At 38.6% G+C, this 121,896-nt stretch overlaps 2 protein-coding genes across 5 annotated transcripts; both read right to left on the bottom strand.

The window, feature by feature from the left end:
* Positions 1 to 2,649: 2,649 nt before the first annotated feature.
* TRIP11 (thyroid hormone receptor interactor 11) lies at positions 2,650 to 70,730 on the bottom strand. Of its 2 annotated transcripts, none has more exons than XM_040256626.1 (21): positions 70,169 to 70,730; positions 65,917 to 65,978; positions 60,234 to 60,344; positions 56,655 to 56,933; positions 54,270 to 54,338; positions 52,328 to 52,493; positions 50,241 to 50,600; positions 46,748 to 46,788; positions 46,124 to 46,210; positions 41,911 to 42,123; positions 38,293 to 41,313; positions 35,334 to 35,474; positions 34,565 to 34,758; positions 31,096 to 31,259; positions 28,417 to 28,520; positions 23,598 to 23,697; positions 11,915 to 11,996; positions 10,991 to 11,105; positions 10,413 to 10,529; positions 9,260 to 9,404; positions 2,650 to 6,039 (listed from the first exon to the last, which is right to left on the bottom strand). In XM_040256626.1, the coding sequence occupies exons 1-21, from the start codon at positions 70,305 to 70,307 to the stop codon at positions 5,819 to 5,821; spliced, it is 5,931 nt and encodes a 1,976-aa protein (XP_040112560.1). In that variant the 5' UTR covers positions 70,308 to 70,730; the 3' UTR covers positions 2,650 to 5,818. The 2 variants fall into 2 exon arrangements, with proteins under 2 accessions (XP_040112560.1, XP_040112561.1); XM_040256627.1 differs by having other exon boundaries at positions 4,049 to 6,039; positions 65,917 to 65,975; positions 70,169 to 70,722.
* A 10,198-nt stretch (positions 70,731 to 80,928) lies between these two features.
* On the bottom strand, positions 80,929 to 119,968 carry ATXN3 (ataxin 3). 3 transcript variants are annotated; one of them, XM_040256625.1, is made up of 11 exons: positions 119,888 to 119,968; positions 113,860 to 114,024; positions 113,587 to 113,631; positions 111,985 to 112,070; positions 111,497 to 111,563; positions 108,958 to 109,045; positions 100,841 to 100,973; positions 100,081 to 100,247; positions 98,356 to 98,452; positions 90,410 to 90,507; positions 80,929 to 85,176 (listed from the first exon to the last, which is right to left on the bottom strand). In XM_040256625.1, exons 1-11 carry the CDS (start codon positions 119,909 to 119,911, stop codon positions 85,082 to 85,084), a joined length of 1,065 nt encoding a protein of 354 aa, XP_040112559.1. In that variant the 5' UTR covers positions 119,912 to 119,968; the 3' UTR covers positions 80,929 to 85,081. The 3 variants fall into 3 exon arrangements, with proteins under 3 accessions (XP_040112559.1, XP_040112556.1, XP_040112558.1); XM_040256622.1 differs by lacking the exon at positions 80,929 to 85,176 and adding an exon at positions 97,694 to 97,696 and having other exon boundaries at positions 89,019 to 90,507; XM_040256624.1 differs by lacking the exons at positions 80,929 to 85,176; positions 111,497 to 111,563; positions 111,985 to 112,070 and adding an exon at positions 97,694 to 97,696 and having other exon boundaries at positions 89,019 to 90,507.
* Between the last annotated feature and the right edge of the window lie 1,928 nt (positions 119,969 to 121,896).

The raw sequence follows: 121,896 nt of genomic DNA, 5'->3' as shown, positions 1-121,896 counted from the left end.
AGAGTGCCTGAAGAACTACAGACAGAGATTCGTAGCACATAACAGGAGGCAGTGACCTTGCCATCCCTAAGAAAAAGAAATGCAAGAAGGCAAAGTGGTTCTCTAAGGAGGCCTTACAAATAGCTGAGAAAAGAAGAGAGGTGAAAGGCAAGGAGGAAAGGGAAAGATACCAAACTGAATGCCAACTTCCAAAGAATAGCGAGGGGAAATAAGAAACCCTTTTTAAATGAACAATGCAAAGAAATAGAGGAAAACAATAGAATGGGAAAGACTAGAGATCGCTTCAATGGGAGATATCAAGGGAACATTTCATGCAAGGATGGGCAAGATAAAAGACAGAAATGGTAAGGATGTAACAGAAGCAGAAGAGATTAAAAAGAGGTGGCAGGAATACATAGAAGAACTACACAAAAAAGTCTTAATGACCCAAGCAACCATGATGGTGTGGTCACTCACCTAGAGCCAGACATCCTAGAGTATGAAGTCAAGTGGGCCTTAGGAAGCATCATTACGAAAACTAGTGGAGGTGATGGAATTCCAGCTGAGCTATTTTACATCCTAAAAAGATGATGCTGTGAAAGTGCTGCACTCAATACACCAGCAAATTTGGAAAACTCAGCAGTGGCCACAGGACTGGAAAAGGTCAGTTTTCATTCCAATCCCAGAGAAGGGCAATGCCAAAGAATATTCAAACTACCATAGAATTGGGCTCATTTCACATGCTAGCAAGGTTATGCTCAAAATCCTTCAAACTAGGCTTCAGCAGTAAATGAAGGGAGAACTTCCAGATGTACAAGCTGGGTTTCAAAGAGGCAGAGGAACCAGAAATCAAATTGTGAACACCCGTTGGATCAGAGAAAAAGCAAGGGAATTCCAGAAAAACATCTATGTCTGCTTTACTGACTACACTAAAGCCTTTGATTTTAGTGTATGGGTCACAATAAACTGGAAAATTTTTAAAGATATGGGTGTACCAGACCACCTGACCTGTCTCCTGAGAAATCTGTATGCAGGTCAAGAAGCAACAGATAGACCAACTCGTTCCCAAATGGGAAAGGAGTACAACAAGGCTGTATATTCCACCCTCCTTAACTTACATGCACAGTACATCATGCAAAATGCTAGGCTGGATGAATCACAAGCTGGAATCAAGATTACTGGGAGAAATATCAACAACTTCAGATATGCAGATGATACCACTCTAATGGCAGAAAGTGAAGAGGAACTAAAGAACCTCTTGATGAAGGTAAAAGAGGGGACTGAAAAAGTTGGCTTGAAACTCAACATGAAAAAAAACAAAACAACTAAGATCATAGCATCTGGTCCTGTCACTTCATGGTAAATAGAAAGGGGAAAAGTGGAAGCAGTGACGTATTTTCTTTTCTCAGGCTCCAAAATCACAGTGGATGGGAACTGAAGCCATGAAATTAAGATGCCTGCTCCTTGGAAGAAAAGCTATGACAAAACCTAGGCATCATATTGAAAAGCACAGACATCACTTTGCCAACAAAGATCTGTATAGTCAAAGCTATGGTTTTTTTTAGTAGTTATGTACAGATGCAAGAGTTGGACCATAAAGACGGCTGAGCGCCAAAGAATTGATGCTTTCAAATTGTGGTGCTGGAGAAGACTCTTGAGAGTTCCTTGGACTGCAAAGAGATCAAACCAGTCAATCCTAAAGGAAATTAACCCACAATATTCATTGGAAGGACTATTGCTGAACATCCACTACTTCGGCCACCTGATGCCAAGAGTCGACTCATTGGAAAAGACTCTGATGCTGGGAAAGACTGAAGGCAAAAGAAGGGAGGAGGAGGCAGGGGATGTGTTTGTTAGATAACTCAATTATTGTCTGACTGACTCAATGGGCGTGAATTTGAGCAAACTCTGAGACAGTAAGGACACAGGAACCTGGTGTGCTGTAGTCTATGGGGTTGCAGAGTCAGACATGACTTGGGGTGAACAACAAGAAATGAATGAATAGGTCATTTGATCCTTATAACCCCTTAAGCTTAATAGGTGGGCATTATTTTAGAGACAAGAAAAATCAGTTACACAGTGAACGGATTTTGTTAAAGGTCACACAGACACGTTCAAAATCTGTACTCCAATCCATCTCTCAACTTTAAAACTCATGTTCCTTCCAATCCTACCACAATGAATAGTTAAAAATATACAACTTCTGGGACTTCCCTGGGAGAAATATCCCTGGTGATCTAATGGTTAAGACTCCAAAGGGCCAGAAGGGGCAGGGGTTCAATCCCTGGTCAAGGAACTAAGATCCCACATGTTACAAAATGCGGCCAAAAAACCAAATTAACAAAAAAAACAAGTTCCACATCTAAGAAAAACTGAGTACATAGCTGATCATTCTGCAGAAAAACCAAGAGCCCACTGATGCATACCATCACCTCTGGGAAAAAAAGGCCTGGCTAAAACCTCTCAGATCCTCTTTGCACATATAACCTTGAGCATCTATTAAACTGTTAGTTAACATTTCCAAAGCTCAAACACTATCCTAACAGCAGACATCCGGTGAACACTTGAAGATATTAGCATCAGTAGTTCATCAACTGCTGCTATAAACAACATGTGTAAGTCATTTCTCCCCCTTCTAAAGAAAAAGTCAGCAGCTGTTTGCTAAAAAAGTTTTTTTTTATTGTGGATGAAGACATTGCCAGTTTACATATATCATTTTTATTTGGACTAGGTTTTCTGCTTTGCAGTGCTCCTGAGAAATTCAGAAATGCACTGCTTTAGTTCCATAAAATACAACCCAGTATTAAGGTTGGACTGTAAATATTCCATAAGATATTTCCCTAAAAGTCAAAAGACAACTTATCAGTTTTAACTCGAGAAACCTTAATAAGTTAGACAGTAAAGACTGGCAAATAATCACAAATGTCAGATCATTAAAAGTACCATTATTTTTTCCACGAAAGTGAAAGTTTTTTTCCATAGGAATATATAAATGTTAGACTTGATGTTTACAAAATTAAAGATTTTTATTAACAGAAGATGTTTTAAATACTTTGATATATGAAAAACTTCATTAGCCTTAAAAATAAAATTAATATGCCCTAAGTATGATACATAATAGTGCTTTATTAACAATTCTTATTTCTCTCTTGTTCCTGAAGCATTGTTGTTTTGTTTCCCATCTACTGATTGGAAAAGTATTTTGACTTTTCCCTCCTTTCAACTGTCCATTAAAATAAACTAGAGGCTTTGAGGGGGATAGTTAATATTTAATTGGATGGTTTTAAGAAAGTCAGTCCTTTTCCCCCAGGTTTTTGTTGTTTAGTTTTTAACTCAATAATGCAGGAACTAAAAAATAACCATGAAATACAGTATTATACTAAAATCAAATCCAATGGCTGGATGAATTTTCTACTACAATAAAGCAGTTGAAAACCATTAGGAATGTTGTGGAAAACTGTGGCAGCGATGGTAAAATTCAACCACAAATTTTAGTAAGTTTCTAGAGGAATAAACAGTAAAATTACTGTAGTTAAAGTACTGCAATAAAATTAGCATTAGCAATATCCAACCGCCAACATCAGAATTATACGCTTCATCACTATATGATTACTAAGAAGATTCCTTGAGCAGATGGTTCATCTCTGACACAACTTAATTCAGAAAAGTAGATGAGTTATGTCTGGTTTGGATCAACAAACACTTAGTATGCATACCAGTGAGCTATAGTTTCGATGATGATACAATTGAAACATTAGGTACCACAGCATTAGGACAAGGTCACATACTTTTAAAAATAGCAGCCATGTAAGGTCATGTTGGGATGTTTAGATATGCAATCCACCCACAACAGCTTTCCAACTTCTGTTAAACTATGGGGTGAGCGGGGATAGGCTGTTTGGAAGCAAGAAAGGAAACACTGAAAATATCATAAAAGGCATTTAAACTACGATGACATGCCATGCTACTTACACCCACCATGCATCTCCTTTCCAAATTAAAAGAGGAAATTTTTTTCTGTTATTATATGCCTTCAAAATAAAGGATCACGTTGTCTTTTCATTTTTTTAAACTGAGAAACTTTTATTTCAGATGCTCCACACCGAAATGAAAATTCAATGGCAAGCAGCAAATAATTTAGGATGGTCAGTGAAAGTATCTTTGAAAGGACCTTATAAAGCCTAAGAGGAATCATTTCATAGAGAAACAATAGTGGACAAAACAGACAGGAGGCAGTTTGATAGTTCTAATATAGAACTGGTATGACAACTTCCTTTAAAGTATACTAAATAAGAATGGCAATATAAATAAGTTAGCCAAGGAGACATGGGACGTTCTGAAGCAGCAATGTCTAAGTTACTAGATTTTCCAGAAAAACAAGCTCTATCCAGCAACACTTCCAATCCTCTAAATACAGTACAAAGTATACAGTAATCACAGCAAAATTTACAAACGACCACATCTAGCCCTGGCCAGAGCCAGGCCTATTTACATATTTGGATTAGTATCATTTTCATCTTTCCTTATTATACAGATGTTTCTAAAGGCATATCGAAATTTACAAAATTTGCAAAGAAATGTCTTTAAATGTACAACTTCAACAACTAATACAAACATGAACATCCCGATATAATTAAATTCCAACTCAGGATTTTTATGAGGGGTTTATAAAAGAATTAAAGGGATACTCCCTCACCGTTACTTTCCAAACACCCAGTGCTGGTGCTGCCCAAGTGATCTCACTGCCCTCCTGACTGTGAAGATGACGGGCGACCCCTGGGTGGCCGTCCCTCTCACGTCAACACCTCAGACAGAGGCAGGAGGTGGTGTATCTAGGGATATTGCTGATTATAATTCTGTAAATGCAGCTGTACAATGTAACACTTAGATCAAAGTTGTGAGTAGGGGTATGGAGACATTTTAAGATGGTATCTTTAAAGAGACACTTTAGCTCTTAAAGCGAAACCATACAGTGGCAATATGTACTTAACAGTGAAAAGGAAGAAGCATCTGATAGGTTCAGCAATGTAGAGGGATCTCAGGGAATTATGGTGAGTGAAAAAAGGCCATCTCAAAAGGTTACACTGTACGATTCCAGTGAATGGCATTCTTGAAATGACAAAATTATAGAGGAGCACTGTGAGGGGGTGCCAGAAGGTAAGGAGCCGGGAGGGAAGAGGTGGCTACGACTGTGAAAGGGGGGCAGGCGGGGGTCCTGGATGAAACCGTGCTGTCTCTGAGCTCAGTCTATACACATGATGAAACTGCAGAGAGCCAAACAACACACTTTCTACCTCAGGACACCTGTCGCCTCCCAGGGACAACCTCGTTCTTGGCCTAAAGATAAATAATATGCTTTAGATCAACTTTTTTTTTTTTTTTAGATCAACTTTTATACTACATGGATGAGCCACTACTATTTTCTCCGCCCCCCCCCCACTTTTTTTGGTAAATCTACTGATTATCTTTAAAAGATAACTGTACGTCTCTAGTTTAAATGAGCTTGAAAAGGAAAGAACTGATATATAGCTACTAGTATTTTTGTCTTTCTTTTTATTTTTCTTACTTTTGTAAATTAAAATTAAAAAGAATATTTCTAGCTTACGTTAGGTCAAATGAGACAGGGGGAAAAAAGGAGATAAGATAGCAAACACTTCCTCCTTTAACTCTTGCAACTTCTAAAAGCATTAAGAATATTAGTATTAAATTTAGAGAAAGTATAACTGCAAACAAATACATGAGTTTTTCCAAAAGGCCACTTTGTGATAAAGTACGTACATAGTGTTCACGGTTTTTTTCTTTAAAGTGCTATATGTGTCATCTCTGGCTTGAGAATAATCTATTGCTTTAAAAGGTCTTTCAGCACAACTCCAGCACTGTTGTCAGGCGACACCGGCAAAGGCGTAAATGTGGGCAGAACGTCTGAGATGGGTTTCAAAAGGAGATGCCCAGGTCCGCCCGGTCCAAGTCCAGCTGGGTTAATGAGAGGCACAGCTGCAGAGCGGGGAGCCAAGAATGGATTCACATCTGTTCTTCTACCAGCCCTGGATTCCGCTGTATCTAGATGACAAAACAAGGATGATTTAGTCTCCCACATATTATCTGGTCACTGGTATACATGTGTTTTAGGTTCTGAGATTTGGCCCCCAAATAAATTTAACTTATATGCTGCTAGGTTCTGGATCTGATAAGCTGGTTGTCTATCAAACATAGAAGGTGAAAGAAGCAATAAATGAGAAAGGAATGGGAGAGAGAAATATTTGTATGTAGAGCTAATATTATTAACCACATTAGTATTGCTGTCTTATACTTAATACCAGTTATATGTGTTGTACTGTGTGCTGAAAGGGGCAATTGCTCAGTTGTGTCTGATTCTTTGTGATCCCACAGACTTAGCCCACCAGGCTCCTCTGTCTATGGAATCTTCAGGCAAGAACACTGGAGTGGGTTGCCATTCCCTTCTCCAGGGGATCTTCTCGACCTAAGGATCGAACCCTAAGGATCGAACCCAAGTGTCCTGCACTGCAGGAAGATTCTTTATCATCTGAGCCACCAGGGAATTCCCATCTACATGGAATGAGGTAGGGAAGGAGAGATGCAATCAGGTAGAGACCTGTGCACCTAGAGGGGACAAAGAAGAGGAAGGGGATTACACAGGCAAAGATACTCTCTGGGGAGTGAGCCATTTGAACCATACAGAGAGATTCCCAGTTCTGGGGATTAATGTTGTTTCCTATAACAACAGTTTTCTAAAAAGTGTTTCCTATGTTGCCAGGCAAATTCTATCTAACCATTTGAAAGATGGGAGGACTTGAGAACTTATTTTGCCCAAATAATTAAAATGGTCCTGAAAAAAACTGGCATCCATATTATAATAACAATCAGATTTAATATTAATTTACCAAAACAAAAAGCAATGTATGTATTACATTAAATGGTCATCTTTTAGACATTCAAAGGTTTGAAAACAATTCTCATTAGATTATTTTTCTGTGAAGTCAGGCTGAACAATTAAGTTTTTACTGGAACAGTACTTAGTTTATGCCCTAAAGTCTTAGTGGACAGAATTCTGCTTTATTACCCAAGGCCATTAACAACTTCTTTGTTCAGAGACAAGCAACCCCTCAAAGACACCCTCTTCAGTGATGGGAAACTAAAATAAAATAGGCCTCTAAACCAAAGGAAGCATTGAGACAAATGTATCAAATCTACTTATCACTGAGCACCCTTGGGTCCGCAAGCTGTACTTTTTCCTGTGAATGACAATTTTCCAAACTCTGAAATAGCTACATGGTAAGCTCTGGCTTTTGTCTCTGAGCAACACAAATCAAGCTGGGCATGTGACTTGATAACTGAAGTGGGGAGGTGTACAAAAGAAAAGGAGAGGAAAGAAGGGGAGGGGCAGGAGGAGGAGAGGGGGGAGGGAGACCCTGCCAAAATAAATTTTAGAATCTTGAAAGATGCTAAAACTGGGGTTTTCCTGGTGGCTCAGTAGTAAAGAATCCACCTACCAATGCAGGAGACATGGGTTAGATCTCTGGCCCAGGAAGATCCCACATGCCTTGGAGCAACTAAGTCCACGCGCCACAACTACTGAGCCTGTGCCCCATGATAAAAGACCCCACTGCAGTGAGAGGCCCTCGCGCCCTAGAGCCCGTGCCCCGCGATAAAAGACGCCACTGCAGTGAGAAGCCCGTGCATGGCAGCAAAGAGTAGCCCCTGCTTGCTGCAACTAGAGACAAGCCTGCAGCAATGAAGACACAGCACAGCCAGAAATTAATTAATTAAAGGAAAAATAAAATCTAGCAAAACAAGAAAAAACTGTTTTTAGTACAGTCTACACATTAAAGTTGACTTTTCTAAAGCCTAAATTTAGGAGACAAATCTTTTACTTAAAATAATTTTATTATTTTCACTTTCTATAAAAGTTCAGGAAAATAGAAATATTCATCTAAGTAAGGACTAAAGAAGGCTTCCCTGGTGGCTCAGACAGTAAAGCGTCTGTCTGCAATGCAGGAGACCTGGGCTCGATGCCTGGGTTGAGAAGATCCCCTGGAGAAAGAAATGGCAGCCCACTCCAGTACTCTTGCTTGGAAAATCCCATGGATGGAGGAGCCTGGTAGGCTACAATCCCTGGGTCACAAAGAGTTGGACATGACTGAGCGACTTCTGAGAGCTGTGAGAGAAGGACTAAAGAAGTTCTTAAAATTTCAGAACATAAATTCAGTACTTTATCCACATTTAAGTACTGAGCAAGTGACATAAACTTGAGAGTATATAATATGTACCTTTACAGTCCAGTGAGCAAACATGTTAGTCTATTAAAATATGAAGATTTCAGATAAAACATATAGCCCTTCCAATGAAGAATCTGTACAGAGTCTAATGGGCTTTCCTAGTGGCTCCAACTATAAAGAGTCTACCTGCAATGCAGGAGACCTGGGTTTGATTCCTGGGTTGAGAATATTCCCTGGAGATGGGAATGGCAACCCATTCCAGGGGGAAATCCCATGGACAGAGGAGCCTGAAGGGCTACAGTCCACTGGCTCGCAAAGAGTCAGACACAACCAAGCAACTCAACACTCACGTGCACATGAACAGAGTCTAACGGATTATACTTCAATTTGAACTCAAGAAACTTTACTGCATGCCAATACAGGGGGTGTGAATAGCATAAATAAGATCCTTACAACCTAGTAGGATAGAAAACTACGTCCACATATTGTAGAACCACCAAACCCTTTGCTTCCAGGCAGGCCTTTCAACACATAAGAACTCTTCACAATGTTCTTGGATGTCTGAGCTAGTTTACTAAACTGCTCTTGTAAATATTATTAACATACCAACTTTGGTTACTGAGTGTGCTCAGATTATCTGAGTTACTCAGATTATCACATGGAAAAAAATCTTTCTCTAACTATATAAACTACAATTCTAACTCTGATTAGCAATAAGCACTATTAGTGAGAAAGGAAAACGGGTGAACAAAGGTTTACCAAGCACTCCCAAGAATAATTCAAGGTGGCTTATGCAGAGAGCGAATTATTCCTATAAAGGGAAAATATTTCATATTGCTTAAATTAACCTAAGCTAATTAAATATCAGATTGCTATAAGAATATATATATATGAAGCCAAAATCTAATGCCTTACTGGAATTTTGGAAGAAGTCATTGCACATTTTCAAAAACACTAAAACTTCAGTTGGTATCACTGTAAAACATAATCATGAATCATCAACTTTTTAAATTGAAGACAAGAAAATAAGTATCTGATTTTACCTTTAAAACTTTCTGGTGTACTTGTATCTGGTTTTCTCCTTCCTGGTGAATCTAGAGGTTTCATATCATGAACAGAAAGCTTGGGTGGTGGAACAGATGGATGAGATTCTGTTTCTAGAAATTTAACAAAAAGTTCTGAAAAAGACTAAGAAGAAATATTTTGGATATATTAGGCAGATAATAAAATTATATTCACTACAACTAAGAAACTGTACCAGCTATTCTAATTCATATTAAAAACTAGTCATGCTATCTGATCACTTCTTTATAAGCAAGCCTTAAGAACAATTAAAAGTGTTGCTCCTCTAACTGATACACAGGTATCAACAGAAAACAAGCATCAAATAATCACATTTTTCTACAGTAGCACCCAATCAAGGAGTACAGTAAAAGGTCACCAGTAATATTATTATCAGATTAAAATAATGTAGTATAGAACTTTCCATTTTATGCCACTCAATTTAAGAGTTCTTTCACCAGCTTCAGGTAAGTCACCTAGCCTCAGTTTCCTCTTTAGTTAAAAATACATACATACATACATACATAAAATAAAGAAGTAAACTCCACATTCTAACTCACAGTGGTACTCAACTCAATTAATACTCATTTTAAGCCTACTGTATACCAGGGGTCATGTTTCCATGTTAATTAACTGCTACCTCCTACCGAAATGTCAGTTTTTTTGAAGAAAAGTACTTCATCTATCTGGTGTGTAGCTTGCACTCTCCATGCTCAGAACAGTCTGACACACAGCAGGTGCTCAATAAGCATTCAACTGGCCCAGTGACTACATAGATACATACAGGCATAAAACAGAGCCTCTGTCTTTGAGAATCTAATAATTTAGTAGTAAGAGACAAATGATTATGTGCTGATAGCAGTATGATCAAAAACAAAGGAAGGGACAGTTAATATTTTGAAAAATAAAAGTATCATGCAAACAAAATGTTAAAATAAAACCTATATGCAATAAAACTATTAAAACTGGCTTTCTATCCATAAGCTAATCACCTCTTTGGATCTCAGTTTCCACAACTCCAAAATAACAGGGCTGTATAAAATAACCTGAAAAAGAAGTCTAATTCTTTGCAAATGCATGTGACGCACAGCAATGTCACTACTCCTATTCAGCAAGAACGAAGCCGACTCTTACACTATTAAGCAGAGACTGCTGACTTGGTCTCAGAGGTGTGCTGGGAACACTCTTTGATCCTCCTCCAAGCCACCCAGTCATCCACCTGGTAACACCACCCTGGTCTTCAGTCAACAACTGAAAGATTATTTTAAAAGAGGAAAATATAATCAATACAAGAAAAGAAAACAGAAGCATTTTTACATGATTTCAGACGGCAGTAACTCATGCTTTTCAAGTTCATTTCCCAGTTTCCTACTGATGGAAGCTATATATACCCTGAAATGTCATCCCAAGCACTATCTCAAATAAAACCTGAGGGCTGTCATCTCTCAAACTTTCAGCATTCTGATATGAATGGTGACTTATAAGTTATGAAACATTTAAGCTAATATTATACAAACTGCACAAATCTTCTCTGTAATATAAAATGATTCCATTTCTACATTATTGTATTCAGCAGAAGTTATATAAAACACAGGGAAAAAATATTTATATGATGCCAAGTATTTTAGTTATAAATATACTGAGATTCTTTTATATGATGCCAAGTATTCTAGTTATAAATATATTCAGAATGGTATTCAATGGTCAGTTACCTGATCCATTTCCTCCTTTTTGATGCCTAGAATGCTTCCCATTAATCGTAACACTTCATGACGCTGATGTTTTGGTGTGTGGAAGTGTCCAGTGAAGAGATTTCTCATCAGGACTCTGAAAATGAAGGCAGAAACAGTGCAAGCTAACTTGTCAATTGTCTCAATATCCAGTGTACCCAAATAATAAATAATGAACATACAAATATTTAATTATACTTAAACAGCACTTAATTACAAAGAACGCTAAACAGTAAAATATTTTAAAGTAGCTTTAACAAAATCTTGACAAGTCTAACTAAGGAACACCACAAACAACTCAAAATGTGCCCCTTTAACAAGCCACCCACTTTCTTCAATCAAATACCCAACTGAGATTGGTGCTTCATTAGTAATTTTCAGTGCGTGCTTAGGGTGATATTATAAGGAGACATTTCAGATTTCTCTCTCCTCCCTATCCTAAATAGTGATGGACAGTTCTTGTGCTTAATGGTTATGCTTATATTTCCCCATTCATTCACATTTATTAAAAATTTGCTTATATAAATCTTTAAAATGTTACAGATACATACTACATGTATATTTAGGTTTCACAGCTAATACACTTGAGCAAGATACGTCCACTTAAGGGCAATAAAGAGAACAAAAAAGAATGGTAAGAATAAACTTCATATTTTCGAAGTACTTCGTACTGCGGTGATCTCTTCCATACAGTCTTAAGAAAAAGAATCTTAAGCTGGGAAAATATATTTAAAAACCAAGAGAAGGCAAGTTACTGACCCCTCACTAAAACTACCTGCAACTCATCACTATATAAGAAAAACAAAAGGTTTTTAAAAACTTAATCACACACATTTACATGTAGAAATTGTTTTTACCATAAAAGTGATCCCCATAAAATACATAAAAATAAAAGGCAGAGCATACTTGTCCACTTTTCCTTCTGTGCTGTTTACTAAATTCATCAATTTCTTTTGTACATCATCCAGCATTTCTTGTTGGAGCTCATCTGTTTTAAAATACATGAATAAGATAGTCATTAACTGATTAAAATAATCTGTATGAATATATAATGAGATTTATGACATCTTTATTGAATTTTGAATATATGTACTTATTCTAATTAGGAATATTAAATTACACCCATCTCTTCCCTGGTTCAGGGAATTAGGCTTTCTGGTATAGAAATTACCTAGAAGCCAGAGTATGCATTAATTCACATTGTTTACCTCCAATAAAATAATCAATTCTTCAATGGCAAATTTAGAAACCAAAGGTTTTCATTCTCTTCAGAAGCTTAAGCGCAAACAAGAGATTTTTCACCACTGCTTCCTTACATGAAACATTTCCAGAGCCACTTTTTAACGGGAAAAAACGGAAAGGACAATTTTAGATTTTCCTTTTTCCATTTTCCTGGCTGGACTCTTTTGGTGAGCTGACGAAGAAAAGTAGCTAACACAATCAAGACCGTGGCTCAGGAGGCAGCTGCCAGGGCAAAGTATCCTGAGGTAAACTGCAAAAAATTCAGATCACTGGTTCTAACAGACTAGGCAAGATACTATATAGCTTCTGACTGATTTAGAAAGATGTTTGGACTATTTTATTTTTAAATTCTTAGTTATTTGAAAAGGAAGCAAAATGTGTAAAGTCTTGGCAGAACACTTGGAATCTAAACAGTATTAAAAGCAAAGTCTAAAATTACAACAAAGAGAGACCCTGTTCATAATCAACCATACCATGGAGTCATGGATTCCTAGACTAAGGAACTCTCAGCAGACCAATGGAGTCTACACCTGTTTCCTCAGAAATGGATAGTCTGAGCCAAAGATGCTTATTAACATCAAGCTAGATTACAAATTTCATTCTGAAAGAAATGAAAAGGAGAATGCTTTGCAGTAGAGCTCAACTTTTCAAATCAAGAAATATTCACATCCAAACACTAGACTTTGACCTCTTTCCACAAACCTACTCTTTGAGTTATGCAGCATTTTCCTAGTAGTAGCAGGATACAAGCTTCTTTATCCACTATATGACTTGCAAATATTTCCTTCTACTCTGTGGGCAATCATTTCACTTTCTTGACAGTATCCTTTGAAGCACAAAAGTTTTAATTTTTGATGAGTCTAATTTATTTTTTCTTATGTTTCTTGCCTTGTCTAAGAAGCCACTGCTTAAACTCAGTATCACAAAGATTTACTCCTACATTTTCTTCTAAGAGTTTCACAGCTTTAACTCTAAAATGTAGGTCCATGATCCACTTTGAGTTACTTTTTCTGAATGGTGTGAGGTAAGGGTCCAAGGTTCCTATATGTGCGGATACCTAGTTGTTCCAGTAGCAAAGTGTTGAAAAATCTATTCTCTTGGAATCTTTGTTGAAAATCAATTGACCAGAAATGTATGGTTTATTTCTGAACTCTCAATTCCCACTGCAGACCTCTGCAAATGTTTTTCCTTCTGCCTGGAAAGCTCTTTTCCATTGGCACTGCCTATTAATATTAACTCTTTACCCTTCACATCTCAGTGCCCAAGTCCCTTCCTCAAAGAAATTTTCTCTGAACCTTACATGTTAAGCCAGATTCATCTGCTTTATGTTTTCATTCTGTCTGTACAATGCCTAAAATTCTGATTTACAGTACTAAACGTATATACAAAATGTCCAGTTTAACTGTTTGCAATGACCATGGCTTTTCAAAATCGCCAAAATCTAAAGTGCAAAATGTAATAGGCTAACTTTTACCAAAACAGAGATGGTTGTCATAACCATAGTATAAAAGCAAGGTTTGTGTTTGGAAAATCTACTACAAACGTTTCCTTTCCTGTGTTTCCAGGGAAGAATTTAAGCTTGGACATTAAGAGACACACAGACACACAGAAACAGAGAGAACAAGACTATTATTTAAGTCTGGGTCAGAAAAAGACATTGTAGATTCTTAATGGACACATACATACTACCAACCAGGGTGCCAGTGGGCCTTTTCTAGTGAAGGGGCCTTTTCTAGTACTCTATTTAGAGGAAGAACAGCAAGTAAGTTAATCATGTTCTGAACTAACCACCCCATTCCTCAACTGAAGTAAGAGCCAGAGGAGCAGAGTCTTTTCTTTCGTCCTCCTCCCACTTCTCCCCTAGGCTATGGAGAGGTGGCAGAAGAGAAGGTCAAATTTAGCCAACCCCCATCTTCCCTTTCTTTGAGACTTCCCTTCTCCTATCTACTTTCTTCTAAAAACTAATGATTTTTACATTGATTACCTTTCAAAATGATAAATACTAGATATAATATAAATTCTAGATAAAATATATTATTAAAATTAATCTCAGTATCTTTTTACTTTTTAAATGTGGCTACTAAAATGTTTTTAATTCTAACTGTGGCTTACATTATATTTTTTTTAATGGATAACACTACTTTGGAGTATAACCAGAATATAACCATTATACTATACTATCTCATTAAAAAAGAAAAGATAAAACTGAATGGTTGGATGGCATCACCAACTCAATGGACATGAGTCTATGTAAACTCTGGGAGTTGGTGATGGACAGGAAGGCCTGGCATACTGCAGTCCATTGAGTTGCAAAGAGTCATACATGACTGAGCGACTGAACTGAACTGGAAACTGAACGATAACTAGACATCTTCAGAGTAAAATTCACAACCTTGCTTCTGATAAAAATGACTTTAGTAAAATAAATTAGAAAAATTGAACTTTGCTTTAGAAAAATTGTCAAGAAATCCATCTTAATAAAGTTCAAGTAGTAAATTATTTTCTTGATGAAAATTAGTTAATATTGGTAAAATTCTTATTGAAAGCTCTGTGTTCTGAAAGATATAAGCAAAACATCCTCACATGCATGTGTGCCAAGTCACTTCAGTCATGTCTGATTCTCTGTGACCTCATGCCCTGCCAGGCTCCTCTGTCCATGGGATTCTCCAGGCGAGAATACAGGAGAGAGCTGCCATGCCCTCCTCCAGGGCATCTTCCTGACCAAGCGACTGAACCCACATCTCTTCTGTCTCCTGCAATGGCAGGTGGTTCTTTACCACTAGCACCACCTGGAAAGTCCTTACAACATCCTTAAAGCCAAAATAAGAGGCTACAAATTTCTTAAAAATTTCATTATCAGAATATAAGCTAGTCCTGAGCTGGTGAGAAAGAGAACTGACAGTGTGACTATCCTCAAAAACATGCAGAGGGCTATTTAAACTTCAAGTAGCAGTTTAAGCGGACACTGATACTTGAGTCTAGAAAACAACCCTGCACTTTGGGGGAAAGGGTTGGAAGGGTGGTATTAACTAGGAAAGACTTAGAAAAGAAAGTAGAATACTGACTTCAAAGGTCCCTACAGATTTGCTCTTTTCCCCAGGCATACCTATTCTCCTCCCATCAGATTCTCAATACTTCTCCACAAAAACTGCATACTAATTCAAACCACAATTTGAAATCAGAATTGTATTTATATGGGCAGGCAAAATACAGTTATTCAGAAGTGAGTATCTAGCCAAATACAATATCCCTGTGAAATAACCTAAAAACATGCCAAAATAATCCTTTGGAAATTAGAAGGGGAAAAAAGGGGAGGGACAGGGTACACTTTAAAGTTGAGCAACAAATAACTGGGATTCGTCTGGTTTAGGTTAAAAGTTACTCTGAATATCTGACATCCTAAAACCATATCAGAGCCTCTTCTCTGTAATACTGAGAGATGGTGCCAGGGTCTTCATCAACTGATTTAAAATCAAAAGTAAACATAAAATGCGAGTGACTGCAACAAATCAGTACCTCACAATTTTCCATTTCGTCTGCAGTTAGCAACACTGTGCTATAATACTGTCTTTAGAAAGCACCGTAACATTAGGTCACCCTCCTTACAAAGTCACTGGCTATTTTATGACTAAGCCCTCTTGGACAAGCCACCTGACCAAGAAAGGGTTTCCCTGATGGTTAATACGGTAAAGAATCTGCCTGCAACGTGCAAGACCTGGGTTCGATCCCTGGGTTGGGAAGATCCCCTGGAGAAGGGAATGGCAACCAACTCTTAGTATTCTTGCCTGGAGAATTCCATGGACGGAGGAGCCTGGCACACTACAGTCCATGAGGTCACAAAGAGTCAGACACAACTGCACGACTAATACACACTCACTGAGAAAAGAAAGGTGGCTGGAGCAGGACTTGAGAGTCAGAAGACCTGCATGAAACCGCGCTCTTGTCACAAGACCTGAAATATGAATCATGGTCCTGTCACCAGTGCCAGACTTCACTATCTATTTTGTAAAATGAGCTTGCTTATCTCAAGAAATTTTGAGAGAACCTACTGAGTAATTAAACATGACTTTTCTAAATAATAAAGTGCTATATAAAGTACTAGAACTCATTCATATGATTTCTTAAAATATCATCTTTCAACTTTGCCTAACTATTATCAATAATATGTATCACTTTGGTTAACATTGATAACTTTTCCTCCATTTTGCCTTGTCATCTTTACAAACTAAGGCAAAGAAGTCAATACAAGGAAGAAAAGAACATTAGAAATATGATGTTATTACAGGTATGTCTATCGATATAGATTTGCCGGGATAGAAGTGAGAAGAACATATGAGAGCTTTGCTTCAGAAAAAAAGGAACAAGACTGCTCCTTGCCGGTTATGGTTTTCTCAGGTGACAGAAATTTACGGGAGTGGTGGAGGCCTGGTCCTCATACAGTGCAGTGGTCCCATGGGAAACCCACTCATTACTTAAAATACTTGCTTCTCTGGGGGTTGCACGTAAGAGCTGGCCATTCAGCGACCTGAGCAGCCACAAGTAGTCTTTGACTGCCGAAGGCAGAATCCAAGACCCTTAAGACGGGCTGAAACAACTCTGGAGTGACTCCTGGAGGAGTTAAGCTCACAAGTAGCACACGGGCCCACTACACAATTTCACTAGTGTTTTTTATCCCTGACAAATTCAACTTAAAATGGGAAACAGAATCTCAAAAACTGAAACAAAGGGGCGTCAGAAAGCTAACCTCTGACTAACACTCCAGCAAGATTCATGTATAATATGTACGGACCTCACACTTACAAGTATTTAGTTATTTGGGGCTTCTCTGGAAGCTCAGCTGGTATAGAACCCACCTGCAATGCAGGAGAGCCTGGTTTGATTCCTGGGTCAGGAAGATCTCCTGGTGAAGGAAAAGACCACCCAGTCCAGTATTCTTGGGCTTCCCTGGTGGCTCAGATGGTAAAGAATCTGCCTGCAATGTGGGAGACCTGGGTTTGATCTCTGGGTTGGGAAGATCCCCTGGAGGAGGGCATGGAAACCCACTTCGGTACTCTTGCCTGGAGAATTCCTATGGACAGAGGAGCTTGGCGGGCTACAGTCCATGGGGTTGCAAAGAGTCAGACATGACTGAGCAACTAAGCACAGCACACAGATATGTCAGTAAATAAGCTGGGTCTGGTGTCTTACTTGCACTGGCTGCCTAAAAAATAAATTTAAATCTGATATATTAAATCTAATATAAGGAGATTTAGCCTCTTTGGTCAATTAAATATAATCAAAGCAAAAGCTAAAAATTTGATGGTCTTATTAACAGAATTTCAACTTATACAAGATCACTTTCACTATAACAGCAAATTATATTTTTTAAATATAAAGGCACCTTGTATTTCTTTATATCTGAAGACATATTACCAACTGTTTTGTCTTATAACTCAATTCTTTTCAACCATTTCAACAGAATTTTAAGGTCTAAAGTATATGGTGAATGCTTTCTTGTTCCATAATTATAATTATTAGTTGCAGAATGAAAAGTTATTTTTGAAACTCCATTTCCTAGCAAAGAATTCACAAAAAAATTTTATGAATACAGTATATCCTCATTAACTTGAGTTTTAATAGACTGGAATCTGATTAAGCTCAATTATCAATGTTGAAGTCTACTGGATTATTTGTACAGTTAAGTTAGAATTACTACGTGTATATGAAAGAGACTTTATGTAAATATTTTTAATATAACCAGATCTAATTTATTTTCCCTCTCCACCTTCCTCTCTCAACCATTTAAATTAAAATTCAGATAATTTGTACTGCATTCTTCCATAGCAAAACAAACTAACAATTTTTTAAAAAGACTGAATATTGTGAATCAAGTTATAGATTTAATTTTTAAATTTATAAATTAAAAATTTTAAATATGACACAGACCTGTCATATTGCAAAAGAAAGGGCCTCAATTGGGTCAATAACCAGTAAAGTCATAATTATAATTTTGCCACTTACTGAATACCATCATCACTGTATACTAATATGTACTGATTTATATTAATGACAATGGCTTTCTAAGCTACAGACTAAACTGTGACCCATTTCTGAAAGCTGTTGGAAATCAGCATGGACTAAATCTGATAAAAAGAAATGTTTGTTCAGCCCACAGGGTTTTTCTTTTTTAACTTAAATTACATGTCACATCAAAGTCTACATTTCTGGTGTCTTCCGAAAGATCTGAAGATTTAGCAACCCTGGACCCACTTTCCTGCATGGCAACAGTTGGATGAAGAGAATTTGTTGCCCCCTATAAGAAGCTCTCCAATTCCCCTGTCTCTACTTAGTCCTATTTGCTATACTATACTAAACTGTAGTATAATTTAGCCCCAGTTTAAAACTTGGGTTCATGATCCAACAGCTTACTCCCACCTCTGCCTTCTCCACACTCCACACCAGCGCAGCACACACACACAATGAGTCCACTAGATCCTCAGCCAGTTTCCAGATCTGATGCTGTTTCATATGAATTAATTCCTCCCTCTGTCTAGAATGTTCCTTTCCAGCTCTCTGCCTGCTTCACTGGACGTATTTGCCATTCAAGTGAGGGCAAGTATACCTTTCACTAGCCTTTCCTACCCTTCCACAGCACCATCATGAGGCAGAATAGATTGTCTTCCTTTTTAAACAGCCTGTTGCAAGTATGTGACTATCCTCCTGAAGGTGGAACTCTTGTCCCCTGTCTTTGTATCTTGAGCACTTATTTCAGTGCTTGGTACACAGCAGAAAACAATGACTCTGACAAATAAAAGAATGACTGCTTTTTCTCTGGGAAGGGAGACTATCTGAGAATGTAACATAGGACAAAAAGAATAAATGATTTATCTTATGAATTACTCATCTATGTGAAGACACAAAACACATTAAGTCAAAAATTCTCAAAGTTACATAATTTGCTTTTCCCTTTATACTTAGAAAAACTAATAAAACATACGTTTAAAAAATATAACCATTAAAAAATTAAAAAGAAATAAAACCATTATGTTGAAAAGGGCCTAATTATTTACCTAATTCACATAAGCTTTTTTCTTAATTAAAAATTTTGACATTTTCTAGTACACCCAGATGTTTATATCATCACAATTTTTTAACTATTTATGGCAACTCAGAAAACTGCATCTGGTATTTCTTATATGTTTCCTCTAAAATCACAACTTCTGCCAAAAACATCTATAAAGAAATCCCTCAAAAGGTTTGGGTAACAAAGCGTCTGGGAATGTATCTGGCCTATGTTCAACAGGACATTATATGTTTTCTTGTATAAATCATGTCCTGGAAAACAGAATGTCTTTATTTAAAATAAAAAATCCGCCTTCCAGCACCATAAAGGTGGCTCCATGAAAAACAGTTTAAACGTTTTATATTTGTAGTTTTAAAATGTTTTTATGCTTCATATTACAGTTGGTTTACTGGGGCTCATTTTATACATTCTTCTAGACTTTCTTTAAAAAAACACTCTAAGGAAATTTTCCATTCTCAACTCATAGAAGACTTTTTTAAAAAGTAGTAACAAAACCTTAAAAAAAAATCAGTGATGGGGCCCTTTAAGACATGGCTATAAAACTGGCACACAGACTGAAAGACTTCCCTGGCGCTGGAATCTAAACTTGCATTGCTTATGAAAACTTATTTTTCTTGGTGTACCATAAAATTTACCACCCTTTCGAATAATAGTTATCAAAACAGTAATTCTTTTGTGCTTCCTATTTCAATTTTATCCAACCATTTTCACTTTAAGCAGGAATTTATCTCCAGGATGACGACAGAGAATAAGCAAAAGAAAGGAAACGTTAAATTTGTCCATGAACATAACAGTATAACACATCTTTCAGTGGTTCAGCTGTAGTCTAGGTTTCCATAGGTGTACATTCTCCCATGAATGACAATCCCATAGAAATTCTGAACTCTGATCAACTCAGAATAGTTCATGAAAGACACTGTCCTACCTGCTTCACAGAGGACTAATGCCTTAAGTTTGAAAAAAAATCAAAAAAATCTAGGATGACATGTGAAATAAGTCTTTGGACCTACACTGAAAAAGAACACTTACAGAAAAAATGCTGAAAGAATAATTTCTAAAAGGAAAGAAAGCAGCAATTCTTCTACCAGCCAACATTACCTATTAAATTATAGCACCTACAGGATCTGAGGCTTTTTCATTGTTACTTTCCCATAGTGTGTGGGGCTGGGGGGTGAGGGGGAGAAGACAAAGAACTTATATTTTGGGAGTAAAATCTTACTACTAGTTTAGAGCTCTGTCTACTCAGGTTTCTTTTCTCCATGGAATGTCCCTAACCCTTAATGGGATTCTTGGAGAACTAAATGTGCACTCTCTGACCAGAGCTGAGCACCACTGTCTTAAATTATGAACCTATGGTGTGTATCTAGGCCAGGTGTTACCTCCTTAACTAAGTTCCTATAAAAAAGAGAAAGCAGGGGGTGGGAGCAGGGGTGGGGGGCGCTCCTAGCTAGTATCTCACAGCATCTAACATGAAGCCAAGCAGTTGGTTCGCACTAAGTATTTAACACCTGATTAAGGCATCTTCATACTTTTCACACAAAGCCTGTAAATACTCGGGACTCATAACCACAATTGCACATACACAGCACTAACAATTATCTACTCTAAGAATGACTGAAATCATCAACAGTCTACTGTTTTAATACTGGTGTTATAAGCAATAGCTCCCTTTTCATACATTTGACCAGACTGAATCATCTCATCTCTGGTAGCAATGACATAAGCATTTCAAACAAAATACTGCTTTTTAAAATGAGTTTCCTAATATTGTTTAAATGTTGAAACCGCATATCAACTAATCATCGACAGTCCACAGATGCTTAGAAATAAAAGAATACTTTGCCTCTACGATTCAAGTCTCTACGTACTTTCTTGCAACAAAAGCCAATCTGTCTTTTTCAAAACTGTTTCTCCTGGCAAATATTTTTGCTGTCTGGCCAAGTTTTGCGTTAAAAATAATGTACAGTATTACAACATCAATCAACATTTAAAGTACTTAATGATCTATGAAAGAAAATATACAATGATTCTTTTGCAACAACCAAGCTAATCAAAGTTTTATTTATATTATCAAATCAAAAATGCAGCTTTGAGAAACTAAAATCACATTTGTGTTTAGACATCTAAAAGTAATATTAAGCACTTAGGTAATAAAAGAAAACAGACTGTTAAGAAGAGCTTAAATGACAAGAATGACTTAAAGACGTAACAGAACTAACCGTCCCTTTAACCTCCCCTCCCCTTCCTGTCTGTGCAACACTGGCCTCTTGCCTGTCCTTTCAAATACCAGTTGTATAAGCATAATTAGAGCTTTTTCTGTGGTTAATATTAACTTCACAAAATGAGTCCAGAGTTCTACATATTTACAATGACTATTACTTGTAACTTTTTACATGAATAGGGACCTAGGCCACCTAAGCCTTGTCACTTACAATCAAAATCTAAAAATATTCTACTACTGAGGATTTAAATGGGTGCCTGAACAAATTACTAAGTAGTGTAGGGACTGTGAAAATATTTAGTAACTACAATAAGTCACAGTGTTTATTTTTTTATCTTATCATTTACTGGGAAAAACACACATAGTTGTCTAAAAGGGGAGGTGAACTTAAATATTCCAGTAGCATGACATACAATTGAGTTGTCACCGACCAAGAAGTTGGTTCAGAATACTGCCTTTTTACCTATATTAGTCTAGCCCTACCTGAAGATAGCAATTCTTTGGCTAATCCCTTGACTGCTCAGTGTGTCTCCTCCAGGTTGCCATATGTCTTCCAGGTAAAGCTGTAGTTACACTGGCCTTCAACCTAACTAGACTGTTTTCCAAATGAACACTGCCTCCGGGTAAGGGCAACCATTTCAATATTTAGGGTACAACTCAGAAGATACTATCCTATCTTCAAAGGAGAAATATACAGAACAAAATACAAGTTAGCCTATAAACAACTGTTTTCCTGACAAGAAATAGAGCAACATGGAAAGATTACGAACTTTGGTCAAGGATAAAAGATCAGAGTTTAAATCTCAGTGTCTTTAACTTATAAACTGTAACTAATACCGCCTACTTTAGTTTCTTGTGAAGGGTAAATAAAATATGAGAAGACTAAAGAATACAGTACATTTATATAAAATGCCCATGTAGACCCAATATATAACTGTTTCCTTATCCGTTTCCAGCTCCTCGATTACACTGAGAGTTCCATGGCTGGCCAAATCTTACAAAGTAAACAGAGGACTTTTAGTTGAGTACTAATCTGCCTCAGATTAGTGACCTTAAGGATACGACTTCACATTTTCCATCTTAGTATTTTTTTTATTTCTAACCATCTCTCATCTCCTGTCTCCTGCCTGTTTTTGGCCAACCTATCTGGCCTGTCCTTTGGTATCCACAGTTCAGTGATTTGTCTGCTTGCCTCCTTAATGTCCAAGTCACCATTTTCTGTTGTCTGACAGTGTTTCTGCTGTGCCATCTGCTATTTTGCCTATTTCTGTCTCATGTTAAGAGGTGCTTCTTAATCTTATTACATGCCTTGGTACTACTGCACCTAACCCATCCCCTGAAGCTGATACATTTCTAGGTTCTTATCACCCTTCTGATAATCTTTAATCATTACCTACTAAATGCAGCCATAGAATAGCTTCAACTTCCTGGGGACCATTAAATCAGAGATTAAATGAGGACATGCCATCTCTGTCAGCAGTTAGAGTTAACAAAGCACTATGAATCACCTGGTTATCTGAGGCCCAACTGATAATCCTAAACACAGGACTCACCCTAGGAAATTGACAGGGCCGATGAGATAATTTACAAGCATCAAAAAATACATGAGTGCCTACATGTAAAGCATCGTCTATAATCATAACACGCTAGTTACAGGCAGACATTCATTCCACAAAAAGTTACTCTTTTACTTAAGAACACTGCCTTCTTTAACATATCAGACAGCTTTAGGCAGGATGAACATGGATTGAACAGGGAAAAGTCACACTGTGACAAGCTGACTCAGTCAAATCTATCCCTTGGATGGTCAACAAGGTGGCAGAAAGCACAACTGAACAGCCTCAATATTCAGAAGAACTAACTAGTAGACAGCCAGGGCCAACTTAAGACTCTGGTTTCACTAGGAGCCGTATTCAAATCAAAATAAACTGATCATGGGGGACAGGAATGGAAGTCACATTCTAACAGAAGTTGTTCTCATTCGACTGTACCAATGCATGGCAGGAAACCACACTTGATTCAACACTGGTATTGTAGGAAAAAAGAACAAGGAAAAAACCTACTTTGTTTCTTAAGTTCTTCAATTTGTTCTTCCTTTAAATCTAACTGTTCTGTAAGTCTTGATGCTGAATCTAATGCAGCATTTGCTTCATCCAAACGTTCCTGAGGAAGAAAAGTTCATTAAAAAGCAGCATGCAAAAACTACTTCACAAACTATAGAGCTGGAAGACAGCTTAAAGTCAATCAATCCCTTTCAGCTGATGAAGCTGTATTTCTCTGACCTTGGGCAAGTTCATTTGATATTGGTAAGTATGAAAGATAAAACCTACATTTCACAACATCATAATGTCTCTTTCAGAGGAATTATATATATATATATATATATAAATAAAGGAGAGAGAATGCTATTAAAAGACTACGTGGTGACAAAAATTTTAAAGGTGACAATAATAAGAGAAAAAACTATGAAAAAGATAAAAAAGTCAAGAAATACAGCAACAAATGTTTTTAATTTTGCAAGTCTGATGGGTATAAAAGTGATGTTTCTTTATTACTTTTTTATTTCTCTAAGTACAAACCAGTGGATTTGAGCATTTTTTCATGTTTATAGGACAGCTGGAACTGCCCTATGCAAAAATCTTCACACACCTTGCCCATTTTTCCATTGAGAAGTCCTTCTCTTATAAGCTAGTTTGTAAGAGCACCTTGTATAGCAGATATGAACACTCTGTCATCAGTGTTACAAACACAGTCAAACATGTCCTACTTTGCTTCTTGAGTTTTAGTTGAGTTTAGGCTCCTCCCTGCCTCTGGACTACACATGTGGTCTTCTAGTTTTTCTTGCAAAATATTTTTCTTTTTAACATTTATATTTTTAAAATATAAAAGTTAAAGATATAAATGACAGAGGATGAGATGGTTGGATGGCATTGCTACCTCAATGGACATGAGTGTGAGCAAACTGGGAGATAGTGAAGGACAGGGAAGCCTGGTGTGCTGCATGCCCATGGGGTGGCAAACAGTCAGACACAAATTTGCGACTGAGCCATAACCTTTTTAAAATAGTATTTCACAGTGGAAGTGCTTTTGATATTCCTGGCCCCTACCCACTTGCCGGAGGATCCACCCAGTCACTGTAACAGCCAAGAACAGCGCCAGACTTCCAGCACCCCTCACAGTTAAGAAATCCTTGCTTGAATACAACTGGAATTTACTTTTGTATATAGTGTAAGATAGGGTCCAGTTTTATTTTCTTCAGTATTAAATAGCCAGTTGTGCCAACACTGTTTATTAGTTAATTACTCTTTTCCCCATTAAATTAAAAGTAGTTTAGGATTTAGTTTTAAATTCTCAAATGTAACTTGGGCTCCATTTCTGGATTCTCCTTCTGTTCTACTAATCTAGTCAATATGGTATTGATTTATGGCTCTATTTTGACATTTAGTAGGGAAGTCCCTCCTCCCTATTGTTCTTTTACACAATTTTCTTGGTTATTCTAAAGGATTCAACCACAAAAATGTGAGATCACAGTTTCATCATCTTGAATCAGGGTGTGATAGCTTTTTCGTTTGTGGTATCATCTTGGATAGGCTAGTCCCCAGTTATCCAAATGTAATGTAGATGTTGCTATGAAGATATTCTGTAAAAGTAATAAACACTCCTAATCAGCTGAATTTAAGGAAGGCATATTATCCTGAATAATCAGGGTGGGCCTGACTGAACCAGTTGAAATGTCTTGAAACTAGAACTGGGTTTTCTCCATAAAAGAGAAGCAAATTCTATCTGTGGACAGCAGCTTCAGCCCATGCCCACTTCCTGTTCATCCTGTTTGTGATTTACATTCTTGACCACCTGGGGACAACAGCTTTGGCCCATACCTGTGAGTTCCAGCCTGCCTATGATGTGATCTTTCCATACTATCAAACCTGCGAATCTCCAACTTGTTTAGCCAGACCCCACAATCACATCACCAGTTTCATGTAATAAATCTCATACGTGTTAATCCGTATATAGTATACACATCAATGTATATGCATGTGTGTGTGCGCATATGTGTACACACACACACCCTACTGGTTCTGTTTCTCAGGCTGAACCTTGACTGACACACAGGCTGAAACAAAAAATCTTAAATTAAAAAACCTAACATTTGAAATCTACAAGATTAAATTTAGTATAAATTTAAACTTTCAAATGAATTTGTTAACCTCACAGCATTTATAGTTAAGAAAATATAATTTTTTAAGAAATTATTACAGCCTAAAACTATACTAAAAGGTTTTTGAAAATTAATGTTTAGATTCCACTACTCATTTTACCATTTTGGGGGGTTTTATTTCATTAATTTCAAACTTTATCTTTACTAATTCCCTCTCGGTTTCTTCTGATTTGTTATTTTCCTAAATATATATTACATTTTAAATTTTTAAAAATAAAGTCAGTTTAAAAAGAAGATCTGGACTTATAACAGTAGCAGACTAGATGTTTTAGACCCACTGAAAACAATTAAAAGCATCAGATGAAATAAATTTTTAATGTGCTAATGAGCTGATCAGAAAGTAAATACCAATGGTGAATGAACATTTTAAAAGACGCTAGACCTCACTACTAGAAATGCAAATTAAAACGCTAAGATAGATAGCCCTTCTCAACAACCACACTGCTTTTTCATACTGCTCATGGGGTTCTCCAGGCAAGTATACTAGACTAGTTTGCCATTCCCTTCTCTAAGGAAGAAGCTGGGAAAGACTGAGGGCAGGAGGATGAGATGGTTAGATGATATCACCAACTCAACGGACATGAGTTTGAGCAAGTCCAGGAGACAGTGAAGGACAGGGAAGCCTGGCAAGCTGCAGTCTGTGGGGTCACCAAGAGTCAGATACGACTTAGCAAACAACAACCACGCTGGCGAAAACTTTAAAAATTCTGGTAATGGTAGTGTTGCCAGAGATGTATTAATAGAACAAGAACACATAGTACTACTCGCAGGAGAAAATCATCACAAATGCTTTAGAAAACAATTTGCCACCAAACCTAGTAAAGTTGAAATTGCCCATATATATCCCATGACCCAGCAGTTCCAATCAAGATTCACAGCTGAAACTCTGATATATGTGCACCAGACGATATTGCTGTTCAGTCACTAAGTTGTGTTCAACTCTTTTCATCTTTTTTGCATGTATGTGTCCAACTCTTTGTGACCCCATGAACTGCAGCATGCCACACTTTCCTGTCCTTCACTATCTCCTGGATTTGCTCAAGCTCATGTCCACTGAATCGGTGACATCATCCAACCATCTCATCCTCTGTCGTCCCTTCTCTTCCTGCCCTCAATCTTTCCCAGCATCAGGGTCTTTTCCAATGAGTTGAGATATAAACAAGGAAATTCATAACCACATTGTTTGTATAGCAGATAATGTAAATGTCCTTTATCAATAAAATAGGTAAATAAATTATATATTCATGCAATGAATACAGCAGTGAAAATAATGAACCTTCTAACATAGTAATATGACTGAAATTTATGAAAATAACACTAAGCAAAAAAAAAAGTCTCAGAAGAATTCAATTTACATACAGTTTAGAATTCCATTTATACAGTTTAAAAATATTTTATAATATATCCAAACAATGTATTATAAAAAGACATAGATATATTCAATAAAACCATAAAGGAAAACAAGGGGATAAAAAGCATAAAAGGTGCTAAGGAGAGGAGGAGATGTGGAGGGATGCTTACAGAACTTCAGTGGGTGACATTCTATTTCTTGTACAAGATGGTGAGTATGTGAGTATTTGCTGTATTGCTATTCCTATATTATCTAAATATTGTTTTGCACAATCCTCTAAATTAATGTCATCCCCAATCTCAAAGACATGATCATAGAACATGACTCAAACAGAAGTTATTTAATACTAGAACAACATTTTAATGAAAATAAGATGCTAGAGTAAGTTTATAAAAAAAAAAAAACCTAGTGTGTGTGCTAAGTCACTACAGTCATGTCCGACTCTTTGCAACCCTATGGATTGTAGCCCACCAGGGTCCTCTGTCCATGGGATTTTCCAAGCAAGAGTACTGGAGTGGGCTGCCATTTTCCTCCTTCATCAGGGGATCTTTCCAACCCAGGGAAGGAACCCAGGTCTTCTGCACTGCAGGCAGATTCTTTACCATCTGAGCCACCAGAAAAGCCCTAATATTAGAACATTTTAATGAAAATAAGACGCTAGATATTATATAAGTTTATAATAAGAAAAACCTAGACTACAATACTATTTATGTGAAAATTTCAGATGAATTTGCAACCCTCTATGCTGAGCATTTTCTGGAAGATAACATGACATTTTGGTAATAAAACTCAAGTTGAAAAAAGTAATGAGTAAATACTGTTTTGCAGTCACTCAACATTTAGTAAAAATTTCAAACCATTAAAGGAAATATCTTTTCAATATAAGGGTTCATTTTACTTCTTATATATAATTTTTTATGTATAGCAATAATAATAAAGAGAAAAATATTTTAAAGAATTAGTCTGCAAAAGAAAAAAATCTAATGGGATAATATACATTATTTTAATCCATGTGAAATAAAGTAGCCAATATATTTTGTTGAAAAGGGAAAATTATAAAGTCAAATTATACATTATTTTTTTTTAATGATCTCTAAGATGCCCACCTGTGCTAAAAATGGAAGTCTCATATTTGCTATGTCTATTCTAAACTATAAGTCACACGAGGGAAATTCTTAGTATCCTGTTCACTGCTATGTCCCAGCAACACTTACTAAATTAATTGTTCAGGAGATTATTTCCAAGAGAAAAACTGTACAAGTAATTGTTTTGTGAATAATAAAATTCACAAGAGTAAATTATTTCAACCAACCTGTAATGATACAAGTTTTCCTTCCAGATTTTCTGCTTTTTTCTTCCATTCAGCAACAAGCTGTTTGTGCTTTTCTAGTTCAGCAGAATACATAGCTTTTTCCTCTAAAGAGGAGAAAAAAGTTACATTAGCATTTTATAATTGTGTGATAAAATTACAATTTTAAACCACTTGAAACTTTAATAATACAACAAAAACATTAACAGCTCAAATGTCTCAACAAGAAAATTATATATGCCTTAGTAGTGATGTTCAGTTCAGTTCAGTTGCTCAGTCGTGTCCGACTCTTTGCGACCGCATGAATCGCAGCATGCCAGGCCTCCCTGTCCATCACCAACTCCCAGAGTTCACTCAGACTCACATCCATCAAGTCAGTGATGCCATCCAACCATTTCATCCTCTAACGAGATCAGTTTCCTCTGCTTAAATCTTTCCCCAGATCTTGTGAACTTTCCTTCCCTTCAGAACTCTATTCAAATATCAGTATTTCCTCTTTAGCAAAGCTTTCTCTATGGCCTCAGCCACTATCACACTACCTTGTACATTTAAAATTCAAAACTGTTACATTTAATTCTTACATTTAAAATTCAAAATTTCAACCACAGGGGTAACCCTGATATGTACACATGTACAAATGTAAAGGTTTGCTCAGTCACAAACCTATGACTTTCGTTACTTCGGTAGCATCAGGCCCTCTAACCCCCTCCTCCCTACTAGCAGTTCATTCATTCTCAGGAATTACTGAATGTATGAACTAACACATGGATGGGTGAATGATCTAAAGGGGGTAAATCTAAGGATGGGAAGTAGATGTGAAAAAGTGTATTTGGTTATCAGGGTACCATTCACAGGACCAGGTCGTATTACTACTATGTGTCTAGAAAGGTACTTTCCACCCAAATGAGAAAATGCAGTTAAAGTATAGATGAACAGCTAAGAACAAATTAACCAATATTTCAAAGGACAGTAATTATTGATGATTAACTCTTCAAAGTGGATTCAACCTCCAACTGACAAAGGACCGTATAGTCAAAGCTATGGTTTTTCCAGTAGTCATGTACGGATGTGAGAGCAGGACCATAAAGAATGTTGAACGCTGAAGAATTGATGCTTTAGAACTGTGGTGCTGGAGAAGACTCCTGAGAGTCCCTTGGACACCAAGGAAATCAAAGCAGTCAATCCTAAAGGAAATGAACCTTGAATATTCATTGGAAGGACTGATGCTGAAGCTGAAGCTCCAATATTTTGGCCACTGATGCAAATAGCTGACTCACTGGAAAAGACCCTGAGGCTGGGAAAGACTGAAGGTAGGAGAAGGGGGCGACAGAGGATGAGATGGTTGGATGGCATCACCAACTCAATGGACATGAATTTGAATCAACTCCAGGACATAGTAAAGGATAGGGAAGCCTCGTGTGCTGCAGTCTATGGGGTCACAAAGAGTCAGACATGACTTAGCAACTGAACAACAAGTCTATCATAACACAGGTAGAAGGTGAGTGATAATTAATATAAATTTAATGTGTTAGTGTTCTTAGTGTTCTATAACTTTGCTTCCAAAGAATCACAACACCATAAGGTATGCCTCTTTTGTAACTGGAAAAACTGCATATCAGGCTATCATCACAAGTGTTTTTTTAAAATGAACACTGTTTCCAGAACTATATTATGAATATGACCATATTACTGAATACCATAAAAACTTTATAACCATTCATTAGTGTAAAAGCTAGGCTATCATAAAGCAATAACACTGCTTCTTCATTATCAATCATGAATCATTATACCTATAAATATGAATTTTTTCACACATTTCATGTCTAGCGTTAGTAGTATATATAACATCTACAGTGTTTTTCTTATCATACAAGAGAATACTGATGTAGGCACTAACAGGCAAACAATTTATCTTGTAAACAGGTAACAGAAATTTATTGTATCTATAAATACAGTAAATGTATTCTCTCTTCCTTATGATTTTTTTGATAACATTTTCTTTTCTCTAGCTTCCTTTATTGTAAGAATACAGTATATAGTATGCTGCTGCTGCTGCTGCTGCCAAATCGCTTCAGTCGTGTCCGACTCTGTGCGACCCCACAGATGGCAGCCCACCAGGCTCCGCCGTCCCTGGGATTCTCCAGGCAAGAACACTGGAGTGGGTTGCCATTTCCTTCTCCAGTGCATAAAAGTGAAAAGTGAAAGTGAAGTCGCTCAGTCGTGTCTGACTCCTAGCGACCCCACAGACTGCAGCCTACCAGGCTCCTCCGTCCATGGGATTTGCCAGGCAAGAGTACTGGAGTGGGTTGCCATCGACTTCTCCAAGTATATAGTATACACAACATATAAAAATGTGTTAATTGACTATTTACGATATCAGTATCGCTTTTGGCCAACAGTAGGCTATTAGGAGTCAAGTGTGGGGGCTAGGGAATTCCCTGGCAATCCAGTGTTAGGACTCCACTCTTCCACTGTAGGGGGCACAGGTTCAATCCCTGGTCGGGGAACTAAGATCCCTGAATGCCACCCAGCAGCCAAAAAAAAAAAGTGGAGTTAAGTTTGGGGGGGCTCAAGTTATATGTGGATTTTTATTTGCGGGGGAGGGGGTCAGCATCCATGCATTGTTCAAGGGTCAACCACACAATGACTTTTCTTCACTGGAAGACTGGCCGTACAACTGACCTTGCTGGAAGTGCTCCAGGACCATCTGGAGGTTGGAGAGTGACAGCGCATACTGCTTCACCTGCTCCTGAGACACGGAGAGCTGCAGTGCAGTTTCCTCCCTTTGCTTGGATACCACATTCAGCTGTTCCTGCAATGATTCTACCTGTAGACTGGCCTGATGGCTTTGAACAGAAAGAATAAAAGTAAACCTGTTTCTATCTGTTTGGACACTTTAACAAGATGAAATATCCTCCTAAATATTATTGCACTAGGTGCAAGTTATACTCAAAGTATTCAGATACTTTAACGCGATGAAACCTCTTCCCTCTGTTTTTTTGGTGTGGTAAAATATACATGACATTTGCCATTTTGATCACTTATTAGTGTACGGTTCAGTAGTCCTAAGTACATTCACATGGCTGTGTAACAATCACCACCAACCATCTTTAGAATGCTTTCCCTCTTCCTAAGCAGAAACCCCATGCCCATTAAAAAATAACTTCCCCTCCCCGCCGGGCACTACCAGTCTACTTTCTATCTATGAATCTGACCTTCCCTTCATTTCATTGCATGAAATTCAAGTTAGGTTTCAAACAAACTTGAAGAGTTCCTCTGATCTTTGTTCTCTCTGCTTTTGTTAAATCAGTCATTCTTCCTGTGAAGGTGACTTTGAACAAACAGCAGTCATTTTAAACAGAATTGTGCTGATCAAGAAATGTCAGCATAAGAAAAATTCACAAATAGCCTGCAACTTTTGTTTCCAGGCTAAAACTCTTAAGGTGTAATTTATCATAAACTTATACCGGTAAGTTATAAGGGATTTTGGAAGTCATTTTGTCCAGCTCCCAACCTAACAAGCAATGGATTCTATGATACCCCCTTATTTTTAGCACTCGCAATCCTAGTGAACTAACAAATTTCCAAAGGCTATCACATTGATTAACTGCCCTAATTATGAGTTAATTAACTTTTACTATCATCTTTCTGTTTATATTAAATAATCCCTACACTTGTTCCAAATAATAAATCAAGAGAGATTTACAGAACACCTATAGGCTTATGTCACTGAGATACTTCTTTAATGTATAATTATTACATACAAAATACTGTAATAGCCTTTCCTAGGTTTTCAATACCCAGCCAGTTAAATTCTTATTCAGAGCAGCCCAATAAAGAGCAGCTCACTTTGAAGAAACCTTACCCAACAGCACCCTCTTGTGGAAAGAGCAGTAAACTGATAACCAGAAGACTTAAATCCCCTCTTCTGTCCCTGGACTTTATTCAACTTTGTCTGTTAGCAAATCACTCAATTGTAAGGATGAAATGAACTGTGATATCATTCAAAATGTTAACAAGTACAAGATATTACTATTGTTAAGGGCTCCAAACACCACAACCTTATTTTATAGATCTGAGTTACTTATACACCAAATATTTACTGGACAGCTATGAAACTATGTATAAGAATGTACACTGTGGGAAGGGTGTAAAATAGATGGCATCATTTCTACCGCCCCCGCCAGTAACTTTACACTTCACTGGCTGGGAGAAAGTGTAAAGCAGGTCAACAATTACCGATACTCCTAAGTAAAATACAAGTGCTCTATCAAAGACTCAAACATCACACTAGGGTTTGATTTTAGATTTGAGGAGTGGGGTCCTAACCAAAGAATTCTTTATGAAGGAAGTGCCATTTGAAGAACAAGTGAGATTAACAAAAAAAAACGGTTAGGGATCAGGCCCACTCTTTTTATAAAGAAAGAGTATGAGACAAAAAGTAGGAAAATAGCTCTATCTGAAGAAGTGAGTAATACAGTTTGGTTGGATGAAGATCACAGTGAGAAATAAGGCTAAGGAGGTAGACAGCCTGTGCCCAAATCATGAAGAAACTACCGTGGTTTTGAAAAAGGAGCAACAAGATCACAGGCCTACCTAAGGAAGACTATTTTGACAGTTATTATGAATGGTAAATGAAAACAGGCAGAAACTAGCAACTTTTAATTAGAGAAAATAATGGCCTGAAATTGAAAGATGATCAATTTTACAGATTGAGGATGTTTTTTTCTGCCAATGTGAAAAACATACACAAATGTTCACTCACTGCTTTAATTCTTATCTTAAACAAGTTCTTCTGAGTCTGAAGGTACAATAATATATCCAACAAAAGGGGTAGGGAGTTTGCCCTCAGAAGTATTATCCTATATTGTCTTTGCAGACAGAGATAATATCTACTATATCCTTGTATTTCTCTCCATATCATATACAGTAAAAAGATTAAAAGATGCACATACAACTAACAGAAATACAGATATGATTTTTCTGGAAGATTATTTGGCAGTATATTTCACATGTTTTAAAAACGCTCTTCAAACCAGAATTTCCATTTTTCAAAATTTACACTAAGGAAATAATCTATCATCAACACAAAAATGCCTATTTTGGGTTATCAAAACAGCACTCTTAGTAATTCTGAGAAGTTGGAACATTCTAAATGATCAATAATAAATGAATGCCTTAAAGAAATTATGACAAATACAATAATGGTATACTATGCAGCCATAAATGATACTGCAGAAACACATAGCTTAATGTGTACTGATATTCATATTATTAACTGACAGAAGCAGGTTATGAAACAGTATAAACAGTATGATCTCAACCATTTTGCTTTAAGAAAATAACATACAATATATATAGACATATACAGAAGCATTCAAAGGCACAAAAAAACACTATTTCTGGATAAGTGAGACTGTGGCTGTACGTGCTTTTGGGTTATGTGATTTTCTTGAAGTGGAAAACGTTTTTGTAAAAAGGGGAAAAAAACACTTTTATTGAGAGAAATAAAACTGAAAAATATCTAAGCAGGGACCTGGTCACTCAAAAGTTCTAGTAAGCCTAGAGTTAATTCACACTGACCTAGGCCTTCACAGGTTACATCTTTTATTCTAACATCCAAACTTTGTCCAACTTTAGATCACTTGATTAAAAATTAAACCACGGAGTTCCCTGGTGACCTAGTAGTAAGGATTCCACACGTTCACTTCCCGCGCCAGGTTCAATCCCAGGAACTGAGATCCTGTAAGCTGTAGTGCGTGGCCTGGGGCGAAGGATGGCATTAAATCACATAAATTAGTTATTGGAAAACTTGGGAAAGCTAATTAATTGGTCAGAATTTAGGCCTAGCCTCCTAAAATGATGAGAAGGACTTATCTAGGATAACAAGATTCAGAGAAGCTTTAATTGAACGCCAAATCTGGATAAGGGTTACAAACCCAAGTGAGAGAACTACACATGTACTTTGTGTCCCTGATATTGGGAAGGTTACTAAATCTCTTTACCCTTACTTTTTTAGTCTGTAAAATGGAGCTAATGAATTCTGTAAGAATAAAATGAGGTAACGTATGAAAAGCTCTTATTGAGTCTGACACTCAGGACATGTTCAGTTAATGTTAACACTAAAAAAAAAAGGAAAAGAAAAAGTTACCTTGCATTTTCCATTGCATTGGAGGATGAAACTAGCTTTTCCTCTAACATTGTGACTTTCTTTCTTAGTTTCGCCTCTCTGTCTTCTGCAGCCAAAGCTTCACGGGTATAAGAATCTTCTGATTCTAAAAGATGGTTACGCAATCTCTCTAGCTCCTGGTTTAAGCGTAATTCTTTGTCACGTAAATGTTGAACCTAAGTAGAGGACATTTCATTTATCTTTCCTCCATTAAAATCTCTCCCCTTTCCCTCCTACATGCCACTTTATTAAATCTTTTCTCCATTACTGAAGTGCATTAATTGTATACTAATTTCTCATATTGCAAGATACATTTGTGCTAGGAAAAAAATTCTCCTGAAATCATCTTGAATATGGAAGGTTTATTTTGTAAGATCTCATTCCCTATGTTGGCTATACTAAAAAATAAAACTACAAAGTACCAAGCTTTTTGTGACAGGCCACTTTTTTCAGTAAATCTTTTTTTTTTTAATACTTTACAGGTAGGAAATTTTTTTTATATCCAAGATATGCCATCTTGTTCTTTCCTTGAGGTATAATTAATTTTAGGTATACGCCATAATGATTAGATCATGGTTTTTGCTTGCAAACTGAAACAATGCACTTTGGGAGATCAAAATTCTGCTAAAGCACATCAGACTTAGACTGAGATAAAAATCAGCGAATGGAGAAACTCAGTTTACGTGATAATCTTCACAGTTTTCTTACTTAGCAGTTTTTAAGATCTTGCTTCTTTAAAGTGAAAGCATACCTCATTCTGTACAGCAGTGTTTTCCATTTGTTTCTGTTTCAGGGCCAACATGACTTGGTCTCTCTCCTGTTGAAACATAACTGTCTTTTCCTGCATTGACTTAACTGCATTTAAAAGCTGATTTAACTCCCCAGTCTTGCCCTTTTGGAAAGAAATAATTTTAGCTTTAAAGAAAAATACGTTTTAAAAAGACATTTCTTCACTAAATAATTTAAAAATTCAGTTAACTATGTCAAAGTCATCAAAAACAAGGAAAGTTTGAGAAACCATTACAGTCCAAAGGAGCCTACGGAAACATGATAACTCAATACAATGTATTCTGGATGGGACCCTGGAATAAGGATATCTGCTAAAAAACTGAGAAACTTCAAATAAAGTATTAATTTATCTAAATAGGTTCATTATTTGTAGTAAAGGTACCACAGTAACATAAGATGCTAAAAACAAGGGAACCTGAGTGTGAGGTATATGGGAAGGCTCTATCTCCCCAACTTTTTAATAATCTAAAACTATTCTTAAAGAAAAAGTTTTATTTTAAATGCTTTAAAAAAGGACTCAAAGGACACAATCTCCTCAAATTTATCCTACACAACAAAGTGTACACAAACCCCCAAATTGCCCAAAAGTGTGTGTGTGTGTGTGTGCACGTGCGCACACGCACACGTACTTGCCAGCATTTATCAAGCATACACAACTGTTGTTAGGGAAGTAACAGTGCCAAGTTGCTGGCAGAAGAGAAAAAAGGGAAGTCATTTTACATGCACAGTCTATTTTAAAAGAACATTTTGGCAACAGTTTAATGAAAGCAACTCAGGAATGATATCTTGCTAGACTGCTGTGAAAATTTATTCCTGAATGCATTCCTTACAAGCACAATATATTAAAGACTTTCATTGCAAAAGCAGGGCCGTGAATTTAAGATGATAGCTGGAATTCTAAAAAGCACAAAGTGTCAGCCTGTTTACAGCCAATTCTTTTCTCTGTATGAAATATGCATATTGTCTGAATCTATTAATAGATTGGTATTATTTTTACATTTTCATGTAAACTTTCCATTTCTTTAAGAATAAATTACAAGTCCCTCAAGGCAAATCATCAAAACCAAAACATAAAACCATCTGTTCCTTTTATCTCAACACCCCCTCATGGAAAAGGCAGCCAGTATTTTTCAAATAGTTTTTCAGTTAAATTTTTTTCATACTAGAGAAAGTAAAAATGCTTGAAAATTAGAGCTGAAGACCTCCTGTTGAGAACACAACTTTCTCCCTAAAGAAAAATGCTATTTATTACATTAAAAATATAATAAAGGCACTCTTCAACTATATAGGGTATTATAAGAAATTAGTTAATGCTAATTAACTTCAATACAATACATACTTAAGTACAACTTAACTGACTTAGGAAAGCTTCCTGAAAGATAGGTGAACCTTAATTAAATCTGCATACTTTGGATCTATAAAGTCAATAAAATAGATTATATGAGATGTTAAAACTATCATACAATAGGAAAAACACATGAAAAATGAATACCTACTGACCTCCATTCCCCTATTATACTCCTACAAGCTCTTAATCGTTACACACAAATTTGGCTCGTGAGCAATAGAAAGCTTCTACCTTCTGACAGTCTTTTTAATATGGATTACAGACCAGTACCATAAAAGCTAAGAAGCTACTCCTGAGGAGAAACACACCTCATCACATCAGCGAACTTACTTAATTCCATGGCAAAGAAGGGGAAGATGATGTTAAGACTTTTCTTATTAAGTGAAAACTACATCAAAGCATTCCCAAGCTTTAATCTGAGATTCTTAAAAGAGAATTTAATTGGCAAAAGATGTTAAATTATTTTGTTGTGCCTGGTAGCATGTAAACACTCAAGAAGCACTTTTTGAATATTCCATTGTTCTGCCTCATTTCTTTTCCAAATTTCTACTACTAACAGAGTAAAAAGGCCTTACACCAAAAGAGCCCATAGCTTTGATCATAGTAAAATGTACTAGGTCTCCAACACATTCTTATCAAAATCTAACATCAACTGCCATGTAAAAATTTAAATGGATCAAAGACTACTGACACCTTAACCAATATACAACCTTTCATTTTACGGCTGAATAAACAAACCAACAAAGTCAAAACACACCTGAAGTCACATCAGTGGTACAGCTAGGATTAGAATAATTACTGAGTTCACTATGTGAAAAGTACTATTCATGGCTAATGCTTTTCAAATACCAGGCTGTGAGTATTTCATAAAAGTCAATTTAATGGGTCATACAGAACTTGTTTTTAACAGAGCATCACATGTAATGAGGGTAATTTCTGATTCCTGAAACTTTTGCTTCAGTGTTCCACACACACAAGCTTACTGTGTCACAGTGTAAAATGTTATTTCTTACTTCAGATCACTGTCAAAGATGTAGTATGTATTTCACATAACTTCCTTAAATATACAAGAAGCTCTAAAGCCAGCAGTTACTGAAATATGCCTAAAATGTGATTAAAATGCAGTAACGTCCAAGTTCTCTCTTGTAACATATTTCTATTTTCTAATGAAAAACTGCTTCTAAACTCTGTTTCTACTTAGACCATAAAGAAATTAATCTAGCACTACACATCATTGGAACTATCTAGTAATCTTGGGAAAAACTTTTCCTCAGATGCCTCTGAGGAAGATTTATTTAGAATGAAGCACAAAGCAATGGCAACCCACTCCAGTGCTCTTGCCTGGAAAATCCCATGGACGGAGGAGCCTGGTAGGCTGCAGTCCATGGGGTCGCTAAGGGTCGGGCACGACTGAGCGACTTCACTTTCACTTTCACTTTACAATGCTTTGAAGTACATATTTCTAAATGAACAAATTCATCTTCCCCTTTAAAGATAACATTGATAAAGCAGCACACTAAAATTTCTCCTCCACCCCCAAACTTCCTTCCACAACACACCATCCAGAACATACCTGCTCTTTTTCTTTCAGTAGTTGCTCAAAAGCTACAGCCTTCTCCTTCAATGAATGGCACTCAAATTCTTTTTCTCTCAGCATCATAGAAAACTTCATATTAGTCTCCTGTAATGCTTGATACTCTGTTTCCTTTCCCCTGGATGTTTCTATTATTTTTTCATTTTCCCCCTTTAGTTTACAAATGTCCATTTCTAAAATTAATGTTCTCTCCTTCAGGTTCGTTACTGCTTGCCTCAAAAGCTCATTTTCATTCACTTTGTTGGTGAGATTTTCATTCACAGCAAGTAACTGATCACTTTTGGCTTTGATCAAGAGGTCTTTTTCCTTCAGTGACTTTTGTAAGCTCTCCTGTTTCTCCTTCAGCAGCTTCATTTCTGAATCAGTCTGTTCGTGCTCTTTTCTCTCTACCTCTGAGGAAGCAGCAATCGAATCAGACAGTCTGTGATTATTTTCCTGGAGAGTTCTAATTGTCGCATCTTTTTCCTCCAGGGACCTTCTTAGCTCTTCTATTTCTTGTTTAGAAGACTCACTCGACACATCACACTTCACTGTTCTAAGAGACTCTGCTGTCTGAGAAGCAGTCGATGATTCAGGGGAGTGCTGCGGGGAAATAATATCAAGTTTCCCTAAAAGAAGGTCTTTGGTGTTGCAAAGCTGCCCTATGCTGTGCTGAACTTGTGCTAATTCCTGACCAAAATTTCTGAGCTTGGTTTCGTTCTGCTCGTAGCTTTGGATCAGGCCAGTGTAGTCCACTTGTAACTTAGAGCTGTTACTGCTGTCCACCAACACCTGGGCCTGGAGCTGGTGAAGCTCCTCCTGCAGCTGCGCAGACTCGTGCTGCATGTTCTGCACCGTGGTCATCACCTGCTGCTTCCACTCTTCCATTTTCTTGACCTGTTGTTTTAGCTTATCTCGTTCCTGTAGGAGCTCCTCAAACTGATTACTATTCACACCTCCAACCTCATTTCCACTGTTGGATGCTTGTAAAACTGTCAATAAGGTCTGACATTTTTGACTTAATGCATCGATTTCAATGTCCTTTTCTCTAATGATACGGGATAAATTCTGAATGGTTTCTCTAAACATATCTTGGCCACTACTTTCAAATCTTGTAAACAGTTTTTTATTCTCATCTTGCAGCTTATTGAGGGCTGCCTCCTTGGCAGCCACTATATCCATCATCTTGTGGTATTCTGTTTTGAGATGGCTATTCTCCCTCGTCTTCTCACTCAAAACAGCCAGCACCTGCTCTCGCTCCATAGCATAGGCCTGCAGCTGCTGTTGAAGGTAGACGACATCCTGGGGGTAGGAAGTGGAAGAAATCCGAGCATGAAGAGCTTGTATCTCCAAATCTTTCTGCTGGATAATCTGAGTTAGTTTACCAACCTCATCTTTGGACAGCTGATCAATCTGTTTAGTTAGAGATATATTCTTTTCATTCAGAAGTTTAATCTCCAACTCTCTTTCTTTTATTCCTTTCACTAATCTTTCAGTTTCAGCTTTAGATAAATCGTGTTTCTCACTTCCATTTTCTATATTAAGGCCTTGAACTTTTGTTTCTTGAAAAATATCAGAATTCTCTGTTTGAACGTCCGGTCTTTCTTCATGCAACTGGGTTTTGATTTGTTCAACTGTCTTTTGCAAATTCTTAATTTGCTCATCTTTCTCTAAAAAGAGCTGGGTGTGTGTCGTGTTCATTTGCTCATGCTGGTATCTAAATTCATCCATTTCTTTCTTCTGCTCCTGTAAAGACTGAAGCAGCTGTATTTTACTCTGGTTTTGATCTTCAATGATCTTTTGATGATGCTTTATTTCCTCTTCAAGATTATCCTTTATTATATTCAGCTGATTTACCTCGGATTCTAGCTCTGTAATACTGTCAAGGGTCTTAGGTTCAGCCACCGGTGCCGCTCGGCTCTGCTGTTCCCTCAGTCGTTCCAGCTCTTCTTTCAGATGACTGTTTTCTTCTTTCATGGAGCCAAGACTTCTGTCTTTTTCCTCTATGGATTGCCTTAAAATTTCATTTTTTCTTAGGGCTTGAGTATATTTATTTAATTCCTCCTGAAGCTCTGAACTTCTTTCTTTAAGCTTTTCAATAAAAATTTCTTTCTCATTTACAAGTTGGGTCAATTGCTTCTGCTCTTCTAAACTAGATAACAAAATTTTCTTAGTTTCCTTATGATCAGTTGCCATCTGCTCAATATTCTTTTTGAGTTCTGCTATTTCAAAGTCCTTCTCTTGATTGAGTTTAGTTAAACGTTCATGGTCTAACTGTAATTCAGAGGTGCTCAAATGACGTGCATGGGACAGTTCTTCAATGGTTTGCTCATACTTGCTTGCTTCTTCCAACCACCTCTTTTCAGCCTGACACAATTCTGCTCCTAACTGTTCTTTCTCCAGCTTTAGAGCCTCCACAACGGCATTTTTTTCCACAGCAATCAGACTGTTACTTGCAAGAGACTCTTCCAACTGACGTCTAACATCTTCACATGCTAAATTCAACTTTTCATTTTCCACTTTGAGATCAAAAGCAACTTTCTTTAAATTTTCATTGAGGCATTCTATTTCTGAAAGATTTTGCTTTAAGTTTCTGACTTCAGCTTCCCTTTCTTTAAGTAAGTTGTCCTTAAAATTACTGTCAGAGTCTTGATTAAGAGACTGCGTTAACTCATCCCTGACTCTAGAAAGCTCCTCCTCCTTTTGTTTAATATGTTCCTGAAGTTCAAAGTTCTCCTTCTGGATACTTAGATTTTGTGTGTGTGATTTATTTAGCTGGTCTACTAAATCATCAACTTTATCCTCAAGCTTCTGCTTGCTTAAATGTAAATCATTTAGCACCAGTTCACTTTGAATTAACTTTTCTTTTTGCACGTCTAACTGTCTAGTAATGTTCATTTTATCATCTTCAAGTTGATGAACTCTGGTTTTTTCATCATTTAGATCTTTTTTCAGTTTACTGATGATATTATCTCCCTCGTTTTGTTGTTTTGATAGCTGATCTTTGATCAAAATCATGTGCTGAAAGAAAAAGTAATTTGCATAGTAACTTTAAATATTCTCTCATTTTAATACCTAAAGAAAACTTTAAAAAATGTCATACATAATAGGAGAATAATTCTTAGACATTTCTAATCCTTCTTAAAACAACTTTTAAAAAATTCCTAACAAAGTTATTTACTAATTATCTTACAGCAAATCTATTTTTGGAGAGGTTAGAACTTAAAAGCAAAGAAGATAGATGATATACGTTGGTGATTTTCAATTCAAACATGGAAGCAGGGAGACAACAAACTATAGCCCACAGGCCAAATCACACCTGCCTGTTTTTGTAAATGAAGCTTTAATGGAACAAAGCCAGGCTCATTCGTTTGCATATGACGACAGCAGAGTTGAGTAGCTGCAAGTGAGACTACGCGGCATACAAAGTGGAGTATTTACTATCTTAAACTTTACAACAAAATTCTGACAACCTCTATAACTAGAGCATCACTAAAATACTGATTAAATCACAGAAATTAAATCACATCAGTATTGCTTATTAACCCAATGTTCAGTCTACTGAGTAGAATTTACTCCTTCACTGTCTTTAATATAAAATATATTTAATATAGTTACCTTTGTAGCCTCTTGGTTCTGTTTATCCAATTCTTCTAACTCAGCTATTAGTATTTCCTTTTCATTAATGCTCTGATTGAGTTCTTGTTCCTTTGCCTCCAAATTTCGTCTTAAATCACATAATTCTGAATCCAAACCCACGTCCCTTGCAGCTGTACTTTTAACTACTTCATACTCATTGTTCAGTTTTGAAAGTGACATGTGAAGTTCTTCCTTAAATGATAAAAGAAGAAAAAACACCACATACTGTCAAATGGAAAAAGAGACACCAAAAGATTAAAAATATACATATGTAAGCTTGGGAATCTATTTTTAGATGTTCTCTGTTAGAAACATTACTGAATAGTATCTCAGTAGTAATACATGAAATTCAACAAGCCACAGCCTTCATTCATTTACATTTTATTTGCAGCTTCAACCAAACCATTTCTATAATCCCAGACAAGATAACAATAACTGTAAGTTTGTCCTCTAGCTCCAACTCCTTTACACAAAAATCTTCCTTTTTGAGAGGATTGCCAATCCCACTCCACAGCTACTTCCCTTCTGTCTCCTTTCTTCCCACAACACACATACTTTTCAAAATGTCCCAAGCCTTCCAGCTCTCTTCAATTCCACTCCCTAACATTGCCACCAACAGCCACAGACAAAAACGGGAAATATCAAAACTCAATCACTAAAGTTTGTCCTCTCTAATTAGAAAATAAAAGGTTTCTTTTCCCTCATAAAAGTAGTTTCCCTTATTCTTGGTTTCTGTCAGAACATAAAACCTTTTCTTAACCCAAGAAATAACCCTCTTTTCCTTCCTTTACCATTTCACCTAAGCACAGACTAGGTTCCCCTCTCTCAAGCCTAACACTCTTAAAGATAAACCTGTGTGTGATTTTTTAAAGTATATTTTATGTTCTGTCCTATTTGTATTTAATGCTTCTTCTCAAAAATCCCCAAAATGGGACAGTTCCCTATGCTTCAACATTATTCCAATCACTGAATATGATGTTTGTGACAAATTCTCTACCATTGTAAAGACATCTTTCATTGACAGAAATTCTTTTTTCGTAATTTTATTTTTGGCTGTAGTGGTATTCGTTGCTGCGTGGGCTCTTCTTTAGTTATGCCAGGTGGGGGCAACTCTCCATTGCAGGGTGGAAGATTCTCACTGCGGTGGCTTCTCTTGTTGGGCAGGAAGGGGTCTTGGGCACTGGGGCTTCCGCAGCTGCAGCCCCCAGGCTCTAGAACAAGCTTAATAGTGGTGCCTGGGCCCAGCTGCTCTGAGGCACGTGGGATATTCCTTTATCAGGGATCAAACCCATGTCTCTTGCATTGGCAGGCAGATTCTTTACCACTAAGCCACCAGAGAAGCCCTGACAGAGACTTCTAAAAGCAAACTTCTATGGAATCCTTTTTAAAGTAAATAAGAATCTCAAATTCCTACAGTCTAAAATATATCTTACCAAAGAGACCAAGGAAAACTATATTACAGCATTTGCCTTACAATTTCATTCTACTCTAATTTAAAAAGTTTCTCCTGAAATACAACTGAAAGATGGAAACAGCATTCTCTTATGCCTTTCTAAAGTTATCTGTTCGATTAGAAGAACCACGAAAAGAACTTCCCTAGCAGTCCAGTGGTTAAGACTCAGCACACCCATGGAAGAGGGCATGGGTTTGATCCTTGGTTGGGGAACTAAGATCATATAGGCCACGCAGTGCGGCCAAGGAAAAAAAAAATTCCAAGATGAGAACCGTAAAACTTTTTGTCATGTGCATCTTAAAAATGTACATGACTTTGCAGGTGTTTTTGGCATTCTTAAGCAGTGAGCAGACCCACTGTTGTTGTTGCTCAGACGTCTCTCTTTGCCACTCCATGGACTGCAGCACTCCAGGCTTCTCTATCTTTCATCATCTTCCAGAGCTTGCTCCAACTTATGTCCATTGAGTCGGTGATGCCATCCATCTTGTCCTGTCGTTCCCTTCTCCTGCCTTCAATCTTTCACAGCATGTGGGTCTTTTCCAATGTGTCAGCTCTTCGTATCAGGTGGCTAAAGTCCTAGAGCTGGAGCTTCAGTCCTTCCAGTGAACGTTCAGGGTTGATTTCCTTTAGGAAATCTTCCTAAAGGTTTGATCTCCTTGCAGTCCAAGGGACTCTCAACAGTCTTCTCCAACACCACAGTTCAAAAACATCAATTCTTTGGTGCTCAGCCTTCTTTATGGTTCAACTCTCCCATCCATACATGACTAATGGAAAACCCATAGCTCTGACTAGATGGCCTTTTGTTGGCAAAGTAATAATCTCTGCTTTTTAATATGCTGTCTAGGTTTGTCACAGCTTTTCTTCAAAGGAGCAAGCATCTTTTCATTTCATGACTGCAGTCACCATCTGTAGTGATTTTGGAGTCCAAGAAAAGAAAGTCTGTTATTGTTTCCATTGTTTCCACATCTATTTGCCACAAAGTGACCAGATGCCACAGTCTTAGTTTTTGAATATTGAGTTTTAAGGCAGCTTTTTCACTCTTCTCTTTCACCTGCATGAAGAGGCTCCTTAGTTCCTCTTTGCTTTCTGTCCTAAGTGTGGTACCACCTGCATATCTAAGGTTATTGATATTTCTCCTGGCAACCTTGATTCCAGCTTGTGCTTCATCCAGCCTGGCATTTGGCATGATGTACTGTGCATACAGGTTAAATAAGCACGGTGACAATATACAGCCTTGACCCATAGCAGACACAATTCAATCAAAACTTGCAACGGATTATGTAGCATTAAAAGAAAGGAGAAACAGCTATCAGGAATAGTTATAGAACCCAAAATTAACACAAGAAGGTTACAGGCCCTATCAAATACATGTAAGAGATTTGAAAACTACAAGATACACCTAGGCCACCACTTATAGAAAGGAATAACTGAATGAGTAGAATGCAGTGGAAGAAGAGAAGAACAGAGGAAACATATACAATAATTTAAAATGACTGGAAAACACTACTGGCATTTAGTGGGTAGAAAAGTGGGGGCAAGGAAGCTACGAGTCAGAGGACAGTGCACACAACTAATTCTCCCACCTAAATGGCAACAGTGTCCCTTTGACAAACACTATCTATATATTATACTAAATGTGCAAGGATAGTGAAAATATAATATTAAGGTATGTGCGAACAGTATATAATATGCTAATCTTTGGGCTTTAAAAAAACGATGTGTGTCTTCAGCTGTGTCTGTCTGCAACTGCATGGACTGTAGTTCACCAAGGTCCTCTGTCCATGGAATTTTCCAAGCAAGAATACTGGAGTGTGGTGCCATTTCTCCAGGGGAGCTTCCTGACTCAGGGATCAAATTCTAATCTCTTGAATCTCCTGCACTGACAGGTGGATTCTTTACCACCAGCGCCACCTGGGAGGCCCATCCATATTTATATATAAAAACCATATATGCAAAGACACAGTCTGGAGGGAGATACAAGGAACTGATAGAAAAAGAACAGCTCAGAGGAAGAGGACGGTCAACAGAAATGTGAAGGATACTCAAGTTTTACTGTCTGCAGTTTTTTAGGATGTATTATGCTGAATACATATCAGAAAATAAATGTTACTATTTTAAGAATTAACATTTTAAATCGAGTTGAGACACCAGCCTGTAAGAATAATAAATAATACTGGCCTACAACTGTTCTGTATTTAAGAAGCTACCTTAACCAAAGACTTACCACCCAAGTGGTACAAGCATTAAAATGTTACCTTTCCCCATTCCCAACACTGCATTACAGAATCTTATTCCATCCTTGCCACCAGTATACTTATTTCTACCAGTGAGAATGTCTCCCTTTGCCCCTCACCACAAAAAAATTACTGTCTACCATACCAGATACATTCTGGGACACACAAGTAGTGTACAGACAATACAGAATGTCACTCTAGACTCTAAACCCACCTGTGTATACTGCTGCTGTCAAGACTCATGTAAAACCAATACAGAGCCTTTACCTATCTTCTCTGCCTACTGCATCTGTGTGCCTACTGGGTGATCTCTAAACATAAATTCTGAAAAGCCTCTCATATTCTGAACCTTGTCCAAGTACTTCATCCTGGTTTGACAAGCATCAATGAGATCAGCTTTATCCTCAGGACTCCTGAGAACTGAATATGCCATTCTGATTAAAAAAAACTGGACCTTGGTTATGATCTACAATTTGAATTCTGCCCCCATTTTTATTGTACCCACCTTTTCTTGATTTAATAATGAATTCTCTTTTTCTAAAACCTGGACATGCATTTTAAGTTTCAGATTGTCTTCAGCAAGATTATTATCCTAGAAAAACATTAAAACAGTATGTTTTCAAATAAGAAATATCAAGTGTACAGAAAAGCAGGCAAGTGATACAACTGTGCATTTCTACTCTTTGGCAATATATAAAAATCATAAGCATACACGGGACCATCTAAATCCAATCATTTTATAGACATTTTTAAAGAGGATTTATTACATTTGAAAATATATATCAATACATTTACAAAATAACTTGTAATCATTAAAAAAAATTTTTTTTGAATTCTCCTTGAATTCTTTAGGGGAAATCAAAATCAACTACTACTGTCTATACATACATAACATCCGTCTAATTAACCTTCTAGAGATATACTTGCATTTTTCAATTATGTAACTTTTAAAGTTATGTCAATTTATGATGTAAAAGTTTCTATTACTAATCAGCAAACATAAAATTACAAGATGAAAGTTACAAAGATAACGTGAATTTGTAAAAAATACAAAATAAGTAATTGTAATCAAAATACTTTTTCTTGGTAAACCAGAGACAAAAGCTTTCTCTCTTAAAAATGAGTTTACCTGGTTTAAATTACTCAGTCTCTTTATTTCATTTTCAGCATCTGTAAAAAACAATGAATCTGACATTAGAATTCTTGGGAAATAACTTAATAATTATATCCTATATTAAACTCAGAATGAAATCCAATTAAAATGTTATTTATAAGCATAATGAGCAAGCCCAACAGTGAAATGTAGTTTTGTTATTTTGTATTTTTGTTTTGACTGTACCAAAGGAGTCATAAAATAAATGCCAGTCAGAAATTATGTTAAAAGACAATTGTACAGAATAGTATAAGAAAGAATTATAATTGTATTCTGGATAAATCGTAAGTTACTACCTTGATTAAAAACATTAACTACATTTCACAATGAATTGATTAGCCTGTGCAGCAGGAATATAAGAACTAAGACTAGAATTTTCCTGGGCTCCAAAATCACTGTGAACAGTAACTGCAGCCAGAATATTAAAAGACCCTTCCTTTTTGGAAGAAAAGTTGTGACAAACCTAGACAGCATATTAAAAAGTAGAGACCACTTTGCTGACAAAGGTCTGTATAGTAAAAGCTATGGTTCTTTCAAGTCATGTATGGCTGTGAGAGTTGGACCATAAGGAAGGCTGAGCACTGAAAAAGTGATGCTTTTGAAATGTGGTGCTGGAGAAGACTCTTCAGAGTTCTTGGACTGCAAGGAGATCCAACCAGTCAGTCCTAAAGGAAAGCAGTCCTGATTATTCACTGGAAGGACTGATGCTGAAGCTGAAGCTTCAATACTTTGGCCACCTGATGCAAAGAACTGACTCACTGGCTAAGACACTGATGCTGGGAAAGACTGAAGGCAGGAGAAGGGGGCAACAGAGGATGAGATGGTTGGATGGCATCACCGACTCAACGGACATGAGTCTGTGCAAACGCTGGGAGATAGCGAAGACAGGGAAGCCTGGCATGCTGCAGTACTGGGTGTCACAAAGAGCTGGACATGACTGAGGGGCTGAACAACAACAAAGAGTTATTGAAAAGAAATGGAGACACTCCACACAGAAAAAGCAACAGAGGCAAAGGCAAGAGAGTTCAAACATAAGACTGCTGGCTTAGGAGCAATAGACAAAGTTCAACACAGCTAAAATTTAGAATGCTAGAATGGAAACAGTTGAAACTGCAGAGGCAGATGGAACAGATCATGAAAGACATCGTATGTTCAACCAAGATGTTTAGACTGTACACTGAAGTTCACAGGGAGCCACAAATAACCAAATCAGGGGAGCGACCTATTTTACATTTCTGAAAAATCATTCTGGGAGCAGAAAGAAAATATATTGATTGAAGAAGGATCATGGAGACCACAGAATAACAGATAACACGTTTATAATGCTTATTATGGGCTAGACACTGTTCTAGAGAGAACTTTACACATAGTAACTCATAAAATCCTACTACCACCACCGGGAATGCAATAGGATTATCCCAACCATACAGATAGGGATGTAAATTAACTTGCCCAAGGTCAGTTAGTGATGGAGCTGGATTCCAACCTAGTCATGTTCTTAACCGCTATGCTATCCTGCTCTACCGAGACTGCTTCCCAGGTGGTGCAGTCATAAAGACCCCACCTGCCAATGCAGCAGACACAGGAGATGCGGGTTCAATCCCTGGATGGGGAAGATCCCTGGAGTAGGAAATGGCAACCTGCTCCATTATTCTTGCCTGAAAAGTTCCAAAGACAGGGGAGTCTGGCGAGCTACAGTCCATGGGGTCGCAAAGAATGGGGCGTGACTAAGCAACTGAGTACAAGAGACTGCTATAGTTAAAAAGGCAAAAAGAAACTGTGATTCGCTGAAGTCATTCACTGACAGGGGAAATGGAAAAAGGGGGAAAGACTAGAGCAGTAAGTTTTTAAAGCAAAAAAACTCATATACATCACCCAATATATTAAAAAATAAATTTATTTTGAGAAGAACAGAGCTACTTTGATGTCAAAGGCAAAAAAAGTCCAGAATCCCACCGCACAGCCTTCCCTTTGCCTCCATGGCTTCCCCAAACTGAGGCACCTAGGAGAAACCCTGGAGCTCCTCTGGGACACAACCCTGAAAGAGCACTAAGCAGAGAAGTCAAGTCAATAGAATCTTCAGGGCTTGCACAGTGATGACGTCAAGTTTCCTCTTTTGAGAGAATGGTAATTGCTACCTATCAAAGTAGAGAAAGGAAGATGGGAGGAGGGTCACTCCACTTTAAGCGTAACCCTGAATTTACTCCAGGTCAGGAGCTCATGATAAACAACTAAATAAGGAATACAGAAGGGGCACGGCAGGTGGGGGGTGGGAGGGAGGGTTGCAAGCAAACAAGGGCTAGAAACCACCAGAGCAGGAACGAACGAGTTTATAAACCGACAGCTCATGTTGTGAGGAGAGTGAAAACCAAAATGCATCTTTTCAGTGGAAGACCTCCCATTATGTTTTCTGGCATAAACAAATACAAGTGTTTGGCCTGTTTCATTCATATTTACTTTCTGTAACCTAGAACATTGTGTGTGTGTGTGTGTCTGTGTCTGTGTCTCTCTGTGTGTGTGTGCATGTGTGCATGCGTGCACTCAGTCACGTCTGACTCTTTGAAACCCCATGGACTGTAGCCTGCCAGGCTCCTCTGTCCATGGAATTCTCCAGGCAAGAATACCAGAGTGGGTTGCCATTCCTTTCTCCAGGCAGTCTTCCTGACCCAGGGATCGAGCCTGAGTCTCCTGCATTCCAGGCAGATTCTTTACCATCTGTGCACCAGGGAAATCCAGAACAATGGTATGTAACTAAGTATAATCATGAGCATGGTAAGTGGTGGGAGACCTATGGCTCTTAGCATTCTAAGGTCTGCTTAGACACAGATCATTTTGAAAGGTAATACAGACTTTTGAAGAAGGTAGGCTGCATTCTGTAACTGGAGGGTCTGGACCCTGATGAGTTATACGAAGTGTTCAGTAACCTCCTCCCAACAAATGTCTATATAAACATTTCTCAGAAATCTACATGGGCTCCAACATCAATAGTGTGTGTGCGCTCAGTCCTGCTCAACTCTTTGTTATCCCAAGGACTGTAGCCCACCAGGCTCCTCTGCATAGAATTTTCCAGAAAAGAATACTGGAGCAGGTTGCCATTTACTACTCCAGGGAAATATCCCAACCCAAGGATCGAACCTGCATTTCTAGCATCTCCTGCAGTGGCAGGCAGATTCTTTATCACTGTACCACCACCTAGGAAGCCCCCTAAGTCAATGAGTTCCACACAAGAACTTAAAAGATGAGGAAGGCAAGCAACCTAATTCTTAACCCTTTTAAGTAGAAATATCCTATTTGTGATCTATTAATTACAGTACTGAATCCAAAGCAAACAACTCTATTCAAATTCTACACAGTTATTTCCATTAACACTTAATTTCCATAAAGTGTTTGATCATTCACGTGTTTGCCTATAAAAACAACTAGTATGAAATGAAACGCCAATGAGAAATAAGTTGCAAACATTTTATACCAGACAGTGCTTGCTGCAGTCTGAACACTTCTTCTACTGATAAACTCTGTGGAATTCTTTCCTTTTCTGTCATTGTGTCACTCTGCTTCTCAGAATAAGGGTGTAATTTACTACATTCCAGTTTCAAACTTTCACATTCTTCAAGTATTTGTCTGTTTTCCACATTTAATCTTTCTTGTTCCCTCCTCAAAACATCTCTGTCATTTTCTGCAGAAGATAGCTTTTTACTTATGTCTTTTATTTTATTCTCAAGTTCTTCCATTTTTTTTGTAGACTCTACTTTTTCAGCCTGTAGAACTTGAATAGTTTTTTGCATCTCTTGGGTTTTAGAGTGATCAGTTACCGCAATTCCTGGGCCACCTAGGACATAAACATAAAATCAGGGACATATCAAATGTCAAGTATCAAGAGACAAATAGCCTGCTATATACAACTAAAGATTCAACAGACTTCAGAACTTGAAAATCTTAAAAAGAAAAGTTAAAATAACAGTGAGGTAATACTACTCCTATTAGAATGGCCAAAATCAGAAGAATAACACCAGAATATGCTCTTAAGCCACAGGGACTCTCATTTATGGCTTGTGTGCGAATGCAAAATGGTATAGCCAGTCCGGAAGAGCGTAATGATTTCTTACAAAACTAAGAAATACAATATTCTTATTATATGATCCAGCCATCATACTCTTTCATATTCACCCAAAGGGGCTGAAAACTTACATTCACACAAAAACCTGAACAGCAATGTTTACAGTAGCTTTACTCATAACTGCCAATACTTGAAAACCACCAAGATACCGTTCATGCATGCAAGCTAAGTGGATTCAGTTGTTCAGTAGGTGGATGATTAAAATCTGTGGCATAGCCAACCAACAGAATATTATTCAGTGCTAAAAAGAAATGAACTATGAAGCCAGAAAAACATGAAGGAAATGTACACCTGAAATTTATAATACAGTACATCAAATATACCTCAATAAAAAATTATTTTAAAAAACAGAGGAAGTTTAAATGTACATTACTAAGTGAAAGAAGTCCGTCTGAAAAGGCTACCTATTATATGGTTCCAACTTTGTGACAATTCTAGAAAAGGGAAACAATGAAGAAAATAAAAAGAAGAATAGCTGTAAGATTGGGACAGGGGAATGAACAGGCAGAGCACAGAGGATTTTTAGAGCAGTGAAAATACTCTGAAAGATACAATGATATACATTTATCCAAATCCATAGAATGTACACTACCAAATGTAAATCCTAAGATAAATATGGACTGTGGGTGACTATGATGTGCCTTGGTAAAAAAATGTACTATTCTGATGAGTAAGGTAGACAGTGGGGGAGGCCGTGCGTGTGGGAGGATGGGGTATAACCAAGATCTCTGTACCTCCTCAATTTTGTTATAAATTTAAAACTGCTCTAAAAAAAAATAGAGTCTTTAAAAAAAAAAAAGTTAAATTACTATAGTAAATAAAGCATTTTTAAATAGAGGAAAGATATTGTGCTGTGCTGTGCTTAGTAGCTCAGTAGTATCCAACTCTTTGAAACTCCCTGGACTTCAGGCTCCTCTGTCCATGGGGATTCTCCAGGTAAGAACACTGGAGCAGGCTGCCATGACCTGCTCCGGGAGATCTTCCCAACCCAGGGATCGAACCCAGGTCTCTGGCATTGCAGGCAGATTCTTTACCAGCTGAGCCACCAGGGAAGCCCAAGAATACTGGAGTAGGTAGCCTATCCCTTCTCCAGGGGAACTTATCAACCCAGGAATCAAACTGGGGTCTCTAACACTGCAGGCAAATTCTTTACCAGCTGAGCTACCAGGGAAGCCCCAGGAAAAATATTATTTGAAATCAAATACTAAAAGCCTTTGTATCTGAGTCTGAAAAAAAGTGAAAACACACCAAACAATGCAAAGAAATCTCTGTTATAACTGTTTACCACAAAGGCAAAAGGACTTTCATTTTTGCAGAATCTTAACAATAGTGGTACCACTGCAAATTTCCAGCAGATGAGAAGAACTGGTCATTTATTCATTCTTTAGAACTTAGACCAATTTATCAGTCATTTAATACATTAAAATAAAATTTAAAACCTTGTTGTAATAGATTTTCCAGTTCTTCAATCCGATCTTCATAGTCACTTAATTCTTCTCGATGCCGACGAGTTATTTCTGTCAATTTCTGCTGATGTGCATTCTGCAATACTGACATTTCATGTTGATGGTTATCAATTTCCTGACTTCGATTCTGTTTAAGTTCCTTAAAAAAATTGAACAAAGTTAACCACATTTATTTATAATAAATAAGTTTAAGCTATTTCATTGTTGTCCAAAAGTCCATATTATTAAAAATAATTCTCTGAACATGCTAAGGCTGAAAAAAGTTTAAACACAGGCTTCAAATTTGGGTAATTCTAAAAGACTCCACTCTTTCCTTTCTTGGGCCTTAAAAAGTTTTTCTACTTTTAATAAGGAAGCACCAGGAAGAAACAACTGAAATAAAAAGCAAGCAACATCTTTTTTTCATTAGTATCTGTGACCATGAATTTCTCCTGCTAATGACATAGTCCACCAAGATCAGTGTCCACCTCTGGCCGATCTGTTCCTGTTATTGTCCTATTACAGCTGTTTTTTTGCTCAGCCTTTCCTTCTCTCAGTCTTGATAGGACCCCTAAACTGTCAACCAAGATGTCTCACTACCCTAGTTGATACCACTTTCTCTCTCCTAGGAACCTGAATCTTGAGATGCATCTTTCAAAGGAGGAAACCGATCAGACCAGAAGCATTATAATAGCCGCACCCTGGAGAGCCTGTCTACTGTGTCCCACTGCCTAGATTTCTCATGCTGGTCCAATTTCTATCCTTCCCAAGACTAAAATGCTCCGTTTTTCCTTCAGTCCTGTGGAGGGACTATTTCTGACTTCTTCCAATAAATTCTCTTATGCTTTACTTAGCTAGAGACAGGGTTTTTTTTGCTTATAGCCAAGAATCTTAACCTGTAAATTAACCTCAATTTCCTGAGAAGACAAGTGAAGCTATTCTTTAGTCTTTTGTACTTACTTATGTGCCAGTACTTGACAAGGAACTTTACACTTAAACTTCAAAAACAATCCTTCAAGGGAGGTATTATAATATCTACTTTACTGATGATAAATCAGAAGCTTATAAAGGTTAAGTAATTTGACCAAAGCAGGACAGCTGGTAATTAGTACAGCCAGGATTCAAACTCAGGTCTGAATGAGGAACTCATCCACAGAGAAATTAAATTCTATACATGACAATAATTTACATACTAAAAACAATTCACTGCCTTGATAAGTATATGTAAATCAAACTTCTCTTAAGGAAATGACTGATACAAACTAGTAAAGTGCCACCATGAAGGGAAAACAACTATTTACAGTAAATAACATTAACATTATATTCTGTCAGTGTTCTTTAACCTTAATCCTTGAAATTTCAGTAACCCTAGAACTGTTTCAATAAACAGTTTTACAAGATAACACAACAGAAAATAGACTTACGAAACATAAACTACCTAATAAATAAATGTTCAAAACCAAATCGGAGAAGGCAATGGCAACCCACTCCGTACTCTTGCCTGGAAAATCCCATGGACGGAGGAGCCTGGTAGGCTGCAACCCAGGGGGTCGCTAAGAGTCAGATACGACTGAGCGACTTCACTTTCACTTTTCACTTTCATGCATTGGAGAAGGAAATGGCAACCCACTCCAGTGTTCCTGCCTTGAGAATCCCAGGGATGGGGGAGCCTGGTGGGTTGCAGTCTATGGGGGTTGCATAGAGTCGGACAAGACTAAAGCGACTCAGCAGCAAAACCAAATGACTTTGGAAAGAGATATTTTTATATTCTTAAAAGTGTCATAAAGAATAGAGAAGATATAAAAATGGCAAAAAAAAGAGACTATCATAATCTATAAAGTACTTTTATAAATGAGTCTTTTATTAATTTAGGCTTATACTTTTAATAAGCAAATTTTAGATGTATAACAGCCATTGTTTCAACAATCCACCTTACCTTAATGATATTTTGCAGTTTGCAGATTTCACTTTGATCAGAGCCATCTGATCCTTGTGCTTTAGAAGTCTAGATCAGAAAAACAGAATTAGGAAGTAACTGTACTGATTTTCTTATAAAAGAGAATGTCAAAAACTAACTTTAATAAAAGATACTTTTTTTTAAAAAAAAAAAGGGGCATTTGCACACAGAATACAGCCAATATTTTATAATAACTTTAAAAGGAGTATAATCTATAAAAATACTGAATCACTATGTTGTACACCTGAAACTAACATACTGTAAACCAACTACTCTTCAGTAAAAACAGAAAAAGAAACGTAAGAAAGAAAGAATGGGGGGCGTTTCTCAGACAAATTCTTATTAAAGACTGCCAAGCACCTTTTAAAGAACCTAGTCGGACAGTAAGTAATAATACACAATAAATAAACGATACTATTCATGAGTCTGTTAACTAATTAAGGAAGACAATACCTTTACAAAATAAGAAAATACCACAGAATGTTCTTCTTTGCTTAACAAAATTTAAATTTGATTATAATCAAGCAGCTTCCTAAAAGGTAATTTCTAAAATGGAATGTTACCCAATATTAATGCTAATATTAATACTACTAATAATGCTAATATTAATGTATTAGCTTTTGGATGATTTTCTTTTCATTCAAAGCTGTGTATTGCTCATTTATCTTTATTAACATTTACCACAGCATGCTAAGGAACCAAAAATTGCTCTCTGATTAAAAGAAGGAACACAATACATCAAAAAGAATACAGGGCTTGGAGTTGAAAGATGTGTGTTTAAAGCACAATTTAAATCACTGTGACAATGAGTGTATTACTTAAACCTTTACTTTGCTTATCTGCAAAACAAAGATAATAAATACCTCACATAGTTATTAAGTTATTAAAGACAATGTATTAGAATAGTATATAGGGAAACATAAAAATTAAAGTATGATATAAATATTAATTTTTATTATGCCTTACTAGAAAAGTAATCCCCCTGAAATGGACCCAATTATACCTTTTTCACCATAATACCCCAGCACAGGTCTGTCTTACAGAAGACATTCAAGATATGCTGAAGTAAATATACCCAAAATTCATCTTTTCCACAGGAACTCTTATCTTGGCAATGTTTCTTAGAATGTGTTCCTCAGATCATCAGTATCACCTGAGTACTTATTTGACTATATTTTCCATCACCCTAAAATAGCCTACAAAATACTAACCTTGAATCTCTGGTTAGTAACAGTGGAGCTACAGTATCACCAAATTTCTCAGGTTATTCTTACAGAAAAGAGGAGAAAAGAGGAACTATCATCTTTTAGGAATAAGATGGACTAACAGATCATCCTCTCTAAGGTTTATCTTGGGTACTGGGAACATCCAGCAACTCAGGAAGCAAGGAGATCATTTTAATTGGGAGGCTTTCTCCTTTACGTAACAAGATTACACTCACAAAAAGATAAAAAGTAATCTCTTATACTTTATTTTTCTCCACAGTGATAAAATAAAAGTCCGTATAAGCAATATTTCAGTTTATTTCAGGTCTTGAATACACTGGCTACCTCAATAATACATAAAATCTGATATACCAGAAAAAAAGGGATTCTTGGAAGAAAGTTTACAGTCCAAAATAAAAAGGACTTAATATCTATTCTAATATTTGAGAAAAAAAAACACAAAATAGTTTGTGTCTTGTAATACCAATCTATTATCAGATTTTTTTCACTTAACATGTAACTAATGGTGGCTGAAATGGTAAAGAATCTGCCTGCAATGGAGGAGATCCAAGTTTGATCCCTGGGTCAGGAAGATCCTCTGGAGGAGGGAATGACTACCCACTCCAGTATTACTGCCTGGGCCATCCCATGGACAGAGGAATCTGGTGGGCTACAGTCCACTGGGTCACAAACAATGCGACCAAACAATCTGACCTCAGTCAGACACGACTGAGCAACTAACAGCAATGCAAACAAGAGCCTCCACCATCTACACGAACAGTTTCAAATCGGGTGCCATGGAGACCTGAGTTCCACCAGGTAAGTCTCAGGGACTCCAGGGAAAAAGTGCAAGTTCAACCACAGGAACTTTGTTTTTTTCTCTTTTAAGGGCTGAACTTGTAACTTTTATCTTAAAAGTTCTCTTGCTTTAAATTAAAAAAAATTTTTTTCTCTCAAATATTGTACAGAAGAGAAAACTGAGGCTCAGAGAAAGACGACCTGACTAAAACCAATTTACAAAGTCACTGGCAGAATTAGAATTAGAATACAGGTTTTCTGATTTCCTAGTCCAGGGTTCTTTCTGATACCAAAACGTCTATATAGAGCATGAACATTTTTACTCACTCAGTTTTCAGAAACTCATGAAAATTCTACCTACCTGAGCAATATGCCTCCAATGGCCAACTTCAGACTCCAGTCTTGAAACTTCATTTGACAATCTATTTATTTCTCGTTGTGATGAAATGATATCACCAAAATCCATGTCATCGTCATGGAAACCTGAAGCATGATGACTTAAACCATAACCAAATGGCGAAGACACAGTAGTTGCTGGTCCCCCACCAGCTCCTGAATCCACTGACTGCGCAGCAGACTGCAGCTTCAGCAGCTGATCCTGCAGCGCGATCTGTCTTGCTTTAAGATGGCTGATTTCCACCTATATTTATAATCCGTATTTTAGAGAAAGCACTGTGAAATAATCATCTGACCCTTTAATATATTCATAATGTTAAGTTATAATATTTAAAAAGTACCAATGATTGTACTCTACCAACTGAATCCAAGTTGTCTATAACATCCCAATGTAACACTTATATTTCAAAAACAAACATGATTAATTACCACAGTTAAAGCAGATAATGTTTTGATTCGTATGGGGAAAAGAATTCCACTCATACATCAACTAAAGCAACAAAATGCTCAGGTAAACATCAGTTTACCATTAGGAGATACTACATTATCAGGTAGTTTGGCATAGGCAGTTTCTTCAGGTTCTGTTTGTGATTATCAAGCCTCAAGAGAGGAGAAAATAAAAGCTTCAGCAGTCTATGCACTGTTGAGTTTCCTCAGAACACCTGTTGGAAGAATCTTTTGAACCTGATTGGGAATGGCTGGATTTGGGCTAATGCACCGTGAGTCACGTATGGATATGAGAGTTGGACTGTGAAGAAAGCTGAGTGCCGAAGAATTGATGCTTTTGAACTGTGGTGTTGGAGAAGACTCTTGAGAGTCCCGTGGACTGCAAGGAGATCCAACCAGTCCATTCTAAAGGAGACCAGTCCCGGGTGTTCATTGGAAGGACTGATGCTAAAGCTGAAACTCAAATACTTTGGCCACCTGATGCGAAGAGTTGACTCACTGGAAAAGACTCTGATGCTGGGAGGGATTGGGGGCAGGAAGAGAAGGGGATGACAGAGGATGACATGGCTGGATAGTACCACCGACTCAATGGACATGAGTTTGAGTAAACTCTGGGAGTTGGTGATGGACAGGGAGGCCTGGTGTGCTGCGATTCATGGGGTCGCAAAGAGTCGGACACAACTGAGTGACTGAACTGAACTGAACCGTGAGTCAGGTAACTTGTACTGGTCTACACAACACAGCTGAAAGCAAGCTTTGATTTAGTAATCCGATCTTCACAGTAAGCCTTGTAGATTATTAATTAGCCCATTAGTCTCAGAAGGAAATCATGTATTCAAAGAGGCCTTGGTTTTAGCCTTGGCAAAGAGAGGCCAGTGAAAATCTAACTCTACTCAGGAAGAGGACTGTGTAAAACTTGTGATACGCCAAATGGAGGCTGGCAATACTAAGTCAACATCCAAAAGAAGTTACAAACACAGGACTTAGCATAATGCCATATCCATTCCAAATGAGAGATTACACAAAACATGAAAGTGAGTGACCTAGAAAAAGCTAAAATAAACTTTCTGTAAAATACTCAAGCTAGACCAAAAGATATCCTGCCACAACTAAGGAAAATCTGACCTGAGGAGACAGCCAATGAGTAACAGTATTTCTACAGATATAATGTCAAAGAATTAGACAAAGAAAAACCAAATACAAATATGTCATATGTCATAGTAAACAGACACTTTTTCGTATCAAAGCCCCTTCTGTAGTTGAGGTTTACAGAAATGTGCAAATCTTATTTTCCCATAAATGATATGAAGCAATCTGCATGTTTGGGCAATCTGAACATCACAATGAAGGCAACAAACAGATTCAGAAAACAGCAGATCTAAAGTATACATTATCTTTTATTTTGGTAAGAAGTAATGAAATCAACAGTTCTTTTCAAATGTAGCTATAATGCAAAGGAAGTTCTCATCATACAATAGACAGTTACATCAAGTTGTAGAGGTAAAAAGTACAAACTCTACTTAAAAAGATATACTCCTAAACTTGAATTTTTCATTTGCCCTCTGATACCAATAGCCAAGTAAAAAATAAAATATCAAAATTTTCCATAGTTTTCTCAACTAGGATGTAAGTATCAGAATAAGCTAAGGGATTTTTGAAAAATACCAGTACCAGGTCCCTTCCCAGTACACTCAATCAGAATCTCCAAGAAGATCTAACAATGTGTATTTTTCATGATTCAGCGTGTAAACCCCTAGGTGGGAGCTACCGCTCTGGCGGAGTATAAGTCAGTGCTGCTCAAAGTATGTCTGTGGACCAGTGTGATGAACGTTTGCTCCAGTCCATGACAAGTATAGAAAACTACAAGAAAAAGGTTTAAAAACTTTTAAAGTAGTCTGACAGAGTAATTTTATATCTGCTGCTAAGTCACTTCAGTCGTGTCCCGCACTCTGTGTGACCCCATAGATGGCAGCCCACCAGGCTCCCATCCCTGGGATTCTCCAGGCAAGAACACTGGAGTGGGTTGCCATTTTCTTCTCCAGTGCATGAAAGTGAAAGTAATGGAGTGGGGTGCCACTGCCTTCTCTGCTGAATCTCAAAAAAAAAAAAAAAAAGGACTTTTCACTTTAACTTGAACTTATAAACTTGCTTTTTACACTCATTTTATCTTGTAGTAATAGTGTATTTTACTGTATTGTATTGTTTTTATTGTATTTTATGAAATCAATTCCAAACAGATTGGAAATTTAAGTTCTTTAAATATTAATCTTTAAAGTGGTTTACTTTTTCATCTTAGAAATCAGTGCATCTAAATTTTTAAAACCCAAGTATAAAGTGATTGTAGAAATGAACATTTAATCAACAAACTGAAGAACATCCCAATGATCTGAAAAATTAAATAAGAAATGGCTCAATTCTATAGAAGCATTTACTGAATTATATTTATGTACTAAAACTAAAGAGAATTCAGTGACCTAGGTACATAGGTACAAAACCTAGGTACACAGTCTCTATTTTAAGGATTCATAGTAACGTTGGTTACATTATGTAATACTATTGGCACTGCAAAGGCAAGATAAGCTACCTCCAAAATAACCATTTCTATCAAACTAAAGAGGAAAAAACATACAGAAGAGGGTAGGTCAACTATAAAATATCTAATCTTCTGTTTTTCCATGGAAAAGCAAGTGAACACGAATAAGCATATGTTAACATTGGTGGTTAAAATCATCTTCTTTAAAAAAGAAATGTTATTAGCAATCACACTGATTTAAAACAATTTACATAAATAGGTGAGAAATAAGTTTCATAAAATCAGAAATTATAAACAACATACGCCTGAAGATATTTTATACAAAGACTTTTATTCTTCTGGGAAACAGAAATTAAACTCCACAAACGTTAGTTTATGTAATATAAATATAAAAGCTTACAGAGTCCTTGTTAAATTAGTGATATCACACTGAGTTGGGAATTATTAACTTCAACACCCTTTTTGATATTTTCACAAATCTAAATAGAGCTTGATTTATAACACTTAGAAACCATCCTAAATACATTGTAGTGAAGTAAATATGAAATCTGTTATAACCTTTACCTCTTTCTGTTGTAGTTGATGTCGGTAATTCATGGATTGCTGCTTTATTTGAAGCTCTGATGCCTCATGCTTCTCTTCCAGATCAGCACAAAGTTTTTTGAGTCTCTCATTCTAGAAACAAAAAAGTGTTTTCAACAAAAAGACTAAAAGTAAAACATGTTAGTTATGTGCAGGACATTATAAAAAACATATTGTTTCATGCACAAAAAAGATGTACTATAGTAGGTCTCAGAATTTGGTTTTTAAAACACAATTCCAATAAAAGTTACACATACAATAAGCATGTTAATAGATTATGCATAATTTTTTTAAAAACCCTGCTCAGCTTGGTTTTCTGCTAAGAGAAAGTCACTCAGCAGTGTTTCCCTCATCTTTGTACACCCAGTGTCTAACATACTGTAGGCAATAAATGTCTGGAAAATGAGTGACCTAGATTACATGTTTCAACTTTTGTGTTCTCCCTGAATGGTACAAGCTTTTCTGTTTTTTTTCATCAGTACAAGTTTTTTTAAAGAAACCCTTTATAAAAAGACTTATGGTTGAAGTATAGGTAGGAGGCCAAAGCCTCACATTACTTGTCTGACTGAACCCCAGCCTCCTGAGCAAGGCATCTCTGAAAAATTCATTTTGAAAACCACTACTAGAACTGTTTGAAAAACTACACTTAAAAGTACAGAAAATATTCTAAATATAATTCAATAAATTTAGGTATCACAATCTTTCAAGATATTGGAAAATATGGAAAAAATTACTTAAATTTTTGGTTCAATTAAATTCAGTTGCTCAGTCGTGTTTGACTCTTTGCGACTCCATGGCACACCAGGCTTCCCTGTCCTTCACCAACTCCTGGAGCTTGCTCCAACTCATGTCCATTGAGTTGGTGATGTCATCCAACTATCTCATCCTCTGTCGTCCCGTTCTCCTCCCGCCTTCAATCTTTCCCAGCATCAGGGTCTTTTCCAATGAGTCAGTTATTCACATCAGGTGGCCAAAGTACTGGAGTTTCAGCTTTTGGCATCAGTGCTTCCAATGAATATTCAGGACTGATTTCCTTTAGGATGGACTGGTTGGATACCCTTGCAGTCCAAGGGACTCACAAGAGTCTTCTCCAACACCACAGTTCAAAAGTTATCAATTCTTCAGCACTCAGCTTTCTTTATGGTCCAGCTCTCATATCTGTACATGACTACTGGAAAGACCATAACTTTGACTAGATGGACCTCTGTTGGCAAAATATGCTGTCTAGGTTGGTCATAGTTTTTCTTCCAAGGAGCAAGTGTCTTTTATGGCTGCAGTCACCATCTGCAGTGATTTTGGAGCCCAAAATAAGAAAGTCTTTCACTGTTTCCACTGTTTCCCCATCTATTTGCCATGAAGTGATGGGACTGGATGCCATGATCTTAGTCCTCTAAATTTGAGTTTTAAGCCAACTTTTTCACTCTCTTTCACTTTCATCAGGAGGCTCTTCAGTTCCTCTTCGCTTTCTGCCCTAAGGGTGGTATCACCTGCGTATCTGAGGTTATTGATATTTCTCCCGACAATCTTGTTTCCAGCTTGTGCTTCTTCCAGCCCAGCTTTCTGCATGATGTACTCTGCACAGAAGTTAAATAAGCAGGGTGACAACATACAGCCTTGATGTACTCTTTTCCCAATTTGGAAACAGTCTATTCTTTCATGACCGGTTCTAACTGTTGCTTCTTGAGCTGCATACAGATTTCTCAGGAGGCAGGTAAGGTAGTCTGGTATTCCCATCTCTTGAAGAATTTTCCAGTTTGTTGTGATCCACATAGTCAAAGGCTTTGGCATAGTCAATAAAGCAGAAGTAGATGTTTTTCTGGAACTCTCTTGCTTTTGCAATGATCCAACAGATGTTGGCAATTTGATCTCTGGTTCCTTTGCCTTTTCTAAATCCAGCTTGAACATCTGGAAGTTCTTGGTTCACGAACTGTTAAAGCCTAGCTTGGAGAATTTTGAGCATTACTTTGCTAGCATGTGAGATGAGTGCAATTGTGCAGTAGTTTGAGCATTCTTTGGCATTGCCTTTCTTTGGAATTGGAATAAAAACCGACTTTTCCAGTCCTGTGGCCACTGCTGGTTTTTCCAAATTTGCTGGCATATTGAGTGCAGCACTTCAACAGCATTTGATTTAGGATGTGAAATAGCTCAGCTGGAATTCCATCATCTCCACTAGCTCTGTTTGTAGTGATCCTTCCTAAGGCCCACTTGACTTCACACTCCAGGATGTCTGGCTCTAGGTGAGTGATCACACAATCGTGGTTATCTGGGTTATTAAGATCTTTTATGGAGAGTTCCTTTATCTATTCTTGCCACCTCTTCTTAGTATCTTCTCCTTCTGTTAGGTCCATACTGTTTCTGTCCTTTATTGTGCCCATCTTTCCATGAAATGTTCCCTTGGTATCTCTTAATTTTCTTGAAGCAATCTCTAGTCTTTCCCATTCTACTGTTTTCCTCTATTTCTTTGCATTGTTCACTTAGGAAGAGAGAGGAATAAAAATGAGAAAGATTCTTGATGGTGTTCAGTTCTGGTTGAAGACATTTCCTAAAAGACTGGCTAAAATTTCTGCCCTTGGGATCCATAAGATTCATATTTCTGTCCTTAACTATCCCATTGTGCTTAACCCTTCTTATATTATCAAGGTCTACTGAAACCAATTCTAGTTTTTGAGTTTTGTTTTTTGAGCAGTCCTAAGGACTGATATTTATAACCTTCTTTCTTAGTAGCTTCCAAAAGAAAATATATATACTTAGAAAACAAACAAAAATATTTTATTTTGTAATTACCATAGGGGTAGACTGGGCACTTTTATAAATCTAAGAATAATCACGAGGTAATAATGATCTTGTTTTTTCTGTACCTTGAAACATTTTTGCTATTTTACCATCCTAAGAATTAATCAGGGCTCCCAGGTGGCTCAGTGGTAAAGAATCCACCTACAATACAGGAGATGTGAGTTCAGTCCCTGAATCGGAAAGATCTGGAGAAGGAAATGACAACCCACTCCAGTTTTCTTGCCTGGGAAATCCCATGGACAGAGGAGCCTGGTAGGCTATAGTCCATGGGGTTGTAAAAGAGTCAGACACAACTCACTGGAGTGGGTTGTCATTTCCTCCTCCAGGGGATATTCCCCAGGTCAGGGATCAAACCTGCATCTCTTGAAGCTCCTGCATTGGCAAGAGGATTCTTTACCACTGAGCCACCTGGGAAACCATATGTATGTATATGTGTGTGTACACACACACACACACGTTTTTAAAGGCAGAAACATAGGGAATAAAAATTTAAATTGTTGTAAGTGCTCACTGAAATTTCTGAGTAAGTTTTCACTACTGCTTTATTCTTACTTCTGTAAATTATTTATAAAATAATTTAACAGGAAAATTAAGAGTCCATTGGGTTCAGATGGTAAATGGGAAGACTATTTTTTTGGCACAGATGGTTAAATTAGCTTAGGTTGGTTGCTATTACTTGCAACTCAGGAAGCCTAACTAATTTAATCAATCTCAAATATTAACACCTGTAAGCAAATCTAACTTCCTCTAGAAAATATACTGCCCTCTGTCTATACTGAAGCTTTCTAAATAAACAGAATTTTCTATTATAATTTCCTAGTGGTTTTAATCATATGTTCACCTTCTTTTTACTGTCACATAAGGTGTTACCTTTATGAAGTGTTTATGTGGTGAGAGAAGGCAGGAATCATATACAGTCAAAATCACCTTGGAAAATAAAACTGTTGAGAAATTCAATAGTCTGTTATCCTCTAGTATTCGAGTAGCTCAGAGTACTCTGAATAAGCATCAAACAAGGAAGTTGTCTATCACCTAGGGATATGTTATACCAAAAATAAACACCTGTGAACACTAGAATCATACGGGCTACTGTCCAAGGACAAGACTAGGAGACAGACTAGAGTTGAAATCAACAGAGGGACAGAACATTTCTATCTTCCTCCCTAAGTTCAATACAGAACAGTCATTCATTAAGCAGGTTAATCCCATTTACTACCCCCATCTCCCGCTCCAAACATATACTGGCAAATTTAGCTTAATTAATGCCACTACACACATCTCTGCCATCTAATTTTTCTGGGTATGCCCATAGTGAGTACTCTCTCAAGGATTTCTTTAGAGACTATAGGAACTATTTCCTATCTTGGTCTTACAAAGAAAGAAGCTATTAAGTTCATCTGTCACAAAAACACCTACTAACCAGGTAATTACAGTTAAGGTCTCTTAAGTGCCACCAAACTGCCATCTTCTATTGAGGCAGAATCGGGCTTCCCAAGTGGTGCAGCAGTAAAGAATCCGCCTGCCGATGCAGGAGACGCAAGAGATGTCGGTTCGATCCCTGGGTCAGGAAGATCCCCTAGAGCAGGAAACGCCAATCTGCTCCAGTATTCTTGCCTGAAAAACTCCATGGACAGAGGAGTCTAGCGGACTACAGCCCATGGGCTCACACAGAGTCAGACATGACTGAGCACACACAGACACACACACTGAGGCAGAAAACTTTAGTAGTCCCTCTTGAGAGATCCCTCCACTTTCAAATTTACAACCTTATGTTGGTAATCTAACGTGTGTCCACTCAGTTGCTCAGTCGTGTCCAACTCTTTGTGACCCACTGGACTCTAGCAGACCAGGCTCCTCTGTCCATGGGGTTTTTCAGGCAAGAATACTAGTGTGGTTGCCATTTCCTCCTCCAGGGGATTCTGGAGGATCCAATATCCTCCCTGGGTCCCTGATACCAGGGATCGAGTCTGCATTTCCTGTGTCTCCCGCACTGCAGGTGGCTCCTTTACCTGCTGGGCCACTGGGAAACCCTTGGTAATATAGACCAGAGTTCAATGATGCTTGTTGGCAGAAAGTACTTTCTTATATTTAAATTCCATTTTCTTTTTTATGGGCTTAGCAAGGGGAACATGCTTACCACAGTCCTCTAAGAATGTTGTTTGCTGAAATACTATTACATGCTCCCTCACCATTCTTATCCAAAGGCTAAACAATGTCTCGGCCAAAAAGTTCATTCAGGGCTCTCCATAACATCTAAAAATCTTTCTGGCCAACCCAATGGTTAATGTCTTTAGTACTTTACAATAGATGCCATTTTAAAACCTTTATTTTTTTTTATGGCTTACCTTGAACTCTTTTCAAGTTTTCGTCATCCCTATTAAGTACAATGACCAGAGCTAGTTACCACAAGGCATTGACTAATAATGAAAAAAAATGGTAAAATTAATTTGCTATTCTTACATTCTACATTCTCTGCATACAAATATCACACCTTTTTAATATTAGGGAATTAAAAACTCTACATTAAACAGAAGTGCATTCTTCACATTACACTTAAATGTACAACTGCAGTTTTAGCACACTATTAAAACATTGTAAATCCTTGAAAAGATAAATTGTTGCCACTACTGTTTCTATATTTGGCAGATTTCCTTCTTCCACTATTCAGAAGCAGAGGTGGGAGTATTTAACAGAAAAGTGGAGTAACATGTAATTATATCTTCATCAAAGGAAGATGATAAAGCTTCAAAAAAGACAAGAAAACTAAGATAATGGGGAAGAGAAAAAGTGCATTAAAAAGAGAGGACTGAAATAAAGTGTAAATAACTCATGGTTTCAAAAAAGAAAAATCTAAATCTTTAAGTTTCCTTACCTCTGATCTTAAGATTGTATGAATGGCTTCAACTTCCTTTCTCCTAGCATTAGGTAAATCTGCTACAAAAGAAATGGCATATACTGAATATACGGTCAACATCATGTGAAGTAAACAGGCGTCTTTAGGAAAATATACCTCACTGAGCTTTAAACAGAATGGTATGCTGATCTGAGGACAAATTGAGAAGACAAACATCACGTGATTGTTATCACTATTCTCCACTGTTACAGATGTTTATTGTCATATAAGTCATTCTGCCTATCTTCTATATTCAACAGCATTTACCTTTACCCCTTGGAAGTGTTCATTAAAATTTTGTAATGGAAAATTAATCTGTTTGCTTACTATAATTTTTGATGAAAGGTATGCAAATAGGATGCAAAAAAATTTTTTTTGTTTTTTGCCCACACAGTGAGGTCTTAGTTCCCCAACCAAGGATTTAATTTGGGCCCTCAGCAATGAAAGCACCAAGTCCTAACCAACGGACTGCCAGGGAATCCCCAATGACATATTGCTAACTTCTTATGCAACTGGGGTTTAAGGTCTTACTAACTTTTTCTGCTTCCAATACTACCAAAAAAAATCAGTGACTTCTTAAACAAAGAATAAAAATGCAGTAAAAAGAACCCTTATTTTGAGTAACATGGACACAAGTTATTGAAAATGAGAATGAACTCAGTCTTGTTTTGTACATTTTCATTTAAAAGGAAAGTCAGAGGACCAAAATGGCAGTTGACGCTGCCAGATAATCAACCTCCACCCAGTTAGTTTTCTAAGTATTAATATTTTTCATTACTTTCAGCCCTTTAATACTATAAAAATAACTTCTCTGAATTACAGTTTAAATCAAAGGAAAATACAAGTGGCATCCAATAAATAATAATGACAAACCTGCTCTTCTAGTTTTGAAAAATCACTAGGTGGAGATACTTGTATGGTTGTTTATACAAATTGCTTAAAACTCTGACAAGACTGTCTAATTGCTACTCAGAAGAGAACAAATTATAATCTAATCTGTTTAGGAAGGTCACTGTTAGAAGCTGCAACTGTTTCAAAGAGAGATTAAAGAAAAACAAGGTCATGAAGACCTCCCTCCATATCCCTCTCCCCAGAATATGGCCTTTTTAAGATAAAGGGGAGATGTTATGCAGACCAAAAAAGTTTTCCTCAATGAGGGAAAACAAAAATAACAAGCATCATTTATTAATGCTTACTATTTGCTAGGCACAGTGTTAGTTTAGGTATGTTACATTCATGATTTCATTTAATCCTCCCAACTTCATGATAGGTATAATTATCTCTTTTTAACAGGTAAGAAAACTTTGCTTTTTAAAGTATTTAATAATTTGCTGATGACCCCACAATCTGTAACCCATGGATGTGGAATTTCAATCCATGTCTGATTTAAAAGCCCAAGCTCCTAAATCAGTATAGTGCTTGGTAGAATAGCAACTTTCTGATATTGTAACTATAGATAATTTTCAAGTTGTATCAATAGTGCTATTCTGAATTGTTATCTTGTTCATTGCTGGCACAGGGTAGACACTCAATAAACATTTGTTGAATGAATAAATTAACTGCATTCTGATCCTATTTTTAAATGATTTATAAAATCAATAAACTGGATGTTAAGCAAGTCCCATTTTAATACAAAGACAAAACAATAAAAGTAGATTTTTAATCACTTAGCAAAATTTTTACTAAGCATGTACTATGCACCAAGGAAGGTACCACACATACTAGTAATATAAGGATAAATAAAATACAGCTGTCAGAGAGAGATCCACAAAGTTCCATTAGACACAAGCGACTCAACCTGCCATGGAGTGAGAATGGTTTCACTGGGTACCTGACATGTCAGCAGGGTCATGCAGGAAAAACTGTTTTCCAGGCAAAGGAGGGTAGCTATGCTAAGTTGCTTCAGTTGTGTCTGACTCTGTGCGACCCCATGGACAGCAGCCCACCAGGCTCCTTTGCTCAGAAGATTCTCCAGGCAAGAATCCTGGAGTGGGATGCCACTTCCTTCTCCAAGATAAAGACTGCTGCTGCTGCTGCTGCTAAGTTGCTTCAGTCATGTCCGACTCTGTGCGACCCCATAGACGGCAGCCCACCAGGCTCCCCCGTCCCTGGGATTCTCCAGGCAAGAACACTGGAGTGGGTTGCCATTTCCTTCTCCAATGCATGAAAGTGAAAAGTGAAAGTGAAGTCGCTCAGTCCTGTCCGACTCTTAAGTGACCCTGTGGACTGCAGCGTACCAGGCTCCTCCATCCATGGGATTTTCCAGGCAAGAGTACTAGAGTGGGTTGCCACTGCCTTCTCCAAGGAGGATAGAGGAGGAGGTAAAAAGGTAGGGCTTTCCATGCATAGGCTTGGAGCTCTGTAGGTACACAGCTCACAAAGTTCCCTGCAAGCATGCTTGTGTATATGAAGGTACATCTATGTGGCTATTGAGAGAGACGGGGAGGGAACAAGAGATAAGACTGAAAGAGATAGGTTGAACCCAGATAGAATAGGTTTTTGGTCTCCCCAAGTTAAGAAGTTTGAGTTTTATCTGGTAAGTACAGAGTCAAGAGATTTTTAAAGCGCATTTGTTTTTAGAAAAGTAACTGGTAACACAACAGAATATGGAATAAAGGAGGAAGAAACAAGTGACAGGACATGAAAGAGAAATAGTGTGTGGGATAGATAACGGGGATGGGAACTAAAGAAGGAGGAATAATAAAAGAAAGGACAAATGTAAGAAACACTTCAGGCACCAGATGAGCAAGATTTGGTGACCAACTGAAAGTAGGAGAAAAAAGAGGCAAAACAATTGACAAAGATTTGTCAACTGACAAAGAGACAAAGATTTCTAAGTTTAGGAGAACGGGTAGATGGGGAAACCATTAAAAGAAAGAATACAGGAGCACATTTGGTGGGAAAAACAAAATGAATTCCACCTTAAGCCTGTAGGATATCCAAGTTGGAGGGGGAAGTGCGCAGTTTCTGGCATAGGGTCAAAGAAATAGTCAACTGTTTTGCCCTATCTAGGAAACAATGAGAGACTAGGCACTCCCCAGGTTAGCCAGCCCTTTTCTGCTTCTGACAGCCCTCAATGTCACATGATCATTTCCTGAACACAGGAAGAATCCCTTTAACTCCCACCTCAACCCGTCCCACCTGATGTACCCCCCCCCACCCCAGGGGTACCCCGAGCAGTTAAATGGTACCAGCTACCATTTAACAGCAGCTACCCAATCTTCTTCCCTTCTAAATAGACCCCACAAAAATCCTAAATATAGATACTCTTTCTAAATCAAACTATCTTTCTTTATTTCAACCAAATAAACAGGCATACTCAATTAAATCAGTATTAAAAAATTAAACCAGAATGCTAATTTATTTACAACAAACAAAACTAGCAAAGGAACTGCTCTCACCCAAAAGACCACCCTCTCTGGAGGCAGACCTAGATTGAAATTAAAGAATTCTTTTGATCTAAATACTACTTGATGAAAGAAGTATCAAGAAATCAAAACAGCAATTAACTTAATCATTGATTACCATGTAACTCCTGGTCACTATTCATTAGTAAAACAAAATGAGGACTTCAAAAATGAGTGCAGGTTGCTAAAGGAACCCGAAGAACAGGGTTACCTTCCTTGCTCTCCTGAGCAATATGGGAGGCATTGGGCAATTAGGCATGAAAATACACTCTCAGCTGAGACGCTGTAATGTGCCATTAGAATTAGCAAAAATATACAATAATAGGAAAACCATACTCATGTTTCACTAACATATATTCAAGAGAGAAAGGGTAAGAGCCACTAAATATTTTATTGCTACGAAAATCGAAGAAACCCCCTCCCGCCAAAAAAGTGACTACGTGTCATATTACAAATAATTATTTAGACTATGTCGGTATAAAGGAAGAGGATCAAAATCAGTTCCGCCTCCAAGTTAAGGCCAAAGTAAGCGGTGGGTGTGGATGAACCAAAGAAAAATAAACTCTATGCGATGTGAGGGCAGTTTCACTCTGCTCTGCGCTATCCCGGGTACTCAATGGAGAACCACCAGAACTCTTTCCCTCCACCCTAGTGGTCTCTCCTTAGAGAAAATCACTTAAGAGGCAAAAGGAGAAATGTAAAGAAAAAAGGGCGGAGTGACGCTTCTCTAGACCTGTCTGCGTCTCATGACAGATGGACTTGGGGACCAAACGTACGCTCCCAGGGTCCCAATAAACCCCTCCCTCCATCGCCCCAGGTGTTACCTTCCACTTCCTCCGTGCCCTCCATCAGCATATCCTTCGTAAAGTTTGAAATCTGGCCAGTGAGGGAAGCCAGGCTGCCCCCGACCTGACCCAGGGACTGGCCCAAGCCAGAGCCGAGGCCCCCAAGCCAGGACGACATCGCTGCGGGTTAGAGAAGGTCCGCTCTGCTCCGAGAAAAGCAGCCAGCGCCGTCGGACTACTCTGTCAAATGTCCTCGAACCGCTGCCTCCGCAGGACTGTCTAAATCACAACACTCAGGAATCGATAACACGACTGGGGAATGGTTCCCAGTCCACGCCGGTTTCGGGGGCTCCCACCAACCGCCGGGCTCTGATTAGAAACGCAAAGGCCTGGCCTGAGACTTTACCAGGGGCCTGCCTCCAGTGACACAGTCACCCCCGTGAGCCTCCGCTCATTCTCACGACTTCCCACCATCCGGATTAGGCCACTTCTTCTTCTGCTTCAGTGACTTTCCCTAGTTCCGTGGGCAACTCCTGCCAACTCGACGCCGGCCGCCATGACACCCACTAGGAACGCGTCTATGGATCATAGAGAGGCGCCGTGATAGCGTAGAAAGGCCCTAAAGAGCCGCCGGACGTGTCCTGGGCGCAGGGGAACATGGGATCGCGGAGGACTGAGTGCGGTCGCGGTGGCCGCAGCCTCCAGCCCCGGGGCAAGGTCAACTTCCACGTAGCCAGCCGGCTTTGGCAGCAGGTGGAATACCAACCAGAACCCGCGGCGACGCAGCGCTCTCGCCAAGTGCAGCTGGGTTTCAGGCAGAGGGGACCCTCAGCGGGTGCCCCCCGAAGCCGGCGTAGCCTGGGAACCCCATGGACTCTTATTCTTGGGGAAACCTGAGTGTATTAATTCTGATTACCCTCGCGAAAGCAGCGGTGCCTAGGAGACTGGGCGGGGATCCTCCCCTGGATCAGAAGTGGATTTTACATAACTTATCACACGTGTACTGTGACAATTATTCTACACTCCGTCAAGGGCCGCTGTGTACTGGGGACTACGGTAGGAACTAAAGCTACACAGAAAGGATGGGTTGCAAATTCAAATGTCCAGGCGGCAAACATGCTTGTGTTGATTACCTTCACAGTGGAAATTTTCTCTGCTGCCTTTCCAGCAGAGAAAGGCAGCAGAGAAACCAATGCCTTCTTTAGTATAAAAAGAGCTTTTTTTTCATGAAACCAACCTAACCTGTAAAGTTAAATATACAGACTACTTGTTTCAAAGTAACTCTGAAGAGGACAGCGGGGCAACTTTATGCAGAAGAAATGCTCTTCTAATGCGAACTCTCTCGCAGGGTGTTGTGACAGTAGACGTGCAAGGGCCCACCCCTCCCAGGGTACTCAGTTACACAGTTGGTGCACACACCTTCCCTAGAGGAAAAAAGGTCACGGGACTCACAGGCTTTTGCTGCAGTGCTATGTGGACCTACACTACCTGGCCAGAGAGACGGCCACATTTTTGACTTTGAAAAGAATAGGATAGGTCTGCAGTTCTTTTAAGCATAGAACCTCATATACTGGCACCTTTCTCCTTGATTTTATTCACAGCAGGGGTCATTACAGATTTCATTATTTGTGAATGGAACATTAGGAATGCCTCCGGTGTTTGAAATATGATGGTACCAAGGAGTAGTGTTGTTACTGAGTCACTGAGTCACGTCTGACTTTTTGCAGCCCCATGCACTGCAGCATGCCAGGCTTCCCTGTCCCTCACCACCTCCCAGCATTTACCAAGTTCATGTCCAAGGACTAGTAGCCCTCCCTGAAATCTGAATGGTTTTAGAATAAAATTTGTGTCTTGTACTGGAAGTCTTTATTAAATGTTTTCTATATATATATATTTTTAAACGCATCTTTGCCCAGGGATTAGATGTGCAGACACTGGGGTCTGACTGCCTAGATCTTTATTAGCTGTGTGACCTTGGATAGGTTACTTAACTTCTATGTGTACCAGTTTCCCATTTGTAAGTTGGGGAATGATAAATAATATTGCCTACAGGCTGGGGTTTTTTGGAGGATTAAAAAAGTAGTATTTTTAAGAGCTTGGAACGGTGCCTGTACATGGTGAGTTCTATTTTAAGTGTAAAGTTTTAAAATTATGACATAAAGGTGACCTGTAAGTTATTCATGGGCAGACAATGAGTTAGTTAATAGCATCACTGACTCCATGGACGTGAATTTCAGCAAACTCCAGATGATAGTGGAAGACAGAGGAGCCTGGCTTGCTACACTCCATGGGTTCGCAAAGAGTTGGACACGACTGAGTGACTGAACAACAACAATAAATTATTCTGGGCACTGGGGATATAGCAGGAGAAACAACATACACAAACTCCCTGATCTCATGGAGCATTCTCCTGGGAAGGAACTGATGAGAAAATGTATTAAGTATTACATGATGATGACTGCTTTGGGGGAAATAACACTGTTAAACAGGGTAAGAATGATATGGAAGGGATGTAGGGGAGAGAGCATGCTAGTAAGTGTTGTCGAAAGTGGTCAGGACTCCCTGGTAAGGTGATATTCGAACAGAGGCTTGAAGGAAATAAGACAGTGAGATGGGTATCTGGGAAAGAGCAGTCCAGGCAAAAGAAACAGCTGATGCAAAAGTCCTGAGGCAGGAGAATTCTTACCAGGTTAGAGGATTAGCAAAAAGGCAAGGATGGCTGGAGCAGAGTGGGCTGGAGAAAGGCAATAACCAGTGAGGACCAAGAAGTTCAAATAGGGGAGGACAGGTCATGTAGGACCTGATAATTGGGTATAAGAACTCTAGATTTTACTCAAAGTAGAATGAAGAATTGTTTAGAGAAAAGGAGTCACATGAACTTAGAACCTCAAAGGGTTCCTCTATAACAGTGAAAAGTTTGGTGTAAATCAAGCTCTTATTTCCTAGAGGTGTAAATTCTCTGGAGTGTCATTTATATAAATTCATGTCATGCCATAAAGATATTGCAGTTAATGCAGAAAACAAAATACATGCCTTTATATTATGTATTAAGGTATTAACATAAAAGCTATGTCTAAAATCCTCTTTATTGAGGATTGTTTTCAGTACGATGGACTATGGTCCAAGAAACTTAAAAGTATGATTCTGATATATATAGCATGATGGACTTCCCTGGTGGCTCAGGTGCTAAAGAATCTGCTTGCAATGCAGGAGACCCGACTTCCATCCCTGGGTCAGAAAGATCCTCTGGAGAAGAGAATAGTTACCCATTCCAGTATTCTTGCCTGGAGAATTCCATAGACAGAGGAGCCTGGCAGGCTACAGTCCACAGGCTCGAAAAGAGTCAGACAGGACTGAGGGACTAATACACACACACGTATAGCATGATGTGATGTTTGGGATGTGCTTCAAAAAATGGGGACGGGGTGAATGAGTCAAGAATTGTCAGGACTTGGTCATTATTGATGCTGGGTGATGGGTACATGTTGTTATTCTTGTTGCTGTTCAGTCGCCCAGTCATGTCCAACTCTTTGCAAGCCCATGGACTATAGCACACCAGGCCTTCCTGTCCCTCACCATTTCCCAAAGTTTCCCCAACTTCATGCCCATTGCATCAGTGATGCCATCCAGCCATCTTATCCTCTGATGAGTACATAGGGGAATCATTTATTTTTGCATATGTTTGACATTTTTTACTGTACAAAGTCGTACAGATTTGATGAAGCTTGGGCTGATGACCCTCTCCTTTTCCTACCAAAATCCCCTGTAGCGAATAAGGCTGTTCATCATCACTTAATGAGTAACAAAACAAGCCCAGCTACAGCAGACTCAGCCCAGGAATCTGAATGGCTCCCTGTGGTGGGGCTAGGCTGCCCAGTTGAAATTCTGAACGTAGGATTTTTGTAACCTCAACAGATAGAGGATTCTTTTTAAAAAAAACTAACCGAAAAATGCTATCAACTGCAAACTGGTTTCCATTTCTCAAGAGGCAGCATCATCAACATTTCTCTAGGGAGAGCAGTCTCTGTTCTGAAGAAACCATCCAAATCTGACCTGCCTCTTGAGAAATCTATATGCAGGTCAGGAAGCAACAGTTAGACCTGGACATGGAACAACAGACTGGTTCCAAATAGGAAAAGGAGTACATCAAGGCTGTATATTGTCACCCTGCTTATTTAACTTCTATGCAGAGTACGTCATGAGAAATGCTGGACTGGAAGAAACACAAGCTGGAATCAAGATTGCCAGGAGAAATATCAATAACCTCAGATATGCAGATGACACCACCCTTATGGCAGAAAGTGAAGAGGAGCTTTAAAAGCCTCTTGATAAAAGTGAAAGAGGAGAGCGAAAAAGTTGGCTTAAAGCTCAACATTCAGAAAACGAAGATCATGGCATCCGGTCCCATCACTTCATGGGAAATAGATGGGGAAACAGTGGAAACAGTGTCAGACTTTATTTTTCTGGGCTCCAAAATCACTGCAGATGGTGACTACAGCCATGAAATTAAAATACGCTTACTCCTTGGAAGAAAATTATGACCAACCTAGATATTATATTCAAAAGCAGAGACATTACTTTGCTGACTAAGGTCCGTCTAGTCAAGGCTATGGTTTTTCCTGTGGTCATGTATGGATGTGAGAGTTGGACTGTGAAGAAGGCTGAGCACCGAAGAATTGATGCTTTTGAACTGTGGTGTTGGAGAAGACTCTTGAGAGTCCCTTGGACTGCAAGGAGATCCAACCAGTCCATTCTGAAGGAGATCAGCCCTGGGATTTCTTTGGAAGGAATGATGCTAAAGCTGAAACTCCAGTACTTTGGCCACCTCATGAGAAGAGTTGACTCATTGGAAAGGACTCTGATGCTGGGAGGGATTTGGGGGGCAGGAGGAGAAGGGGACGACAGAGGATGAGATGGCTGGATGGCATCACTGACTCGATGGACGTGAGTCTGAGTGAACTCCGGGAGTTGGTGATGGACAGGGAGGCCTGGCGTGCTGCGATTCATGGGATCGCAAAGAGTCAGACACGACTGAGCGACTGAACTATGAATTATACAAAAAGAAAAGAACCCATTTTTTTATGTTTATGTAAAGAAAAAAATGACTTTTTAGAGTAGAATTTTAAAATATAGTCTGATCTTTCCCTCTCAATTTCTAGATATGATCCTTATATTGCCATTTTCTCATAATTTTTGACATTATCTACCTACTCTCTCAATTACAGAAAATAAAAGATTAGAACTTTTATATTACCACCTGTCTCTATTTCCCTTCCTTCTGAGCTCCCAGTAGAATGACATCATAATTATTGGTAAAATTAAAATTTTAATATACCAATTAAAAATTCAAATTGAAGTTTACCTTATATGCCTACATAAGTGTTGTTCATTGGCTGAGCCACATGGTGTACTAAGAATACATTTCCTTTATTTTTCAACCTGTTCTTCCTGAAGTTAACAAATTCCATCTTTTAAATTTGCATAATTTTCTGTTACCCCATGTGTGCTAATTCACTTCAGTTATGTCTGACTCTTTGTGACCCCATGGACTGTAGCCCACCAGGCTCCTCTGTCCATGGGATTCTCCAGGCAAGAATACTGGAGTTGGGTAGCCATGCCCTCCTTCAGGGGATCTTCCCCACCCAGGGATGAAACCCATATCTCTTATGTCTCCTGCATTGGCAGGCAGGTTCTTTACACTAGCATTACCTGGGAAGCCCTTTTCTGTTTATTACAGAATCACTAATCCTTCTAAAGGTTAGCAACAGAATTGTAAAACATGCTCCTAATTCTGTTTTCAAGAAGGTATCAAGAATTCTATCATTGCTTAGACTCATTTCTTCTACCCAGAGTCCTCTGTTTCCCTGCTCCACTCTCCTCTGATCTGTTCTCTGGGCCTTGTTTTTCCTTCTGGAAGCTGTAGCTCTTATTGTCTATGATGCTCTGAAGTTAATAAGGACGTGCCCTGGGTGGGTTTGTTTGTCGTTTCACTCATTGTGCTGGGCACTTAGCAAACCCTTTTTAAAACCATGTCTTTCAGCTCTGCAAATTATTTAAAAGTTTTTTATTGATGAATGTCCCCTCTCTAGGGAAACAGCTGTTTTTCAAGTATTTTTAACACGTCCTCCTGATTTCAGTCCACATCTCACCCCTACCCTCCAAGACAGTTGTTGCTCCCTGTCCTGTGTGCTATTGGAGATCCTTCTGTTTAATACTTACTATGCAGCTCCCTCAGTTCTGCTCATTCCTGTATCAACTTTCCATCTTCAAAAAAAATAGTTCACATCTCCTATCACCTCAAATGGTGAAAGAAAGTAAAAGTGTTAGTCGTGTCTGACTCTTTGCGACCCCATGGACTGGGTCCCCCCAGGCTCCTCTGTCCATGGGGTTCTTCAGGCAAAAATACTGGAGTGGGTAGCCATTCCTTTCTCCAGGGGATCTTCCTGACCCAGTGATCAAACCCACATCTCCTGCATTGCAGGCAGGTTCTTTGCTGTCTGAGCCACCAAAGAAATGGCAGTGACTGTTAATTGTTCCCTAAGTCTGTTCGCCCCTTTGCATACAGTGCTTGAATCCTCACTTTCTACCTGGACCTGGGGCACAACAGAAGATGCCAGTGTTCCTCCTGATCCCATCATCCCTTTACCAGTTGTGTGCACGACCTGTTCTTGGGGTACTTTTACTCCCTAAATTCAGCAGCTGTTTCTCTTTGGCAGAGGGTTGCCTTTGGACTGCCAGAACCCACGTTGTTTGTGCCCAAGAGTGCTAAAACACAATCTTGTTCAGTAGCATGTTAAAATGGCACAACTCCCATGCCCACTGTGGAGAATCTCGAAGATGGAACTACACTGGCTCTGGACCTGTCTGCGGGATTGAGGCTCTGTTTACTCTTACCAGCTTGCTTGACTTCCTTTTCTTATCTCACTTTCCCACTCCCCTACACCTGTTCCATTCCTTCCTGAGAGCATTTTTTTTCCCCTGGGAGCACTTTTTGAAAAATAGTTTTCCCTTATCTCAAGGTCTGCCTCAAGGGTGCCCAAGCTAAGACTCATGACTACCCAGAATGAAAACCACCTTGTAGCTAGGAGTGGTCTTGTGATTCACTTCTGGCCCATGTCAAAGAAGTGGAAGTGATTTGTGCAGCTTCCAGGAGGTAACCTTAAAGACAGGGCATGTGGCCTTTTTCCACCCTTCTTTTGCTTCTTGATTGCTGAGATGCAGAAGTAATCATGGGCATCACAGCAGCTCTCTTGGATCCATGAGTTGACATTAGCAAAGGAAGCCATGTATGTAACATGAGAATACAGAAAACAGATTCCTGACACAGTGTTACCCTATCACCTCTGGATTGGCAATCTCTACATTTCCTGAAGACTTGTAGCATGTAAAGTGGTTGTTATATTAGGTTTTTCTATGATGGTCAAATCTAATTCAATGAATTCACCTCTTCTACTGGTCTCTCTGTACCTGAGGTTGTTTTTCTTCTTCTTCTTCTTCTTCTTTAATTTAGGTGGGATTTTGGAAGGAAGTAAATACAATAATCAATCCCATGTAATTTTTGTTTGTTTTTGGCTGCACTGGATCTTCGTTTGCAGGAGCTTTTCCTAGTTGTGGGAGTAGGGGCTACTCGTCATTGTGACACGTGGGCTTCTCATTGCCCTGGCTTCTTTTTTGCAGAGCACAGGCTCTAGGTGCACGGGCTTTGGTAGTTGCAGCGTGTGGGTGCAGTAGCTGTGGTGTGTGGACTTTGTTGCTCTGCTGCATGTGGCATCTTCCCAGACCAGGGATTGAGCCTGTGTCCCCTGCACTGGCAGGCAGATTCTTACCCACTGCACCACCAGGGAAGTCCATCCTATTTATTTTTTGTTTGTGATAAAATTTAGATAAAATTTACCGTCTCACAGTATATAACCCGGTTGCATTAAGTTCATGCACATTGTTGGGCAGACATCACCATCCATCTCCAGGACTTTTTTCATCTTCCTAAATTGAAACTCTGTACCCATTAAACAGTAAGTCCTTATTCCTTATTATTGCTCCACCCAGCCCCTGGCAACCACCATCCTATTTCCTGTCTCTATGGATTTGATCAGCCTAAGTACTTCATATATGTGGAATCACTTAACTGTACTTAACTGGAAGCCCCTGGAAGACGTTTGAGATGATTGGTCAAAAAAAAAAAGCCAAATCTGCCTTGGCCCTGCGAAGGTTTCCCTGTTGGAGACAGAGCTCTCCCTGTGCAGAATAGAAATACAGCTTTTGGAGAAACTGTATCTTATTTTGAGAGGGCAGGAATGCAACGGAGACAGTGACGACATGGGATCAGATCCCTCTGATCTATTTTCTGAGACTCAGCAGGACTCTGGTCACCAGCAGAGCTTTTGGGAGCCTGTGTGACGATATGTGCTGAGGGCTGAGAAAAGGGCCATTCCACTTACCTTTGCTTGGAAACTACGACTCATCTGGTGTTCCAAGGATTAGACATTGGTAGGCTTGGTACTTCTGCATCTTGTTTCTAATATGCTATTGCTGGTATACAAACAAGCTATTGGTTTTTGTTGACTTATTGACCTCCTTCATCAGTTCCAGTAGCTTTTCAGTTAATTTGGAATGGGATGCTCTTTAGTCAAAGATTTAGTTAATGGTGTTTAAAAAAAAAATTTTTTTTTTTAAAGAGGCTTGGGATATTTTAGAGAAGTCTAGAAAGGAAAGCCAGACTGTTTGGTGTAATAAAATGCAAATACAATCCAAACTTACTTTGTAAAGCTGTACATAAGATTTTTGTTATGTACAAAAGCTGGAGTACATTCCTATTCTCTCTGGGTCAGAATGCCCTCCACCCCTACCAAAAATAAAGCCTTTGTCTCATCAACTATGAGAGAAAAACAGTTCTGTATCATTCATTCACTCACGCAAGAAGACCTGTGCACATTCCTGGCATGATTCTGGGTTCTTGGAACAGGGCCATGAATCAGACACTCTGTTCTGCTGCTGCTTGCATTCTGATTGGCCACGAGGCAGAGGAGATATTTAAATGACTGAACGTGACTTCATAACATAAGGGCTGTGCCTGCTCTGTGAGATACAAAGACAAAACGGGATAATATGATAATGTGTGACTGGGAGGGAGAGCTGGCTTTTGTACGTAACAAAAATCTTATGTACAGCTTTATAGATGTTTGGATTGTATTTACATTTTATTACACCGAACAATCTGGCTACACTTTCTAGACTTAACAGGTTGCATACTCCAGCTTTTGTGCACTACCCACCTGTCTCTCCAGCCTTCTGTGTTCTTCAAAGACAAGCAGCCACCCCCACCTCAGTCGTTGTGCTTGCTGTGTCCTCAGGCGGGTAGGGTGGCACCACACCCTTGCATGGCTGCCTCATTTTCCTGGTGTTTGAAAGGCACCTCCAGAGGCCTTCCTCGAAACCCAGTCTGAAAAGGCCCTCCACCCAGTCACACGCTATCACATCATCCTGTTTTGTCTTCGTATCTCACAGAGCAAGCACAGCCCTTAACATGTTATGACGTCACGCTCAGTCATTTAAATGTCTCCTCTGCCTCGTGGCCAATCAGAATGCAAGCAGCAGAGGAGCAGAGTGTCTAATTCATGGCTCTGTGTCAAGAACCCAGAATCATGCCAGGAATGTGTACAGGTCTTCTTGCGTGAGTGAATGAATGATACAGAATTGTTTTTCTCTCATAGTTCATGAGACAAAGGTTTTTTTTTGGGGGGGTGGAGCTGGGGGAGGTTCTGATCCAGGGAGAACGGTAACAATCTTGAGAGAACAAGGTCCAGCGAAGAGTGGTGGTCAATTGAAAGTCCTCATAGCAGAGGTGGCCATTGATCTTGAGGGACAAGGATGTCAGAAGGGCAAAGGTGAAAGAGCAAGGGGAGTGTTAGGATGCCTGGCGGTGAGAAAGAACTTGGTTTCTTTGAAGACCTAAAATGAGGTCCACTGTGCCTTAAGGGGAACTGTCAAGAGAACAGGCCAAAGAGGTCAGCTGGGCTCAAATTACCTAAAAATGATGAGCATTGAACGTGGCAGGCACAAAATGGTTAAAAGGATCCCCAAACATGCAAATCTTCAGAATAAGGACAACCCCAAATTTCCCTAATCTTCAAAAAGCTTTTAGCTGACATAAAATGTGCCTTCAAATCAACTAGTACGTTTCATAGGGCCCATAGGTGTTGAGATCAGAGCCATTTGGCTATTGAGTTACACTAAAAAGACGGTCGCACGTCATCAAGTGGAAATTTTTGTTTCAAGATTTGTGCCCAGCCCTAATTAAAGCTAAAATGGATAGCCGTCATTATAAAATCTGAGGATCCTATAACCCTGAACCAGGAGAGGCCGGTGTCTGGAGTTCAGTGAGGAAAAATAGCACTCTTAAAAACTGTTACTAGTATGCTTTGTTTGGCTCTCAGGGTGGGAAAAAAAAAAAATCAAGCCAACATTTAAAAATCAGATTTCAAATAAAAATATGGAATTCTTAGCCTCTCAGAAAAGATCAGAGGATCCGGGAACAATGGTCCCTCTGGTACCCGTTAGTTGGAACAGAGTTATCAGTGGGCCCTAGCCAGCTTCTTTATCACCACGTCCATAAAACAATGCTTCTCACATTCACTCTGTGTGGGAATCTCCCAGGGATCTTGTTAAAAATGCAGGTTCTGTTTCTGTAGGTGGGAGTGTGGCCTGAAACTTAGCATTTCTGAAAAGCTCTCAGTGGTGTAAATGCTCCAACCACACTCTGAAGGCAAAGCTATGAACTTAACAATAAATACAAACAGAAGTAAAAAAGAGCAAACATTATCTTTATTTAATAATTTTTGATATTTAAAATACAACTCATCAAACATCCACATTAATAACAGTATCCTCAGTGTTCAACAGTGCTTTGGAAGCCCGGCTTTTCTAAGGACCAGGCAGGAAGACCTGTGTGTGTATTAACGGCAAGACAACTCAGAGAGGAGAGCACACACACCAGGGCTGCAGAGTTGGGTCCTGAGCAAATGGCACTGCCACAGTGCACCTGTGTCGTGGCCAAAAGGATGCTTTTAATTCTTTACTTGAATTTCAAAGGTTACTTATACAGAACAGTAATTTTTAAAAATGCATTCCTACTAGTCCAGTGTTGTAGAAATTAGGTAATCACATTCAAATGTATGTTTTCCTCTTTAAAAAATTCCTGAAAATATTCACTTTTGAACTATGCAAGAGACAAGTGAAGTGCTTCCTAAATGAATCAGGAATTCCCAAATATGTTTCACAAATGCTTTCTACTCCCTGTCTTATGAATCCATGGTCTTAAAACATTTATTGACATACTATGATAATTAAACATGCCAATTGCAATAAATTAGATGTGGTTAGTAGCATTAATTTTTGAAAATGCCAGACCATTTTGCAAAAAAAATTAAAATAGCAGACATTTTCTTGAACAACAAAAAAAATCAAAATTCAAGAATTAAACAACCATGTCAATAATATTTTCATTCATGAAAGCAAAATGAAACAAAAATATTTTGTGTATTTAAAAAACAACACAAGTTCATTCATTTCTTTAACAAAAGATGCTGGTTACAAAGGGACCAGAAATGAAGCAAAGTTTTTATTTTGAAAATATGAAAAATTACTTATACTGCTGAAATAATTAATCCAATCTGATTTTTCTTAATTAAGATCACATCTGTAATATCTCCATACTTGTCAGGGCCCAGCTGCAACAATTAACTTTGAAAGTAGTGGCCATAGGTCCCTCCAATTGCAGATAAAGTTTCTAATAGGAAGTCATCAATATTAATGATCGAATCCTCTCAAGAATTTAAAACATTAAGATTTATTTTTCAATCTAAGCAGTTTCAAGTATTATCATTACATTTTTGCTTGTGCACTGAGAACCAATCTTTTTTGCATTTGCACACCTCCAAATGGGCCAATTTTAAGACATTTAGTAAATCTTGGCACTAGTGTGATACTATTTAAAAACAGTATCAAACATGCAGACATTGAAAATGTCTTAGGCTCTTACTGGCATAAAACTTACTTTATTTGACTTAACATCAAGTGAAACAATGTAGAGGATGGGTAGTTTTGCTCCTCAACTAGTTTGGAGATTTTCTTCATTAACTATGGCATGAATAAAGCCTCAATTAAGAAAAATTAAGTTTTAAAGAAAGAAAGCACCTTAAATATTCTGTGAATTGTAAATTATTTGGCCAAGATCTTAGAGGTGAAATACAGTTTACTTGCAGCAGCCTTTCAAACTACTTGCATTACTGAAATATTTGTATGTTAATTATGGTAAAAATATTTAATGATGGTTTAGATTAGATGTTAACTACTCTGAATTTTTGAAACATAAATAACTACTTATTAAATCCATGACATCTATAAGTGTGAAAGTGTTATTTCCAAAGCTTGTTTAAACTTCACTTATAACACTAGCATTGCCATGGTACTTATTTTATCCCAGTAATACAAATTATACATTAGAAAAATGATACCAATAGTTTAAATATTAAACATTAAGGTGTTCCCAATTGGTAAAACAGAATGGAAATCTTTCTATAAATAAAAGTTCTTAGCAGGACAGTTACAGTGAATTTCATTGTTTCTGACTTGCAGGTGGTTTAAAGTAAACCGTACTACTTGTGTAAACTATAACTTTGTGTAACTTAAAAATTTTCTTCCTGTGGTTATGAGCATTGGCATCTTTACATACTGGCCAATCAATTAAGAAATGGAATCTAAATGCTCAATAATATTTATGCCAATCCACACAAGATGGCAGTTTACTAATGATTCTGAGTCTGCCTGCCAAATGTAACAATTTCACAACAAACTAAATAAACACATTCAAATATATCCAGTGTGTGCTCAGCCCTGCTTTAAAAAAATACCCTAACAAAAGAAGGTCAACATCCTATATTCCTTTAAGTGCTTTAGCAAGGGTGTGTTATATAAGAACTTCATAAACTTTCAAGGTTAAGACTTTTTAAAGTATATTCACTTTTTCACTTTTGTATAAGGTAGTTCATCAATTCAAATGTAAGAATTAATGTATTTTTTTTTCAATGAGAAAAGATACAGGTCAAATATCCATGGAAAATATGACTAGCATACTTGGGTTAACTACAGAAATGTCCAATCTTAAAATATTTTGGTTTGTAAATCTCAGGGAGTAGTACCAAACTCCAACATCCCTTGCACTTCTAAAAGTTTATAATTCTGAAACACTTTCAATTGTCAAAAGAAAACTTTAGATTTTAAAATAAAACTGTCTAATTTTATGTAAGGGGAACTTCATAACTTGGCACAAAATAATGACTTAAAAAAAGTCTGTCTCTATCCAAGTAAAAGCTATTTCATAATCATAAATAAAAGGTATTTTCTCATCTCTTTTCAGTTAGCAATAAATCCTACATCAAAAAATTCCCTGATAAAATGTGTGTAGCCATACACCAGGGTATGGCAATATATCATACTTTAATTTTCTAAGTTGTCAGCTGAAATTTCTTCTTAAATTTTAGCTAATGAACAATTCAACATTCAAAAGGGCTTCAAAGGGGGATGGAGAATGAGGGAAGGGGAGAATCTAAAAGGCCCATTTCAGAGAGACATGGTTAACTTTCACGAAAATCATCCCACTGCAATGACCCAGCAAGACACTCTGCATCCCAATTAAAGCATGTTTATCAAAACTAAAGACTTTCTTATTTACAAATCCATTAAATACTGTGCCTTCTGTAATTCGAAGCTATTTCAACATGATGCAAGTGTCAAGTCACAGCACAAATTTCAATGCAGTTTTGTTGGTAAATTATTTTCATGTTCTAAATGGTTATCTCTGGCAAGCTCTACCTACTAAAAGATGTACAGCAGAAGCAGACATCCACACTTCCTAACTCAACTGTAAACAGCTCCAGTCACAAGAGGAAAAATAAAATGAAACTGCTACTAAAATTGAAGCCCAAATTTCATCTATCATACATTCACAGTGGGCACTGCATGTTGTTTTCCATACACTGTATGCAACAGAAGGAAACCTGCACACCATGCTCCTCCTATTTTTCTCAATTTCAAAAGAAAAGGAAATAGCAGGGTGCAGGAAAGAGGGTTACAACACAACCTTAAAGTTCTGACATAACCGAGGAGAGAGCCACAAAGCATCTGACAATGGATGTGCTCACACGTGACAGAATTCTCTTTTACTCTCAAATACTTGTGTAGAGCTGATTTCAGAGTACAGGAATGCACTGGAGTCATGAAATAATGATCCCTTCTCAGAGGGCTTAAAAACCTCAAGAAACATTACCATCTTTCAACAGAGTAGTAGAAAATAATGAAAACCAGGTAACAGGGAAACTGTGATCAGAGAAAATAAAGATGAGAAACCACCCAAGTGCACGATACATAGTCAGAAGGAAAACAGCTTATCCTGGAACTGCTGCTATTATCAAAATGGAGAAGACAACACTGTCCTACAAGGTTAATTTGGTTAAAGAGAAGTAAGAGCAACTATTAGATGAAAAGTGAGCCAGATTCACTACGGAGAAGGGAGGAAAAGAAGACAAAGTGTGTGGGGAAAGTTCTGTGGCCAGAGCTAGTTATAATTAGTTGGTCTGCAAAAAGATCCAAGAAAAATGCCCTAATTTTAGATATGTTAGATATTGCACACTCAAGAAAGAAAAAAGAACATTTAGAAAACTCTTTTAAATTTCTTTAATTGCTGAATGCCTCTTGGCTAGTGTTTGGAGGATCATTTTTTAGGCCTACAACTGATGTATTTTTCCACCTTATTACTGTTTTGTTTGCAAACCACCTAAGTCTTTTTTCCTCTGTTGAAAATTGTTCTCTTTGACACATTACCAAAATGGACCCTATGCTGTAATCACACAGGACAATATTGGAAAGACTGAATATCTAAATGATTTGTGAAAGGTATTATTTTTTTCCTTCTGTTTTGAGATTACTTCTAACAGTTTCTAAAGACATGGTCACAGCTGCCTGAAGCATGTCTTCTTCACTCATAGAATCGCCTGTTGGGGATAAAATACATATTTCTTAGAAAGTTCTGGAAAATTTCCAAAGTCATCAAAAGGTAAGCGCTCAGAAGCTATTTACTTGACTACTATAGTTTCCTTTGTTGATTCTGAAAGTTTACAGACAGTAAAATCCACTCTTTGGCAGTTCCTCAAGTTTTGACAAATACCAAGTGGTATAACCATCACCACCACCCAGATAGACAGAACCATTCCATGCACCCAAATATTCCCTCATGCTGTCTGTGCAGTCAGTTCCCAATCCCTAGGTCTAGGCAACCACTGACATGTTTTCTGCCCTACAGTTCTGCCTTTTCCTGCATGGCAACACAAATGGAATCATGCATTGTGTATGCAACCTTTGAATATGGCATCTTAAACAAAAGCATTATGCTAAGGGAAAGAAAATTTAACTTTGTGTCTGTCAATGATCCATACATTACTGAAAAGTTTGTTTTGAGAAATAATTATTTATGCACAGGAAGGTGCAAAGATAGTTCAAAGAGGTCCTGTGTACACTGACTAAATTTCACCTAATAATTAAATCTTACATAACTACAGCTCAAACCTAAATCTGAATACTGACATTGGTATTTACAATGTTGTGCGTAGTTCTATGGTATTTTGTTGTATGTGAAGATCTGTGTAACCACCACCATCACCATCACCACAGTCCAGACTGAGAACCACCAAAATCTCCCTCCTGCCATCCCTTTTTGTGCACACTCACTTCTCTTCCCTGTCCCCCCGACATTCCTTAACTGCAGGCAACTGCTAATTTGCTTTCCATCTCTATCAATTTGTCATTTTTAGAATGCTACACACTTAGAATCTTACAGTGTGAGATCTTTTGAGATTTATTTTTTTGTACTCAGCATAATACCCTTGAAATATATTTCAGCTGCTGCATGTATCCACAACTGGTTTCTTTTTTTAAAAAGTTAAAAAAAATTTTTTCTTTTCGCCACACCACATACCATGCAGGATCTCAGTTCCCTGACCAACGACCTAACCTGTGCCCCTAGGAGTGGAAGCACAGAAGTCTTAACCACTGAAACAGCAGTGAAGTTCCTGGTTTCTTATTAACACTGAGATGTATCCATGGGATGGATGTACTGCAGTTGGTTTAACCATTCACTTACTGTAGCACACTTGTTTTTTCCAGTTTTTATCATGACAAAGATGCTATGAACATTCAAGTACAGGTTTTTGCATGGATAGAAGTTTTAATTTCTCTAGGATTAAAGGGGAATATAAGTGATGGCTGTATTGTCACTGTATATTCAGGTTTTATAGAAATTACGAAATTATTTTCCAGAGTGGCTGCACCAGTTCAAATGAAAGTTAAAAATCTTACCTCCCTTTACTTTCCTCTGATTATAATTACCTTAAGTTTTTCCTATATTTTATAGTAAAAACCAATCAGTTATAATTCTTCCTGCAATCATAAAATATAATTTAGAAAACTGAAAAGGAGAGGTAAGTCTATTGTGTTTACACATATTGTTATTCCTCCTACTGTTCTTTTTAAGTATTTATTTGGCTATGCTGTGTTTTAGTTGCAGCATGCAGGATCTGTTGCGTGTGTGTGTGTGTGTGCGTTGTGTGTGGCACAGGGGGTATCTTTTACTTGCAGCATGGAAACTCTTAGTTGTGGCAGGTGGGATACAGTTCCCCATTGTTGTTCAGTCACTCAGTTGTGTCTGACTCTGCCATGCCATGGATTGCACCACACCAGGCTTCCCTGTCCTTCACCATCTCCTGCAGTCCAGTCAAACTCATGCCCAGTGAGTCAGTGAGGCCATCCAACCATCTCATTCTCTGTCATCCTCTATTCTTTCTGCCTTCAAATTTTCTCAGCACCAGGGTCTTCTCCAGTCAGTCAGCTCTTCGCATCAAGTGGCCAAAGTATTGGAGCTTCAGCTTCAGCATCTGTCCTTCCAATGAATATTCAGGGTTGATTTCCTTTAGGATTGACTGGTTGGATCTCTTTGTTGTACAAGGGACTCACAAGAGTCTTCTCCAACACCACAGTTCAAAGGCATCAATTCTTCAGTGCTCAGCCTTTTTTATTGTCCAGTTATCACATCTATACATGACTACTGGAAAAATCATAGCTTTGATTATACAGACCTTTGTAAGCAAAGTAATATCTCTACTTTTTAATACACTGTCTAGGTTTTTTTTTTATTTTAGTTGGAGGATAATTACAATATTGTGGTGGTTTTTGCCACACATCGACATGAACAGGGATGGGTGCACACGTGTCCCCTCGTCCTGAACCCCCCTCTGACCTCCCTCCCCATCCCATTCCTCTGGCTTGTCCCAGAGCACCAGTTTTGAGTGCCCTGCTTCCTGCATCGAGCTTGCACTGGTCATCTATTTTTACCTATGGTAATATACATACTTCAATGCTGTTCTCTCAAAATCACCCTACTCTCACCTTCTCCCACATAGTCCAAAAGTCTGTTCTTTACATGTGTCTCTTTCACTGCCTTGTATATAGGATTGTCATTACTGTCTTTCTAAATTCCATATATATGCATTAATATACTGTACTGATGTTTCTCTTTCTGACTTACTTCACTCTGTATAATAGGCTCCAGTTTCATGCAACTCATTAGAACTGACTCAAATGCATTCTTTTTTTACAGCTGAGTAACATCCCATTGTGTATATGTACCTCAACTTCCTTATCTGTTTGTCTGCCGACGGACATCTAGGTTGCTTTGATGTTCTAGCTATTGTAAACAGTGCTGCAATGAACACTGGGGTATATGTGTCTCTTTCAATTCTGGTTTCCTCATTGTGTATGCCTAGCAGTGGGATTGCTGGGTCATATGGCAGTTCTATTTCCAGGTTTTTAAGGGAATATTCATACTGTTCTCTCCTGGAGAAGGCAATGGCACCCCACTCCAGTACTCTTGCCTGGAAAATCCCATGGACGGAGGAGCCTGGTAGGCTGCAGTCCATGGGGTCTTGAAGAGTCAGAGACAATAGTGACTTCACTTTCACTTTTCAGTTTCATGCATTAGAGAAGGAAATGGCAACCCACTCCAGTGTTCTTGCCTGGAGAATCCCAGGGATGGCGGAGCCTGGTGGGCTGCCGTCTATGGGGTTGCACAGAGTCGGACACGACTGAAGTGACTTAGCATACTGTTCTCCACAGTAGGTGTGCCAGTTTGCATTCCCACCAAGAGTGTAAGAGGGCTCCCTTTCCTCCACAACCTCCTCAGCATTTATCATTTGTAGACTTTTTAATGGCAGCCATTCTCACTGGCATGAGATGGTACACTATGGTTTTGATTTGCATTTCTCTGAAAATGAGTGACATTGAGCATCTTTTCATGTTTTTTTTTTAGCCCTCTGTATGTCTTCTTTGGAGAAATGTCTGTTTAGTTCTTTGGCCCACTTTCTGATTGGGTCGTTAGTTTTTCTGGTATTGAGCTGCATGAGCTGCTTGTACATTTTTGAGATTAATTCTTTGTCAGTTGTTTTGTTTGCTATTATTTTCTCCCATTCTGAAGGCCCCCTTTTCACCTTGCTTATAGTTTCCTTAGTTGTGCAAAAGCTTTCAGTTTAATTAGGTCCCATTTGTTTATTTTTGTTTTTACTTCCATTCCTCTGGAAGGTGGGTAATAGAGGATCTTGCTGTGATTTATGTCAGATAGTGTTCTGCCTATGTTTCCCTCTAAGAGTTTTTTAGTTTCCAGTCTTACATTTAGATCTTTAATTCATTTTGAGTTTATTTTTGTGTACGGTGTTAGAAAGTTTCTAGTTTCATTCTTTCACAGGTGGTTGACCAGTTTTCCCAGCACCACTTGTTAAAGAGATTGTCTTTTCTCCATTGTATATTTTTGCCTCCTTATAGGTTTCTCAGGAGACAGGTAATGTGATCTGGTATCACCATCTTTTTAATACTTTTCCACAATTTGCTGTGATCCCCACAGTCAAAGACTTTAGCATAGTCAATCAAGCAGATGTTTTTCTGGAATTTCCTTGCTTTCTCTATGATCAATGACTCCACAGAGTAGGCTTTTCTTGGAGCAAAAAGAAAATCGAGGCTACTAACCACTCTGTCTTTCTCTGGTCCTGAGCTCCCAGCCAGTTTGTCTTCTCTCTGCCTTTCAGATTCTGCTTATATTTGCTTTATACAAAAGCCCAGGGTTGTTAGCTGTACTTAGCAGAATGTATAAGGAAAAGTACCAGTTCATTCCTTTTTATTGCTAATAGTAGTCCTTTGTTCGGATCTAACATTTTATGTGTCTATTCACCATCTGAAGAACAACCTTTAAGCAGCTTCCTGTTTGGGGCTATTATGAACAAATCAGCTAGAGCATTCACAGGAAGTTTTTGTGTGAATCTAATTTTCTTTTCTCTTGGTTAGAAACTAGGAGTTGGACTACTGGATTCCATGGTTAAGTGTACATTTAAGTTTGTAAGAAAATACTAAACTGTTTTCCGGAGTTGTTGTACCATTTTACACTCCTACTTAACAATGTATGAGAGTCCCAGCTGCTCTGATTCTTGCCTGCATTTGGTATTGTCAATTTAACTATTTTCTTACGTCTTTCTTGTAAGCGTGTAATGGCATCTCTTTGCGGGTTTAGTTTGCATTTCCCTAGTGACTAGTGATGTTGAGTATATTTTCATGCCCAATTTTCATCCATATACCTGGTAAAGTGTTCAAATCCTTTGCCCATCTTTCTGAGTTATTTTCTTAGTTTTGAGAGTTCTTTGCATGTCCTACTTACAAGTTCTTTGTTGGATAGTTTCTTTTTCAGTCAGTTTCTACTATCAATAACTGGCCAACATTCAAGACCTATTTATTAAACCAAGGTCTAATAAGTAATTCTAGACTTCTATGTTGTAATGCAGACTACACTTAAGTGTTTTTAGTTTTCCAAGTAGTAAAATGAACTTATTTTCCACCTACTATTATTCATTATCTTTGAGAAACTTTTGGAAAATGTACCAATTACTGTGACATTGCAAATACTATTTATAACTTTAAAGCAAAACATTCATTGAGTGTTTTAAGGACACAAGTACATTAAGGAGTTAGCCTGCTCCTTAATCCAAGAAAGTTTAGTAGGTCACAAATTCATTCAAGAGTTTCAGTATAATGAAAGAGAGGAGAAAAAAGCTTACAAAGCCAAAAATCATATGGAGGCTGTGTGTCAAAGAGAGCATGCAGGCAACAAATGTGACGTATGGGCAGGAGGCGTACCTAGATCCCTGTCAGGCGCTTCAGAGCTTGTGCTCGACTTTGCACACAGATGTGTAAGCTGTCCTGGCGGAGCTTGCTGCTGCTGCTGCTGCTGCTGCCTGAAACATTCAAGAGTGAATGTACATTTAAAAAACAAAACCCAAGAATAACATGCCATGAGAAAAACCATTCCCATGGAAAATAAATGGTTCCACAAAACAAAAGTGTCACTGGCTTGAACGCCCCAGAAGAAGGCAAGAGCAATCATTCTGACAGAAAACAAACTTATGATTACCAAAGGGTAAAGGAGGGGGAGAATAAATGAGGAGTTTGGGATTAATAGATAGATACTACTATATATAAAATATATAACAAGGTCCTACCGTATAGCATAGTGAACTATATTCAATACCTTACAATAACCTATAATGGAAAAGAATCTGAAAAAGAATATACATATATCTCAACAATTTTGCTGTACACCTGAAATTACATTGTAAATCAACTACACTTCAATTTTTTAAAGAAAGAGCAATCAGTCTGATATAAATTACTGAAAAGCATCACAGTGCTGATCCTAGGAAACCTAGATAGAAAATTCACATTTATCAGACAAATTAACAGGTAGGTATTTTCACCGTAAAAATAACACACTGTACCAATGGAGTCACTATTTTTATGCAAATGTGTTGGTTTACAGGTCCTTAATATTGTTGGAAGTCACTGAAAATCAGCACCTTTGAAAAGATAAAGCATCTCAAATTATGGGCAGATTAAAATGATCCTTCCATGGCTGGCTCCTCCCTGTCATTCATATCTAGGCGTCAGTATCTCCTCAGAGGCTTCCTGGTGGCTCTGATGGTAAAGAATCTGCCTGCCAGTGCAGGAGACCCAGATTTGATACCCAGGTCAGGAAGATCCCTTGAAGGAGGAAATGGCAACCCACTCCAGTATTCTTGCCTGGTGAATCCCATGGACACAGGATATTTCCTGAGTGTTTGAGCTAAAGCAGCCACCTGCCATTCTCACACTCTCATTTAATTTTCAGTATAAACTATCATCATCTGATATTCTTTTGCCTGTCTCCCTCTGTAGAATCATAAACTAACGAGAGCACAAAGCTTATCCTGCTTGTTTCTCCAGTACCTAAACCTGTGCTTGTCACCAAATACTTCATGAATGAAAGAAATGAAAACAACTATTTAAACTGCATTATCAAGTTTCAGTAATACCTGCTGCATTAAAGTAAATTCTCCCTGTATTTTTTTTCAAAAGGAAAATCCATGTCATAACAATTCACACATTAAAACGTTTAAACATGATGGTTATGATGTAAATAGGTAGGACAGTATCCTTATACTCAGAAAATATACTTAAGTTTTGAGAAATATAATGGGAAATTGTAAGTTATCTTAAAGTGATTCAGAAATATCAAAAATTGGGAAATCTAGGTGGAGGGTATAAGGAACTCTGAACTATCTCTGCTTTTATATCAATTTAAAATTACTTCATATACATACATATGTATATGCTAAAAATTAAAAACAAACAAACAAACTTATAAACAGCCGACAGTCTAAGCAAGAAGCTAACAGCTTTCCAAAAAATGCATAAAAGGATTTTTAAAGGAAGCAGAATTTTTTTTTTATGAATGCAAAATTCTTTAATGGGGTAATGAATGATACTTCCTGTTTTTTTATCAACCTCACCCTCTAAGGTATTTCTCTTTTTTTTTTTTACTGTTAAAAAAAATTCTTTTTCTTATTGAAAGTTAATTGCTTCACAGAATTTTGTTGTTTTCTGTCAAACCTCAACATGAATCAGCCATAGGTATATATATATCCCCTCCCTTTTGAACCTCCCTCCCATCTCCTTCCCCATTCCACCCCTCTAGGTTGATACAGAGCCCCTATTTGAGTTTCCTGAGCCATAAAGCAAATTCCCATTGGCTGTCTATTTTACATATGGTAATATAAGTTTCCATGTTACTCTTTCCATACACCTCACCCTCTTCTCCCCTCTCCCATGTCCGTAAGTCTATTCTCTATGTCTGTTTCTCCACTGCTGTCCTGTAAGTAAATTCTTCAGAACCATTTTTCTAGATTCCATATATGTGCATTAGAATATGATATTTATCTTTCTTTCTGACTCACTTCACTCTGTATAATAGGTTCTAGGTTCATCTACCTCATCAGAACTGACTCCAATGCTTTCCTTTTTGTGGCTGAGTAATATTCCACTGTGTGTATGCACCACAGCTTCTTTATCCATTCATCTGTCGATGGGCATCTAGGATGCTCCCATGTTCTAGCTATTGTAAATAGCACTGCAATGAACAATGAGATACATGTGCCTTTTTCAACTCTGGTTTCCTCAGGGTATATGCCTAGGAGTGGGATTGCTGGGTCATATGGTGGTTTTATTCCTAGTTTTTAAGGAATCTCCATACTGTCTTTCATCATGGCTGTATCAATTTACATTCCCACCAATAATGCAAGAGCGTTCCCTTTTCTCCACACCCTCTCTGGCATTTATTGTTTGTAGACTTTTTGATGATGGCCATTCTGACTGATGTAAGGTGGTTTCTCATGGTTATGATTTGCATTTCTCTAATAATAGTAATGTTGAGCATCTTTTCTTGTGTTTGTTAGCCATCTGTATGTCTTTTTTTGGAGAAATGGCTGTTTAGGTCTCTCTCCCACTTTTTGATTGGGTTGTTTTTCTGGTATTAAGTTGTATGAGCTGCTTGTATATTTTAGAAATTAATCCTTTGTCAGTTGTTTCATTTGCTATTATTTTCTCTCATTCTGAGGGTTGTCTTTTCACCTTGCTTACTGTTTCCTTTGCTGTGCAAAAGCTTTTAAGTTTAATCAGGTCCCACTTGTTTACTTTTGTTTTTATTTCCATTACTCTAGGAGGTGGGTCATAGAGGATCTTGCTTTATGTCATACAGTGTTCTGCCTATGTTTTCCTGTAAGAGTTTTATAGTTTCTGGTCTTACATTTAGGTCTTTAATCCATTTTGACTTTATCTTTGTGTATGGTGTTAGGAAGTACTCTAATTTCATTCTTTTACATGTAGCTGTCCAGTTTTCCCAGCACCATTTATTGAAGAGGCTGTCTTTGACCCATTGTATATTCTTGCCTCCTTTGTCAAAAATAAGGCACCCATAGGTGCATGGGTTTATTTCTGGGCTTTCTATCTTGTCCCATTGGTCTATATTTCTATTTTTGCACCAGTACCATACTGTCTTGATGACTGTAGCTTTGTAGTATAATCTGAAGTCAGGAAGAAGCAGAATTTTTAAATGCCCAGTAATACAACAGGGCTTCCCTTGTAGCTCAGATGGTAAAGCATCCGCCTGCAATGCAGGAGACCTGGGTTTAATCCCTAGGTTGGGAAAATCCCCTGGAGAGGAAATGGCTGTCCATGGAAAATCTAGGTTGATACAGGGGAGCCTGGTGGGCTACAGTCCATGGGGTCACAAAGAGTTAGACATGACTGAGCAACTAACATATACAACACTATAAAATAGAGTAGAATAGCAGACTTTTTTCTAGAACCCCTCTTAATCTTGTGTTTTAAATATGAGCAACGAGGCAAATTCAGCCAGTGGGACCTGCAGTTTTTCCCTGCTGGCCTCTGAGCCAGACACTGATGTATGCACAGGTTCTGGGGAGCATGGCTAACAAGGGACACATAGGCAGTGGGCTCCCACAAGCGTACTCTGATTCTGGAACGTGACACGAAAAAGACAGGCTGTGAGGTATGAGGAATTCCTGGTGCATCCTCTCCATGCCCTCCTCCCCCTCCATTCAAGAAAGTATTTCAGAATGCAAGGGAGTGATAGGTAAGAGAGTGCCTTTAGAGAGATAACCTTCATTCTACTTCCAAGTGAGAAGTAAATCAACTGCCAGCCTTGAGAGTATCTTGACACCTTCCCTATGTGGGGACACTATAAGATGGACCATGTTCAAACAGTAAATCAGCATCCTTTCCCCCTGTGCCTTCTAACATGCCTTCAGCACAAGAAAGGCTGGAAAACTGAAAATGACATGACTTTTTGACTGTTTTCGAGCTAGGAGTCTGGCTACCAGTTAAACACATGCCTGAGACTTACACAGCAGAGGAGGTATAGTCATCTTCTGCAGCTTTGGTGGGTCTCTGCTGGCAGGTAAAGCCACGGAGACGCCAGTTCCACAATCCTGCTTCCTGGCAGCTGCAGCCGGGGCCAGACTGCAGGTTTCCATGTCTAGGCAACTGTGGTGGCAGCTTCCTGGTCCTAGGGTCACAGCTAAAGCAGTGTGCTCTTAAACTCGATATCCTGATTCTGGTTTGTCCAAAGGAGGCTTGAGAGGGAGGGGATATATGTATATTTATGGCTGATTCACACTGTTGTACAGCAGAAACCAACACAACACTGGAAAGCAATTATCCTCCAGTTAAACATTTTTAAAATCTCTAAGTAGTTTCTGTTTTTTAAGCTGGACTCTGATAAACTACATCACACCACTGAAGTGGTAGTTCAAGTATTAGGTAATCAAAAAATCACAGTAACCCATGACTACGAAAACATTGGGTTTTCCTGGTGGCTCAGATGGTAAAGAATCTGCCTGCAATGCAGGAGACCCAAGTTCAATCCCTGGGTCAGGAAGACTCCCCTGGAGAAGGCAATGGCTCCCTTGTTTCTCTCCTGGTTAAGAACCACTTTTTTAATGACAGAAAGAAAGAATCAGCATCATTTCAGAGTTACATCTGGAGAAGGCATTAATAATGCTAAGTGTATCTGTAGGCTACTTCACAGTTTACAAAACAGTTTTATATACATTGCCTCATTTGGTGTTCATAACATGGGAATTAAGGTTTTACAATGATATAGCTGATAAAGTAGAGTTTTGCTCAGGGTTCTATATGTACCATGGATTTGGAGATTACCACTGGGAAAAAATATCACAGCTATGAAAGTATCAGCTAAGGACGCCTACTCATAAACTATAAATTTCCAACAGGTAGACTTTCAACAGTATTTTCATGCTTAATCCATGACTGTGGCTAAACTGTGGCTACTACATTAAGTATGAAGCTTCATATACTCTACAGGAAAAAAAAAAACAAAACTATAAATTTCAATGAGTAACAAATTAGCACCAGGGTAAGTTTGGAAAAGATCAGAAGGAAGAAATGGCTCCACAGGCTTACAGCCAAGTTCTCCACAATACAAGCTATTGTGACAAGGACCCATCCAGGTTTAATAATCAGGAATTCTAGTGAAAGGCAAAAATCAGTTTCTCAGCTCCTTCAATCATGAGTCCTACAAGATTCTGAACACTAACCAAAGTTAAAAAGCAACCCCAAGAAGTTAGGTCTTAACTCTTCTCAGCAACAACTAACTGTGTAAAACATTCTCTAGGTCTACTCAAGTTACCACCAGTATTTTCAAAGTCAAATTAGGAGGTAGGGGATAGGAAGCTGAAGCTGGAACCATCACTATACTTTCTCATCCAATCAACTAACCCCAATCAGAAAGGAGACTCAGGCATTTTTAAAAGGGCACAACATTGAATAAAACATCTGCATTAGTTATAGCTAGCATTCTGCTTGTTATAACTTACTTAGTCATTATGAAATGTTAGTTACTGCATTATCCTTTGTGCTATAAAAATTTTAATTTACTGAGTTCTACATTTTTAATCCAAAAAATCTTAAAAACTTTCTTTAATAAAAGAGGGATTTGTTTTTATACTTTATTTAAAGATGGTTTCCTTTTCTTGGATGTACTTGTGAATTTAACAGTTTCTCTATAAAGTATGTTTATGATTATTCTGGAAAAAACTGAAGTCTCAAAAAAGCATGGCAGAAGTATCACTTGGAAACTGTTTTGGAGAGCAGTTTAGAAAACTTTACCAAGGCTTTAAAAATGTTCCTGTGCTTTAACTTAGTAATCTGAAATTTTCAGGATAATTAGAAGAAATGATGAGAGATGTGAGGCATAAAGTTAATACAAGGATTGCTCTTTGCATTATTAATTATAATAGCAAAAATCAATAGGTTCATAAATTGTGATACGCACATTTAATAAACTACAACATAGCCTCTTGCAAAAAATATTCACAATCATGGGAACATGTGATATACAATATACGTGCATTTGTGTGAGTAGAAGTGTGACTGTCAAAACAATATCATTAGTTATTAACGGTAGGATTGTGTTTTTTTAGATTTAGATATCTTACGATAAATTTATCGTAACCAAAATATTATTTTTTATCTAAACACTGAAAGCTGTTTTTATCACTGACTAGTTAGTTGATGATATTATAGAACTATAATGAATAATTATCATCTGATCTTTATTCCATTACTGTGTGACAAAATCACTTGGTGATATTAAGAAAAAACCACGTATTTTAGTGGAGAAGGCAGTGGCAACCCACTCCAGTACTCTTGCCTGGAAAATCCCATGGATGGAGGAGCCTGGTGGGCTGTAGTCCATGGGGTCGCTAAGAGTTGGACAGGACTGAGCGACTTCACTTTCACTTTTCACTTTCACGCACTGGAGAAGGAAATGGCAACCCACTCCAGTGTTCTTGCCTGGAGAATCCCAGGGACGGTGGAGCCTGGTGGGCTGCTGTCTATGAGGTCGCACAGAGTCAGACACAACTGAAGCGACTTAGCAGCAGCATGTATTTTAGAGACAGACATGAAAATCAATACAGATGAAATACTATGATTTAGATTTATTACAAAATAAGCCCACCCTGCAGGGGGTGGGGGTGGAGATAAGAGTAAATAGCATGGGAGACGGGGGCATAAAAACCAAAATGGCCAATGTGCTGATATTTGTTATACGTGGGCAACAGATAAATCAGGGTTCTTTATGCTAGTTTCTCTACTTGCACATAAATTTGAAGTTTATCATATTTTAAAAATAAAAAAGTTAATTTTAAAATTATAAAGGGAGTGACATGCACTAATAAGCACTATTTTGAGATTTCTATACAGAATTAAATCCATTAATCTATCACTGAATAAAGACTAGAAATATCTCACATTAAGAGGATGTCAGTTGATCAGAACTTTCCTTCATATACTTCTGAGTTGTGACTTAAAAAAAAACAGAAAACAAGGTAAATATTATCTTCATTACACCATCCAATGTAAAATGTGCCAACATTTTAGATACGGCTAAAGTACTACCAATTATGATGCTTAAGAGTCTTCCGAATTGCAGAGATGTTGAAATATGAAAATATGTGCATCTTAGAATTGATAAAATATAGTAAATAACAGGGCAGACTCAGCCACTGCCTTAGTTCTCTGAGCTGAGATCAGAGGATCTGAATATCTATTAGAGGTCTTGTGATGGTAAGATGGAGTTTTATCTTTAAAAAAGAGAAAAGGGGATGAAGACCTGTGAATGACGTTTACTGGCAAGGATAACGATATGGGTGAAATTTCTATTTTGAGAGCACTTATACAGCTGGCACAAAGTTAGGTCCTAGGAGCTGATGGTTGAGATTTACGGTTACTCTCATGCCCCTGATGCTGACGGGCCTGTGGTAGCCAACCTCCCCCATCCCCAGGTGTGGTAACGAGCAGAGCGGTTAAGCACCAGCTCTATTTGAGAGTGTGTTCTCCTATGATAAATGGTGTTTTTCCTATTAATTGACAGAACTTTGTAGGGTTAGTCAGGTAACCAAGAAGTATATTCAAAGGACCACAGGGCTTTGTTCTTGCCTTGATCCAACTCCATTTTTCTTTTGATGACTGAAATTTTACAAGGCTTCCTTCACCCTATTTCATGAAAATTTAATTAGTACTGAGGCAAAATTTTCTCCTAAAACCATATTTGATTTCAGTTTATTAGAGAGAATTCGAAATAAAATGAATGGTTAGGTCAAAGCTATATGTCTGCAAATAGACAAAACAGCCAACATGCGGTTTTAATATGGTCCCAACTACTTTACTTTTCAAAGTAGGCTTCTCTTCTCTTCCGTAGCTCTTCTGAAGTAGGATGTGAACCCGATGTCTGTGGGATATCTTGACATCTATTTCTGGAAGTACCTGAAAACCGAATAAAACACAACAAAAAACAGTTTTATTTACCAAGTCATGACGTGTTTATACTTAGGTGAAGGAGCTTTCAAAAAGTTTTCTTCTCAAAACTATTCTGCACCATTCTGTAAATGTAAGAAAGGCTCTGAAAGGTTCAGGGAAAATCAGAATAAGGTAGTTCAACCACACCTGTTGTCCACTGCAGCCACGCCTACTGTCATCTGTGACACAGTGGACGTGAGGTAAGTTCAGTGGCCATCTGGCAGGAGAAATAACTAGCACCACACGTGCTTGCTCTCTACTTATTAGAAATGAATCTACACTTTTTAAAAATAAATAAATTTATTTATTTGGCTGCACTGAGTCAGCTACGGCACTTGGGATCTTCCTTGCACCATGGCGGATCTTTGCTTGAGGCACACAGACCCTCTAGTTGTAGCGCTTGCAGGCTTAGGTGCTCTGAGACATGTGGGATTTCAGTTCCTTGACCAAGGATCGAACCCATGTCCCCTGCTTTGCAAGAAGGATTCTTAACCAATGTACCACCAGGGAAGTCCCAGAAATCAATCTACACTTTTGAAGGCACAGAATTCCTAGAAGTAACTTAAAGTGGATGATTGTAGAATAAACCCACTCTGTATATTCCTCTATCTTCAAACATCTGGGTACTGACATAACTTAAGTATGTTTCCCTGTTCTTACTAAATTATTGCTCCAATCAGATTCTGCACAAATTATGAAATAACGTGGGAAGAAGAGTAAAGGACACAAAAATGTCTAAAACTAATAAGGCTGTGTCTGTCCACCACTGGGCTAACCTAGCAGGACTCTGCTAATCCAAAATGGGCCTGTGCACCATACAGAGTACTCAGACGTGGCCAGGAGGCATGAGCAGTTCAGAATAAAATATAGCATAAAAAGGATAATTTTCATATTAACAGAAACTCAATTTTATTTAGATACTTAAGGAATTCAATTGATGTGTAATTTCATTAGAAAGTAGAAGGCAAATTCACATTAGACAAAAACAAAAGAACCCCCAAAAAAGAAAACCCGTTACACTTTTAAAGTAAGCCCCTTTGAGCAACATCCCAGACATTTCCCTCTACTTGGATTCCCTGGGGTGGGAGTGGGTGGGGGAAGAGGTGTGGTGGGCTAAAAGAGTGAGCCCACCAAAGTGAGCTTAAGCCAAAAGTTCCACAGCCAGTAAGTTTTAGAGTTTTGTAAAATCAATTTATAGTCTCTGTCCAGACCTTCCTTCACAGCCACTAGAATGCATTTAAACAGCTGGTCTTGGCAAGGGTCCACTGACCTCACAATGATTATTAGCTCCATTTAGTACTGTGTTTGCACAGTATAACCAAACTGAATGACCAGAAATAAAAATATAACTGGTCCTAATATAATACAAGTCATAAAGTTATATGTATGTTATATGTATTAAATGTTATATGTATTAAACGTTATATGTATTAAATAATATCTAAAAAAAATAATAACTGATTATACATAGCTACTGCTTCGGTAGTGACTGTCAAAGAACTTCTACCAATAGTATATTAATTTCCAGAAGAAATTAAAAATTATCTAAATCATTGCTTCAACAACAAATAAAGTAAGTGTTGGAATGTCCATACCTTGCATACTGAGCTGAATGGCCCTGCGGAGATCGGCCTCTTCATCTTCCATGTCAATTTCTTGGCGACTTAGTGCCAGAGCCCTCTGAAAGTCCTCCTCATCCTCGTCTAACATTCCTGTCCCATCATTTACTTCTAAGACACGTTCTAGATCTGTTTTCTGGACTCTAAAGAATAAAAGCACAAAAAATAACTGCAGGCCATTCTTTTATTGTAATTATAACACAGAGACGTTTATAAACCAAAGAAAGTTGAAAACTTACACATTTTTTTTTGCAGATAACATCTAATAATACAAAGGTACTATTGTGACATGAATTTAAGGCAATGGCACCCAACTCCAGTACTCTTGCCTGGAAAATCCCATGGATGGAGGAGCCTGGTGGGCTGCAGTTCATGGGGTCGCTAAGAGTCGGACAAGACTGAGCGAATTCACTTTCACTTTTCACTTTCATGCATTGGAGAAGGAAATGGCAACCCACTCTAGTGTTCTTGCCTGGAGAATCCCAGGGAAGGCAGAGCCTGGTGGGCTGCCGTCTCTGGGGTCGCACAGAGTCGGACACGACTGAAGCGACTTAGCAGCAGCAGCAGTATACTTAAATAATTCAGAGAGTTGATCCAAGGTTAAAACAATAAGCTACACTTAAACAGAAAGGTCTAAAAAAAAACCCACCAACAATAAAAGGACCACATCTTCATGTGAATTTAATTCTTGTAATGAAATACTATCATATACCCCACACTGCAGGCTCAGCTTTACCTCTGTTCTTTAAGTTGTGCTAATTCTTCTCCAATAAGTTTTGGTCGATGCATCTGTTGGACCCTGATCATCTGTAGAAGTTGGTCAGCTTCACAATCTGGCAGATCACCCTTAACAACAAATATAGAGTAACCTAAAAAAAAAGGCAAAAATTATCTACAACAGCTAGCAAGTGATTCAAAATGGACTGAAAATGATTGCAGACAGAGAGGCAGCACAACAGCAGAAGACCACCAACCAAGGAGTGAGGAAGACCTGGGTCCAAATAATGGTTCTTACACTTTTCAGTGTGGTGGTCTAGGACAAATTACTTAAGGTCTTTAAGCCTCACTTCCATATATATAAATTTCTTCAATTGGTCTTAGCTGGATCTTTCACTGTGGCACGTGGGCTTAGCTGCTCGGTGGCATGTGGATCTTATTAATAGTTTCCCAACCAGGAATCAAACTCATGTCCCCTTCATTGCAAGGCAAATTCTTAACCACTGGACAACCACGGAAGTCCCTCTAAACCTCTTCACCTGTAAAATGGGAATAGCCATCTCATAGAGTGACTATGAGAAGTATTTGAATCTGAAAAGGGCTCTAATTAAGTAAGAACAAGGAAACATACCTAATTTGTGCTTAATAATTTGTGTAGAATCTGACTGGGGCAAAAATTAAGTACAAGGCTTCCCTGGTGGCTCAGTTGGTAAAGAATCTGCCTGCAATGTGGGAAACCTGGGTTCGATCCCTGGGTTGGGAAGATCCCCTGGAGAAGGGAACGACTGCCCACTCCAGTATTCTGGCCTGGAGAATTCCATGGACTATATAGTCCATGGGGTTGCAAAGAGTCGGACATGACTGAGCAACTTTACTTTCACTTTTCATGGAAATATACTTGCTGCTGCTGCTGCTAAGTCACTTCAGTCGTGTCTGACTCTGTGCGACCCCAGAGATGGCAGCCCACCAGGCTCCCCCGTCCCTGGGATTCTCCAGGCAAGAACACTGGAATGGGTTTCCATTTCCTTCTCCAATGCATGAAAGTGAAAAGTGAAAGTGAAGTCACTCAGTCATGTCTGACTCTTCACGACCCCATGAACTGCAGCCCACCAAGCTCCTCCATCCATGGGATTTTCCAGGCAAGAGAACTGGAGTGGGGTGCCATTGCCTTCTAAAACAGTGCTTGACCAAGTAGCTTACTCCCTAAGTGACAACAGAAAGGCAAGGAAAAGACTGAGGAAGAGCAAGGAGTGTGCACTCAGATAGCCTGGGTTTTAGTGCCCTGGCTCTTCTGTTTCCTAACTACCTCTGTTGATCACTTTATCCCTCTATGTCTTGATTTCTTCAACTGTTAAACAGATTATGCTGTACCTTCTGCCCAGTGCTGTTTGAGGACATGATCAAAGGATGTGTGTAAAAATCTGCAATATGGGTAAAATGAGTTATCTGTGGAAATAGCTGACCCTGACACACACCCTTCCTAACTGAAAAGAGGACCTAGAAAGCCAATACCCTAAATTCTAGTCAAGGTGTTGAAGATGTGGTTCATGTTTTGAAAAAATTACATTTGTCCAATGTAATTTTTTAATTAATACAATTCTGGAAAGCCAAGGTTTTCCCAGCTGGATACTCCATACAATAGCCGAATAAGGGTGGGCTATACCTAAGCCGTCTATGGGGTTGCACAGAGTCGGACACGACTGAAGCAACTTAGCATACCTAAGCCATTTTGATCAATTTTCATTTTTATACCATAAATTTTCTTCAACTTTGGTGCTTATTTGGCTTCCCTGGTGGCTCAGATGGTAAAGCGTCTGCCTGCAATGCAGGAGATCCGGGTTCAATCCCTGGGTCAGGAAGATCCCCTGGAGAAGGAAATGGCAACCCACTCCAGTATTCTTGCCTGGAAAATTCCATAGACTGAGGAGACTGGTAGGCTACAGTCCATGGGATTGCAAAGAGTTGGATATGACTGAGCAATTTCACTTTCACTTGGTGCTTATTATAGATATTCTTTTTGGGCATTAACAGAAAATGAAATTTTAAAAAAAGATTAAAAGGCCTATTAATGGAAAAACTCAAGAGTAAATCATAATACATTTAACACTTTTTTTCACAAACACAAGCATACTCAGAGTTCAGATGGTTGAACAGGTTTTATGCCAGTAAAACTGTTTTCTAGGTTGTGGATACACTATGTTAGCTCCCCATGCTATTCCATGAAGAGCAGAAACTGCTTTACAGAGGTGACACTGTGAGGATCTTGGGTTTTATTCAAGATTAGATTTCATTCTAAGTGTGCTAGGAAGCCACTGAAGGGTTGAAGAGTGAAAGTATGCCACAATGTGCATTATATTTTAAAAAGAGCACTCTAGGCTGCCTTCTCAATGTAATATATAGGAACCAATGTGCAAGAAGAGTGTGGCTTATGAAAACAGAAAGAGGGACAGCAAGTATGGGGAGAAAAAAAAATGAGTCTTTTGTAAACATATTCAGATTGAAATGCTTTCTGGACTTCTGAGTGGAGATGAGAAAGTTAGGGGTTTGGTGTTCGGGGTAGATGTCGATAAAAGTCTAAGGAATTACTGGCAGATAGACTTTATTTAGAGATGATATGTAAAATAATGGGACAGCACACAGTCAAGAAGTTGTTCAAGACTGACTCTGGGTCACTTCATTAGTTAGAGATTAAAGAGTAGGATCCATAAAAGGCATCTGAAAGCAGCAGCAATATGACAGGAAGCAAACTAGAGCATAGTGGCTTGGAAGAGGAGTAGAGACAGGATTTCAAAAGGGGAAGATATAGTCAGAACAAAGGTTTTAGGCATAAAGAAAAAGAGATAAAGTATATAAAATCGAAGACGTTACAACATAATGATCCTACGTGTAAACTGGAGAGACCTACATGACAACCAACCTAGTAGCAATAAGCACACCAGTGCACAGACTGTGATCTCGGATCACCATTACTAAAGGGGAAGGAAACTCACAAGACTGAAAATTCTTATTATATGACCTAAAAAGGGCTTCAAAAGGCGAGAGTGGTCATTTCAAAAGCTGGAGAGTCTAGTTCAAAAGGTTCCCACTCATCCAAGACGTGACAATATTGAGTATCAATAGTAATTACAAAAGACTAAAGCATATGAACTATGGTTTATTTCAGCTGTGCTGGGTCTTTGTCGCTGCTTGGCCTTTTCTCTAGTTTTGGGGAGCAGAGGCTACCCTCTAGTTGTGGTGTGCACACTTCTCCTTGCAGTGGCCTCTTTTGCTGTGGAGAACCGGCTCTAGAGCATGGGCTATATAGTAGTCGCAGCTCCTGGGCTCAGTAGTTGTGGTTCCAAGTCTAGACCGCAGACTCAACAGTTGTGGTACACAGGCTTAGTTATCCCATGGCACATGGGGCCTCCCTGGGCCAGGGATGGAGCCAGTGTCTCCTGCACTGGCAGGTAGATTCTTTACCACTGAGCCACCAGGGAAGCCCTGAACTATGGTTTTAATAGATTAGTTTACAATGACACCGCAGAAACAAACCAACCAGTTACCTTTGGAGACAAGATACTATGACCAAATATTTAAAACTGATAAAAGGCAAACATATTTATCCTGCTTTTTCTATATGAACTATATACTTCAAGATAACCAAACAGTTGATGAAGGAAACTCTATTTGTATAGAGAAGTCTTCCAGCTAATAAATGAAGAAATGATGGAAATCTAATTAATGAAATAACAGACTAGGCATTTATTATTAGCAGCTACTCAAATCACAAAAAGAGAGACAACTCGACATTAAGTGCCACACCATCCATGAAGAGTCTTCTGTCCTCCCAAAATGAACTTAAATCTGATCAAGTCTCTAGATCTAAGGACCAGTCTATTGCTCATCAAGGGCTCAGAGGCAGAAAAAAGGATGCAACAAGCAAAATCCAGAATGTGAGAAACAGAACAAATGACCCATTTTCTTCAATAGAAGAGGGAAAAAAATAAAGAGGAGAAACCAATAGATAGGTTTTAGAGACATAGCAATCCAAAGCAATCAAAGACCCTTATTTCAACCTGGTTTAACTATATTTTTAAAAAAAGAAAAAGAATCAAAAAGGAGATTGGAGGACTTCCCTGGTGGCCCTGTGCTAAAGCAGAATAGGTTCATTCTCTGGTCCAGGAAGACTCTGCATGCCATGGGGCAACTGAGCCCAGGTGCCACAACTCCTGTGCCCACATGCCCTAGGGCCTGCGTTCTGCAGCAAGGGCAGCCACTGCAATAAGAACGGTGTGCACTGTAAAGAGAGGGTAGCCCCTGCTCGCCACAAAGCGAAAGCCTATAAGTAGCAGTGAACCCAGCACATCCAAAAGCAAGTAAGTGAATACATTTTAAAAGGCCATTGAGAAATTTAATTCTTAGGTAGGATGACAAGGAGGAGAAAGGGGTCCGGGGTGCTCGAGGAGGAGAAAGGGACAAACATTTTTTCCTATATTCCTTTGTCTTAGTCACATAAGACTTTTTTCCCCCCTTAAACACTGAGTTGTTATGACAACAACCTATTTTGCCTAAGACTAACTTTCTTTAGTCTCATTTGCACTCATCTCACACGCTAGCAAAGTAATGTTCAAAATTCTCCAAGCCAGGTTTCAACAGTATGTGAACCATGAACTTCCAGAAGTTCAAGCTGGATTTAGAAAAGGTAGAGGAACCAGAGATCAAATTGCCAACATCTACTAGATCATTAAAAAAGCAAGAGAATTCCAGAGAAACATCTACTTCTGCTTTATTGACTATGCCCTTTGACTGTGTGGATCACAACAAACTGTGGAAAATTCTTAAAGAGATGGGAATACCAGACCACCTGACCTGCCTCTTGAGAAATCTGTATGCAGGTCAGGAAGCAACAGTTAGAGCTGGACATGGAACAATGGACTGGTTCCAAACAGGAAAAGGAGTACATCAAGGCTGTATATTGTCACCCTGCATATGTAACTTATATGCAGAGTACATCATGGGAAAAGCTGGGCTGGATGAAGCACAAGCTGGAATCAAGATTCCTGGGAGAAATATCAATAACCTTAGATATGCAGATGACACCACTCTTACAGCAGAAAGTGAAGAGGAACTAAAGAGCCTCTTGATGAAAGTGAAAGAGGAGAATGAAAAAGCTGACTCAAAATAGCATTCAAAAGACCAAGATCATGGCATCCAGTCCCATCAATTCATGACAAATGGAGAAACAGTGGAAATAGTGACAGTCTTTATTTTGGGGGGCTCCAAAACCACTGCAGATGGTGACTGCAGCCATGAAGTTAAAAGATGCTTGCTCCTTGGAAGAAAAGCTATGACCAACCTAGACAGCATATTAAAAGGCAGAGACATTACTTTGCCAACAAAGGTCCATGTAGTCAAAGCTATGGTGTTTCCAGGAGTCATGAATGTTTGTGAGAGTTGGACTATAGAGAAAGCTGAGTGCCAAAGAATTGATGCTTTTGAACTGTGGTGTTGGAGAAGACTCTTGCTAGTCCCTTGGACTGCAAGGAGATCCAACCAGTCAGTCCTAAAGGAAATCAGTCCCAAATATTTATTGAAAGGACTGATGTTGAAGCTGAAATTCCAATACTTTGGCCACCTGACGTGAAGAACTGACTCATTGGAAAAGACCCTGATACTGGGAAAGATTGAAGGCAGGAGGAGAAGGGGACAACAGAGGATGAGATGGTTGGATGGCATCATTGACTCGATGGACATGAGTTTGAGCAAGCTCCAAGAGTTGGTGATGGACAGGGAAGCCTGGTATGCTGCAGTCCATGGGGTCACAAAGAGTCAGACACCACTGAGCAACTGAACTGACTAAAGACTAACGAGTGGGGCACTCACTGCCCTCTTCTGCTGTCTGTGTCAGAGCTTCCCCTATCCCTTTTCCACTGTCATAAAACTTCTACCACAGGAAGCTCTGAGTGCCTAAAGCCTCGTCTGTGGTCCTGATGCTAAATTATCTTCTTTGGAGACAACAAACAGGAAATACTGTTCACCTAAGCTATCACTGCTCTTAAAAAAACAAACAAACAGGCAATGAGAGATTTGAGTTGGCTAGTTGGTGCTATTAAAGAACTGTAATTAAATGTTTATATGTCATTAGAGTATTGTGGTTATATGTATATTTTTAAAGAGTCTTTGCTTTTAAAGACTTTAATTTAAAAAATCTACAAAGATGATGAGTATTTTCTTAGAATAAACTGGAAACAGAAGTGGGTAGGGTATAAGTAAAACAAGACTGGCCATGAGATATTTGTTGAGGTTGGGCAAAGGGTATATCACATTGTTTTCTATACTTTCATACTTGTTTGAAAGTTTTGATAAGAAAATTTTGTTTCATTCTCTTTAAAGGAGGGTATACTAAACTATACTCTCAAAAAAGATGATGTCAAAGGAAGACTGAGAACTGAATACTGGCATTGGCAAACTGGAAGTCACTGGAGACACTAAGAGGGTTTTCAGTGACATATTGGTTATCACAGTGTTACTGCAACGAGTTCACGCACAGGAGACAATGCACTAGAGATTATTCTAAGGAGAAAGAAAAAATGGGAGACTGCGGGAGTTTCCTGGCACTGAAAGAAGTTTTTTCTTTTTAATCAATGGAGAGAAAGAGCTTATTTCTCTACAGTAGGATAATAAGATAAAAGAGGGAACCCACATAGGAGAGTAGAGCAACAAAAGCAGAAGCAAAGGTCCTGATTACGTGGGAGGAGCTGAGATCTAGCCCCAGAGTGGAGACATTGGACCTGGTTAAGAGCAGGGAACAGCTCACCTACTCTCATAGCCTGAAAGCACAGGAAGAGAGAGAATCAGGGTGATGATCTGCTGACAGAAGAACAAGGATGTTCTCTTTTAATTGCTCCTGTTTTCATAGTAGAATATAAAGGACAGCCATAAGCTAGGAGTCAGGAAGGGGGAGGGGATGGTGAGAGGTCTGAAGAAGCTGTGCAGTCATCATCCTGGGAAGTGGTAGGTGAGCTTACTGCAAGAATGTGGTAGGGATATCAAGTAGCACGGAAGGCTCATTTGAAGTTTGTGATCCTAAATTTAAAGCAAAATTGATCATATTTTATACTGCATCTTTATGCTCAACTGCTCTGATGGAGGAGGACTGGACAAGTCCAAGATTGGATTTTAACCAGGGTTGGGATTTTTGTCATAAAAGTATGATGGAGGGAGAAAGAGGAAGGAGCTGAGAAGCGCAACAGTGTGTTATAGTGATAATAACTGAATGATAATGAATTATAATGATGATTACAGAAAACAGGTGGGATAATACAGGAAGTAAGGACCTAAGGGGAATGTTTAGGCTTGTAATAGGGTTTAAAGAATTGTTACAAAGGAAAAAAGAACAGAGAGAATATGGTATAAAGATAGGAGACAAAAGTCTAAGAATAGGACGCTTATAATTAGAATTTGAAGGTGGTACAGTTATTAGTAATGGCAAGCAAGAGTGAAAAAAAAAAGATCTTTGAAAGAAGCAAGAGATTGGATTGGGCTGATTTTTGATGTAGAAACCACCAAGAATGATGAAAAGAGTTGAAGGAAAGCCATTATACTGAGTCAGATCCGAAATCTTCAATGGAAAAGGAGGAAGATCAGACTTCCAAAGACTGCAAAAGAGCAAGGAGTAGACTTTACTCTAGTGATATATACTTCAAAGGAGCTGCAGTTTCTAGGAAAGAAGAGTGACCTAGAAGGGGTAAGGATGAACTAGAAGAATAGCTAAGCCTCTCCTTGGCTCTGTGGTATGTGGGGTCTGGAAGACAAAAAGGCCGTAACATAGAAGGTCTGCAAAGGAATCAGCCTCATCAGGGGAGGGCCAGGTGTCAGCAAGAATGCCCAAAGAGAAGGATGATTCAAATCGCAGTCTAAAACTTACCATATAAAACAAAGATTATTTCCCTGCTTCTGCCACAAAAGCACTATTGTTACACTTGCTTCTAAAGAGATGGTTTTATTTAGCTACACTTACTTCTAAAGAGAAGGTTTTATTTAGCCACACTCACTTCTATTGAGACAGTTCCTACACAGTTGGTATACTCACTTCTAGTGAGATAGTTTCATTTAGCTACTTCATAAGATAACATAAAATGTTCAGTCTTTACTTACCTTCCTGTTGTAACTGAGCCAAGAAAAGTGCAAGGTATGTGTCTGATATTAATTCTGGACCCGTCAAAAGAGAATTCAAGTTGAACCACTGGAAAACAAATTGTCAATATTTAAGTTAGTGCACATTGTAAGTAATAAGTTTCACATGCTATGAATTGGATATACCACCCCCATCTAAACTTAGTAAGACTGTTTAAACACTGAAAACATGTCAAATTAAGATTTTTTAAAAGTAATTAAATCATACAATTTTTAAAAACTGAAATAAAATGCTGCAATTTTTCACTATTAAATGTTTTAAGTTTGCTTTAAGCCATAAACTTTAAATCCCCCCTTCAAAAAAGAAAAGAAACTGATAGTACTTTAAAGCACCCTTATTGTAGCCATAATTAAATCTTTTTCAAAGGAACAGTCCAACAAAACCCTAATCATATTATATTGATGTGGAAGAAAAATGACAACTGCCAAGTTTTCCTACTGTCGATAATTTTGGTCAAAATATTTTAATTGTGAGAAAGCTAGACATTCCAGGAAGAGAATTTTTAACCGCCAACTCATTTTTAAAAGATCACTAAACCACTACTGCATGTAATTAACATCATTTGTTCACTATTTCATGGGCATCCTAATTTACCCCACAAGATACAGTAGTTTCAGAAGTTATTGTCAGCATCATCACCAAATGCTTTTTGTGAATTTTACCAGAGATGGTAATATTTTTCTCATTTTTTTCTTTATACAGGGGCCTCAGACAAGAGTCTACAGTGAAAAATACAATTTTAATCAAAAATATAAATTAGAACCAAAGATGATAAGCCGTAATTTGACATTTCCAGCACTGCCATTCCCTTCTCCAGAGGGTCTTCCCAACCCAGGGACTGAACCCAGGTCTCTTGCATGGCAGGTAGATTCTTTACCATCTGAGCTACCAGGGAAGTTTGTCTAAGATAATGAGTTTGTCTAAGATAATGTGAAATCTGTAAATTCAATTTTGAAGAACTAAAATTTACAAAATTTCTCAAAATAATAAAGTAAGTTTACATACAAATCAATACAAAGGAATTCCAGACTCTAAAACTTCAGATCTTGAAAGTGAAGAACAGCTGATCATATTTTTAAATATTTAAATAAAACTCCTAGGTTAAACACACTTGGGAGAGTCCTGCCTTGGTTTTTCCCAGAGTTGATTCCTACCTGCGTGGGTCTCTCCTGCACCAAACCACACTAACTTACTTGCTCTTTGCCACCCAAGAGGGACCATTTAAGATGAAGTTGCTTCTAAGCAGCAAACTTAAAATAGTAGGGCTTTCGTTTTAGAATTAGCTTGTATTGATTTAACTCAATGTACTCTTTCCTGATTTCCTTTTGTTTTCGTATTAGCTTATTTAAAAAAAAAGATTTATTTAAGTGTACTTGAAATGTAGTAGACTGTAATATATTAAATGTACAATTTGAAGTTTTAACATATGTATATGCCCATGAAACCATCCCCACCACCAAGGGAGTGAACATTTTTGTCACTGCCAAGTTTCCCGGGCCCCTTGTAACCCTCATCCACTGTTCCTTGCCTCCCTCATCGGGGCAATCACTGTCATTAAAGATTAGTTTACATGTTCTATGCTTTTATATAAATGGAACACTATAGTGAGCCCCTGGTGGCTCAGACGTTAAAGAGTCTGCCTGAAGTATGGGAAACCCAGGTTTGATCCCTGTGTTGGGAGATCCCCTGGAGAAGGAAATGGCAAGCCACTCCAGTATTCTTGCCTGGAGAATCTCATGGACAGAGGAGCCTGGCAGGCCACAGTCCATGGAGTCGCAGAGAGTCAGACACAACTAAGCAACTTCACTTTCTTCTTTTCTACTCTATGGATAGTATTTTGTGTCTAGTTTCTTTCACTCAGCATAATTAATTTGAGGTTCATCCACATTGTTGCATGTATCAATAATTCATTTTTTTTCATTACATTAATGTTTTCAGTAACCCTCTTTCAAAGAGTCAAAATTCTGAGAAAAAGGACATTAAAAGTTGTCCAAAATGGTATTGGGTATACAAAAATCACTGGTAATTATTTTTAAAAATAACACTTTGGTACTTTTCTTGATCTTATAAAAGCCTTGCTCAACGCTCAAGACACATTCCATTTTTTTTCAATAGAAATGATTTATGTAGACACATGTATTACATGGCATTTTGGAATGTGAATAACCTTCTTAAGCTAAAGCAAACATGGCTGAAGATTTTTATTCATACCGGACACTATTTCAGGCTTTGTGACACTGCTATGCTTAACACAAACCTATGAAAAATAGAAGTTAGCTGACAGAACATCTTGGTCACATAAAAACTTACTTATGTTTAAATATGGCTGTCTTGTCTTAAATAGAGAATTTTACTTATGTCCTATCTATCTAGATTGTAACCAGGCCACAAGTACACATTACTGGTGTGTTTCGTCATCTTTAAGGCACCAATTCCTTACATTAGTTGGAAATGAGGTACAGAATGAGAAAAAAGACAGGCAAGGAGGAGAAGTGTTACCTGTTTTCCTAATTTTCTAACTGTAAACCAGTGTTCTTTATAGTTGCATATAAATGATCTTTCATTTCTAGAAATAGGAAAAAGCACATATGCAATATTAAGTTGAAATATTAGAATCATATTCATTTAGTTTGTCAATTAGAAAATACTATACAAAACCTATGATGACTTAGGATTATATTTACAGTTTTAAGAATCACTGATTTTTTAAAAATTACAAAACAGCATAAGTCTCTGTGGAGATTGGTGATGCCATACAGAAACAACAGCACCACACCCCATTCAAGGATCAGCTCTGCACTGCCACACATGGAGGGGTCAGGGAGGCTTGGGGGACAGATGTTCACAGACAGCCCCAGAAGGCAAACCAGGAAAACCTGAGGGGATAAAATGGGGACTATCACAACAAAAGCAGGCCAGGCTTATTTTTCCCCTTTAAGAAAGTATAAACTTAAAAATCAAATATAGGAAAAGCAAAATAATCTTACATGGGATCAATCCTGAGCCTCTGGTACTCTGGACTGTTAAACAGGATTAGTTCTAAACCCCAAACTTTCAAGGCATTGCTTATAACCTGTTAAAAAAAAAATTTTTTTTTTTTTAAATCCCAAATAAGTAGTGTTAAGGCCACGTTAGTTGTAGAAACAATTTTAGTTCATAGATAAATTTCCCCAGTAGGCTATGGGTTTTAGAGTGCATGTGCGCGTGTGTATGTGTGTGTGTGTGCACATGGATATATCACTATATGCACCAACTATCCATAAATAACAATATAGACATAACATTTAAAAGAGTACCTTTTACACTAAGTTTCTGGAATTGTATGAGAACCATACAATTCCTAGATAGAACTGCCTCCAAAATCTAGATGTATATTCTATCCAGGAAGTGCTACTCTTCAAACAAGTCCATTGCATTCATTTGGCTGCTATTGAGTTCCGCTTTAGAAAACTGACAGTCAACTTACTATATGGAATAATGATAATTTTATGTCTATCAAAATGAATTATTTTTGAGGATTTAAACTGACGTTTTCATCAATTCTAAACTTCTTTTATCGTGGGTTTGTGATTTGTAGGAAATCAAAAGATAAACCGGATTATTTCAAACTAAGGAAAATAAAGAAGGAAAATTTTTGAAAATTCACCACCTACCCTCCAAGGTACCCAACAAAGCAGCATGTGAGCCAGGCATGAGTATAGACAAACAGTGAATAATCTGCACTGGGCAAGTGTGGACTGGTGCCCAGAGCAGCACCACACAAACAGGAAATGGCGCGCGCTGAGCCCATTCAGGCCCCTGCTCTGGGCCCGGCAGCAGCTGTTACCTGTAACCACCCACAGTGAAGCCCTGGCTGCAAATGCTGGTGACCGAGGAGTCCAGGAGGACCGAACAGGGGAACACATACAGAGATATCTCCAGGTCCCCCAAGAGAGCTTCTGAAGAACTCTGGATCCACCTCACAGGTGTTAGGAATGGAATCAAAGAGCCACAGATGAAAGAATCAATCTCACGAGTATCATATATATATTCACCCACAGAATTCAAGGGGAGCAATAAGTTCACAAAAAGGGAAAAGATGAAAGCTGCAGACCATAATGAAGGAATCCAATCCTGGTAGGCTGATTTAAATGCAAGGTTAGCAAAGGGCTCCCCTCTGTCCATGGGATTTCCCAGGCAAGAATACTGGAGTGGGTTGTCATTTCTCTCTCCAGGAGATCTTCCTGACCCAGGGAGCAAAACTGTGTCTCCTTCATTGGCAGGCGGATTCTCTACTGCTGATCCGTGAGGAAAGCCTTTGAAACACTGTGACTTACTGGAATTACACTTATTAGCACACAGATTCAAATTAACACCCTCCTTTGAAAAAGGCCTTCTCTAAAATGAAGAATCTACTGTCCTAATTTTCATGTGTATCTATATAGAAAATTAGTATTCTAAAGGATAATCTTATACTCTTATACTCAACCTACTGGAGGGACTTCTGAAGGTCACATCAATACGGTGACTTTGAAAGGCTGTGAAAAGCATACCCTGAGTTTACTGCCTGGGATATAAACAACACTTAGCACATGCTTGTGACTACTTACTTGAATAGAGAAAAAGCCACTGTCATCCATATTTCCAGAAGGCTGCTGTTGAATTTGGAGAGGTGTTTGGGGTGGAGATTGAGGGTGGGGAAAGAAGGGTAAAGTGTCATTAGTGTGTGGATTTAAAATAACATCTTGTGCATTCCCATCTACAAAGCCAAGAGCTGGGTTATAATTAACAAGTCAGATCCCCATTGGAAGAGCAGCTCATCCCTTTCTAAACAGTATCCACATTTTTTAAGAAGCGTGATTTAGTGAGTTTAAAATCGGTACCTGCAAAAATGTGCGATAGTCTTCACTAGTAACTCCTCCTTCTGCCATTCTCATCCTCTCTTCCTCATCCAGCTGATGTGCAATTGAAGATAATTCCACAGGGCTGAAGTATTCTCCTTGTAGTAGGTTATTCAAGCAATGTTGAGCACAAAGTGAGCCTTCTTGCTAATATTTCCAAAAGAAAAAATTAAAATGTGATTTGTAAAACAGATTTGTACAGTATCTTCTCCAAAGAGATATGTAATCATTAACTTCTTAACACAGCCAAACCAAACATTTTTAGCTTTAGAAAGCATGAATAGCCCAGGTATGGGCATTTTCATTTGCTAACATTTATTTTATAATTCTACCACTAATGAAACTATAATTATATGATCAGTTATATGGTCAAAACTTAATGATTTATATTAAACAAACATCACCTATGTAAAATCTCATATTTTACTAAAAATTACTCTACAATAAACATTTAGCCTCCCTCACTTTCAGTAGCTAAAATAAATTCACTTTTGAAGATTCCATGGTAAATTACTAATGCTGAAAAGAACATTTAATCCCTAGAACATTTGTTCTTTCAACAAGATTTAAATGGTCGTTCATGGGATGTTTATGTACTCCATTTAATGAGTACATTTAAATGTTCGTTCATGGAATTTCAAATCCATGAACAGATGAATCTCAAGAACTGACCCAGTAAGACAAATTCTCTTCCATGTTTATGGAGACTTGTAGTTACAAAAATGAGGTTCTCTTAAAGAAAGATAAGGCACACACTGTGGTGCAATGAGCAATACTGTCCAGAAAATCATGCTTGGAGCTCACTTCTAGACAAGGCAGCAAGGAGACCGCATCCAAGCTTGGGTCTCCAAGGGATCGCTGGCTTCCTGTTATGGGGGTGGGAAGAATACAACTTTCTACAAGCCCCAGGGTCTTCAGGCACTGGGCAACTGGCTTTTTCACACTGCTGGCACCCAAACCTAAACCCAGGCTACCTTCAACTAAGTAGCCTGAGTATCACCCGTCTCCCCTCAACAATGCTGCTCTCCTGTTTCCCTGTAAGAAGGGAGACTCGTGGGTGGATGAGGTCCCTCCCTGTGCATGCAGCACTGGGCTGACTCCAAGGGATGATGACAGTTGGGAGAATACCTTCTCCTGCTAATAACCCCGATGCTCTAAGTTATCCATTTCCCTAGAAAAGTCTATTCTTTAACCCAGCCTGTCTGACATCCTGCAATTTGTTCTGAGCTATGTCTCACAACAGATCCCCAAAGACCAACACCATGCAAGACACATCTTTTTCCTCATTTCATTTTCTGGGAACAAAATTCAGCAATGCAGCATCGAGACAGTCTAGGTGTGAGCTAGGGGGCTGAGACAAGTTTATCTTCTTATTTTGGTGCTGAATACACAGCTTGAACTTAACAAAGGCACTACCTACCCCTCAAATCATGGCTACAATGGCGAGAAGAGGACTTGTCTGCACCTCTTTTTCCTTCGACTGTATTTCTACTACCAGAAAGCACCTCCCACTGAATAATATGTGAGTTGGAGGGAAAGACCCTGATGCTGGGAAAGATTGAAGGTGGGAGGAGAAGGGGATGACAGAGGATGAGATGGCTGGATGGCATCACCGACTCATGGACATGAGTATAACTACACTCCAGGAGTTGGTGATGGACAGGGAGGTCTGGCGTGCTGCAGTCCATGGGGTCGCAGAGAGTCAGACACGACTGAGCGACTGAACTGAACTGAACAGATGTCCTACTTATACTCTAATCAAAAATGGGCAAGACAAGCAAGCACTCACAAGGGGATAGCCAATGAATTAAAAAACACAAAAGGTGGCTCACCTTCATTTAACTATGAGAGGAATGCATATTAATGTTAACAGTATGTTATTACTACACACTCCAGAATGACTAAAATGTTGCAGAGGATTAAAGACATCAAAACTGTTTCACACTACTGATGAAAGTGTAAATTAGTATAACCACTTTGGAAAACTATCTGGAGTATCTACTACAGCTTGCTGCTGCTGCTGCTGCTAAGTCGCTTCAGTCGTGTCCGACTCTGTGCGACCCCATAGACAGCAGCCCACCAGGCTCCCCTGTCCCTGGGATTCTCCAGGCAAGAACACTGGAATGGGTTGCCATTTCCTTCTCTAATGCATGAAAGTGAAAAGTGAAAGTGAAGTCGCTCAGTCGTGTCCGCCTCTTAGCGACCCCATGGACTGCGGCCCACCAGGCTCCTCCATCCATGGGATTTGCCAGGCAAGAGTACTGGAGTTAACATATACCAATGCTATAATCTAGTAATTCCACCATTAGGTACATAGCATAAGCAACAGAAATGCATACAGATGTACATCAAAAGATACGTATAACAATGTTCATAGATGCATTATTTGTACTGGCCCCTAAACTGGAAACTACCCAAATGCTCCTCATAGTCCAATGGCTAAAATGTGTGATATTCACAAAGAAATACTATATAACATACCATGTAACAACGAGTTGCTCAGTTGCCACCAGATTCTTTGTAACCCCATGGATTGTAGCCTCCCAGGCTCCTCAGTCTGTGGAATTCTTCAGGCAAGAATACTGGAGTGGGTTGCCATTTCCTACTCCAGGGGATCTTCCTGACCCACGGATAGAACCTGGGTCTACCTGCATTGCAGGCAGAATTTTTTACCATCTGAGCCATCAAGGAAGCCCTATTATATTGACCACCAAACTGGAAACTACTCAAAGGCTCCTCCCAGGAGTATGGCTAAATTGTGTTACATTCACAAAGAAATACTATGTAACAACATACTATGTAACAGTGAGTCTACTCAAAGGCTCCTCCCAGGAGAATGGCTAAATTGTGTTATAGTCACAAAGAAATACTATATAACAACATACTATGTAACAGAAAATTAACTATATAACATAACAATACTAGTGAGTTAACTACAACTACCTGCAACAAAATGGGTAACTCAATCAGTGTTAAACACAGTTCAGTTCAGTCTCGTGTTCGACTCTTTGCGACCCCATGAATCCCAGCACACACAAGACAGACTCAAAAGAGTATACTCTATACGATTCCATTTATGAAATCTCAAAACAGACAAAACTGATTAATTGATGATGTTAGAAATCAGGATAGAGGTTAAACTTGCAGGGGTGGAGGGAGCCTTGGTATCCTGGAAGAGGACAGAGGGGGCTTACAGGATGCAGGTAAATGTTCTATTACTTGATGTAAGTATTATTTACACACGGGTCCATTTCATGAGAATTCACTGAGCTGTACTCTTATGATCTGGGTGCCCCTACACGTGTTATCCTTAATAAAAAATTCAAATAACAACAAAAAAGTCTCTATTAAGATAGGCTATTTCACTTCAAGAGCTACCTAATATAGTGACCAGATACTGCAAACAGCAGAGGTAGGATTCAAACCCAGGCAGAGTTTGTACTATTAACACTTCCTTAAGACACTTATTTGGAACTCGGTGATTCTTAAACCTCAAATAGCCTGAAGATGGATAGGAAAGAACAGTCTCTCTCACACACACACAACAAAAACATCATGAATGTCATAAAGTCAACACTCAGCATCTTTCCAGTATTTTCACTAATTTTAAATATAATCCCAACAAGTTTGGTTAGCATTCTCAGTTGTAAATGCATAAAAGTATCAATTCAGATGGCAAAATAATAACCTCACCAACAGCAGTCGGCAATAGAAGTGATAATGACAGAAAGCAGGTACCAGAACCAAAAAAAAAACCAAAAAAACAAAAACTGAAACAACAACAACAAAAAACCAGTACTAGGTGGCCATGTAGCGTTAGGGTTTAAGTTAGTGACTGGCAAACTCTAGCCCGTGGGCCATATTCCCTCTGCCCCAGTAGCTAAGAATGATTTTCACATATTTAGATGCTTGGGAAAGCATAGATACACACACACACATACATATGAATATGTGAGAACATAAATGACTTGCAAAGTCTAAAATATTTACAGAAAACCTGTTTATATAAACAGCACCATATCATCTTAGATGCTCAAGGAACACTCTTGATTCATTCAGATATTTATTGAACACCTACTATGTGCCAGATACTGGGGATATATCAATAAACAACTCTTGATTTTACATTTCAACTTATTAAAGGGCACTTCAACTTATTAAAGGGTCACTTATTAAAGTGACAACTCTGAAAATGGGGAAATCAGAACTCCAAGAGGAAGCGGCTGCAAAATTCTCTGCAGGCAGACATCCCTACATGCACAGATTCCTATCAGCCCCAGTTGGTTCTCTGGCTCTCCAAATCCAGGACCTGGAGTTAAATACATGAGGAGCAGGGGAAGGGAGTGCTCTGGAAAATGTCATATTGATTCAAACATCCCCAAAATGGCCTCTGTAGAAGATGGGCAACAGGTCCGTGGTTATAGGCGCTTTCCTTACCTCTGAAATATCCCTGTAGAACTTGAGTCTTCATTTGCTAAGTACATGTAAGGTGATGAGGGTAAATGTGTTCTTGAAAAGTCTTTAAATCTATATTCAGGCTGATAATTCAGAGTGAGTGCTCTAAGTTAAGTGGATTTTCATTAGGCTAGTGTCCAACTTCTTCTGATCCCATGATTAAGTGGTTACCCCCACTGCAATCTATCTAAACTAGGTACCAATGATTTAAAAAAAAAAAAACAAAAAACATTGCATGGTCCTCAAAAAGTGATGTGGAAAAATTTAAAGTTTTCAATGTGAAACATCTGGTCCTACACCAAAGCTTCTGAAATTAGTCATAAAAATATGTCCACTCAATGTTCTTTTCATCTAATCTCCTTAGCCAAGCAACTAAATTTCTCTTGTCCAGGATTCATATATGTCAGCCAACTGAAAAGATTAATGATAATCAAACACTGAGTCCTTCCTCATTCACCAAAAAAAAAAAAAAAAACCTGAAATGTTTTCTATAAAGAAAAGCATTCCATAACAATTTGTTTGAATTTATACTGCACTTTGTCTCTAATTGCTTTGATTGCTGTGTGCATTTTAAAATGGATATATAAGTATTTAACAAAACACAACCCCTTTGCTCCTACTAAATAACAGCCTCAGCAGCAACTCATTACAAACATGAAACTATTATGAAATAAGATATGTGTTTAAGCCGACCTGAGGAAGGTTTCATTCACACTCAAATGAAATGGTAATTGTATGCGAAAAAAGACGAGTTTATCCACATGCCACAAACATTAATCTTCAAGTGCACAGTCATGGAAGAATCAAAGCACAATGGGCTAGGCAGACAACAACATTATTCCTGCCCATCCTTAATACCTAACCAGAAAGCTGGCCTCCTGATCCGGAAAGATGCCACTACCGAAAGAAACGAAACCCAAACACCTCGTAACAGAAACTCTTGTGACGACTTCCCAGTGCAGAGGCGCACCGGGTTCCCTACTTCACTTCGCTGAAGTGTCACGCCCTCCATGGGACGAGCCAAGGTCCCTGCCTCGAGAGGCTTACGGACCCAGTGCAGGACAAGGATCTAAGGGTATGGGAGATTCCAATATAGAACGGAGAAGCCCAGAGAAGGAAAAGTTAATTCTTCCAAGGACTAGGACTGGCAGAGTGGGGTGGAGTTGAGAAGGATAGAGGGAGATGTCCGAGAGGTGACTAGCTAGGATGTGGGGAAACGGAGAGAGGGGGACAGGAGAAGAAATTTCACGGAAAGTGGAGGGGAAGCGCTGAAGCCATCCCCTCTCTCGTGCCCGGAGGCGCCCCCGGCCCGGCCCTTATCCCCTCCCGGCTTCCTAAACATCCCCGGACCGGGTCTCCTCCGGATCCTCCGGCACGGGCCTTGGGGTGCAATGGGGACAGCGGTGAAGCTCCCCTTGCGGGGAAGCTCCTCCCCCCCGGCGAGATCTGGATGGGGGCCTCTCGGGCCCCACCCAGCTCCCCGGGAGGCGGCGTTTCCGCGCCCCGCGCCCGCCACCGCGCCGTGGACAGCTCCCCACCGAACGTGGACACTCACTTTTTCGTGGAAGATGGACTCCATGTTTATTTGTCTGGAGCCAACGGCCCCCGCGCCGAACCACCCCCCTCCAGCTCCGCCCCCGGCCCCACCCCTCCGCCCCGCCCCGCCCCCCCGCGGTCTGCCCTGCCCACGTGCTTCACGTAGACCAATAATCCCCGGAATGCGAGTCACGTGGAGCGACGAGGCGTGAACGCTGGGGCGGTAAATGAACGGCACGTGACCTTCGTAGCGCATCCTAGCATCCCTGGGTTAGCCCCTCAAGCTGGGGAGTGCTGCAGCGCCTCCTGCCGTATGGAGGATCATCTCCCCTTCCCACTCATTGTGATGGATTCTTAAGCTTCTAGGGATTTGTTTTGAATAAGGATCACTGAGGTTCTCTGTTCTTTTTGTTTTCTACTTTTACTTTGTATTTGTATTGTCTTTTTATCATATTTGCTTACGGTAATTTAGCATCTTTCTCCTCCCCCACAGAAATTTTCATTGCATCCCTCAACACTGACCACGTGTGTGAAAATGAGAGTTATTATTTACATAGGACTTACTGGCAGGTGGGCACTCTTGGAAGTGCTTTGCATATGTTAAGAAATTTAATACAGCAAACTTTGATGTAGGTATTATTATCCCTATTTTACACAGAGGGAAATTGAGTCGTGAAGATAGTACAGCACAACTAGAAAGTCCAGACACCTTGTTACTAGATGTAAGTGTTCTGGCCGTGAAGTGGAAGCATAAATTGAGGGAGGTGAAAAGCTCGGTATAGTGGTGGAGGAAGCTGAAGGAGCAGGATAAGCACAGGTCTTGTATCCTGAAACCAGGTTAAGGAGGGTGTGCTTTAAAAAAAAAAAAATCTTCTCCTTGGCACAGAGGCATGTAGGACCTTAGTTCCCAGGTGAGGGATTGAACCCAAGTCCCCTACATTGGAAGGATGGAGTCTTAACCAATAGACTGCCAAGGAAGCTCTAGGAAGTTGTGCTTTTTACAGGCAATGGGGAGCTATAGAAAGATTTTACAAGGAGGTGAGACAGACGCAGATTTGTGTTTTAGAGTTATCAGTCTAGTGGAAGCAGAGAGCCATTACTGTCAGAGGAATCCTGGGAGAGATGACAGTGTTTGGACTAGCATCATAACTTAGTGATGGAAGGAGACCATTTTGAGAGATAATTAGCAAGTGAGACTGAAAATATGAACGTGTCCCACCCTTTGTGACCCATACACCGTCGTAGCCTGGCAGCCTCCTCTGTCCATGAAATCCTCCAGGCAGGAATATTGGTGTGGGTAGCCATTTCCTTCTCCAGGAGATCTTCTAGACCCAGGACTTGAACCCCATGTCTCCAGTATTGTAGGCAAATTATTTACCATCTAAGCCACCAAGTAGGGAGACTCAACCAAACTTGGTGAGAGAGTGGGGAATGAGAGGGAGAGAAGTGTCAGGGTCAGACTTCTGGGTTTCTGCCCTAGGTAGCCACTGTAGCAGGAAGGTTAGTCACTGAGGTGGGGAATAATTGGGAGGAGAACCTTTGGGGAGGAGAAAAAGACAAAGAATTTATGCTTTGTAGATATTGGTTGAATGTGAAATATCTATGAGATATTCAATGTGGAGGTGGATGGGTGGATAGATAAGTTGTTTGGCTGTAGAATGGGGAGTTGTCGGCATAACAAAAGGGAACCTAAACCACAGAAGTGAATATAATCATCTTGGGGAAAGGAAGAAACTGGGAAGAGGATCTAGCAGAGCCCTGAGGGTAGAGAAGGAATAGCTAAGGAGGGAGGAGAGCAGGAGGGTGTAATGTTATGGAAGACCTGCAAAGGAAATGTTTCAAAGAGCAGTTAGTGTCATTTGCCGTCCAGAAGTCCAGCAGCATAGGGACTTATAAGAGCCCACTAAATTGTGTTGCTACAGAGACCACTGGTGACCTTGGTGAGTGCATGTCCAAGGGGCACTGGGAGGCAAGGAAATGAAACTGCCTGTGAGGACCAGGTGCTCAAGTGAAGAATCTGGTTATCAT

Source organism: Oryx dammah, unplaced genomic scaffold (assembly GCF_014754425.2).
Source record: "Oryx dammah isolate SB20612 unplaced genomic scaffold, SCBI_Odam_1.1 HiC_scaffold_16, whole genome shotgun sequence".
In the NCBI taxonomy this organism is placed as follows: domain Eukaryota; kingdom Metazoa; phylum Chordata; class Mammalia; order Artiodactyla; family Bovidae; genus Oryx; species Oryx dammah.
The sequence above is the reverse complement of the archived record's forward strand: the minus strand, read 5'-3'. Positions and strand labels throughout refer to the sequence as shown.

Coding starts and splice junctions, on each gene's coding strand:
- TRIP11 (XM_040256626.1), bottom strand. CDS start 70,307: ATGTCGTCCTGGCTTGGGGGCCTCGGCTCTGGCTTGGGCCAGTCCCTG. Junction 52,494..54,269: donor AACTGCAAAATATCATTAAG/GTAAGGTGGATT, acceptor AATTTTTTTAAG/GAACTTAAACAGAATCGAAG. Junction 34,759..35,333: donor ACACTGCTGTACAGAATGAG/GTATGCTTTCAC, acceptor TCCTCTACTTAG/GTTCAACATTTACGTGACAA.
- ATXN3 (XM_040256625.1), bottom strand. CDS start 119,911: ATGGAGTCCATCTTCCACGAAAAA. Junction 114,025..119,887: donor AGTCCATCTTCCACGAAAAA/GTGAGTGTCCAC, acceptor TGGAAATATTAG/CAAGAAGGCTCACTTTGTGC. Junction 111,564..111,984: donor AGGCTCAGGATTGATCCCAT/GTAAGATTATTT, acceptor TCCTATTTCTAG/AAATGAAAGATCATTTATAT.